The 144179-nt window shown below is 36.3% G+C and overlaps 1 protein-coding gene across 1 annotated transcript; it reads left to right on the top strand.

The window, feature by feature from the left end:
• Positions 1 to 59159: 59159 nt before the first annotated feature.
• Positions 59160 to 124124, top strand: LOC148840720 (neuromedin-K receptor-like). Its single transcript, XM_088913449.1, has 5 exons — positions 59160 to 59530; positions 74991 to 75176; positions 76387 to 76537; positions 118385 to 118581; positions 123812 to 124124. The coding sequence occupies exons 1-5, from the start codon at positions 59160 to 59162 to the stop codon at positions 124122 to 124124; spliced, it is 1218 nt and encodes a 405-aa protein (XP_088769575.1).
• Positions 124125 to 144179: the final 20055 nt, after the last annotated feature.

The raw sequence follows: 144179 nt of genomic DNA, 5'->3' as shown, positions 1-144179 counted from the left end.
TAAGATATTTTTATCTAAAATGAAAAGCCCAAGATAATTCTCTGAGCAACAAGATACTCACCCAACAGGCAGACTAAGCAGCATGATATAAAGTTTAAAGATTTTTTAAAAAGTTATTATCTAACAGAAAAAGACAAAGGTTGAACAAAGGTGTCTGGAGCATTAGTTTAGGGAAGGTGAAGAAAGATATATTTATAACAAGGATCTTACTTAGATGTGGTTGACAGAGCAACAGTTCTGTAAAAGTTGTCTGAGAGGCCAGTATAATATCACAATTAATCAAGGAGTTACAAAATGGTTTGGCAGAATCTGGCACCAATTCACAAGAGAGTATTGATGCCTTCATAAGGAAGATATCTGTGGATTTTGGCCAAGTTTCAAGCCTTTAATTAAAGACAAGCCTTATAAGTTTTGATGAGTCACATATCCAGATGGATTTTTTAAACCAAGAGTGAAAAGTCACATAGCGTAAAGAAGGATAGAGCTTTAATGAAAGGATATCTGTATATTCTTTAAATTATGTCGAGAACTCATTCGTGGAAAATGCTTGCATTAATTCTTCATGAACTAGAGTCCTTTTCATATTTTAGCGAAACTTTTTATTCCACAAAATCAATTGACATTAGGCCTCATACCAAGTTAAAATTCTTTGGAGGAATTGCAATTACTTTCTATAAGCAATAGATAGATTTTCACCTTTGATAGTACTGAAAAGAATGAAATCAAAGTAACATTCAGCCATGTTAATGTTTCCAACTAATTACACAAAGTGGTATTACAAAAAGATGTAGCTGTTGTGTAAAATTTTAATGACAAATCCCTAATGCTTTATAATAAATTTAAATAAATAAATAAATCATTTTAAATAAATGAGTCTGCAAGCAAGCCCAGCCTTGTCATAGGCGAACTATCTATGACTACCTAGGGTTCCGAGGCCAACAGGGGGCCTCCTCAACATGCAGCACCTTTTTTTTATCGCCACGTTCACATGTGAGTGAAAAATTCACTATACCCTTTCTTTCTGTTGCTGTTGTGGATTATCCTAATGAAAGCCCAATCAAAAACTAGATATGCAGACTACTGGAGGTGTTTTTGCTAGAAGTTAACATGTTTCCCACAATTGTATACATGCCACATGAGTTGCCTGGCTAAAAATCAGCGCTTCCAGGCCAAACAAAAACACGAAATCAAATATGCAGCAAAAAGAAAGACTGCTCAGCAATTACTGTATACTGTAAGTAATCAACATTAAAACATATTGTTTTCTTTACCTTACATCCTACATATAATTAAACGGGGGTTTTGTAAACCCAACCTGTTGCCCTTTGGGTTGCAGTCACTCCCAGGGAGTGAGTTTTTCAAAGCTCAAGTTGATTAAAACGTACCTGAGGTCAGCCATGGCACAAGACTGTGTCAGTGGACAGCCATCATGAGATTCAATCATGCAGACCATGCAGGGGGTTGACTACAAGCGTATGAAGATCAATGAATGATCTTGCCTCCCAAAATCTAGGCGAATTATTTTCTTGAACTTTTAAAAATAAAATATATTACTTATTGATCTCAGCCCCCTTTTGTATTTTGTACACTTTTTTTTCTTACTCAATTACATATTTATTTATATTATTCCTCTACAAAGGTTTTAATGCAGGAATTTGTAAGTTATAGTTTGCAATAATTATGAAGTTACATCAATTTTATCTTTATTGTTATTAATGTTCTTATTTATGACTTTCAATGTTAAATACATTTTATTGTTCAAATTGAATTCCTTACTATTATATAATGCTTTTCTGGACACTCCACTCAAAGCACTTTACAAGTAATGGGGACTCCCCTCCACCTGGATGATGTGACAGCAGTCACAGTGCACACAGTACCCTCACCTCACATCAGCTATCAGTGGGGAGGAGAACAGAGTTATGAAGCCATTTCATAAATGGGGCTTATTTGGAGACCATGTCTGGTAAAGGTCAATGGGGAATTTGGTCGAGACGCCAGTGTAACACCCCTATTCTTGTCAAGAAATGTCCTGGGATTTTTAATGACCACAGAAAGTCAGGACCTTGTTTTTATGGCTCCTTTTCACAATATAGTGTCCCCTTCACTATACGGGGGCATTAGGACCCACACAGACCACAGGGTGATCATCCCACTAATGGTCCCACTAACACCGCTTCCAGCTTAGTTTTTCCCAGAAGGTCTCCCATCCAGATACTGGTCAGGCTCACAGCTGCAGGTTCAGTGGGCTGTCAGTTGTGAGTTGCAGGGTGATATAACCGTTGGCTATTTTGCGCTTCTTTTCTTGTTTGTAACTTATTATGCTTTCTTCAAAGCTGGATAATGGTTTTTCATGAGTTGATAATAGTGAACACACAAATCGTGCTCTGGAATTGGAGTTTTCCATGATCTTGCCTAGGATCCCCAAAAAGCTAAGGCCAGCCCTGTCTACAAGTAACTGCCATGGTGATGCAGTGGTTAGCATGTCTGCCTTGGAGTGCGAGGGCACTGAGTCCAATTCTGGACTCAGGGTGCTATTTGCATATATTCTTCCTGTTTTTACTTGGTGTTTTGGTTTCCTTCCACAGTCCAGAAACAGTCAGGTGGGTTAATTGTCTTCTGGGAAATCGGCACCTGGTATGAGCAAATGGGTGTCTGTCTGTGTCTGCCTTGTGAAGGACTGGCATTCTGTCCAGGGTGTAGGGTGTCCAGGGTCCTGCCTTACACCTGTTGTTTGCCAGGATAGGCTCCAACTCCCCCGCAACCCTGAATTGGAATAAATGGTTAGAAAATGGATGCATAGAGTTTTCAAACATCTGCTGCTGCCTTCTATATAAACAAGGATTATTCTTAAGTTTGAAAACAAACACAAATACAACAATGAGTGTTCAGATTACACTAAGAGCTTGAAAGAACATAATTACTAAGTATAATAACATATAATCACCAAGTGGATATGGAAAAATTGTATTGAAATGCTTTAAAAAAAACATTTTAATGTTTTGCTCAGTCCTCACCAGTCTGCAGCCATGCACCTTCTTATCTTTGGATCTCTAATTACTTGCAGTAATTTACTCTGAGTAATAAATAATAGTAAAGCTAGTACTTAACTTAAAAAAATAATCTTAATAAAACAGAGTACTGTATATAGCCAGAATAGAAACCTAAATATTGGTATTTCCATTTCAATATCTGACTGGAGTTTGACCTGCTATAAAGTTTATTAATTGATATCGTTGCATATAATTTGCGTATTTTATAAGATATCCAATTATGAAGCCATGCTTGGTTGGTAGCTCATGATAGTGAAATAAGGCTAATGGAGTCATATCTCTAGGCAGTTAGTTACAGTAGTAATCAACAAGAATGTAGTAAACAGAAAATGGCTTGAGGAGGTCAGGGTTTATTAATTCCTCAGTTTTATATTTGGAGCACAATACAAATTTCCTTTTATGCAACTTCAATTTTAGATTGTTTTCTGCACATGCATTAAAATATCTGCATTTTCATGTTTACGCTTCTACAAACCAATTTAAGGTTAATAACTGTTTGTCTATTTTTTTTCCTTTTTTGAGAAAGATCAATACACATAATTTATTATGAGCAGAGACTTATATTTTATTTAATTCATTTGGTTGGTAGGCTTAGAAAATGCTGCTGTATTTTTCTTTGAGTGTTCAAGCTCAAAGCAAAAAAACCTTAAAAAAGCAGCCTTAAAATTCCAAAATGCAGTACAAGAAGGCAAATAAAAGCTTCAATCTTCAAATCTTCCTTTTGACTTCCTGTGTCCTGTGTTACACAAAGCCTGCACTAGACTTGATTAAATCTCCCAAGTAGATCTGAGTGTTCACAAATATATCAGAGACCTCAATCTCTTGCAGAACCACAATCAACCACAAATAAATTTACCAGAAAGGTAAGAACACAAAAGGCAAGTCAGTCAGCTTTTTCTGTTGCTAGAATGTAATATTCTCCACTAGCAGTTCTGATTGGACATATCTTATAGGCCTATCAGATTCAAGTGAATGTATACTGTATCTAAGGACTAATTTGTTTCCTACATGTACTGTAGATCCAGGAGAACAAATTTGTTACACATGAAAGTACTTTTTTTTTTAGAGAAGAGTACATAAAGATCCATATAATGATGTACAGAAGTCCTAGTGTCCTTGTTTGCTTGTCATCACACTTGTTTGCTGCATCAGAAACAGTAAATGTCTCTAGTACTACACTTGTGTAGTAAATTGCTACAGATCTGATTTGCTTTGTTTTTACACTTGTGCAGTAAATTGCTACGGATCTGATTGTTTTTCCTGACTAGCCATGTGAAAGGCAATAAGGAGAGGTTGGGTACCGTATGTATAGTACAGTATATAGTCCACTAATATGTGGACAAGACCAACATACTGTACTGTACTTGTCTCAGTCATAGGTTAGAGGACAGTAAAGCCATATGAAAGCATTGTGTAATTCCCACTGCATCCCACATTGCAGTACTGCCTAGGCTGACAGTCAATAAAGCATTGACAGCAAGTGGACATGAAATGAAGAGCTACCCATAATATGAAACAGTAATATACAGCTCAGTTATTTATTCAAATTCTAATGAAAACACGAGGTGACAAATGAAGGAATGGCCTATGTAATATGATAACTTTGGATTTAACTTGCCTGGCTAAGGGATGACAGCGCAGGTTGGAGGTCAGTGCTCACATTCCCCCTCACTTCGGAGGATGAGGCAGGGAGAAAATGCAACAAAGTTGAAATAAGGTGGAGGCTGGGGTGATAGAAAAGATGCAGCACCATCTACAAAGCCAAAGTGCAATATCAGAAGTTGACCTCCACCAGAACATCTGTTTAAAACAAGCTTGCAAGCCAGCATCTGTCCTCAGTGCTTGGTGTAAAGATTGCCTAGAAAAAGCACCCCTACACTACAACACAGACTGGAGTACAACTGTTAGGATATATACTGATGGGGGAAAAAAGAAACACAACATTTTCTGGAACAAGAATACTGTAGTTATAGCTTATGTACTTTCACAAAAAGATGTCAATTTGTTTTAAGCCCTTTGAACAGCAGTACAGCTTGTTCAGTGAGGAATTGCAACATGCCAATCACACGAAAGCTCGTTAGGTGCACTTTTACCCAATGAGGTCCAAGTGGAGCAATACCTGGTCAGGTCACCTTTAAAAAGGCTGTAATTCAAAACTTAAGTCATTGAAAGAAAAAGGCCACACTGCTGCTGAAACTACCGGCAGACACAATGCCCGCATCAGTGACAGGACAGTGAGGCTCCATGCCGCTGGCCTTAGAGCAAAGCGACCTGTTAGAGGCTCTCTGCTTACACCTCCTAGATGTCACACCTGACTGGCTTGGATCAGACAGAGGCTGTGATGGACTCGTCAGCAGTAGTATCAGGTCCCCTTCATAGATGAGTCACTCTTCAGCCTGTTCCACACAGACAGGAGGGCCAGAGTGTGGAGGAGGAGGTGTTGCGTTTCTTTTTTCCATCAGTGTATTTATAAATCCAAATCGTACTCATTTTACAGTAACTCATTTTGCTATTTTGACTGCAAAATCTAAATCTCTTTTTATTTAATCAAAATAGAGGCAGTTTCAACAAGAAAACTGATCTTTATTACTTGTTCTTTGAAATTAATTTAAAGAACCTATGCAATAATCCTACCTAAAACACATTCATAAGATTATAGAATCACCCATGCCGATACTGTACATGCAGCACTGCTGTTGTAAAGATTAAAATAATCTCAAAATAAGTGGTAAATAAATCACAGAACAAAATGAGACCAGTAATAGGCAGGTTTCAGAATTTTGATGAAAGGCTGGTTCTTGTTTGACAGGAATGGAATGACAAACAATGAGAGAGAAGGCAAGGTGTTATTTTTAATCACCGAGACATGATAATCTATTTGTGTGTTTTATTGGATTTGAGACTTGATTTTGTCTTTGCATTGTAGGAATTTATTGCTGGATTTACCAATTTATCACTGTTGGGCTTGTCAACCCCTGTTGGGGTTATCAAACTATCATTACCATTGTTAACATGCTGTATGATAAAACGGCTCGGATGCCCTTTTAAAACATTACTAGCTAAATTAGAAATGAGACATTCTAATTCTTATGCCCCGCTGATAAAGCATAAATATCAACGGTGCCAGTCCTTGAAGTGCATAGTTTAGGACCCTAAGCAGACAGTATAATCCGGAAGTAACTGGAAAAGGACGACAGGGAAAACACGATGAGGATCAGGATGGGATGATAGACAGGGGGGCGTGGCGCAGGCAAACAAGTCCAAACAGTCCACAAAAGGAAACTGGGTGCAGTCCAGGGTCTAGGTGCCAGGAGAACCATCTAAGACAGACAAAGTTAAAATTAAAAAGGATAAGGGAGTTAAAAACAGGATAATGACGCCAGGCGCTCCGAGCCCTGGACTGAGACGGTCAGGACGCTGGGGAATAAGACCAGCCCTCAGGCAATCCGCGAACCCGGGAAATAGGCAAACCTTGTGGTGTTCATATTTCAATGCTAAGCCAGGTATAGCAGGAGCACCAGGCTTAAATAATAACAGGCAAAACGGGGCAGGTGCGCATAATGAACTAAAATACTTGAACATGTACTGGTACAATGGAATTCTTACAGAAAGTCTCTCGATTGTTAAAACAAGCGCCAAAACACAAAGTTCAGACAGTGCATCAAGACAATATACAAACAAACAGTAGACAATGTACAAGTAAACAGTAAACAGTTTGAATGTAAAACAATGCAGACGTGTAAACAATGACTGGAGATGTGCAATAAATAAATAAAAAATCATAATGAGGTAGATGGTATGGGTGTGGTCCGAGGGGCATGGCTAAATGCGTTCGCCAATTGCACTGCTTGTGGATAGAGGCTATTGAGGAATCTGGTGGTGAGTGTCCGTATCTCTTGCCTGAGGGCAGTGGGGTGAAGAGCTCATGCCCAGGGTGGTGACTGTCCCCTGTGATGACCAGAATTCTACCATGGCAGCGGTCCTCATAGAGTTGTTCAATCTTGGTGAGACCACAGCCGATGATCATCTGGGCCATATTGACCATTCTCTGCAGTGCCTTTCTTTCTCGAGAAGAGGTGTTGCCATACCACACGGTGATCCAAAAGGGTCAGAGCGCCCTTAAGAGGAGGGATGATGACCGTGACAATAAATAAGCAAATTGTAATAATACTGTAGGGGTTTTGTCAGTTTATGCGATACTCTCAATTGGCACATTTCAGGAAATACCCCATAGCTATAGTGATTTGTAACGTGGCACGGATAGCAGCAAGGGGCAAAGTGTTGTTGATCTTGCAGGGCACACATGCAGATGTGACAAGATTTTTTTTCCAAGGATGAAAAGCCCAGCCTCAGGCACATCCCAAATGATAACACTTTACTGACAGGTCAGATCCCTGAGCTGTAAATGTGTGAAACTGATGAAGGAATTGCAAGCAACAATCTTGTCTTCTTAAAGTCTAGACAATCTGATTGTCTTCTTAAAGTCTAGAATATCGCCTGCCAAGCAAATGAATCAAAGGAGGAAATTAGGTAAGGACTAAATAAAGAACTACAGATAACAACCTGTTGACAGTACTTTATAAACAGGTTTTGTTAAAATTATTTTTATATTTAACTGCAAAGTTGATATCGACTTAAAAAATATCATTAAAGGTATATACATTTATTTTTAAATGTTATAATAAGTGTAACAGCACAAAAATAACCCACTACTGTATATTTATTTTCTAGCTTAATAATTTTACTAAACATCTCATCATAAAATGTGTCAACAGCGGTCCAAATACATATATTATTTGTTATATTATTATTGTATTATTGGAGCCTTCTTCAGGTGTGTTCAGGTTTGTCTTCACACACCTGAAGAAGGCTCCACAGCCAAAACAGTGTCTTTTCTTTACCTTTCAGCATGGTATAAACCTTTATCCGTTCCTTTGCAGCCTATGTACTGTATACTGATGCAGCTACCTACTTGAACTTCTGTTATTACTTGTTGATTGTAATGGCTATGTATGTTATAAGTAGTGTATACTGTATGTTACTGCATTGACTTTATTTTGTGCTGAGATTAGAGTTAAACGGACAGCTTTGTTACATCCTCTTAAGTTTTTTTCTTACTGGTATATGTATCACTATAATTTTAATTTTAGTCTTCCTCTTCCAATACATCATGCAGTCTTTTTTCCCCTTCTTGTCTCTGTTTGTTTGTTCTGTAAGGTCAACAACCCAATTAAAACAGGTTTGTATAGGGGATTCTGTGTTCACAAACATCTATTTACTGCAGTACATACAGTACACAACAATTGTCTAAACTTTATTAAATTCAGAGGGGTATAAGAAAATTTCTATCCAGCCTCCAAATTTTATTTAGTATTCCCCATCACTGTGGTCATTTTTACCCTGTGGATCTTACAGCTAATATAACTGAGGTGAAGAACCATTTTCTATACTGTAAATTCTCTAACTATGCCACTTTCTTTAGAAAATATGAAAGAGATACTGCAAGTGCCTTTCTCAAGACTACTTTTTCGAAACAATTATAGTATTGCTTATATAACACCATTATAAACTGACATTACAAGGCTGGTGATTCTTTTCTAATATTCAAGACAGCAGACAGAAGATGATGTACTGTAACAGTGTAGAGTGTTCAGGAGGCTGTAACAGAAGTGTACTTCACATTCTTGAAACTTAGTGCAGAATTCTCCCACAATAGGGGATTATGTGAGATAAAGCTGAGTCTCTGTATGTGAGAGAATTTTACCATCTGCCGCTATAGAGTGTAATATATGTAAAGGTAAATATTTAGAGAAAATACAATTTTCCTAATTTATAAAATATATAAATCATCTGTGTAATAAAATGCATATCTGAGCCATGGTAGACCATTGGGGTAGACTTTATTCTGGGTTCTGTGACATTAAATAGACAAGAGAGGCAGTAAATCCCCTTATGGAGGGAAGGCTGAACCTTTGCCTGGATTAACGCATTCAGCAATGCTGTTCCCCATTTATACCGCATGGTGGACTGGAGCAACTGGGGTAAAGAACACTTTTCAAGAGACACAAAGGCAATTTGAACATTTAACCCACCAGTTGACTTATTCACTGCTCCACATTATCCCCTTATCTATAATGGAAAAAAAAGTGTGATATCTATTAGGAAGCACCTCACAATAAGATTTTTTTATAATCATAGGAAATTCAATCCTTTTCCCTTTTTATCTCCCTCTTTCATTTAAAAGTCTGTGAAATGTTCTCAAATGATGAAACAGACACCACATTTTCTTTTAGATAAGCTTTATTAGTGATATTGTAGTTCAGTATTATCACAGATGTACAGATGCATCCCATGGCATACTGATGCATTCATTTGGATCAAGGGTTATTTCCACATCTATGCCTTGAACATCTGTATTTGATTTCACAATAAATCCATTTTTGTCTTTTTTTTTTGTTTTTCACCTAGTATGATTCAAATGAACTTTGGAAAGATAAATATGCATCTCCACCCTTACCAAATGCAATTAAGTGCTTTGCAGCTGAAAGGCTTAGTAGGCAGTTTCTGGGTCACTTCCACTCTGATTTGCATTGTCAGTAAGCAAGTACCAAAGCAAGGGTACTCTACTCAATCTACTTATAGCTCTTAGAATTGATATACTGTACTTGATCATAAGTCACAAACTATAAATCTTTTTAAGCTGATAACTGCAAAAAAGTTCATATTCATAAATCAGACAAAGAGGAAGCCATTTCTTCACAGTATGCTGTGCGCTTACATACAGTAAGCTTGCAAACATGTGGTGGCTCCTATATAGTGTATATTTTTTCTACACTTTATTTTTGTTAATGTATTAGAATTAACACAATACAGCAGCCCAACCTTTCCATTGATCTCTTTTATGATTCAAACTGTCTTACGGACAATTCGGACGTGCATTTTATCAGATTAATCTCCTTGCTCATCGTTTGTATTGTAATTGACTCAGCACGTACTACAGGTCCAGAAATGATCCATGTGCCTTCACAGATGGTGACAGCTTTTCTTTTGCAATAAGTGTCTGATTGCAAGAAGATGCCTTTATCTGACCCCTAAATGGCACTGAAACATCATGTATTGTAAAATGAAACTGAAGGAAAAATGTAGAATATCTTGTAATTCACACAATTTAATGATTTTCTCTTTGATTTTATTGTTTTCTGCTGTGTTAATGTTTAAGTGGTGAGAATTATTGGAACTCCCCTTAAATTACTTTAGCCTCCCTTCACAAACCAATCATGATAATAAGAAAATTCTGAAGGTTTAATGTAAACCACCTCTTTGCTCTAATTGTCTGAACAATTTGCTGCCTATTGAGAAATAAATAGGCAAAGGCTTAGAAGACAAAGATTTATTGAACAACACTAAAAACAGGAAAACAATAAACAAAACAATAATGCTTATGAAGTACTATATACAGTATACAGTACATAGGCTTGAGTCCCATAGCTTAAACAATACATACTGTATGACTTTTCACACACAATAATACACATTGACAGACCCCTATAGCCTCAGAAGTATCTATCCATCAATTTTAATGTTACACAGCTCCTTTAAATCCACAACGTTCTCCTGGCATTTTACTGTTTATACTGTATGTATAATTTGTTTAATTCAGATCTTATATAGAAAAGCAAGTCGAGACTGTTTTCAAAAACACAAATCCACCCACATATACTGTATACAAATCACAAATCCCACACTCTAAAGAGATGCTAAAAGGATATAAGGCTACACAAATGCATCCGACTTAACACAAATTACAAACGTTGCAAGGCAGCTTTAAAAAGGGAAATTAAAGGACGTTATCATAGGATGTCAAGTGGTGAAGAATCTGTTATCCTAGATCACTCTCTATTATATTTCACAGTTCACTTGTAGTTTTTTCTGCTCTATTCCTTTTTGCTCTCTATTATATTTCACAGTTCACTTGTAGTTTTTCTGCTCTATTCTTTTTTGCTTTTTTATGCTCTATTTCTGTGTTCTGCCTGTGATTTCTGTCTTTTCCACTACAAGGGCTGTGTATAAATTGTGTGTTGCTGTTCTTATTACACTGCAACATCAATAACATAAACAAAATGGAGTCCATTAGGTTCCCTCCAGTCATTTAGCCATTCATGAAACTTTAAGTATTTTTTTGTGTTTTTCCAGGAATTGAATTTTGCCAGAAGCACTGTTCTGTCCATCTGTCTTTAAGAATCAATTTGAAACCGCAAGAATAATAAAACATGAAAATTAGATTCCTAATAGTTGACAGGGCTGGAGTGTGTACAAGCAGTGGAATTGCTCATTTGTATGTGTACAAGACAGAATACATTAGTGTGTTTAGTCCACAGGTGCTGAAACTATTTAAACACTTTTGTTGTCATATAATCAGATTCGTGTCAAAGCCATCAGCAAAACCCCATTAAGTAGTTATCCTTATTTCTCAGCAAATTGTGGAGTACTTCCAAAGAGGAGCAGCTCTTTTTTTTTTGCTGCAACTATATAATTGACAGGAGGTTGCTTTTTTATGTATTTAACTTATAAAGAAAGCCCACAAAAATCAAAATCTAATGCTTAGAGGTAAAAGAGGCATAAGATCATGAGAACATGTAAACACTACACAAAAAATGCAATTGACTGATTATTTAGGAAAATCAAGCACTTTACTTGGAGGAACTTAAAAATTCTGTTCAGGCTCAAGGTACCATGACCCAGATTTTTTAGTGTAATGACCACAATTACATATATGTATGCGTGCACGTCCAAGTATAGTACAGTGTATATGCACAAGCTCGCAATACTTAAATTAACTTTTTTGAAAGGATCCATATGAACTTTAAAGGAGTTAACTAGATAATAGTTAATAGATAAATTATATTCCTGTAACATCTGAAATGCTAAACTGTTACAGGCCAGCAGGCCAACCGAGTATTTGGACCCTAAGCGGTGTCTTAGTTGTTGAAGACGAGTGGGTAAAAGGTATGAGGAGAAGTCTCTTATCCGAAAAGATGTTTCTTTAACTTTGTATGTATATTGTAGCAGCGAGACATATTATTATACTTAGAATTAAGTGTTATGAAATATTTATAATCTTTAATCTTCTAATATATCATTATAATATGATGATAATGATCTTTCTCTTGCCTTGACAAACCAGCTTGAGCCTTGTTGTAAAAGCAGAGGAATGCAGCTAAGTTCATATGATAAGGCTCATATGATAAAGGACATCTAAGACATCCATAGACCAGGACATCAGAAAGCTGTTTTCATCCTAAGACATCATAAGGACATATGGCAAAGCTCAGCTCCAAACAGTCTGTTATCTCTGCCTAAGACCACATGTTCACTATCGCCCAAAAGACCATCCACTAGTGACTGACCTGCAGGTTGGGTAACAGGATCATACCTCATAAAATCTTAAACAAGTCTGGGATGTCTTACTGTAAAAGCTACCACCCAAATAATTTTCTTTAGTCAACTCACCACTCTTCTCTTTGCAATTAACCTGGTCATGTGACTTAGGTGTCATGGCTTAAACTTTTCTTCAAGAAGCCAGACCATGAGAGTGAATCAGTAAAAAGCAGAATTCTGCCCAATATTCTTTCTGCAACAGGAGACATCTTGTTTGTGAACCTACTGACATTGTCTTCCAATCAACTAAATAAGTTGGACTCTTTTTGCTGACATCATGAATATCCAAGTACAGTACATTTAGTAAAAGCTATAGCCAGGACAATGTGAGTTCTCCCAACTTTCTCACTTGCGGCTAGACACAGGAAGATGAATCTGCATAGACTCTTTTAAAGCCTAAGATAGCATGGCATTAACTTCCTGACAGAGCTGTCCTCAGCAATGCTAGGCAAATCTCTTTCCTGTCTTTGCTCTGCACAACGACACTCCCAGCAGAGAGTAAGCAGCTGCCATTGTCAAACTACAGACTAACCCTGACAAACTATATCTTTCCATTGGGCAGATTAAACTCATCAAGAACATTTGGCCAACAGACTTAGAGTATGAAACTACTTTATTCTTATTATAATTCTCAAGAGTTTAACAATTATTCTAAACGTGTTTGATTGTTCAGTTCACAATAGCAAATGTATTTTTTAATTGTATCTAAGAATATGAATGTGATTTAACTATAGGAGATTGATAAAACCTATGAGGTGGACCATAACACATTTTATCTCTATTTTATTTTCTCTCTGTTGTTATCAACCCTGAACTTTGTAATCCTTGAGTGAGCGATCAACTTTGCAAATCACAGTGGATTGATTTACAAATATGTTCTGCTACTTTTTTGTTTTATTATGCATAGTGTATACACTGTATACAATATATATACATTCATGTTGTATCAGTAAATTGTATATTGTATATTTAGTCTGTGAGACTTTAAATTACTGTGTTTGACTGATCCCTAACAGTCATCAAAGAAGTCACGGAATTAATTGTTCTAATTTTTAATTGTTACAGTAAATTAAAACCTTCACATTACTACAATATGTTTCAATTTATACAAAAGTACACAAACCATTAATGACTTCAGACTTCAGATATGGGAGACGTACAGTAGGAAGCCTATTATCCACAAAGAGGGAGGGGAAATAAACTCTACAGTATATACTGTATCTCAATTACAATAATAAATCTAAATAATTAAAGGTGATTTTATGTTTTTATGTGGAAAATCAACAGATAAACATGGTTAGAAAACCTAGAAGAAACAAAAATATACAGATATACAGTACAGATCTAAGTATGATATTCTACAGGTTATGCAAAATCTTGAAATACAACTTACTGTACACGCTTACCCAGAAAAATGCATTCTTTACTAAAATACAAAACAAAATATTTTAAAATCATAGTTTCAAAACATTTTTACCAACGGCGGTGTTTGATACAAATCTATATACACTATATACTGTATTTTGCTTTAAAAACATATTAAAAGTGGCAGAAGTTGAAATTGTATGAATTGTTAGGGGTTATCATATAATGTTCTGGAAATTAATGACACGACACTACCCCATTGATGATTTTTACATTGTGTAACAAAGGGACTATTTCAAAAAAGATTATCGAGGTGCCATCAGGTTTGACATAAATTGTGAAGATCTGATATACTGAGGTATTGAATCGTCTGTGTTGTCACCCACACGGTTGCATTAACTGCTGGCACATCAAGTACAGGTACAGTACTTGCTTTTTTACTCAAAATGAGGAAAATCACACTTGTGTTTTTAACCTCTCAAAGAAAGTTTATACAGTTTTATATAAACTTAAAATTATACATTTTATGTTATGTAAATTATCATTTAAAATAAATTGTGTACATTATATGCAACCTCACAGAAAATGAGAATAAGCAAGTGGGGCCAGTTTGGTTTACCTTTGTGACTTGTAATGATAATGTCACAAGTTTGGGATCTAATTAAATTAAAACAAATAGCCCTTTTTGTACTAATTTAAATCCATGGCCTATTTATCATAAATATTATTTTGTACATTATACATTCTGTGTATAAACACATTAAACAAGATGTGGGTTGTCAGCAGTATTGGTTTGACAAGAAGTATACAACAAACTAAATTTATTTGGCTGCTGCCATCTTCGGTCTGTAATTTATATATTCACTTACAACTTTAATGTGGGGGTGCTTGCACACAATCATGACCTTTCTCACAAGAAATTAGTTTATATTAATGCTTGTGTTACTTTCGTGTGATTTTCCTCCCACAGAAGACTAGCTTTCAGTTATGTTTCATGCACTGCATAAATAAAAAGTGCTGATTTTGCCTTGATTGCCATCTCCTTGTGTTTGTTCCCCAAGATCCTTAAAGAGAATTGTTACCACATCACATTCCCAGTATATCTTACAAGGAATATCATCTAGAGTTGTGGTGTCTTTTGAGAGCAAACAATTAAAAAAAAAGATTTGCAATCAAATTAACAAATGTATTTTGTATTCTAGAGGTGAATACAAAGCAGTTGAAATTAACACACAAAACTAGAAGTACAGTAACTTCAAAGCACATTCCTAAAATATACTGTATTAGTTCAGGTGGGTAGCTGCGTCAGTATGTGTAGCCTGCAACGGAACAAGTAATAGGTTTATTCCATGCTGATAAGAGAAGAAAGAAAACACAACATTTTGGCTGTGGAGCCTTCTTCAGGAGTGAGAAAGACAGGGCAGGAAGCAAAGGTAAAGTAGCATAGGAGAACAAAAGCTGGGAGAGAGGAGGAGCAGGAGGCGGGGGCAGGGGACAGTCAACAGTCACCAATCAGGTGGTGTGAAGTCAGGATAGGTGAAGAGAGGTGTGAAATGAAACCTACAACGAATAGAGAGAATTTAAAAGAAAAGTAGTCTGTCGTTGAGAGAAGGGGGAAGGTGTGATTCTAGCTGCAGGATAATTTTGTTTCTGTAGTCTTTCTGATGTACAGTGTGAGTTAGGAAAACCATCTGATAGAACACAAATGGAGAGATCATCAATACAGTAAAATATAAAAAAATGTCCACAAGCTCAAATGGAGGTTTAACACACTTTGGTCTAAATATCTTCTGTTTTAAAGCAGCATTTCTATTGTGATTTTTTTCTGCAATTAAAGATGGTGTTTAGAAGATGTAGAGCAGAGAGTTGGTTTTTGGGCTGTGCTACTGTTCTGTTTTGGAATGCTGTAACCATTTGAGTATCTAAGGTACTGTTACAAACTTGTTTTAAATACTTAAATTAATGCTTTGTGATGTCTGTTTGACCTTAGCTTGAAACATTAAAATTCAGCTCAGTTTAGAGTCCTGGCTGTTGTTTACGTATTATACTATGTCCATCGAAATTATACATCCAATACCAACACCGTACAGATGCAATTCCATTGAATCTAAATAATTTATAATGATTGTAGTTAAAATATTCAAGTTAAACGGAAATACTACTTTCATGGAAATCCACCAGTAATTCCCTTTATTACCTGGCTCATTTTCATTTAACAGAATCCATATATTACAGGTTTATTTTAAAAATAAAAAAACAACAACTTTAAACTCAGTTTATTTCATATATATACAATCTTGAAGTTGCATTATTGAAAAGAGTATCTAGTCCTACATAAAGCTGGCTTAAAACGTGTTTTAAACACTTAAAATGCTTAAAATGTTATTTCAAGTTGATAAGCTTATGTTATTCCTTAAATATGAGAAAACAATTAGTTAGTGTTGCTGATTCACAGACTTAGAAGCCTAGGTTCAATTCCTGGGGTGATATCTATGCAGAGTTCCTCCCAGTCCAAACAAATTCAGTACTGGTAGGTTAATTGGTGTAGGGGAAAGTTGGCCCTGGTGTGTGTGTGTGAATCTGTGTGTGTCCTGCAATAGACTGGCAGCCTGTCCAGTGTGTATCCTGTCTTGCACCTTTTACTTGCCAGGATAGACGTGGCTCCCCTGCAATGCTGTAGTGGATAACGAGGTTAGAAAATAGATGAATGAGGAAGAAATGACCCCAGTAACAATTATGAACACATTTTCTGATGTATGTCCACTTAATTGCCTAAATGATTGGAAGAGTTAGTGCAGATCTTTCAATTTTCATTATTTTGCAGGTAATAAAAATAAAAAGTTATGTTACAAATAAGGGGGAAAATGTTTTGTATAATCTTTACTGCTCCAATTTTTCTTTTCACATATACAGTATGCCCATATTTCCCTAAAAATACAATTTGCTTTTGTTAGACGTCTCAGATTCAGCTGCTACAAGTTCGTTTTGAAAACAAATACAGTAGAAGTAATTTTAAACTTCCGCTTGCAATTTTTCCATAATTGATTTATTTGTATGATACAGTAGAGGTTTTAGGGTTGATGTCACCACTGTGATTTGATACGTGAATTGAAAGTTGGATGTTAGGACTTGAGAGAACTGAGTATTGACTTGGATTTAAAAAATGTGACTTGCATACAACTAAAAAAATATTTCTATGTTTTTTAGTAAAATTACAGAAGCCAAAAACATGAAAATATTTCCTGTAGAACGTTTTTGGCTTTTTCTCTCATGGAACAAATATTCATTTTCCATAAAACAACAGATAGCGCAACATGAAATTAGGCTTAATTTCCTTTTTTTAATCAGTCAGCATTTATAAATGTTTAGAATAGGAAACTGCATACGATTGTAAGCTAAAAAAGAGTAAGTAGTGGCTAATTTCATGGACATGGACACCTTGCATTCTTTTATATAACAGGTTTTATTACAAACGCACCTGGAAAACAGAGTAGTATTCAAGTACAGTATGTGAAGAGAATAATAGAATTCTAGCTAGAATAAAAACAAGACTTCAAACCACTGAGATCATTGACACTGATGCAGGCAGAGAACCTGACTTTTCTAACCTTTTATAAATTTTATTACAACGTACAGGTATTAAACAAAACCTCATGCCTGCATTAAATTATACAGGGTGAGAGTAACACTGAATCACAATGATCTCTCTCATAAACTCACATACCTGAAGGCAGATCCACAGCCAAAACAATATTCTTCTTTTGATGTTCGTAGCATTCCATTCATTCAATGCTGGAAAATAAAGTAACATTTATTTTAAGGTAATATTCTCTGCAAATCCAACTTTTCTGAGTGGGTACATTTAAACTGATATATATATCTCAGTTATCTGTATTTGTATGATACAAAAAATGTTGTGTAATACATCAAAATATTTTATGAGTTCATTCTCTAGACCTTTTGATAGTAAAAGTACTGCAGACCAAATGGTAATATACAGTTAATTGGATTCACATGTGTCAAATAGTACAATTCAGTTTGATTAGGCTTTGTTTTAGAATTGCCATATAAATAATATTAAATATATATACTGTATTATATATATTAAATATATATTGCTACAGATCTTACCCTTTTAGATGATTAATAGGATCATATACACCTATCAATATAAAATAAAATCTTTACTTACCAGGATCCACACAATAATTCATATAATTTGATGGGCTTCCAAAACTTTTCCCTTCAGAATGCATAATTTTGTAAAATTATTGAATCATAGTAAGACACATACAGTATTGCAATATGTGAATGGGGAAATGTTAATCAGTTCTGCTTAAAGACTTGCATTCCTTCGTACTGTAGGCATCAAATCAATCAGACAAGACTACACACAGATTTCCTGAGGTCACTCTGTGCTTCTTTCCACTTTGAAGGTGCAATTCTTTGACACTATTAGCTGCGTTATATTCCTGAAAAATGTGTCATGTGTAAAATCTGTACTAACTGACCAGAAGATCCAGATATCGTTTAATTTGGAAAGCTACACCTCGAGGTCTCCCATATTCAATAACAAGCCTAATGACTTTTCAATTTGTGTCTGGACAGCTTTTCTTTGGCAAAGATAATGTCAAAGAGAAACTGACCCAATTACCCCTTCAGAGCAGAGCTGCTGCATTAATGAAGTTGAGTGATTATAGAGAAACCCCAACATGTGTAACAAATGAAGATCCCTACACCTAGTCTTATACTGAGACAGACCAATGCTTTAGTTAGAACTGCTTATTAGCGATGTCTTATTTAGTGCCTGTGTGTTTTCAGGGGAAAGTTTTTGAAATGTTATGTCAAACAAGTCCCTTCTTACTTTCTCTTTTAACTTCCACAGCAATTACAGCAATATACTGTACTTCAAGGTAGTATTTTAATCAAAGCCACTACAGAAAACAAAGCTGAAGAATCTACTACTGCAGGCTGAGGAGGGGGCTGTCCTTTAGAGGCTTGAACTCTTTCGCTATTGAATAAAAATATTGAAAGAATTATCATTGTTCTTGCTAAAAGATAACCAGATTACTACACATACTGCAACACATCGAGGAAAGATAGATGTAAATTGTCCCATGGAAAAATTGGACAACATGATTTAACATTGGTGCCCTAGTGACCCACGGTGACCTTATGAATTTTTGCTGGTAATTTAAAAGTAATCAATACAACACATGGTCTTCTAGAGCTGTCAATCTCCAATGTCAGAAGTCTCAGTTGAGAGTAATTTCAAGAGTTATCTAATTGAACATGTGGGTCAGGAAATAACCAGGTCCAAATCTGCTCCTTTTTGCAAAATCACATGGACAAAAACTGAGAAAAATAACTTAAAATTATTTTGTGTTGTGCTACAGCAATGATGCCACATGTTTTATTCATTTGCATTGATTACACATGTCCAGGCATTATAAGACAACGTTTTCAGTGTGCTTCGTACATTTCTATATTTTAATAAAGTTATAACATGTTTAATGCCAACCCTCATTATTTGACTATGCTAACGTAAAGACATACTGTAAAATATACCTTACATGCCTGGTGAAGAACTGTTTCAGACCTCTTAGGATTTTTTTACATTATACACTTTTTAATCACCTATTCAAAATTGTTAATGCCCATGTTCATCATTCTCTAGAGTACATACATTATAAAGAAAAAGACAAATTTTGCTTGACTCATCATTATTGTGATTATGTTGTTGTTTAGGGGAGGCATAGTGGCACAGTGGTTAGCATTACCACTTCACAGCGCTGGAGCCTTGGGTTTAATTATGGATCTGGGTTGCTATCTGGAGTTTGTATGTTCTCCCAAAACATACTGGTATTTTATTTGTCTTATGGGAAAACTGACCCTGCTGTGAGTGTGTGTGTGTCTGTTTGCTCTGTAATGGAATGGTGTCCCATTCAGAGTGTTTGTTAGTTGCCCAGATAGGGTTGCAAGAAGTGGTTAGAAAATGGATGGATTTAGGAAGGTCAGATTATGCAAGGCTAAAGTGGAATTCATAAAGAGGGATTAATACACCTACTCTTACAAACAGTGCCACAGGATCATTTACAACCAAGAATTCACTACTTATATTAAATGCCTCATCTGAAAGATGACACCTTGTACAACACAGTCTTCTAAGATACAATACTGGAATATGAGCGATGCTGATTTAAAAAACATTCTGGTCCAGAGTTGAACCAACTGGTCAACAAACACCACTTGCAGCTGACACCTGGTTATCTTTAGTTACTGACCAGTCCTCCGTGACCCTGAATTGCAGTTAGATAATGGATGGATGAATGGATTGCTTTGTTAAAATACAGATTTTTTCCACATCATATATAACATGAGTAAAACAGAAAGCATTCTAAATCTAAATGTTTGAATAAATTAATTTATAATGGAGATTGTGACCTTAGAGTCATAAAAACTACACAGCAAATTAAAATGAGGAGTACAACAATTATCTTTTAAGTAAAGGGCTTTGAAAAAAAATATTTATTAAAAAAACTGTAGCTTTACAGGTAACTAACCTCTATCAGTTTTGAATATTTTAGGCCAAATGTGCTCTGCCTCAGTTTCCCCTAATGGAGATGCCAGTGAGTCAGTCTGTGAGCCCAACACAAAATGGTAGAACTGAGAGGAGACACAAACACAACAATGGGACTAATTGTGAATTCACAGCAACAACAGGTAATAGGAAATAATACATACAAAACCACTAAGACACAACACAACAGAGAATTAATAGATAACAGATAGCAGGTCCAGAATTGAACCCAGGACCCCCACACTGTGAGTTAGCAATGCTGTCCACTGCACCACCATGCTACCTACAACACCTACAGTACTCAAGTCCTGTAAACACATTAAACATGCTTAATTCAGATTGTAAACCAACAATATGAAAAGTATTATGCACCAAAGTAATATCATGTAAACTTTAAAGGAAGAAAAAACAGTCAAATGTCACTCAGAGTTTAATTATACTGTTATTGTTAGTTTATCATTTGTTTACATCTTTCCCCAAACACTTGTTTATTTTGATTGCATTTCTGGGTTTCCCAACACTATGCATATTCATTAGATTTTTCAGAAGCATGTGATTACCAATCAAAAGATTTATTTAGTGCTGGAGTTTGTTCATGTTTAATTCCTTAAGTGGATATGAGTTTGACATACTTTAGCTCCTACTGTTTGCTTTATGAAGTAATTTACAACACAGACTGCTTCTTTGAATATAGTTCTGAGAAAGGCCTCATTTGGTGTATTTAAAAAAAAAACAAAAACAAAACTCTACACTTTATAAAAAAAACTGTTTATCTTGTGATATTTATGGAATACAGTACTTAGCAAAAATATTAAACAGATCTGCAGTGATGCAGCTTCTGAAAGAAAAACTTGTTAAGATATATTCTTGAGTAAAAAATTGCTATCATAACCACTAGTCATAATAATCTAGTTTACAAGAAGTGCTCATGACATAGAAAAGCATTAATGGAATAACTCCTGAATGAAATCTTGGGTTGTTATTTGTATAATCACCATTTGGAGTGATCTGAAAATGTCCGCTTTTCCATTATTCAGTATAACTAAATTCAGAATATCATCCCAATTGTAAATTAGAGAAATACAACCAGAACATGACAGTAGGCTTCCATGTGCACATATCCACCCATTTCCTAAACGCTCTATCCAGTACAGGACTCCACTTTCATGATAATATGGATGCATAGCAGCCTGAGTGCACAGCACTGCATCAGGTCCTAGGATCTCAGCTGCCCACCTGTCCTTAGGGCTCATTGTGAATTGACACTATTTCAACAGAGCAATACACTCCCTTATGCTTCTCACTTTTCAATATTGTAGCACCCTCATGACGCAGTGATGGGGCACTAAGCAGACTAGCAGTGGGGCTGCTGATGTCAGCCCCAGGAGAGCATGCTGGGATAGGTGGGAATTTGTCTGGGATATTTGGAAAATATCAGGGACATTGTTAACTCCTGGAAGGGGCAAAGGACAGGGGATTAGGTGGTATGCGAATGTACGTGTGTAGTTGTCTCATGTTTCCCTGTCCAGGTCTGTGACCTCAGGCTCTCACCCTCACGGGACCCCCACCTTAACTTGGTGTTGTGGTGGCTTTCTTGTTACTGGCTGGTGAGTGTTGTCCTTTTAAGGATAGTGAAACTATGCCATTCCCATTGAATATTCGTGTGATCGTGTGTCATATGTGTGATCCCGCAGCCAGCAGAGGAATCCTACCCCCCTGAGCAAGGCCCTTAACCTCAACTGCTCCAGGGGCGCCGTATAAATGGCTGACCCTGTGCTCTGACCTCAAGCTTCTCTCTCCCCATCTGTGTGCCTGTGTGTCTCATGGAGAGCAAGCTGGGGTATGCGAAAAAGAAATTCCTAATGCAAGAAATTGTATATGGCTAATAAAGTGATCTTATCTTATCTATATCTCAGGTTCAGACACCAGTTACTAGGCAAATGCCATTCCAGTCTGTACAAGAAAAATGGAACAGAATCCCTCAAAGCCGCATCTGTAACATGGAGGAGATTGTGTTGCAGATGTTTGCTGGTTTTACTCCCAACGGTGGCCAAATACTACTATCCTGTAATGTTTATGAAGTTTCTTGCATCATATTTTTTCTGTAACATTTCTGTGATCCTATTACATACAGATTTTTATAGATTTTTTGTCATTCAAGTTATCAGAGCTTGTAGCAGTTATAAGTACTGTAATATGTTTCTTTTGATGCTCGTTATGGCTTTTATATAAATGTAAGCGATTGTGGTAAATATATGTTCAGTAAAGGGTTTGAATAAATATCAGTAAAATAATGTCTAGTGTGATACTGTAAGTATAGATCATGAATCTACTGCTAGACGAAAGCTTCTTAATCATCTCTGTTTACCCAGTTTTCTCCTGAAAATATCGATTATCTGAAGCCATCTCACAGAAAGTATTTTCTTGGTCATTACCTTTTAAATTCCAATCTAAATTTTCAATTGTACAACAGTGAACCAATCTTTCTGTTATGTCTGTCATATCTGTGTTCTCCCTGTGTTTGCGTGGTTTTCCTCCAGGTGTGCTGGTTTCTGAGAAAATCAGTCCTAGTGTGAGTGTGTGCATGTTTGTATGTGTGATATGGACTGGCGTTCTGTCTGGAGTGTACCCTGCCTTGCACCTGTTGTTTGTGGGGATAGGATTCAGTTCCTCTGTGACCCTGAATTTGTTGAAGTGCTAAGAAAATAGATGGATGTCGGTTCACAAAATTTCCTAAAATTCCAATACACAAAAAGTGCTACAGAAAACTTCCATTTTTTTCTCATAATTTTGTGGATATGCTGTAGTTATACAACAGGCTGGCAGGCAGGTGAGATAACAGATGGAACTGAAGGAGTGAAATCTGGTATATTAGGAGGAGGAATATCCACAAAACCCATTAACCAGAGAAGGTGCCAAAAGTTTTGAACCCAAGAAAAGCATAGCTCTGCCAAGAATTTAGGAAAAAGGGAGTTATGCCTGTGTCTGCTGCCTGGGATCAGCACAATAAGAAATTTGTAATATATCAGATAAAGTCTAGTGAGCTAGATAAAACAATATGGAGTCAGTCAGATATCAGTTATGCAAGTTTTACACCTTGTAGAGTTATGTTCATCTACAATATTCCTCGTTTCAACTGCACTTTGGATTTGTCAACATGTCCTTTACTTACATGGTGAAGAGATAAAGTAAATAACATCCTGTGTCATACATTAAATACATTTTTTCAGATGGGTTTTTACCTGTATCAGGATGTCTAAAATAATTACTGTACATCTCATAGTGCCATTACATTGAGCACACTCCCCAGATTCAAGTTACCATCTGGTGAGAGGGTCAAATGTGTTTGTGCAGATGAAGATATGCCTTAAGCAAATGATCTCTTAGCTTGTGTTCACATTTAAAAATGATCATTGGAAAGACCAAGAAAAGATGTTTATTTTCTCATTTTACATAATAGGGCAAATATTAAAAATATTTTTTAAAAATCAAAAATATTATTTAAAATAATATTTAATAATATATTACAATATTTATTTCTTCTGAGTTTTTATTGTATTCAGTAGATGATACTGGGGATTTTTTTTGTTAATTTCCAAGTTGCTTTCTAAGACCTCTACTTTTATTTTGAAATTATTTTGAACTGTTTTTTTTTTCTGCTATTTGAAAATGTTCACTAGTAAGGCCCTTGTCTTATCCCAGATTAGTGCTCTCCAGCAAATTCAAAGCGCTCAGTAATGTGGGATTAGGAGCGCAATCAATAATAGAACAGTGCAAACGGTATGTAATACAGCTTTGCGACATTTATTAATGTTTTTGAAACGGCACCATAGCACATTACTTTTCGCTGTTGAAAGCCTTCCATTGTGAGCACTGAAAAATGCTTGTCCTTTCTTAAGTATAACTGTTTTATGAAATAGTGTAGACTGACAGTTTTTTTTAGATAAAAGTCTAGTATAAAACATAAAGTCACAGCAGTTGTAGTTAACTTTTGCTTTTATGCATGGACAACTAGGACATCTGTTTATCTGCTTCATTTTTTCACTTCATTTGGATTTGAAAAAGGATAGGGTATTCTTTAACAATAGGGTATATTGCTTTTATGAACGGAACAACAGGCGTCTTAAATTAATCCACTAGAAATAAGGATGAAAAAGCATATGTGTACAATAAACTAAAAAAAAAAACATTCTAAAACCGTTGCAGTATAACAAGATTTCTTACACATCATAGATTGCTTAACAATATTGCTGAGGATGTAGAATGTCAGAGCAAATGTTATTGATTAAAGAGTGTGTCACCACCAGACAAAGTGCAGGAGTAATCTTTTTTTAATAGGTAGGTTTTGGAAAAAGCAACACACGGATGCCTTTGGATGATAAAACAGTGATTTTTATTTCTACAGAGTGGAAAAAAATAAAAACAAAACCTATTTCCTTTTAAGAATTCTAGTTAAACTTCTTCTGATGTCCCTTTTGATAAATACTTGGGCAACTAAGGTGCTTACTGGCTCTTAAATTCAAAATCTCAATTACTCACATAATACCTCATGCTCCTCAAATTCTGTGCTCATTCCTTTCCTTGCTTCTTTCCTCTCTGTTGCCTGTTGCTGCACATAACAGAGGCTCTGAAATTGTCTAGAAGACAACACATTAGAAACTAACACATGCAAAGCTACGCTTCCTGGTTGTTAGCTATCACCCAAGCAGTTGCCTTCTATCAATCGGTCAAGTTCCACAGGATGGCAGGTCAGTTCCCACAGACAAGAACCACCATTTTACAACAAGGTTAGATATGAATATACATAGATCCATTTTCTAACCACTTTATTCAATACAGGGTTGCAGGGGAGCCAGAGCCTATTCCGGCAAGCAGTGGGTACAAGGTACAATACACTACACCCTGGAGGGGACACCAGTTCATTTTAGGGCACACACAGAGAGAAACACACACCAGAGCCAATTTCCCAGAAGTTAATTAATCTATGTGTATGTGTTTAGACTGTGGGAGGAAACCAGCATACCCAAAGAAAACCTTTGTGGACACAGGGAGAAATTCAAACTCTATGCAGATGGCACCCCAGGAACTGAACCCAGGATGTGTCCTTGCAAAGCACTAATGCCTACCACTGTGCCACCATGCTGGCTGAGACATGAACAATGAGCCCTCAATTTAGTCAAGCCTTAGAAAGGAAAAATAATGCACTGTGGTATATTTAAGACATATGATGCTTATTTTCACAATGATTGCTGGTCCTGTTAGTGGGCTATTTATTTTTTTATATACAGTACAGTACGTTTTGTATTTTTATCTTCATATTAATTACAACTTAGAAGCTAATATACAGTATTGCATAAAATGTTTTCCACTGTAGTGATTAATTTTAATTATTGCAGAATATAATTGCCCAAACGTTCTTGTTTGTTTCTTTTTAGTCTTCCTCTTCCCCAAATGTTAAAAACCATCAAACGCGTTAAATACAAATGAACATACTGTGACACACTAGTCATTGTTTGGCTGTATCTTTTTAAAAGTCAAAGTCCTTTTGATTTCCTAATGAATTCTTAAATTGAGAGTGTTTTTTGAAACAGAACAGAACAAAACTAAAAAATGTAATGAGAAAAATTGTTAAAGAGTGTTAAAGGGGAAGGATCTCATTTAATTTTCACCTTGCAGATAAGCAGTGAATTGAGATGCTCGACGTGTATCTGGTAGTTTTGTACCTCTGAGCAGGAATAAAACATCTATAAAGCCGAGATGCAAATTGAGAGCCTAATAAGCAACTCATGCAAATGATAGGAGACATGATTGTATCCATGTAAAACAGAGTAATGAGATCTCATCTGAAAAGACCACAGTTCCTTCCAGAGGGCATGACTGGAATGGAAATGAACAATTTACCAAATTAACCACTTAAATTAGCACTTGTGAAAAGTTTGAAAAAGGAAATTAAACAGCAAAACTACTACTGTATTTCTCTAAGTAGAACTTCCAAGTAAGTCCCCGGCCTTTTACTTTATGTAGTGTAAGAACTCAATTTAAACTAAAGGAAACCTACAGTGATATTTACTAAGCTTTGAGTTCATTAACCAAATGGTTCTTAAATAAGAAGAGCATTTAGTCTCAGTTTCAGTTCAGTCAGTACTGTGATTCCCAAGACACACAGATTGAGCTTGTTTGCATAAAATGGCATCCATGTGACTATCTTGGTATATACAGAATGAAGCTGCATCACAGGTTAATAGTATGCTCTTTACAATGACATTGATCACTTTTAGAGTGTATTAGCCAAATAGTATTTGTACAAACAGGGGTTTGTTATAAACCTTATATTCACAATGAACAAAATATATTATGATCAGGTGGCCATTTGCACAGGATCCCTGTTTTCACATGTATTTTACAGAATTACACCTACAAGGTTTGGAGTTAACTAGCTGGACAGTTTATGAGCTGTAAAGGTTTTATGTTTCTTTCCAGGTGTTAATTTTTGTTTGCAACATTTCAGGTGCAAATGTGAACAAAATGCTAATAAAGTCTGGTAAATTGATTGGAGCAGTGATTCATACAATATGAAGAACATTTTGAAAGGGTTTTCGAATATGTGGATCACGGTCCCAATTTTAGTCCACAAATGTAATGGATTCTGTACTCCTATTCATACTTATTGTGCTCTTATTCTTAGAATAAAGTTCCTCTGTTGCCTGAACTTCAAACACAAGTGTTACTTGGAACGCAAATTACCTTGTAGAATGTAATGCATTTTCAAAGCTGCATCACCACACAGAACAAAAGTGTTTCAGCAAAATGTACCAGATTAAAAACTAAGGTACTGTAGCAATAAACAGACTGCCTTCCCATGAAAGCAAGAATGACATCTGAGAATACCCTTTACAAAATATTCCAATGACCTTTGAAAACTTCTGATCTTTTGTAGCCTCTTGAAGTAGAGTTTTCATGTCAGGAATGAGAACCATTCTGAAACCAATTATATCAATAGTTTTCCTCCTCAGTGAATATCACACAAGTTCATTATACTGCATCTCAGAACACTTTTTATGCCCTAAGGCATCCCTTTTACAGTACATGCACACCTGAAAAGTGTTTAAACTTAAATTGGGAGAGGTAATGTAAAAATTATGTTGTGCACTAATAAGGCCTCACATAAAATATTGTTCAGATTTCATTACCACTTTGCAAAAAGGATATTACTACCCATGAAAAAGTAGAGTTTGAAAGAATAGAAAACTGTTCTTGTAGGAACTGTCATACTGTACAGAAGAGAGGATAAAGGAACTCTCTCTTTTAAACAAAGGAGATTGTGAGGTGATTTAATTCAAGTATTCTGAATCTTCATACTGTAGATATTAACAAAGTCAACTAAAGAGACCATTTCAGTCTCAGCTATAAATTAAGAACTTAGAGTCATGAGAGCAAGTTAATAGCAGATACCCTTTGTCGCACAAAGAACCATTGGTGCCTGAGAGATACTACCTACTGTACCATGTTTTTGAAACCAATTGTCTGGGGGTTCTCAAGAAAACTCTGTAGGTCAGGGGGTTTCAAACAAGTTCTTGGAGGGCCTTCAGTCTTCTGTTTTTTATCTAGTCTGAGTAGTCAATTAAACAATTAACCTAATTATTTTGTAAGACATGTATAGGATTTGTCTTAAGGTCTTTTTCAATTGGTTACACAAGACATTCACTTCATTAAAAGGTACAATTACCTATAAATCATTTCAGAACCTTGTCAGAAGTATAACAATTATGCAAACTATTAATTAGACTGAGGATGTAACTGAGAAAATGGTTTGATCAAAAACAAGAAGACATTAGGCTCTCCAGGAATTGATTTTCAGACCCCTGTTGTATGGAATTTTGTGACTGATTAGTTCCTAGTACCTTAATGAGCAAGTCAGTCTGATTGACCTTTTCTAATTTGTAACAACACTGATGCTCTGATGTTCTTATCTGATTTAGAACAATCTACAACTCAATTTCTGTAATAAATCTAATTAAGTCAAAATGTTTAATGGTCTCTCCAGAATTTTGATGTTGGAGCTGATTCACAATAATATTCCAACAAGACTGTCTAGACATTTAAACACAACATTGTTTTTCTGACATTAAAAATATGCATCACAGACAAAGCAGTTTTTACCAATTATGTTATACAGTATGTAAAACAGCAATTACAGTATAACTGTATACACAGCATAGTGATACAGTACATATTGTATTATTTCACATGTTCAAGAACAAATTAAAATTTTATATGTAAATCACAATTAATAAACCTGTGAAAAAACACTGGGCATGTGAAACAAATGGCCAACTTACCAAAAACACAACCACTGTAAAGGATATACAGTATAAGAGTATTGATGTCACATCACAAGAAATAGCTTGGGTATGATATGCTCAAAAGCAACTAGGCATAATTTTAAAAGTGAAGCAAACCATCTGAGATTGTGAATAACAGGAGTAATGGAATAATAAATAGCAAAAGAGGAACCAATTTATCTTATTTTAGAGGGTTGTTACTGCATGACAGATATTGGAATTTTTTATTCCCATTCAGGCCAAAGAATGCTTGGATCTACTATACTGTACAGTACGTACTGTACGTAAAGTGGGATAGTACGTCTAGGTAATTTAGTTTAGCTACACCAAAATACTGAAATGATTGAATCTTGTACATTGATAGTGGCAACATTACCTACTGTACATCTTTTTTTAAATGATCATGGGTAAGACTTTTGTAAGCAAGATTACTGCAGTGGAATAGAGCTGTCACTTTTTAAAGCGATCTCTTAATCTAATTGGTTAAACAGATTTTAGCTTTTAACTGGAAAAGTGTCTAAATTCTACAACATGACTTAGTCTTATGGTGTTCTATGAATTGCAGCCAAAACAAACAAGGATCTCTTAAAATCAGTGTGTTCCCATTCTTCTCTTTATGCAGATTCTTCTCTTCTCAGCTTTCTCTTTCCCAGCACCATGTACAGTACGGTGCTACTGTATATGTAGCTCTCTTGAAAGCTGTGACTCTCACAGAGATTCAGCTCACAGCAGTAATGACTTGACAACTGAGGTTTTTGCTTCTTAGCCAGGAATGTGTTGACTGACATATTCCATCTCCATAGTGCCCGCATTTCAGCTCATCCTTATTTTTAGGCCAAAGTGTGTTTTTGTTGGTGGGTGGCAGAGATCCTGTTAATTTGTTTATAATCTATTTGTGGTTTGAAACTGTTTTGTTTTCCTCACATAAAAACATAATATGGATAACATTTTCTAACTATTTATAGAGTATTAATTCAGATAGGAAAGGTGTTTGAATGTTTCATGATGATCACGGCTTTTGAAACAGCTCATCTACCCATTTTCTGTGTCCAGTGTCTCATTTCCAATTTAACAATTGGTACACTAAGTTCATAAGTTAAAAATATAAAAGCATGTTCCCTACATAGATCATGTACTGTAAGTTCTTGTAACAGCCTCTTTTACGAATCTTTGAATAGCTACATTATACAGTATACTATATATACAGCAGGTTAAACAAAATTATGGAGATGCCTCCTTTTCCAGACTCTGTTGTAGTTCCCATCTGCCAAGACCCGAATCTGACACACTTGGTCCCTGTTTTGCATCACGAGTTCTAATTGTTTTGCGTTTAGCAAGGTGTCCAAAGCATCTTTTTCCAAGTTCCATTTTCTAAAAGGTACAAAAGGTTAAAATGCAACTGGGGTTGTTAGGGGGATTTCCATGACTTTGTGTCTTTAGATAAAAACCGCATAAAAAACGAGACATAAAAGCTCTCTTCACCCCCATTTCCTACAGCTAAAGACAAGTGCTTTGCCACATATTTACACATTAAAAAGACACATAAATCAGAAATCCCTTTGTCACCTTTCCCCAGCCTCTTTGACACCACCTCCCTCTCCCATTTAGACCCCCCAAAAAAGTAAAAAATAACTTAAAACCAGTAAAACCAACCTTGATTGCGGGAAAAAAACATATTCAGAAACAACAATAAGGGTAAAACGGTAGACTTAATCACCAGAATCATACCTCTCCATTGACAATTTTCTTGAGCTCCACTGGCTGCCTTTTCTTTGGACTTTCCCTACCAAACCTTCCCATTTCTTACTTCCCATTCCATTCTTGTTGAACTTTATTGCCAAAAACTTGCACCGTCCATATAAAGTACAGTTTTTACCTCCAAACCTCAACTTCCAGGGATACCGTTAATCCCGACATTCATTCAAGTTTGTGCCAGAGGTTCCAAGCAACAAACAAATAAGAGGGGGGATGACAGACATCCCTGACAGACCCAAAATTTCACCTTCATTGACTGATGTACACCCATTAACCATTATCCTACTTTCTATATAACTTCTACCTGTTCCTCATCTTCACTACTTTCACTTCCTCATCCTTCTCATTATACTCTCCATCTTCAATCTCTACTGTTCATTATTCTGTTCTATTTCTATTGTTCCAGTTCTGATAGCTTCCTCAAACCATTCTTGTCTCTGTAGAGGTCTCCCTATTTTCATTTTGTTTGCAAAAGAATCCAGGCAGTCTTTAAACAACTGATGTTCACTTCCACATAGATTACACTTTCTTACTTTTGTGCACTCAGTATATGTGTGACCAATTTCTCTACATCTACCACACACCACTTTCCTACACGCTTCTACAAAGTGACCTAGTTCACCACACTTTCTGCACAATTTGAGCTGTCCTTGGTAAAAGACTAAGCCTCTGTTCTCACTTAAAAAGTGGAATAGGTTTGAAGCCACCATACCCGTTCTTGTTCTCGTGTAGCAATACAGGAATTCTCCATGCACAAGTCCAGATCCCATCATCATCTAAAACTTTAATAGGTTCGCCCCTATGCAACTAGGGTGTTGTAGGATTTTTAATTTCAATTATTTTTCCTAATAATTATCTATTTGTTTTTCTCTTTAATTTTGTATTTTGCAAGGTCACATTAAAGATGGAAAAATGTCTGACATGATTTATCTTGATTTTCAGCTTTACATTACAAAAACCTGCAATTTCAATAAGGTTGTGTAGACTTTTTATATCCACTGTAGTAGGTGAGTGAATTAAATCATCATGACTGTTCTATCAGCCAGCAACAGGTATTAATGGCCACATTTGTAAGCCAATGACACAATTTTACCTTGATTGCTCAGATGGCATTGTTACGACCCCAAGTGTCTAGGGGTAAAGGGGTGTAACATTTAGGATAATTCTTTTGGAAGCAGGTGGGTTCTGGTGAGGGAAAGGTGTGATAACAAAGGTGGGTGCAAAAGTGATGATTTTAAGTTGAATAAATGACTGGTAAGACACGATAACACACAGGGTAAGGGAACTAGAGTGGTGCCAAAGAAAAAAAAATAAACAAAATTGAGCTGGCTAGGAGCTAATCTGACTACAAAAGAAAACTTGAAACACACGGTCTTCGGCGTCTTCAACACCCTAGCTAACCTCCACTGACTACCCAAAACCATATAAGACAAAATGGCACTCACCCGTATTAAACTAGTGTTACTAATACAAAATCAACTAAGTGCGTAGAATGTACCCAACAACCTAAACTAACCTTATACACAAAAGTTCACACAAAAACACACAAAAAAGTGAACTAGGAATACAAATAAGGGAAAATGAGAGTAATCAACAGGAACAGGGTACAAAAGAACACAAAGGTTGAACATATAACACGTTAGGGCAAGGTAATGGCAAAACAAGGATAAACACAAGCAAACAAAAGTTCAAAGAAATGAACAGAAACCAACAAAGCCGAAGCTATACAAAAATACACACACACACAAAGCAAAACAACAAACCAACAAAGCCAAAGCAAAAGCGAAATGAAGCGATAACCAAAGCGAAATGAAGCAAAGCAAAACCAAATAGGACCAAAGTCAAACGAAAGGCCTTTCCTTCAGAAAACCTCCATCTTATATAGTGAATAAGATGCACTCTGATTGGCTGAGAAGCTAATTGATCATGATGTCATATGGAACAGTGGTGTAATGGTGGGCCAATGGGGAAGTTAGAACAATCAAAGGTCAGCAGTGTGGAACATAACAAAAACACACAGACCACACACTGGGACATAACACCCCCACCCATAAAAACAAACATCTAATGTTTGGACAAAGAAGAAACAAAACCAATCAAACAATAGGCTATACTCTACCCCCAGCCAGGTCATTTCCTAGTATAAAGCTTATACCTTTCACAGGTAGTGAAGGTCGTACACCAACTTTAACAGTGAGGAAATAGCATGAAATGTTAATGTAACCTGTGTGCAAGTTATTATAATAAAAATGTTTAACAGATCTAAAGATTGTGACCACTTTTTCCTTATGTCTGAATGGATTTGTACAGTAATTTTGTTTGTACATTGAAAAGACTTTGTTTCATGAGAGAATGTTCAAATTATGTAAGTCTTTGTATTGCAAGACTCAGAAATTAACACATCTTCAATAGTCCCAGGAAACTAGAGGCAGCCAGTGTTAGAACTTTTGTTCATCTCTGTTTCATGTAAAATCTTCTAACACTTAAATCTAATTTTTCTTTTACAAAATGAATAATATTCCCTTTTACATGCATATGCAGCCCAACCACATAGTCTCTTAAAACCCTTTGCCACTAGAGTCTTCCAGTTCCAGATTTAATTGCCTCCGGCACTGGTATAACATATTATCCAATACTCTCATAATTTCTGGATGTACTTAGCAGCTTTTTCATTTGCAGTCAGAGGAAGCACTTGCCAGATCAACCATCACCATTATTTATTGACCACTGTGATATAATTTATGTATAGTGCCTATAGAAAATCTACAACCCCTTAGACTTTTTCACATTTTATTGTTACAGCATGGAACCATGATGTATTTAACGGAGAATGTTTGCCACTCATCAACACAAAGTATTCTATAATGTCAAAGTGAAAAAAAAAAATCAGACATTTTGTGAAATTAAAAATAAAAACCAGAAAATAATTGAATCCATAAGTATTCACCTCCTTGCTTTGACACACCTAAATTATCTCTGAAGTAACCAACTCTCTTCTCCAAGTCACATAATTACTTGACTGGAGTCCACCTCCATTGTGCTCTTGAGGTGTTTCACACAATTTCAGAATAAATACACCTGTGTCTGGGACCTTCCCCACTTAGTTAGTGCATTTCCAGGGAAACACTGCACCATGAAGACCAAGGAACATTCCAAGTAGATCTGGGATGAGGTTCTTGAAAAATACTAGGCAGGGCAAGGATATAAGAACATTTTCAAGGCATTGAATATACTGTACCTCAAAGCACAGTGAAGTCCATTAAAAAAGTGAGAAAATATGGAACAACTGAGAATCTGCCCAGAATTGGCCACCCTCCAAAACTGAGTGTCCAGGCAAGATGAGCTGTAGTAAAAGAGTCCACCAAGAGGCCTATGGCAACTCTATAGGAATTATAGATTTCCATGACAGAAATGGGAGAAATTGTACATGAGACAACCATAGCATGCACACTTCATAAATCTGGCTTGTATAGAAGTGTGGCAAGAAGAAAGCTTTTGTTAAAAAAAAAACCTCATATCACATCTCGGTTGGTGTTTGCCCAAAGGCATGTAAGAGAATCAACTTCGAGGAAGATTCTATGGTCTGATGAGACCAAAGGTGAACTTTGTTTGGTGCAAACCTAACATGGCACATCACACTGAGAACACCGTCCCTACTGTGAAGCATGGTGGTGGCAGCATCACGCTTTTGGATGTTTCTCTGTGGTAGGGACTGGAAAACTGGAAAAAGGAAAAATGGATGGAGCTAAGTACAGAAAAAATCTGGAGGAAAATGTGCTGCAAACTGCAAGAGCACTGGGACTTGGAAGATGATTCATCTTCCAACAGGACAATGACCCAAAACATACAGCAAAGGCCACACTGTAGTGGCTTAAAACCAAAAAGGTAAATGTCCTGGAGTGGCCCAGTCAAAGCCCAGACCTCAATCCATCTGAGTATCTGTGGAATCACTTAACAATTGCTGTTCACAAACGGTCCCCATCCAATTTGCTGGAGCTTGAGCAATTTTGCTAAGAAGAATGGGCAAAAATTCCAGTGTTGATGTGCAACGCTGATAGAGACTTACCCAAAGAGATTCACAGCTGTAATTGCTACCAAAGGTGGTCTGACCAAGTATTAACTCTGGGGGGATGAGTACTTATGCATTCAATTATTTTCTGTTTTTTTGAGTAATTGAGTAAAATGTCTGATTTTTTTTTACTTTGACATCATAGAGTACTTTGTGTTAATGAGTGGCAAAAGTTCTCCATTAAATACATCGTGGTACCATATGAAAAACTCCAAGGGGGTGTAGACTTTCTATAGGCACTGTAATATGGAATTACACCATAATAATTATACCATTACCTTGTCTAGTTACGAAGTGCTGATACTGTATGTCTGTAGAAAAGACCTATTGCAAAACATTAAAACCTAAACCTTTCAGGCCCTATATTTATACAGTATATAAAAAAGATAATTCCTTTGCTAGGAATATTAATCAAACCTTAGTTTCAGAAATAAATCTTAAGATAGTGGTTATTACCTGTGGTCCTAAAGAACATTAATCCTCAATGGTTCATAGGTTTTCCAAATTGGTAACTTATCTTCCTATAAATTTGGAATACACTATTTATCCCATTCAGTCATGTAATAGCTTATCTGAAATGCAAGCGAGACTTTGTAATTTTCTAGGACCAGATTAAGAAACTCCCTGGATAAGACAATGACAAAATATTTTGAGGCTTGTTTTAAAATAGAACTGTTCACAAAGCCTGTTTAGAATAATAATGCCTCTCATACATGGTATATACTGTATGTGCACACAAAGTAGTCTCACTAATGTAGCTATACTACAATCCAGGGTAGTGATGGATCATTAACCTTAGACATCAACACTCATTGAGAAGATACTATTGAAAGAGTTAAGTGGCAAAACTGGGAACAAAATTATAGGAGATCCATAAGAAAAATAGCTTGTTTTTCATAATAGTTTTGAACAAGGTTTTATAAGATGAGCATCATAAAATCAATAATCAATAAAATCAAGTTTTGAGTCTGCAAATGGTCTTTTGACACTCAAAAATGTCAGCAAGAAAATATCATTGAAATTCATTCAGGAATATTCAGGCTATTTACTATATTCTTAATCTTACATCTTTGAAAGCATTAATGATTTCTGGTCTTAGCATAAAAAAGCTGAATACAAGGGAACAGTAAGATTTCAGATACACAGTATACTCGTGATGCTGCATTTTGTAACCCTAATCTGCTAAAGTCCTTTATTATAAATTTGCTTCCAAAAATATATGATTGTTTTTTAGATTTCGACTCACTTCGTACACTTTTACCTTTTGATTGGTGTTTGTGCCACAGTGATATTAACCAATGTTCTATATATGACTGTAAATTGAAAACAAAATTAAAATCAAGTGTTTTCAAATCACGATGGTATTTTTCAATTACCAGCGAATTAACGTGCAAGAAAAAAATAAGTGATTTGACAGCGAAATTAGTTTAACTCAGATCAAATGTCGAATAAAACAAGCTGGCCCTCAGAGACTAACGTTGCCCATCTCTGTCCTTTACAATGTAGAATTCCTGGACACTGGCTTTCTGCATTTCCGATTGCTACACTAAGGTCCTTTTGTCCAAGGAACCACCCAGTTCTAGAACTGAACATCTGAGCCCTAGCAAATGAAACTCTTGAATTCTAATCATGCCTATTTTACTTGGCATTGCTCCATACTCTCTTATACTCCGAATGCCAAAGTCAAATTAAATTCCTAGGATGCAGTAATTCTTTACATTACTTCTTTTCTGAATTTCAATAGGCAACATTATTTTTCTGAGGTGGAGGCAGATTTCGTATCACTTGTTTCAGTGATTTGTCAGAAGGGATAGGTTGCACATGTACTTGACACCAGTCACCCCAAACCATTCCCCATTTGCATACAGGGTTGAAAAAATGGCTTGGTGGTCAGTGTTGCTCTTAGGCTCAGGGTTTGATTTGGTCTGACCCCTTCCTCATGTATCAACTAGTATTTATTTTTAACCAGATCCTACAGTTTCATCCCGGATTCCAAAGGGAAGCAGTACAAGTTAATTGGCACTAGCTCACTGCAACTGACATACTGGATTAAGCGGTATTTGAAAAAAAAAGCATGGATTATAACTGATGTTAAAATAAACAATTAAATAAAATGACATGACATTATAGGACCATTTGCCTTTGAGTTGTCCTTAGAAGAAAAGACAAAGACCTTTGGATAATTTTGGTTTATTTGTAATTTCAACTACATTTCAATTAAATCATTAAGCATTGTGAGTTTGAAAACAGTAAATTCTATGGTTTACTAGTCTGTGCTCAATTTCAATGTATCACACATTTGCTGTCTTTGCCCTAATGGCACACACATAAGTTAACATAATATTTGTACTAACATGCACACTATAATGAAAGTGGATGCTCTATTAGATATGGGGCAGTGAAATTTGAAAAAAAATAACTATGCTGCTGCCTTAGCTATTGATAACCAATAAAATTAAACTACTGTGGCAATGTACTGTTTTTTTGTGGGGGAAAGAATCCTGCAAAGCTCAACAATCCTGCCCATCATATTGATGCCTGAGTGTTTTTAAAAGCACCAAGATGCTTGATAATGTGTTACTTTAAAATGATATTGAATATTCCAAATCAAATGGTATTGTTTCTTCATGATGTAAATATGGATTGGAGTAACCCCATTTGGATGTTTCATTAAGATCATATTTTTTTTCTAAAATGCATGAATATATTATTGAGATGTGTGCAGGAACATAGAGAGATTATATCAAGTGAACACTTATATTCAACTTTGGGAGCTAGGCTATTCCAACTGCTGTGAAAATATTTTTAGGAAAAGGGGCATGAATCTACCATAGAAAACAAATATGTAAAATCAAACCTCAGAGTGAGGTATGCATTAATGGAAAATCCAAATTTAATAAATATATATATTTAGAATATTGGCTAAGTAGGATTTTGAAAATATTTTCAAAATAAAATTTGAGAACAAAGTTTGTAGCAAGAGACAGTTATTTATTTGCCTCATCTGGACTGCTAGGATGACAGAAATCTATAGGTTACTGTATATGACACAGTTTCAGCACCTTGGACAGCAGGCATACACTAGAGATAGAATGTACGGGTATGTCAATTTCTTATGTCCAAATTGCCCCACGTGCATTTCAGACAGACATAAAACTCCCTAAGACAACATAGTAGACATTAGGTCAATCATATTGCATATATCGTATTACAGTTTGCTTGATTATGATATGCAAATGTTAAACATGTAAGACATTTACTAAATGAGATGACATCCTTTAGCTCATCTTGATCTTTTCATTTCTGGCAGCCCATGCTTATTTGTGCATAGATATGTCTCCTATTTTGAGTCTCAAATCTATCTCCTCTTGTTTTCTGCTTTTAACCAATGTCTTCATCTGTTGAGTGTGTCTGGAGCTCTCTCACTTAAGGGGAGGACAAATAACAATGTTAAATATTTATAAATGGTAGAAGGGAACGTATCTTTGTAAACAATAAAGATCTAGAGCTATTTGCAAGAGCATTGGTCATGAAAATAAAAGCAAACAAAAGTGAGTTTGCAAATTCACTGCTGAGCTTTGTGTATGTTAGATGTTGTTTAAAGAAAACTCGTACAGGATGGAGCCTCGTTTGTCTTGTTGGTCAGTTTGTCATTGTTACAGAGAGTGTTCACTGGGATTATTATTGCAACATTTTTTCCCATAATCCCCACTTTGAAACCCTAAACCTATCCCTTCTACTCCAATACCACCTCAATAAGACTCAAGTTACACATCCAATGTAACAGTGACAGAAACAAGTCTTGTGATGTGAAATGTTAAGCTAATTAATGTCCATTCCCCTAATTCATAGTGAATGCATGTTATTAAAACACACCATAACCAAAGTAGTCCTTTTTGTCTCATTAAAAATATCTTTCATAAAATGCTTCTAAAAGCAGAAAGAGATGTTCTTGTACACTGTGGATAGATCATTGTGAGTGGTAAGTTATTTCTGATGTGTAAGACATTAAATATGAAATATTTATAATTATTGTGTAATGTGAAGGTTTCATATTGTTTATTATCTTTTGGTATTCTCAGATGATATGTATAAACCACTGTAGCAGCTAAATATTTTCTTATTCTGTCCTTGCATTATCTTTCATAAAACCTGTGTAGTGGTTTGACATCAGAACTTATTTTGTGAAAAAAGCAAAGCCATACATACAGTACAGTAATGAATCAGGAGGGCTGTCATGGACTGCCACAGAGCTTTTATACCGAAACCATACAGTATATACTATAAACAGAGACTGCTATTTGTAAGTCTTTTGGAAGATATCCATGATGGATTTCAACGGAACTGGATCATCTGGAATGTATTCGTCACTAGAGCACGAAAATGAAATATAACCTCTGTCTTAGCAACAGAATAATAATAATAAGCAACAGGGACTTGGCATCAATGCACGCTTCATTTTCACAAAAAAGGTATAATTTAGAAAGATATTGCATATATACTCATGACAATAAAGTAAAATTGACTTGACTATTGGTTTGGCTGCTCCTTTAAAGTGCCATCACTTTGTTGTATCTGTATTAATTTCAGAACCTCCTCAATTTTGAGAAAATAAAATGTAACTTTCTGCTTTGGACATTACTGTTAGGCTGATCACAACTCAGAAGGCAAGGGAAGGACGCTATGCGGGTTACAAGGTCGCAAAAATCAAGGTCAAGAGAGGCCAAAATTCAGAAAATAAGCAAGAAGTCCAGGGTGAGTATAGCAGAAGATGAGGAGGAGTGCTCAAGGTGTTGAAAACAATACTGAGCAAAGTTTGGACCAAGAACAGGTTTTAAGTAGGCTTGGGGAGGGTAGGCGTAGTGATGTAAAGACACTAGGCAAACAGGGATTGGCTAATGCCATCTGCTAATGCCAAATGGATGAAGTAGGCACCAGAGTTTGATGTGCCCTCTGGTGGCGGGATGCTGGGACTGTAACAATTACCTTCTATTAGTAACATAATTATTGCAAATACTATATGAAACCCTTTCTATGTGGAATGAATTACTTCAAAAGAATAACCAGGAGAGATATCTTGTACTGAGTTTTGTTACCATGTTCTCTTCTGTGATGATTGTTCTTCAGCAATACATGCATGTGGTAGTTCTATTAAAGATCCCCAGGCTTCATGACTTCAGCTCATCATCAAAGAAGAGATATGGAACGGGCCATGATTTGGGATGACAGAAAGGCCAATTACAGTACATTGTTTAAAACATATACTGTAAAATGATTCAGGTGTTTACAAAAATCTATGAAAGGGGACACAAAGAGCATAGAATCTACTGTATTCTCTTACAAATCCAAATGCTTACAAAAAGGTTTGTGAGTTCAGGTGAGCTGAAGTTCTGCAAAATCAAAATGACAGAGGGATTTATATACTGTGTATATTTATTTCTGTACTAAGTTTCAAGGGAGCCGTGGTAGCTCAAACAGCAAGGGGCGTCTAGTTCCTCATTGGAAGGTCCTGGGTTCAATCCCAGGTAGGGGCAAGTGATGTAGCTTGCACTAATTCGTTCCAGATGGCTCCCAGGTCCTCTTAACCTGCTTTCCAAATGAGTACCGGGAGTTAATCCTTCAGAGGGTAATAGGCCAGCATGATGCTGATCAGATCTCCTGTACTGTACAGTATGTCAGAGTGAAAGGAGTCCAATTCCAGACATGTTCCAGATAATATCAGAACATTGATGACACTGTCTTATGACTTTGTTGTCTGTAGTGAACAAAAGAATAAAAAGGTACTGCCAATAATAACTCTATATGTAGGATAACTGTTCATAAACAATTGCTTTGTTCAAAGCACAACTGCTTTGTGGGTGAACAACCCACTCATGAGCAGGTATTATGCCAAGGTTAAAGAGAATGGGCTAAATTGATTATACATCTTAAGCTACAGTACATCAGGGCAAAACATTGGAGCCTGTTTTTGCTAAAGCTGTGGAAGCGTTCTTGACCTAGAACTAAGTAAAAGGCATTTGCTGTGCTTGTTTTGTTGTTTTATTTCTATCACTATGTTAGGTTCTATGATATTATATGAATTGTCAAGGAGGATTTCTGTATTGACATAGGCAGTGCAGGGCTGCAGACAATCAAAAGGTGCCTTTCAGCAATTCTACAAGATGAATGTCCCACATGTGTTGATACTGGAGTTCAAAAAGATAGATGAATAGATATTGCTATTGTACTGTATGTGCATTGTCTTGCTGTTATAGTATTCTTTTAGAAAAATAATGTTGATGAATATAACATTGAAAAAGAGCAGGATCCCTTCTACAATATGTGTGTTAAAAAATAAAACACATATACTGTAGATTTCTTAGTTTATGGGATTCTAAAGGTTCAGATCTGGACTGTATTAAATTAAACCTGTGGCTAGGATTCCATAAGATTTCATAATGCACACAACTACCCAGAACTAGTTATCCAGAACTTTAAGGTGGGTTTCAGGTCTTTAGATTCCCAGGCTTGTGGATTTCTGGCTCGTGAGCTTGACATGTTACTGGGCAGAGCTATGCCAGCCCTCCATTTGCTGCTTAACTCTGCAGTTTGGAATGCAGTCTTGTAGAAATAAAAATGCCATCACAGCACATCTGAGACTGTGGATACTGTACAAGGCTATATCTCTCCCATCCAGGCAAAAAGATTTCAACAGTAGACTGAGATGACTGAGTGGGCCATTCCAAAACTGATGATTTAAATGATTCTTAGGGAAAGAAATCACAAGTCATTGGTTAAGTTGTTCAATATGTCAATGTAAGAAAACACTGAATATAAATTGTGTTGATATACTGAATATTGTAGTATATTCTGTGGCAATGAGAGCCATCAACCAAAATGGTGAAGAATACCAAGCACTTTAGGGTCATTGCATCTGATATTCTAGTGCACACATGAAGAGAGTACACTCTAAATTCTGTAGTTCATACTGTAATTATCATAGGACCCTTCCCATTACTACATTTTATGAGTATTCATTTTTCCTGATTAAGGAGCAACCTTTAATTTTTTGTGTTCTTTAGTGATTTCTTAAAATTAAACCAAACAAGACCTTCTAATGATATGATATGCATTTACATTGCCAATGATGAACTCTAGAATCTCTGAGGAGAAATAGTCTAAATTAAAAGGGTAAAGCAGAGCATTGGCTAAGCCAGCCCAGTTAGAGTTAAAGTAACTGTAGCTGATTGATCTCTGAACTGATAACAAGATTCACATATGGCTCTGAAACTGAAGTCGTGCTGTAATAATGGGTCTTAAATTAAACAGCCATTGTTGATCCTAACATCTGAGCCAGCTTCTGCATTACCTGAAACATTAAGGATTCTTCAAATGATTTTAAAAAATCATTTAGGAAATACATCTAGTTTAGATGTGAAAAATCATTCACATTATAGCCTTGTACTGACCTCATTTAAAAACACCATTCCATTTTTGTCCCATGGGCAAACATTGACTATTTTGTCAAACTAATTAAGGGTTACTGAGGCTAACAAAGCTGAACTGCATATGTGTAGCAGTTGCTGTTGCTCATAAGGATCAGCACTAGCTGATGGTGTTAGTGCACAGTCTCTTCTACCATTTCAGGAAATAAGTTTCATAATTTCTCCTGATTTTATCGGCAAGTTAAATTTCTGAATAAAGTTTAAGTCAAGCAATTGTTTAAATGCACCATTTTCTTTGTTTTTTTTGCTAACTTCTTGTTCCAAAGGCATAAAAAGCATGTTAAAACCCATATTAAATACAAAATTAAAGGAAGAATGAAAATAGGTCACATCAAATTAACTGTTCTAATGAACCATGCCCTCAGTTCAAACTAGCAAAAAACACTGAAAACAAATTTAGTATTTTTAATTTACTGTTACTAAAACAACATAATTCCAAAGAAGGTAGAAAACAGAAACACATGGGTAAAGCATGCATCCTTTTACTTAATCTTATTAATTAATCCAAAGTATTATAAGACTTTAAAATTATTATCATATTGTAGAGTTTGTTTAGATTTAATTCCTTTATTTATAGACTGTCTTCTGTACCTTTGGGTCCTTATTTAGACTGCCCAAGCCCCATCAGGAATGTATTTTCTATCTGCTTTGCTTTTATAATACCCTTATTTCAGGTCTACACTGAATTGAACTGTAATGTCTTGCATCCCTGCAATATGCATTATGTTAGTTGTGTTCAAAACTAAAATTACCACTGTTGCTAAACTGAACAAGAGCAAGTGAAAATTGACCAACACAGCATAATATGCACACAAGTAAGTGAGCATTCCATGAGTACTTTGAAATGCACATGAACAATAACATGTAGAACAAGGGGTCCTGTGTTTTAAAAATATTATAGGGGTATTAAAATCTTAATTGTACTCCAATATGAAGTTTCTATGTTGTATCAATCTAGAAAAAAGGACATTTGATTAATCTGTGTAGAAGATAGCCTCTGCTACACAGCAGGAGAAAAGCAGTAAATACATAAAATCTAAATCTAGAATGATTATCTGTACCTTTTGTGAAACAGTAATGGTGAACAATCACGTGTTTGAAGACGTATACAGTAAATACACTTTTTTTTAATCAAAATTTGAAATTCATCCCTACCTCTAGGCTGTTCTAGTATAGGATCCTCATTTAAATGTAAGGTGAGTTCCCAGGGGTGACTCTGTGTCTTGGTGACTAGTCCTACTGTGTCCTCTTTGGTCTCGAGTTTAATTCTAAACACAGGTGCCTACTGCATGTCCTCACTGGATTTGTGTGTATCTGCTCGTGGTTCTCCAGTTTTCTCACAACTTCCAGTGTCACGCTAGCTAGGGTAATTGTTATCTCTAAATTGTCCCTGTGTACATGAACATATTTACCTATCATCCTTCCATCCGTCTATTTTCTAACCACTTCTTCCAATTCAGTGTCAGAAGGAATCTGGAGCCTATGCCAGAAAGCAAAAGGCACGAAGCAGAATACACTCTGGACAGGACAGCAGTCCATCACAGGACAGACAGACAGACACACCACAGTCAATTTTCATAGAAGGCAATTGACCTACCAGCATGTCTTTGGACTGAGGGAGGAAACCAGAGCACCCAGTGTAGACTCCCAAATACACAGTGATAACATGTATATCTATGCAGATTGGACTCTTGGTACAGGAATCGAACCCAGGGCCCAGGTGCTGCAAGTCAGCAATGCTAACCACTGCACCATTTTGCCACCCATAGTCACCTATCATTGTGGGGGAAAAAGCTCCTGACAGACAATGAAATGACATGCTGTACCCTAATGTAAATTATGATTTTACAGTTTAGAATATTACTGTACAATTTTTAATCTATTTTCCACTCATATTGAGTTTCATTTTAACCGAGCAGTAAATAGTTCTAAAAAATAAAATGGAAGTCAATGGGGAAAACCCCACAAAGAGACAAAAACAGATGTGACTTGAGTTATGCTCATTCAATGTGTAACCTCAGCTTGTCCTCTATGCTTCAGGGATCCATGGCAGCTGAGACACATTCCAGGAACAAACAGTTATCCGATAGTTATGTTGAAATTACTTCAGATGACTTCAAATCAAATTCTGTTCATATTTATAGTATGCTGTTGTTCACACTATACTCCCACAGAACTTTAGTTAAAGATGTTCTTAGTATTAAATGCACTTCTGCATGGTTCCCACTTGTGTCTCTGGTTCATGTCTTGCTGTTCATTCTTAAGCGGTTGGCTGGAATGAGCTCAATTTGTGAAGGCGCTTGAAGATTTTGAGTACTTGTATCCTTGTGGCCTCGTCATCTTCTCTAGACTGATTTAAGAGCAGCTATGTCTTAACTGTACCATGGAGACCTTACGTGTGCATTATATAATTTTAACATAACATCAAAAGTTTTAATTTCTACACTTTTAACTATGTATCCTAATGTTTTTTTCTTTTTTAATTGCTTCCATGCATTGTCAAAAAGATGTACTGTAAGTGACATGCCAACATAAAAAGCTTAAAATAGACCTTTTATGTCTTTTTCATAAGCAGTCTCTTTTTTTCTCTTTTATACAGTACTTTGCTTTTGCTACCTGTATGCAAAATTTCGCACTTGTCTATATTAAACGTTTGCCAAGCATTTACTCACTCTTTCATTTTATCTATATCTTTTTTTAATTTCATTTTATGGGAAGAAAGAAGAGAAGGCCCTGAGCTCATCTTATTTTTCTGTTATTCACCTATTGAATCAAGTATCCCATGAAGATATTTGAAGGATCTCTGTGAATAATGTTAAGCCACCTTTTTAAAACACAGCTTTTTATGTTGAGAAATGCCTGATCATTTGTGACCTAAAAATACAGCAATTTAACTTCAATTTGTTCCCTCTGGGTTATTTCTCTTGTTGAGCTTTAAGTAGTGTGATTGATTTTTTTTTTACCATCAGTCTCACTGGTGCTTTGAATATTTTAATAAAAGAGCTTTCTCAGTTTCTTTTAGCCCCTACGTGTACATGTGCCTCACCTTTGAGTTTAGACATTAGTCTCATTCTTTGTAATCATTTCAGTATAGCTGTGTTCCTAAAGGTAAAGTGGTTTAAAAAAAGCATAATACATTGTTAGTAAAAATTCAATAAATATACAGTAGTAAACTAGGTAATTTTGTACATATTAGAAAGAATAACAGATGTATTCAGCCAGTACTTTGCCAGTTTTATTGACCTGTAATTCATTGTCCCTTATCAGCATACTGGATTATTTCACCTTAAGAAATAGAATGATACTTCTACAAGGTGAATTATTAAAAGCTTTCTGTTATTCTTTTAAAATGCTCAACATTTTAGAGAACTAATTTAATTCATTAGAAAGGTTGCAAACAAGAAGAGACCATTTGCCATATTGTAGAACAAGGAAGATATTTTTAAATCCCTTCAATATTTTTCCTCTCGTGATATTATGGATAATTGTAGTTCAAAGTAATAATTCCTTATGTTTCTACAGTATGTATTATAGGAAGTGACAATGGGTGTTTTATTATAGATAGATAAGACTTTATTGATCCCGAAGGGAAATTGATAGTCTTTCTGGTCTTTCTTTTTTTAAGGAATGACATTTAATAACTTAACGCGAGTTTAGAACTGCATTCTTAACTTACCAGAACATTGCACACTTAATCAGAAAACTTAAACAACAACAGTCTACACTTTTTTTTACTAATTTTAATCATATCCTTTGGCATTTGTTTGCTTTATCTCATTCTTGAGCTCAGTTTTTAATGATTGATAAAAATAAAAATCAAGGCTTAATATAAACTTGTAGTAGCTTTAATCATCTTCCAGGAAACCATTAAGGAATATGCAAGTTAAATTAATCTTGAATAGCTCTTAATATTCATATATAGAGTGAGGCCCAAAATCAAGATGTTATTCTGTAGCCAATTCTGGTTATTTTATGGATGTTGTATTTTGATCTAGTCCATTTAATATACATTTCTTTTTTCTCCCAGTATAGAATCTTTAGTAACAAGGTACTTGTCCTGAAATTTAACAACAACAATGTCATTCATTAACTACAATGGGTGATTATGAATAGCCAAGTGCGCATTATTTTTGTGTGATTCAGAGTGCGATGCTGGTCTAATATGAAAGCTATACTAAGTTGACTCTTTTTGATTGCAAATAAACTGCTATTTATTCTCGAGGACAACATATTAAGCCATCTATAACAAAAGGTTTGATCTATAACAAAAGGTTTACACAGAACATTTGGTGTTGTATGAATTTAACTAATAGTCCGGCTGCAATAATAAACAAACTTAAGGATATAGCTTAGTAATTAACAGTATATGCCAGTATATGAAGACATGCAATAAGACACCACATTATTGATTCTATGATATCATACAGCTATAAAAACTAGTTTTGTGACACTTCAAAGCAGGATGCCTGTAGTCTGCCTCCGTAGCAAAGAAGTCATTATTTAAAGTGACTGGGACTATGAACACAAACTAAGTTTAATGATTGCATACAGTAAGTATTCAGCCCCTGTGACAGTAGCTGGTGGAAGCACCTTCAGCAGCAGTTATTGCTGGCAGCAAAACTGCTGATAAAAGTTTTGTTGTGAAATGTTGCTTGACTGCAATTGACAAATCTTGCCATTAATTTATTATGTTTCCTATAGGATTAAATGCATGGATTTGGATGGGCCACACAAGGACATTCATTCTCTTCTTTTTGCAGCACTTCAGTGTGGCTTCAGCTTTGAGCTTGAGGTCATTGTCCTCCTGAACTGTGAATTTGCAACCCAGTTTTAAATTCTTGGATGATTTGGCTCTCCCCTGGGCTTTGCAACATGCATTGTTCCCTCAGTTCTGAATACATTCCAAGTTCCTGCTGATGAGAAACATTCCCATAACATACTGTTATCACCATCAAGCTTCTATCCACATTTTTTGTAAGTTTTGTTTGGAATACGTGATGCACATTTAAACTAAGAGCCCTCTTCATAAGCGTCCAGATTTCAAATTCTTTGCTCAGGGGTTGAATAGTTTTGCACAGTACTTTACAGAATGTTATTTTAAGGCTTATAAAAAGTGACTCCCATGAAAGATGAGGACATTTGGGCAGAAGCAGTACAACCTTTAGCTTATTCTTATCAGATCGTAGAAGCCAAATGAGGCTTGACCTGGTCACTACAGGAATTGGGAAATCCAGGGTACTACTGGAGTGGCATGGTACAGTAGGTGTGTCCTTCTACCCTCTGGACCAGAAATTTCAATCCACTGTCCCTGTTTGCCCCATGTCCCTCTCCAATGGCAGAGTGTTTAGAATTGCTGTGTGGAGTTTGAATGTTCTCCCTGTGTTTGAGTGGGTTTCCTCGAAGTTCTCCAGTTTCCTTCTACAGTCCAGAAACTCACTGGTCACTAGTTAAAATGAACTCTTGCCTCTCTATCATTGGAACCTGGAGCAGAGGGCATTTAGCCTAAAACATTCAAAACTGATAGAGATGAGTTACCCGCAAAGCTACGGTTGTGGACTTCTTTCTGTTTTTGTTTTTTTAATTAATCTTTTTTTCTAGAGGTTAAATAGCGTATGTGAAAACTGTCTCGTTGCTTGTTACTGGCTCTAGCTCCACCACAACCCTGTATTGTATAAGGTGGTTAGAAAATGGGTGGATGGATAAGGGAGGAGGACAATTGGAAATGGTTAGCAGGTCCTAGCTGGTCAGAAAGGACTGCAGCCTTGAAGGCAGACATGGTTATATTTGTTTACAACAGTAGGTATGTTTTTGATTTTTAAAAGTATTTTTGGAGATCTTGAAAACATTATCTGTATTATTGCTTTGTAATTCATATGTTACTGAGTCAGAAAGTCACAGTTTAGCAGTCAGTAAAGTCAGTCACTTCATTTGTAGTAGCTTAAATTTCTGCTTTGAAATGGAGCTGGATTTAAAGCAAGACTTTATTCAATAAACCAAAGGAAAAATGCTATTTATTTACTATCCAAGATACTGTTTTAAAAGTAATTTCATCCAAACACTCATTGGCTCTTTTTTGGTTCATCTTTTTTTTAATTCTTGATATTTTGAAGGGTTTTATGGAATAACAGAATGGGATCAGTCTAAGAACGAGATAGAAACAATCAAAAGTAGTTTGTGATGGTTTGAGAATGCTCTTGGAATAAATACCTGCACCACAGGTATAACTGTGAATTATTTCTAATTGTATTTTTATTGTAAGTGACAATTTTCTTCCTGCACACTTAAGAGAGAAAATTATATCAAAGTAACAAAACACAAAGTAAAATAAAGATAAAAGAAGATAAATCACAGCAGAACCCAGAACCTGTTGTGATTTAATAAAACTGTAAGAAATTACAGAGGAAAACTGTACTTTTAAGTAGTATAATAAATTTAAAGTGCAGGTAAAAGGAAACATTAGACTAAGACAGAAAAAATATAGCAGTGGAGGCTTAAAATTATTTTTTTCAGTACTACAAGAACAAAAGAACATTAAAGGATGAAGTAAAATGTTTCCAAGTGAAATGAAAGGGAAATTGCTGATGTATTAAATGATTATTTCATTTCCGCATAATGCCTCAGGTGGCGGAAAGACAAAGCTCTGTATTAAATAATATTAAAGGGCAGCAGGATTATAGGTACTAGAAGAAATTAAGTTAAGAAGACTTAAGGACCTGATGGTATTCTTCCACTTGCATTCAGAGAAATTAGATAATATTCATAAAATCAAACAAGTCCATCAGTCACTTAGGACAGGGTTGTTACTCACTGAGTTGAAAACTGTGAATTTGTTGCCCATCCATAAAAAGGTGAGAAAACTAAACCAAAGTAATTACCGACCATTTTTCTTTTTTGTGTTACTTGTACGATTATAAGAATTTAAATAGAGTATAATCTGTATGCTAATATGGTTCTAGGGGATCATTAACATGGATTTAGAAACGCAAGGTCTTGTTTAACTTGTTAAGAGTTCTTTGAACAAGCACTATCATAAATGAATACAAACAGAACAGATTATATAAAATGTATGCATTTTCAGATGGCTTTTGGAAAAGTTAATCAAAAAAGATTTATTCTAAAATTGTAGAAATTAGAACTTGGTAATAGATAGAAAATAGAATACAGCCAAGGTGTGGATGCTCAAATTGGGACGATGTGATTATGATTATCACTGTGATCTCTATGCTACTAATCTTCTTAAACTATAGCAATGTTTGAGATTCTGGTACAGTTAGTAAACTAGACAAGTTAACAAATTATATCAAAATTGGAGGATTAGAAATCAATATAAAACCTGCAAATGAAGAAAAAAAATCTTTTATCTATCATTTATTTCAGGGCAAAACCTGCTATAGGAAATGACGCTGTTTCAGGCAGGCAGCAAAATACCTGTAGAAACTATATACAGTGTAGTCTGGAATACTTAGTTTAAAGAAGGTGTTTATGAAAAATTATTTATGCTGGCATAAGAAGCACAGAAAAAGGAAAACAGAAAGTTAAGATTTATAGTTAAACGTTTAGCATGTAAATCAATGTTATGTTATAATTTTGCACTACACAAGTAAGACCTTGTTTAGAATATAGTGTTCAATTTTTGACACCCAAAGAAGGCTCCACTGCCAAAACGTTGTGTTTATTTTCTTCTCTTTTCAGTATGGAATAAACCGTTACTTGTTCCGGTGTTACATTTTGCTCACTAAGATACAAAAATGATATTGGCACTAGGAATCTGTTCACAGAAGAGCAACCAGATATATTCCTGTGATTAAGGGAGTGACATAATATACTGTATATTAATAGGCTAAAATAACCATTTTAGTCTGAGACAGAGAAGACCATGTGGTACAGTATGTATTAAACTGGAGGATTTAAAATGCTTAATGGCACTGACAAAAGGCAATGGATTTAGTCTGAAAAAGTCCATGGATTTCTTCAGAATACACAATGAAACAGGAACCAGAAGACATGATTGGAAACTATGTGAATGTTAAAATATGAATAGAAGGTACTTTCTTACACAGAAGGTTGTGGGGGTTTGGACCAAGCTACTCAGCCATGTTGTGGAAGTCAGTACTTTGACTTCTTTCAAGTGAAAAATTGATGGTATGTGATTAATCAGGTCCTAAAACCTAACAAGCTTGATTGGACAAAACTGTAAACAGTTTGGCTTTTATAAGGTTTACAAAAATCCATATTACAGACTGATTCTAGAATAGCTGTCAATAGTTAAACTTTAATTATTTTATTTTTTGTAAAAAAATTGTATTGTGTGTTTTGTAAAATGGCAAAAACATAATTAAAACAACAGAATTGAAAAACTCTTACATTACATGCTTACATTTCAAATGCTTCCTATAGTGATATAAATGTGTCAGTGTTTGGATTATAGGGCTGTGACTAAACAAGTACTTGTAAGATCCTCACCTTGTAATTTTGAGTTAATAGTCATGTCACAGGTGACTGTAAGATGACACTTTTCTGACTAGTTAAAGCTCAGGGCTGACAGCAGCAATGGTGCAGCTTTGATGTTACTTGAAATTGGCATATCTACATTACAGATGTCACAGTATGCTCCACTGCAGATTGAACATTGTAAGCTGATGACCATAATTTCCAGTGGAGCATTAATACATTTGAACAGATTGGATGTTATGTCCACCTGCTCACATATGATCAAAACTGCAATGAATCCATTCATTAATGCAAGGACAGACTGGAGGCATGAGCATCAAAGAGAAGAGGAGCACGATACAATTATTATTCATAGATCATTGGCCGAATCATACTTTTTGAGGGCTCATAACGCAGATATTAACAGTTTACTGTGTTGTAATCACATATCTGCCCACTGAGAGCAGGTGTGAAGTGGTGTGAAGAGATGGCAAGTGCTGGAGTACAGTAGGTGACAGACAATGTGAAAGTGATTGTCAAACATGGACTTAGTTACATGATAAAACAAATTGGAGGCTGCAAACATTGTAACAGACATTTCTTTTTGGAATTTGTTCTGTTGCATAGCAAGTACAGTATTTGTTTACCACAGCATGTAAACAACTGCACTGAGCAAAGCAAAATGTTACATGATTAAGGAGGGCCATGGACAGGGGATCACTGGTGACCTTGCTTTACCACATGATAACCAAAAAGACAGAAAATCGCAGGTGAAGGAAGAGAGGAGTGGATATTTTCCATTCAATTACATACAACCCAGACCACACCCTCAAAAGACAAGTGCCCTGTTATCATCAAATACTGTATGTTACAGATCACATTGACAACAAAAGTATTTGCAGTGACAGATTGCAATTCCTCATCTGATGAATACTTTCTTCTGCTACTAAAGCAGGTCTTTACATCCATATGAAATCAACGTAATGAAAAGGACTGGCAGTCCACGTTTTTGTGAGGCAAATACGCAAGGAGTTTTCCACACTGCTTGCAACAGAATCTTTGCAGCCCAAATCTTTTGCAACTTTTGCTATGTACACTTATTCTCTCTAAAGATGTATCTGAATACATCTGTATACACAGAAAGAATGAGTTAAGACCTTCAGTGACTATCCACAGCTAGTGAAGTACACTGGTGGTTAAAGGTTGTAGAGTTGAGAAACAGTAAGTGTTTTTGTTATTTTCAAAATACTATGGTTTGGTTTGTTTGGAATCTGAACTCAATTATGGAGTATATTGAGGTTGGCATTTATATTAGCCTGTGCAAAAGATATAGAAATGCACCTGTCCTGCAGAAAAAACAATGAAAATAGTGCATAAGGAAATGAGTAGCAGACTGTATACTGTGTTTCGCTTACAACAAACAAAAAATAGATTTGCATCCTTAAAGTCTCTGCATAATGAGTCAACACATATATTTCAGTGTCTCATAGAGCACAACTAACAGTACTAATAACAGGCCTATTGTTGTTGTGATGTTGAAAAAGAGCTCGGGACACAAATGCAAACACCTATGTTAGTGCCCCACAGCCTACAGGTTCAGTATATGGGCTTTTAATGTCAAGGATGGTTTTTAACCCTGATCAATAACTAAAACTGCATTCACTAAATTGATTTTCTTCTGGTATGTCTCACTTATGAACCTACAACAATCAACAATAACCTATGGTTGTATTCTGGAAACGAATGCCTTCTTGTACATTGTTCTCCTCGGAAGAAAAGCATACCTCAAAATGCAAACTAGACAGGCCAGGAGAATGTGAACAAAAACGATGTGGAGGTACTGCTGTAGTCCAATGAAAAGGGCTCTCGCTAATGACAAACGTGAGGCAACTGAATGGCTCCAAACATCAATGGAGAAGAAAGATGAAAAAACTGATAAATAATTTCCGCAAAGGAATTGATGATGCAACAGCACCATTGTCTACTAATACCTGTGTGCCTGGCCTTCCTCTAAACATGGGGTTGTGAAGCCTGAGCACATTTAAAACTGCAATGGCTGACAAAAAGGTTGTGAAACAGAGACTTTATTAAGCCAAGTCTTGTGTTCTAAACAAAAAAAAAGGCTCATCCCAGCACCACTTACCACAGCGAGGCTCTTCGTAACTGTATATCACACTAGCCTAAATTAACCTCTTGTGAAAATGTGGCTCTTAGCCCTTTACCAATTCACTAATTTAACAATCAAGGCACCATAAGTGAGTTTGTATACAGAAATTAGAGAGTTTAACAGCCTCTTGTGGCAGGTCAGCAGAAACTGCTATCCTCACTGCAGCTGGTCTGCCACAGGCACCGAGATAACACAGGCACCGGACATCTTTGTTTAGATCAACCATGGTTTTGAATGCAGCAGTGCAGATCAGTGCACATCATTTGTTGCCGGCAGGTGGCTCAGGAGAATTGAAGGTGCTCAAAACAGTCTAACATGGATACCTTCATCAAAAAGAAGTCTCAAGATCCGCTGGATGAGCCGCAGCCTGGCCCATCCTGGCAGGTCCTGCCAGCTGCGGAGGAGTGAAGCCAGACTGTGGTTAATACCTCATTGATGTGTAGCCAAATTTATAGTGTTTCCTCTCTAACTATAATTTTACTATGCTTTATTAATTAACTATAATTTAATTTCAAAATATAGGTTTTAAATTATGTTATACAGTGGCTGTATACAAAAACGTACAGCTACAGGGGTGACTTGTCAGGATCCAAACGCAAGAAACTGGGGAGTTCTGGAGAAGCCCAAAGAGACCCGACTGTATGGAGAATCGAGCACTCCGGAATGACAGAGGAAAAGGGAAAAGGGAAAAGGTGATGATTAAATAATTAAACAGGCAGATGGAGCCTGAATAGCCCTGGCCAGTCCGCAAGAAAAGACAAAAAGACTTAGGTGTCACAGTCCAGGGAAAGGTCGGCTCACTGCACCTCAGGAGTCAGAGAGCTTGGGCCACCGGGGTGACGCTCTCTGTGCTTCTGAGCAGGCTCCCAGGGAAGTGAGGCCACATGGACCTGGCAGACACTAGAATAGCCCAGGCAGACAGGCAGACTGACAGACTGATGCTCAAGAAATAAATATGAAGGGAAAAACAGGTTTAGGACAGGGATGAGTCACCAAAGTCCACATCTGTGCTTCATCTAGTAGCTTTCACTGCACAGAGGCATTCAACCTCCCCGGCCAGGCAGAACATTCCGAGGGCTCTGGGAGCCCATCGATTCAAGGTGCACGCCCTCAGGGGGGGGTCCCTTAATGTACAAGGCCAGGCATGCACTGTCCTATGAGGGCAATTCTCTGAGGAAGCACCTGGATTCAGACAGCCTGGAGTGACACTCATGCTGGGGCATTTCAAAAGAGGCATGCCAAATCCCATTCATAACAGAATCCATGCTCTTACAGGGAGCCTCCTCCCAAGACCAGGCCTGCATGGGCGTAGAGGTTCCTCTGGCCTAAGACCACTGAGACAGGGTTCGAGCTGTCTCCCAATCTCCACCCCTCTCGCAGTGGCCTGAAAGTGCCCTGGACACAGTCATGGACAGAGCCCCCAGACAGATCCCAGGGAACAGAATCCCAGAAATAAGGAAGGCTCTGATGGGACCCTGGAAAGCAAAAGAGAAGGTAAGTGGTGCATTGGACATAAGTTACTGTAGGAGTGAGGCCAAGGCAGCTCGAGATAAGACCTTAATATCTAATATCAGATGGAGAAGAGAAAGCAATCCACTGTGAGTGCAGGATAGGACAGTAACGGCTACTCCAGGAACAGGGTAGAGACAGTCTGAGATGAGCTCAGGAAGACCAGGTGATTAAAGCAGCTCGGGAAAGGAGTGGAGAATGAAGCAGCTGGAAAGAAATCGGAGGTTCCATGCGAGAATGAACTGCAGAGTTAAAGCTGTGGAGTTAGGGCAGTCTGCAAAGAGCTCTGCAAACCTAGACAAATGCTCAGAGATGATTTCAGGTTAACGACGAGAGTGAGACAGACAGGGAGGGATAGACTGCTGAAACAGTGAAAGCATCTTCAGGAAGAGAAGAGTCAGCCCAAGAGGAACAGCCAGACAGAGGGATGGAAGGTGTGTTGGTAAATTGAAGTAAATAGGGGTGAAGAAACGCCACATCAGAGGTGCTTCAGGAATTTAAATGGGAAGAAGGAATGATGGAATAATTAGAGTCCTGATTGTTATTGGAATTAGCAGGACTGGCCAAAAGTAAGTCCGGCCACAGTCGCAAGGTTTTCCAAAAAATCTGAGCATTCATGAGAATGCTCTGGTTTGCCAGTACAACCACAGGCCGAGAGATGTCACAGGATGGTGAAAATAGCTACAATATGTTAAAATATCAGAAATGCCATTACTGGTACTCACATGAAGCCTTCACACCATTCATAAAAAAACAGCACTCATGGTATGAATCCCTATTGAACCAGTGCTATAGTGGCCTCTGTTGGTGCTGATATTTTCTCTGAAATACATCCTCGGCGCTAAGCAAGGCTTTGCTGAATAGATTTGTGGAGAGCATTTTGGTAAAACAAGAACTTGACATAAATCTCAGGCATCTCTCTGCAAATCTATTAAATTAAGACAGGTTATACAGTATAAAAGACTGAATGCCATGTTTTCCAATCTATTTATTAACGATTCATGCATTCCATAAAATTGGAACTGTACTGTATATTAAAGTAAGGTAAGCAATTTTTTGTTAGCTAAGTGTGAAATTTCTCCCAATATGAAGGCTTTTATTGAATTAATCAATAGTAAAAAGAGCACTAAACTATTAGTTATTTGCACTTCAACAAGAATGTTATTTTATTAATCCACTCACTCATTCATTCATTGTTTTGTGGCAGAGCAGGAGAAAAGGGAGAGGGACGATTTACCATCAGAGTCCAGAATTCCTGGATCTGGTCTAAAGCTTTTAACAAGCCACAGGTGTGAGTTTTCTGTAAGGAATGTGTTGTAAGGAGACAGCAGAGAAAATAAGCTGTAGAGTCAAAAGAGTTCTGGTGCTGTGAGAAGAAACAGAGACATTGAAGTTCAAGCTTTCTTGTTTTTGTAATCAGAAGGGCTAGTCTGGAACAATGAGTAAGAGCAGGAGTTGAAAATGAAAATAGAAATGATGAAATTGCCTCTGCTGGACTATAGTCCCCTCCTGCCACAAAGGCACAAATTTCTTTTCAGCAGCCATATCAACCTGCAACGCATAACTGACAACCCACTGCAGCTCAGCAGGTTTGAATCTGGTCAGTACCTGGATGGGAGACCTCATGTGAAAAACTAAGGTTACTGCTGGAAGTGGTGTTAGTGGACCAGTAGGGGGCGCTCACCCTGTGGTCTGTGTGGGTTCAAATGCCCCAGTATAGTGACAGGGACACTATACTGTAAAAAGGCGATGTCCTTTGGATGAGACGTAAAACTGAGGTCCTGACTCTCTGTGGTCATTAAAAATCAAGGGCATTTCTTGAAAACAGTAGGGGTGTTTGTCCTGGCCAAATTTCTCAGTGGCTTTGATTATTATGCTCTCCTCCTCACTGATAGCTGATGTGTGGTAAGTGTGCTGGTGCACTAGCACTGCTGTCACATTATCCAGGTGGGGCTTCACATTGGTGGCAGTAGAGGAGAGTATTTGTTTTCTGTAAAGCATTTTCAGTAGAGTGTCCAGAAAAGTGCTATATCAGTGTAAGCTATTATTATTATTATTAGTAGTAGTAGTAGTAGTAGTAGTAGTAGTACCGCAGAACTGTAATGAACACTGCTGTATACAGTATGTCTGGTAAATGAGGATGATAAGGATTAAGACATGGTTATGAAGGGAGACTGACAAATAGCAGTAAATTGAGTAATACTAGCAGAAGCTTTCACTTGATTTACTTTGCACTAGATACTCAAGTGTTACAAGCTATATACAAGATATACAAGCATAACATTTCACAGATAAAAAATCGGAATTAAACTCTGACTTGTTGATTCTGATCGCAATCAATATGTTATACTAAGCCCACAGGGGAATTCACATCATGTACTTATTTAAAATAAATCAAGATTTTAATTAAAGCTTTTTTCAGATTGATGACAGTAATTTAGGGCCGCAGATGAAATGTGTAATTAATAATGTTCCAATATATTTTAAAGATCTCCTGGGGAGTACAGAAAGATTCTCACTAATGGGGGTTGTCAGTTCCATGTAAAATGCTCATTCCTAGGCCAAATAATTCTTCAGCCCTACTCTACAGTATGTCATGAATCTCCCACTCTTAAACTTTCAAGAGTGACTCCTCATTACATACTTTAAGCAAAGCGTGTTAGACTACTGTACCATACCTCCATTTAAGAAGTAGGAAAGACTATCTGAGTGTGACCATAATCACTCTGGCATCCATTGAAAAAAAAAGATAAGCAAAAATCACTATCACTAAATTACTTTTTGGTCCCAGGTTTTGGGCTCCTAGCTGTGCACTCTCTATTTTATCATTTAGTAAATACAAAGGTGAAAGGTGAGAATTAACACACTGGGTTACAGGTACTGTAGTCTGCATACAAATCCACATTTTAGAAGTACAGTAAATATATTAAATAAGTGCTTATTATTAATAATATTGTAAAAAATACTTCAAAACTAGCACATACAGTACATTATGGGAGCAATCAGGTAAGGTGGCACAGACCGATATTTACAGTAACTTAAGCATCTACTGTACAATTTACCTGAATTCCGGAAAAAACGTGCCTTAAGTGGAACAGTATTTGACAACTGGTACTTAAAAATGTGTCCTCACTATTACCACCAATACTAATCCTGCATGAAAGTTTTAGGCATGCAGTAAACACAGAACTGATGGCTAAAGGCAAGCGGATTGTAATGGAAATATTCATTTTTCTTTGAGTGAGGGGTCCTGGATTTTTATTATAACTATCACTTTTCCTTAGTGGGTATAAGCAGCAGCAGGACTTGCATATAGACACATTTGGAATCAGAATTTTGTGTTTGGCAAAAATGAAAACCCAAATGTATCTTCTCCCATTCGGTTGAAACCAAGTTAGGTTATTATTATTTCTGTCTTGGTGTGCATACGTAATTTCACAAGTTCAATATGAAAGACATTAGTACTGCAGGAAAAAAACCAACTAATTTCTATATACTGTATATCTATAAGTGACAATCTCTTTTTGTGTACTGTACTGTATCTCCACAAAAGTAAATTGTTTCTGTAACGCAAAGGTTTTTGGCAGCTTTGTGTACAGCTCTAGTGTTACCTACAGAGTTTTCCAATTCAGTTAGTAAATCAATGTGTATGGTAAGAAAAGTATAATATTTAGAAAATAAGCAGCCTCTGCCCATCATCTCGTCATTGGGTTCATTACAATGTTTTAAAAATACAAAAAAAAACCTGTGCCTGGCACCACTGATGTGCAACATGTTTATGATATGTACAAATGTATGATATAAGAAAGTTTATTGTTTAAGTAAAGTGCACTGGTTGAAGCCTTAGGCGAGTTTTTACATTTTTCTATTTATTTTACAATTTTTCTCACAATAGTTGCTTAATAGTGAGCATTGTAATAAGTGAATGGAACGACTTTAAAAGCAAACTTTGAGGGGGGATTTTCTCCACAGTCAATAAATGCAATATTTCTAACGTCCACCAGTAAGTGGATTAATTATGTCGAAGATCACAAATGCGATTCTATCTGAAATGCGAACGCAAATTTAGCTGTTATACTGTAGTTAGCATAGCATTTGGTATGGTCTAGCAACCACTAGAAAAAACAAAGACGCCACCTTTTATAGTTCTACGATGTAGTGAAATTACATGACTAAAATCATTAACAGGTTAAGAGTAAATTCTAGGTCTGTAATGCATTTGGGGAAGTATGCACGCAGGACTGATCATTTGTTTAATTCGTGAGGTCATGACAATACAGCGTATGTTTGCAGATAACTAGATGTTTCTTTTTTCCAATGTTACACGTGCAGTACTTCGATTAGGGTTAAATAGATTTATACAGCTGCCTCTATGGAGTGCTTTGCCCTAGGCACCTTTTTATCCCAGCTTTAAATAGGGGTTGTGCTTTCATTATTCGAAAGTTGGCTTAAGCATATTCATGCATTTGAAACATTTTGACGGCGATTTAGCATCAAAGGGATTGTTACTCTTGATAAAAATACTATTGAGAAAAGCTCGTTTTGAAGTGCGCTATTCGAACTTGAATTACCGTTTGGCTTCATTTAAATGGAGGGTGATATTGCAGGCAAACAGCGTCTGCTATTTGCATTTAGTGACGTTTTCTGAAGGGATGAGTCTAACTCAGCCTTTAGAAAATGCTGTTCAGAAGTCTGTTCTGTCACAATGCTGCACCTTATTGGGATTCATCCCAAAGACTGCCTACCGGAGCCTGCCGATTCTTCATAGTTCAGTTACTTAGAGATACAGTAAGATACTGTAGCTCAGCACCTACAGTACTGTAACAGCGGTATAAATCTGTTTGGTTACTGTGCTAGCTGCTTAGTAACTGTTCTCTCTAGCATCACATTATTATTATTATTATTATTATTATTATTATTATTATTATTATTATTACAACAAAGTGCATTCAGAAACAATCTTTAAAATGTCATCGTCAATAAACGGATCCTTTAACATAACGGGAAACATGTCGAATCAATTTATTCAACCGTCTTGGCAAATAGGTCTGTGGTCTATTGCCTACGGGTCAGTTGTAGCAGTCTCAGTTTTTGGTAACCTGATTGTTATTTGGATAATTCTGGCTCATAAGAGAATGAGAACCGTCACCAACTACTTTTTAGTGAACCTGGCTTTTTCCGATGTTTCAATGGCCGCATTCAACACCCTCATTAACTTTATTTATGCTATTCATAACGAGTGGTACTTTGGACAGCATTACTGCAAGTTTCACAACTTTTTCCCCATCACCTCTGTCTTTGCCAGCATCTATTCCATGACTGCCATTGCTGTTGACAGGTAAGAACTCTTTTAAATACTGTTTAATACTAATAGCGTTGCTTCGAAAAAAAGACCGTAGTGTACCAGTGAACGCTTAGCAGACCGTTTCATTTCTTGTGACAAAAATATGAAGGCAACAACAACAACATTATTATTATTGTTATTATTATTTTTTTTATTAATAATAATAACTTAGATTAAATCAGCTAGCTACAGGTCGTCGCAGTTTAACTGAAAAGCTGTTATAAGATAAAAGCTACTTCATTTGCCAAATATATGTTGTTTAAGTATGTTTATGTATTTCATATGTTCAGATATATTTAAAATTAAATGATTTGATCAATTAATTCTGTATACTGTACAATATGTCAGTGCATCATCTGTTTTAAGGGTTGATTATTATAGTTAATCTAAAATAATGGCAAAATGTATTTTTGGTACTTTTTATTCCTTTTTTATAGTTTTAAGTTCATTGTAAAAAGTAGTTGCCTTATTTGACATGCCGTTGGCAAACTGAAACAACTGAATTGAAACAGATCTCTGAAATGTTTCTTAACTTTCGCTAACGGTTAATTTCCAGGACATCTATTTCTCTGAAAATAAATGTGGAGGAGAAATAATAAGCAAATGTAATCTACAGTAAGGTGTCGTATAAAAAATAAATGTTATGTTCTTGTAACAAAAGCCCTACTACATTGTAAGTCAGAGTGTTTGTTATAATACAACCTTTTGACCACAAATGACCAATTCTGGTCCCTAAATGCCATCTAAAATTCTTGAATTCTAGGTTAAAATGGGAAATGATTAGAAAATGCAAATTACCAGTTAAAGAATGTTATTCAAAAGACACTAGGACACTAAAAACCAAAACTATGAAGCTACAGCTCTGAGTCCTGCTTTCGGGAAGTCAGTTTTATTCTCAGAATACTAAGAATGTTAAAATACAGTATTTCATATGCTGTATACTGTATATAAAATACATCATGCTTTCTTAACAATAAACATTCAAACATAAAATATAATTTTTTACTTAAGAACGTGTGACTGACAACCCCGGTATACTATGTTACAAAAGCTGTTTTTTGGTCTCTTCTGTAAACACTACAATATTCAAGTGAACACAATAATTGCTCACGTGCTACTTTTCCTCCAGTACAAAATGTCTACAATGTATATACAGAAAGTAACTGGTTTCAATTACTGTACATGAAGACAACACTTAAAATGCAACGCTGAAAAACACAAGTACAATGAGAATAATAGGAAATTTAAAAAGTACAAAAGAAAACAAGAAATGGCCTTTTATGATACACATATACTACCTACAGTAAACAAATAAATGAGTTGGCCTTTCGGTATGATGCCCGATACAGCATGCAAGATCAATGGTACTAAACAAAAGATAAAAAAAAACAAATGGGCTGTTGTCAGCCAAAGGGAAGCATGGTCACAGCTTTCTCAGTGCTTTTTAATGAACTCTTTCCCTGTATATCTAAAAAATAATTTAATCTGACATAGTAATGCAGCTCTTTATTCCTCAATTTCTACACAATGTTGTCTATACCAGTTAGTTCACTAAGTGCTTTCTATCCAAGATTTTCAGTTTTGTATTTAAGTGTGTTTGAAGCTTTCTTTTAGAACAAATCAAAACAAGCTCATAAAGATTCACAAATCATAGCGTATGGTGGGAAACCCAGAATGAATTCCAGCCCTTTAAAAAAATTATGGCCTATCATTTCATCGGTTTTGATCAGTGTCATTGGTATTGATTACAATAGTAGAATATTTAAAGTCTATTGTACTGAGCCATTTGCAACAGTATGTTTATCAACTATGTACTTTACAGTTCACCTGCCGAACGTCACATAGTGCTGAAAATGCATGAGCAATATTAGTTCCTATAAACAAATATATTAAAAGATCCTATACAGTGTATGTATTTTATTTATTTGCCTTTCACTTTTAATGCTATGCAACCTTATTTACTGATTCAAATAATATTGGAGAGAATGATAGTGTTTTTGATTTCTATCCATTATTTTGTCTACAATATCCATTATCACAAAGCTGCTCATTCGCAATATTCCACAATCTTGGAAGCATAGGACACAAGAGAGGACCACATACTGGATAGGACACCAGTCCACATATACAGTAACAGGGACAGCTGAGAGTCACCAGATAACTTAGCCAGCATGCCCTTGGATGGTGGGAGGAACCTGACAAATTCCCATGCAGATTTCAGGAAACATTAAGACTCCACACAAAATGTATGCCAGTTCAGAATCAAACCTTGAATCCAATAGCTGTGAGGCAGCAACGCTAAATACCATGCCACCAAATATAACAATAATTAAAAGTCAACGTAACTTATGACTTAAGACATCAGTACAGGAGTGCCTTGGGGTTTTATGATAAGGGAGCTATCAGGTCAGCTTTCAAATTGCTTTGTCATAATGTTTGCAAATGCTGCAGCATCAGATTCTGTAGGCAGAGACAGATGAGTAATACAGAATGGAGATGGTGCTCAGACGTTTGATGCTAATTACTGTACCTGAAAAAGGAATTGATATTTGGTTTTGAATTTTTATGGAAATAGCATTATACAGTACAAATGTTTTGTAATTCTTACTGGTAATAATTAAATTGAAAACCAAACCATAGAGCACTTCATGGTAAAGTTCAATAAAAACTTACTTTATTAATAATGTGTGGTAATTTAATGTAAATAAAACCCTTTTATCATTTTATCAAAACTGTTTTGCTATTTGTTATCTGGTGCTGATACAATATGGTGCTACTTTTGTTCAAAACAATAAGAAACTATTCCTTTTTCTTAAAAAGTCTTTGATAATATTACAGTATGTTTAGGAATTAAATTTACCGTTTGGGATTGTAATTGAAACTTTCAAAGTCTAAGGGAATACATGTTTGACAGTATAATTACCGTGATTGAGAAATTAGGAGAGCACTAAAATCTTTTATCTAGATAAACATTTAAACACTAAACCCATTGTAAATCAAGAATACATTCAGAGTAATATATTTGGTCTTGTATAATACAGTAATTTAAATTTTCAAGTATTGTGTGATTGTATGACTTCATTAAGTAATTATGTTTTCAAGCACTGTATTATGATTTGGAATTGGGGTGTTATATGGTCCTTCTTATGCTTTATTGTTCTGACTGACCGTTTTTTTCAGAGGATCTTTAAGGCAAAGCAATTTTTTTGAAGCAACAGAGTATTCTACAGGGTCATTCTTTAAAGTTACATATAAAATTACTTTACTGATTGGCTTTAGTATTAAAATTCTCTATATTGGGGTGAGATTTTGCAAGAAAAGGTCTGAATTCATACTGTACTATTTAGGCTGTTACACTATTGATACATTGAGCACTGTTTATGCCCATTTGCAAATAACTCAGATATAACACTCCATATAACACAAATGAACCAGATTTAAAAGGTGTGTTTATCAGCATCACTCTCAGAAATCTCAAGGAAGCTGCAGTTGGCACATTGCTCTTGCACTGAAAAACTCCTTGTGTTCTGAGGTAATGTGTCAGGATAAACAAAGCTTAAGGTTCAGGACGTGTTCCATAATTAATTAATCAAACCTGGCATGATCACAGAGGTGCTTTTTATTAGTCAGTGCTGGTCTGGCACACTTCCAGCACAGTTGTAACAAATGGAAACATGATTATATCTTAACTATGCACAGACATTGAGCACAAACAGTCAAAGAATGTCTTACCATCTTGTAGCCTGATCTTATCAGGTCTCAGAAGCTATGTATGGTTAGGCCTGAGTGGTACTGGGTGAGAAAATCAGGTGGCTGCTGACAGGGGTATTGGTGGATCAGTAGGTGGCAACAGCATGAATAAGTGCACTGCCAAAGTCAAGATATTTAAACACTTGCTGTATATAAAAAGAGTTGCCCAAATAAAATATATACACTAAATACAGTAAGTGAATTTAGGCAGCAGTGTTACTACCTTATAACCGTATCTTATCGCATAGCAGAAGTTAAACAAGGCAGTGTTGGACCAGTACAGGGATGGGAGACCTCCACAGCAAGCTAGGGTGCTCCTGCAAGTGGTATCGTTGATCCAGTAGGTGGCACTCTTCCTTCTGGAGCAAAATTTCCAGTTCTATTCAGTTCTTCTACTAATGAAGAGTAAATTATCAAAAGTAGATCTACTGTACCAGGTTACCAGAGGAAAAAATGTGTTGGCACCACAAGCACAGCAGTCTGCAGCATGTTAACATGTGGAGATAAAGGGAGATGGGGGGGCTTGTTGTACTGCCTAGTGTTTGCACGTTATACATGTTTTCTGTACTCTAAATACCCATGCTGAGTGCTTTTAAACATTTTTGCTTTTGTTCTAACAGCAGGTCCTTAGTCTGTATATAGACAAGTGTATTGACAATGATATTGTAATGGTCCACTTGTTCTGCATTGGTGGTATAGGGAATGACAGGCTGGAGATGACTTTCCAGGCTGCTCACTGACAGTCTTATTGCCCTTTTTAAAACAGTGGGGTGTGGTAGTCATGGAGCAGGTAAAATAGCTGGGAAGACAGAGAGAACGAGAGCAGGAGTCTACTTGATGCAGAGGAGGAAAGAGGAAAGAACAGGGAATCTGTAGGGGAAAATGAGAAAAGGAGTGAACAGGGATAAAAGGGAAGAGGTCATGGGTACAGGGGGTTGTGGGTCACTACAATATTTATACACAAAATTGTCATTTACCGATTATCATGTAAATCCTAAAAAAACGTAGTGTTACACTAGTGAGCTCCTGGAAATCCAGTCCAATTACACTAACATTCTACTTGTAACTACTTCTTAGCACTTGTTAAAACCATAAAACCAAGGCCCTTTTCAAATAAACTAAACAAGAGAAAAAAACTGCATAGTTACGATTAACAAAGGTGATTGATTTACGATTTTATGCCCTTTATACAATCGGTCTGAGAGGACCATAGCTATTTTTGCTGAAGCATTCTGGATATTTTATGACGTCCCGAAACTGAACCCTACTATTTACAAAAGTATATGAAAATTCTGTCCGATGAAACTCAAAACTAGCAAGCAGGTTTTGTTTTTGCCAATGATCATGATGTATTACAGTCCCTTTTTCCTTCCTACTCTTCTCGTAAACAGTCTCATTCTTGGAAGTTAGTGGTATGCATGCTCGCATTACCAGGAACGCAAACTGAATACTAGCAGACAAGTCAGTCCCAGAGACGTCAGCACTATTTTTCAACTTTGGTGTATTTAACAATTGATGTCTCTCTCTTTGTGGATAATCAAGCAGGAGGATGCTTTGACAAACGTAAATTCTACAGTGATTTGTCCCTGCTTAACATAGGTTTGTACGATTTACTTTTTATACTGTACAGTATGCACAGTATAGTATGCTTAGCAGCAAATCAAATATAAAGTTGAGTAGTTAATATTAACTAAAGTTAAAGTTTAATAAGCATTGAAAACTCCAATGGGAATTCAATACAAAATGATATGTTTACAAGAGGTATTTGAAAAGCATCCAGAAAGTTTGTTTATCCACCAAATATGCTTCACAAGGGGAAAAGACTATTGTGGGTTTGAACTTAGTCCTCTTGTACATACAGTATGTATACACTTTTCCTCCCACTTTAAGAAGACAGTGGAAGTATTCCTAATAAAATTATGATTGTTGTTGTTAAAATTATGATTCCAGCCCTGAAGTCCTGACCTCACATGTCTTTCATTGTATCAGACAGTTGAAATTATAACAGTGTAAGATCTGAGACGGCTGTTGCAGTGGTCAGCACTACTGCTTCGCAGTCATATTATAGAATGACTATTTCTATAATATTTTATAAATTTCGTTTTTGTAATCTCTCAGTTTAAGAATGATCTCTACCCAGCTGCAGTTTTGGGTCTTGAGGTGAGAATCAGACCCTGGATGTACTGTACAGCCACATTTCAAAATCAAAGCAGCCTTCTATACAGTTAAGATTGTGATGCCATTGAGGACAATTGATGGCTTGTGATGTGATTTCCACAGCCATTTTGTGTTACACTTTCATTTCTGCATTTCTTTCATCTACCAGTGGATCACCAGTAAGCAACTGGTTTGAGAATCCACATGTAATGTCCAGTCTAGTAGAACTGTTGACATGCCTCAGCGAGAATAACAGCACTAGTTCATAAGTCTTCCTTCTTAATGCAGAATATCTTTCAGTAGGATTATTAGTGGTGTTTCTTTAGACTGACTGCATGGTACACCTGGGTCTGTATGTGGTTCCATACTGTAGGTCATTGTCAGAGAGCACCAAGTCTGAACACCCCAGCTTTAATTCTGTATTTAATGTCAGTTCCATTCTGGGAAGCTGTCTTTAATGAGGTTTTAACTATAAATGGTTTGTATCTTTAAATTGGCAGTTCTGAGGATGTTGTGAAAGGTTATTTGTCAGTTCTCAGTTGTGTCAGTTTTTAATTTCTTTTGTCCACTTCTAGGCAAGTGGTGATATACTGTACCCACTTCCCATGAGCACATGAAAACGTACAGCATCTTTCTTATAACTGTTTTAAGATAAATTGATTTTTTTTAGTTCCTAAAACACAATCAGAACATTTTCATTAAACATTGGTATTCTTAGATTAAGATTTTGTTCAGGCTTATGTCAAACATTATTAGAACTATTTATGCAGTGAGAAATGTCACAAAAAGAAATTCTATCCTGAAGGTGTGAAGGAACATTTTGGAGTATGGATTGTGAGGTATAATGTCTAAAGATTTTATATTTTGTTGGAAACTTTTGTGTTTCGTTTAAAAGTGACTTGAGGTGCGCTATATCCGCAGAAAAGCCACTCGGCCTGTCATCTACAGTTTATGCAAATCCAAAAAAGAGGGAGAAGCTCAGACTGTCTGGCTGAGAACATATTGTGATATTGTAGATAGTTTCATACATTTTGTATAATTCCCATTAAAACATACAGTCTATTGAGCTCTATGGCTCTATGTCACAAGCTTTGACAAATTACTGACAATGTGAAGATGTTCATTGAATATACTGCTTTTTTAGAAACAGTAATGTAATGAATGACCAGTACAGTATGCTAACATTCTTATTCCTTTATGCAATGATAGCAATTAATGTTAACTGCCAGTGTCCTGGATTCATTTTATATCTGTAGTGTACTGCTATAATCTAATGAACTAAACCTTATATTATTCAGTATTTCAGATTTGTTTTATGAAAAAAAGAAATGTTTTGACAGTGGTAGAGTGATTGAGGCCTTAAGTGGGTTAACGGGGCAGAAAAACAGTTACGGGAGCAAGGCGTTACTGTTTCTTATTGATCAAACAAAATCTTAAATGAAAGTACATGAACATGAATCCAACCAGACTTTTACATTTCTTTCTTCATGAGCACTGACTCAGTACAGAATAGCTAAACTGTTTCCCTGTTGACACAAAAAATAGTCCAGCACATAGCCCTTCTTAACACTTCCTCCTTCACTCTCTTTCTTAAGGGGCTTCATCTATTAATATTTCAAGACCTTGATCACCCCATTTCCCCCTTGAGTGTGGTATTACAATTTTAAATCTCTCAGGTCTCCCATTGCAGAAGATATTGGAAGAGCAACTGATCAGGATCAAGGCTGCTAACACTTTCAAACAAACATACTGTACATATTGTTTACTCTCACTTGTCTACACATCCTGTGGATCTTACCTCAGGAAAAATATACTAGCAATGCATTTTAAAGACTAATGGCTCCTTTTCAGCATTTCTAATCATTAATCATTAATGTGATCATTTTTTTCTGGTATTCTTATGTTAACCCCAAACATTAGATTGTGGTTATTGAGGGATAGTGTGGCGATACACGTTGATTAAAGACTGTGCAACTGTCTTTATGGCAAAGTTGAATTTGTTGAATTTATTGCTCATTAAAAGGAAATCAATAAGTATTCAATAAATCACTCAAAAGGAAAATAAAAGTAGACCGGAAAGCAAAGTAAAAGTAGTAAAGTTAAAAGGAAAAATAAAGTCTGGCTTGATTTGCCATCTCAGAGAGATGCATAATACATGGAGAATGTGTTGTGAATTATAGTGATAATTCTTGTAAGCAGAAGGAAATGAAAATGCAAAGATCTGACACACCATTCATTTCGTGGTGACAATTACGTTATAGGACGTGGAACACTGTGTCTTCTAACGTGAACCAATTTAACACCAACCCATACCTACAGTATATTGTACTTTGTGTTCCTTCAAAATGACCAAAGCAGAAAATCCCATTTGTTTTCAATCTGTATGAATATGTAGAGTTTTTACTATTTTTTCTGTGCATTATTTATTCTGAACTATCTTAAAATTTTTGGTTACCAAGTGTGTAGTGAAACATAAGAATTAAATGTTCATAACAATATCAGTGAGACTTCATTAGTCTCTAATACATCCCAAGAGTAGGCACATTGATAAAAGGTAGCAGCTGAATAATGTATATACATACTGAATGTAGAATTACACACTTACATAGGGACTTTGTATCACCTCAGCTGACTTAATTCACCCCAATTTCTGAATATTTAGCTATAAAGCAGTGGGGATGAATCAAATGATCAGTGTTGAGAGTCCAAATCAGATAAAATAGTTAATTGAGAGATTCCATTGGGTACTTGCTGTAGTAAATATTTAATTCTCGGTTATATATTCAGAACTTTAATATATTTATGTGTCTTGAATAAAAATACCTACCTGTAAACAGATCTATTAAATTTTTTTAAAAAATCATTCCTTCTTAGAGAAATACTGTATACTGCCTAAAAAAAGGAAACTTCTAAACCTTACTTTCTAATATTTACATTGAATTATTTTGCTTAGTTCTCTAGCTCAATAATTTTTCTAATGATACCCTACATGCGCCGTCAGGTCTGAAACGTCTTTTGGAAATGTCCAGTTGGTGTGTTCTTGAAAACATCTCAATAGAACCTTAACAGGGGAGAAACATTTCTGTTACGACCTTCGTCTGTGGTAAAAAGTTTGTTCTTGTCAGTCTGCAAAGATATTCTTTTTCAAGAATATCAGTAAATATAAAAATGGTACAAGTAAAACTGAAACTGACAGTGGCCGGTCTTATAGAGCTCAATTTGCATAGTTGAGAATTTAGTTTTAATGGAAACTTATACAGTGCGTGCTAAATAACGAAGGCGTAGTATATAACACTGCTGAAGGACACCATCTTAACATTAGACCTCGACCCTACCTTCCAACCATCCATCCATTTTCTTACTGCTTCTTCCAATAGTTGGAGCCTATCCTGGCAAGCAAGGGATGCGGGATGCCAGTCAACCGCAGGGCACTCACAGACACTAAATTCATATTGCCAGAATATATGCCAGTATATTCTTGGTCTTACCAAACTTGAGGACATGGGGGAAAATCACAAAAATGCAGGAAGACATTACAAACTTCTCAGAGACAGCACCCTTAGGTCTAGAATAAACCAGGAACCCCAGCACTGCGATGTGGCAATGATAACCACTTTGCCACCATGCCATCCCTGGACCAATGATTGTTGTTATTGTTTTCTTGCAGAGAAATAAGAGCTGAAATCAACTGAGGACAAAGCCAGAAATACCAAACAAACTAGAGTGTTATCGATTATGGTGTCAAGAGCAGCGGCGTTAATCCAAAATAATTTAAGTCAGTTGACTGATACAAAATAGAAAATAGATTATAAACAGAAAATGGATTAAAACTGCTTGAGTCAGCAGTTATCACATTGTTACAAGTACTCTCAAGAGTAGTTTCAGTGTGATGTACCAGTCTGCAACTAGGCTGAAATGGACTTACAGGTTATTTACACTATGATGATTACTTGCTGTGCTGTGAGACACTCTCAAGATTTTTCTAAAAGAAAAGCAAATTTAGTAATGGCCGATAGTAACAATCTCAAGCTAAATTAGATTTGTTTTCGCCACTGAGGTAACAGCAGTAATATTTTATGCTGAGAGCACAGTATTAGAGCTCAGAGATTTATTAATATTATTAAACACCAAAGGGCAAGAGGCTGAGAAATAGAAACAAAATATAAAAGTAGGAATGGAATGTGAAAAGCAAAAAGAGGGTTTCATTTTAAGAACACAAATCTTTAGAGGCAAATTCGAACACTGGGGAATCACAGTAGATATTAAAACCACCAGAAAATGTACAGTAGGCCTGTTCAATTTGAAACATAACCATAATAATTCAGCAAATTCTGTTAGAAAAACATCATTTCGCTTTGGAGATCGATTAAACAGCCAGCAGGGGTCGACCATTGCAAATACTCACTGAAAAATCTGAAAATACTGCTGTGCCTTTAGTGGTTTTGAATTGGTTGCTTAAAAGAAAAGACATCATTGAATGTTTTAATTTCCATCAGGAATAGATCACCACTGTCTTCCGATCCATAATTTTTGAAGTGATATTGAATTCGATTTGTTCTGTGATCACAGCTTTTAACTGATGGCAGTGATTGTTCCTCTGAAATTAAATTTGTGTTTTAACCGTGGCCACAGCATGAAAACCTGCAGAATTATGTTTTTGACGTGGTGGCCCAACTTTCCATTTAAAATCAATGCCATAACTCTACTATAGCTGGAGTCTTTTAATTTTTATTCTTAACTCGTGACATCTTAACCGATGTGAAGCTAGGATTCTTAACCAGAATGTAGGATACACTTATGGTAACTGTTTTTACTCCATACCATATCCACAAATACATTTTTTAGTGCTGATTTTTTAAAAAGGGCAGTACTGTAAGTTGGTGCAATGATTAGCATTGGTTCCTTGCAGCACCGGGGCACTGGGTTCAATTCCTGGGGTACTATCTGTGTGGAGTTTGAATATTCTCCCCTTGTTTATTTGGCATTCCTTCCACAATCCAAAAATGGAGTTTATAACATAGGGATGACAACAGCCAAGTTCAATAGGATTCAGCTGTCTGTAGTTTGCTATCAGTCCTGATGTCATTTCCTCACCTAAAACATTATGAATACTGTATATTATCCCTATCTTCCATCTCCCACACATACAGTACATCTCCACCCCATCACTGCAGCTGCCCCTTGGTCACCCCTCACTCTGCACGAGGGTCCTAGCCACCTCGTCCTCTGTCCGGGAGGTTAGCCCTCAGCCAAGTAGGTTAAGACAGATTTTGACTAAAACACTCCTTAATCCTTTCAGTATACTTAATTCAGTCTACTTAATTAAAAGCAGTTAGAAAATGGAAGGATCAGTGGTTCATTAAAAATAAATCCATTTAAGATAACCATCAGTTACCATGAATTAAAAAGGTAATCATGTTTATTGTAAACAGACATATATAATGAAATTATACAATGCAGATGGTATAATGCCAATTGATTGCTTCTTTCAAGGGGAAAATGGTGTGAAATAAAACAAATTAAAATCAGTAAATGGGCTAAAGTAAATAGACTGCTACAGGATATCATAATGCCACAGAGTATGGTTATTTCTCCTTATGACATTTGGACATACTGTAAATTCTTCCAGGAAATGGGCAAGAAAAATACAATTTACGAGAAGGATTTGTTTTTCCTAGGAGACAAGTATTGCAAGTATCATTGGTAAATTGGTACCTACAGTATTTGCAAAGACAGTACACTTTCATCTGAAAGTGCACATGAAGTCAGATTATGCATTGCATGGCCCCAAGACCAAATACATTTTGTATGTTTTCTTAAGACTGAAGAAAATTATCTGTAATACAGATCAATTGATAAACCCTGCAAGTGAACTAGAGCTGCCTATGATTTACTTAATGTAGAAAATGGAACCTTGAAATAAATGACTGTGGAATTGTACTGTAGTTGTAAAAGTATATGTAATCATAACTACAGTATCTCAGACCGCCCTCCCCTGAAAGTCTTCTGCGTCCAAGACTAAAATGGTGCAGTTTCTTTCCCTTTGAGAGTAGGACATTCTTTTGAGCCTGGTGATGTAGCTGTCTGTTCTTTTCTGGATTGATTCTGGAATGGCACTATCTGTTTTGTAATGTGATGGGAAAATATGCACAATATTCTAAATACAATATTACTAGTGCATAGAACATAGAATATCCTTGATATAACATGTGCACATTTAAGTTAATATCTTAACTTGTTTTGCCAATCACATTGCTTAGCCATCTTGTTTAGAAGATGAATACTTGTATGATGTGTCAGCATAAACACCAAAGCCTCCATCCGTCTTTTTTCTATTATTTCTATCCATTAACCAATCCTCATGCATTATACTGCGTCCCCACTGCCTGCAATTTAAGAATGAATCTTTCATGAGGAATTTACCAAAAGCTTTCTTACAATCTAAATATACCATCCCATATGCTATGTTACTGCTGTTACTTGTTCAAAGAACTTTAACATGCAAGTCCTACAGTACCTTTTCTACATTCCCTAGTTTAGTAATTACTGTGTCCATACTCTTATACTGTATGTGAGAAAAACATATAATTATTTGATTCAGTTCTGTCACCCATTTTTTAGATGAGTGCTACATTAGCAATTTTCCAGTCAGTGGGTATTAACTTCTATTCTGGTATTCTGGTCATTGGAAGAGTTTTGTTAACTGTTGTAGAATAGGCCCTGGGAAACTTACTTTTTCTAAGTTCTGCAATACTTCTGCCTCTTCTGTGTTAATTCTTTCTCTTTGCTCGGTAGAAGGCATATTGTTGATTTTTTCCTTGGTAAGCACAATGATATGGAATTAAACCTACGCACATTGAATTTAATGTACTTTGCATTATTTTTACTACAATGCTCTTTACCTATTCTTGCATTTTGCAGTGCTCAGTTTCTTTAACTGCAAGTTGTTCTATTTTAATCATGTTAAAATGCATTTTATTTCTCTTTAATATCTTTAGCCTGGAATTATAACAGGACCCATGGTATTTGGTTAGCTAAAAGTAAAACACAAACAAAGTGTAATTTATGGTCCCTAATTTATGGTCTGAATCTATTCCTTTAATTCTTATGGGAACAGCTTCCCAGATTAAGTTTATATTGTTCTTATATGTTCTTATTCCCCTTTACTTGCAACACTCTAGTTCCTAACCCCAACATATATCGGGGTACTCTTGGATTACTTGGATCTATTTTGTGCTTCCGGCATAAAGCCTCTCTGATCGATTGCCATCTACTTTCTGATGATTTCACAACTGTCTTTTCCCATTCCAGTTAATAATGTCTTTCATTGCTTAATATTATAAATCATGATTATTGGACTAACTGTATACTGAATATACTATATTAAGATCATTAGTAATTCTCTCACTTCTGTTTTCCTCACTGTTTGAAAGGGTAAGCACAGGTGTTCTGACCTGTGCTGACAATAGCAAGAAAGCAATTGTTAGCTTTGTCTCATATTTCAGTTTCAGATCTTTCAGAACCATGTTAGGTTTTTCCTAAGGACTAACTCACTAGGGAAATTTTAAGTATCCCACAACATCCCCCTGGTGCTTACATCTCGGTAAATAAAAGAAATTCATTGATGCTATAGAAAAAAATGATAAATTTCGAATTAAGCATAAAATAAGGAAGAATTTAAAAGTACTGTAAGTACTCATGTTGTTGCAAACCCCTGGTCCCGCCACGGGCGAGAGTGAGAGTTTACGTGAATCGCAACGTGAAGCGGCCCTTCCAGCTCACTAGTCACTGTAATAACTAATGTAATGTGATGTACTAGTGAGTTAAGCACAGGTTGTGCAGCAGATATTTCAGCACAGAAAGCTTCAACATGATCTGCATGCAGACTTAACAAGTAAGTTCCTTTTATCACCAAAACCACCTTGAAAAATAGACGTATTCACAAGCCTGCTTGTTTACAATGTAATAGCGCTGCATCACATCACTGGATGTTTTGTTGCCTCATTCTGAATCACAGAACATTGTGCACATACCTGGAAATTTATTCTATTTTGTGTTGTAAATTGGAATTGGAGGTTTTACAAGTTACTGTGCGCATTTTATTTTCATTGTGGTTATAACAGCACTCATCAATGCTGATTCTTTCTAACCCTGAAATACAAAATTAGTCTTGCATTTCCCCTTTAAATGCTTTGTATCCACTAATGGTGCGTTGCCTCCATCGCTCTCTTGTCACCCATGATTTAGTAATTTGGCAGTTACAACTTTTTGCATATCAGTCAGTGCAGTATGTTTATTTAGTGACCTGTTCTTTGATGTTTTTTTTCCTTGCATCTCTTTTTGACTCCATTCATTGTGTGCCTTCCTTGCTTTTTAATTTCTGTGTTTTGGAATTTCTCTGTAGATCTATATCCCACACCAGCTGCTGGCTGTGTCATTCAAATGATCCACCATATAGCTGTAGGCAGGCTTTACTGTAGAGCAGATGCTCTTTGGCATCGAGTATAAATTGTGTTCAATGTCACAGTTGTGGAAATAAAAAGGAATTGAATTAGTTAATTTCAGAATTTTCCCAAACAAAAGGCTACATTGTATCTGCAATGCAATCTAAGCTACAAAGATGCTACTGAGATGTTGGGATTAAAAAGTTTTATCCAACCTAAAGTTACATGTAAATAAAAACAAAATATTTAATCCTCTGCTTTTAACTTTTGTGAGTTAAGGGATTTTTTGTGATTGCTTGGTGTTTCGAAATCTAGGACAAAGCATAGCACTTTGACAGGTAGAAAGCAAAGACACTGTACTGTACATTTTCAGAACCACAGTCAGCACAGTGGTCACAGAACGTCTCCAGACTATTCCACATTGCTAGAACTGAACTTGATTACCTTGGTCTTGGTCACGCCTTTAGAATTTCTAAAATTACAGCAGCTAATGTTAAGAACATACTGTAAAAGTATAACATTATAAAATGATAGAAAGCCACCTGACTCAACGTGATTATACTATATGGTAATTTAGTAAATCTTAAGTGCAGTTTAAACATAATCTAAGATTTCATCTACAAGTTTCTTTAAGATGTTTGGACCTCAACCGCATGGCTGGAAATCATGACCTTCACATCAATCATTCACATTATTAAAATACTTGGTTGTGAGTGGTCCCTTTTCAATTTCTGTACTGAAAAAGTGTTATTCTATTTCTTCGTTTTTTTTAACGCCAGGACAGGAGGAGTGCTTGTAAAATACAGTTTTAGATGGCATGTTATGCATTTAGAGTAAATCTATCCTTCTATACTCTAGTGAAAATAAAGTAGATTCCAAATGTTTGACCATCTTGTGATCTACATGAATCATGTGAGTTTAAATGGTCTTCCCTGGCAAAACCAAATATTTTAGATATAAAATATTTATAGTTAGTCAGAGTATGAGTCTCTTGCTTTGACTAAGAAAAGTGACTTGCCTTAAATATTCCTTGAAACCATAATGAGACTATTGGGACATGACTGCCATGGCTACTAATTGTCATCTATTTGTCTTTTACTTAGATACATGGCCATCATCCATCCTCTGAAGCCAAGACTGTCAGCAACCGCAACTAAGGTGGTTATAGTGAGCATCTGGATATTAGCATTTGTGTTGGCCTTTCCAGTCTGCTTTTACTCCAAAACCAGGCTCTTCCCAGGAAGAACTCTATGCTACATTCACTGGCCAAGAAACAAGGATTCCTCCATGTAAGCCTCTTATTCTTTCCCTAAGTTTAAAACTGCTTTTCTTTGCAAAAGTGTTTGTTGCATTCAGAATTCAGATTTATATTAATTTATTGAGTCAAATTTCTCTTTTAAAGGAAACATTTTCTAAAAGCATAATGTGCCCATATTAGGAAGCTAGAAAGATGCAGCCTTTCTCCTTGTTTTGTTATTACATCAGGAATCATAAATGTACAGAGATGCCTGGAAATTAGTCATATTCCATATATCATCATTACCATCATAATTTTCATCCAATGTCAATTCAGTCTCATATGAAGACTTCCCCACATTTTCTTCACAAATGTATTTTTAGTAGCTGCTTGATCTGGCAAATTACAGATTTAATCTTTCCATCTTACAGGGGTCTTTATTTTAATCAGTTTTGTTTGTCTCTTGGGATCCTACTTCAAATTTCCTTTGTCCAGTGATGTTCAGTTGTTCTTGTTATCTGTCTGGCCCATTGTAGTCCCTTCATCCTCAAAGAAAAGTGTCATATTCACTGGGTTGTGCTTTAATCCTCTTCTGTCTCAAGCACATATTTCTTCATGCTTCTTCTCATCATTTCATGCTTGCAACAAGTAAACAAAGGTTTAAGAATTTTGTTTACAAGCTTGTAGGAATGGCACATGATGAAATATACAAACATTTATTAATTTAGCCTTTATAATCTGGGCTAGCACTAATATGTTTTTTTACGCTTCAGACTTTTTTGTATGTCTTAATAGAAAGTGTATACCAAGCAGAATGAAGCAATCATGAACTTAAGAATCAAAATGCTAATAAGAAAATGGATGGGGTCATCTTATTATCTACAGTTTTGTAATATAATTCTCTGTACCCCTTCAAACAAAAGGAACATACAAAATAAGTTCTAAACTTTCTAATAAATAGCTAAAAAAATCTAAATTAACTCTGTAAAACGTATTGTTAACTGAAAAATGGCAATAGTAGACCTGTATATGTTTTTACAATATTCAGTAGTTATAAATTCAGTAAGACTACAGCTGCACTAGGACCGTGTGGAGGAATGAACAGTGTCAGTACTGCAGGTGACACCCTGATACAGTATCTTTCACATCAGGAGTAGGCAAGAGAAGTGAGAAACAATTTGGAGAGGAGAGATATATTCATTGTCTGAAAATGTGTATCAGCAATGATATAAAGCTAGCTGTTTTTTTTTGTTGTTGCATAGGTATCATATCATTCTGACTGTGCTGGTCTATCTCCTGCCCCTGGGTGTAATGGGAATTACCTACACCATAGTAGGCATTACCCTGTGGGGAGGGGAGATCCCAGGAGACACCTCTGACAATTACCATGAACAACTCAGAGCCAAGAGAAAGGTAAGGAGTGAATATTATACAGTATCTTCTACCATCACAGTAGGGATTGGAACATACGGTAAGCATTTCTTTCTACTAAAGGAATAAAGAATGAAAACATGGGAATTCATGCATGAGGATAAAACCTTGCACATACATAGGACACAAAAGGCAAACAACCCCTGCTTTTGGCTAATAAATCTCAGTGTAAGACATGCCAGCAGCCATATCACCCTGCAACTCACAGCTGACAACCCACTGAAGCTAATCAGGTGTGAGCATGGCCAGTACCTGGGTGGGAGACCTCCTGGGAAAAACTAAGGTTGTTAGTCAGAAGGGAGCGCTTACCCTGCAGTCTGTGTGGGTCCTAATGCCCCAGTATGGAGACACTATACTGTAAAAAGTTGCTGTCCTTCGGATGAGACTGAAAACAGAGGTCCTGACTTTCTGTGGTTATTACAAATCCCAGGAAGTTTCTAAAAAAAATATGGGTGTTACCCCGGCGTCCTGGTCAAATTTCCCATTGGCCTTTACCAATCATGGCCTCTTAATAATCCTCATCCAAGAATTGGCTTCATTGCTCTGTTCTCCTCCCCACTGATGTGTGGTGAGCAGACCGGCACACTAGTGGATGCTGCACATTGGTGGTGGTGGAATGGAGTCCCCATTACCTGTATAGCCCTGTAAGAGTAGTGTCCAGAAAAAGCGCCATATAAGTGTAAGGAATTATTATTATTTCCTACTTGAACTTGGATTATAAATGTCTGGTGCTTCTGAATAACTATTTATACACAGTAAAAACTCACTTGAGTAGAAGAAAATGTCTAATAAGAACTTTTTGAAGTTCACCATGTGTAAGCATGGCCAGATTTCCATTAAAACAGCACTAAAGTGTGGACCTCATTACAGAAGCATCATGCCCTGCAAAAATTATTAACAGGAATCTTTGTCTGTGGTTATTAACCTCTTTTGAAAAACTCCATTTTATCTTATAGTTATACAGTATTACTGTATAAATAATAATATACTGTAGCTAAAAACTACTAAGAGAACCATACTGATAAATACTGGATAACAATAACATAACATTTTAAAAATAAATGTATTTAAATTTATATTCAAACTATAGCCACATTTCTCAAATACTGTATGTCACTTTACAGAAATGAGTTTATGGTATAGAATTAAATTATACAGAATATTTGGGATGCAAATACAAATACAGTATGCACAGAAGTGACAGTAGGCTTTTTCATCTTTTAGTAAATGCATGTATTGATTTTATGTGTTCCCAGTTGTATTCCCAGAAAACAACCTTTTTCGCTTTGTCTGTTTTTGACTTATTTGATGTAATATTTTTTCAATTTAATATTTTCCGCACAAATTAGCTGCAGAACGGAAATTCATTGAAAACACTATTAAGTGGCCCTATGATATAACTGGAAATCAGGAAATAATGTACCGTATCAGGAAATTATTAAAACAATCTAGTCTCCATGAAGTTCAAGTAGGTAGCTGCGTCAGTATGTGAAGCTGCAAAGGAACAAGGTCCTTTCCATACTGAAAGCCTTCTTCAGATGCCCTTCTACACCTTATGTGTTTTTTCTTTTCGACATGGAATAGATTTTTACCTGTTCTTTTCTAGTCTCCACTTGTGTCAGTCTTATTGCACACTGATACTAGTAATAAAGTTACTGGAACTCTGTTAGCATATTACTTCTTTGGGAGTATTTGGGCCATGTGTATAAAATAATATTTTTCATTTTACATTGATGACTTGAATGATAATTGTTTTTCGTTCTGTGCTCTGCATGTTAAGACATACAGTATATACACAGTAAAACGACATACGTGTACCACATGCAAAATAAAAAATGTCTTTCAGTGAATGAGGCTCAAATAGTCATTCTATTCTGTTTTGTTAACGAGTGCATACTATGTTTTGTCTTCTACTACTACTACTACTACTAATAATAATACCTATAGCGTATACAATAAAAAAATATGTACTTAATTGTCCCATACAAATAATCATTATCTGATCGTTATCTGCACTATCAGTGTCTCTACTACCAGCACTATACTGTATATGCTGTATAGTAATAACTTTCTGTCAATTGAAAAACATTTCATCCAGAAATATAATAACTATTTTCCTACTAGTACAAGCAATAACGGAATTATACTTTTACGATTATTGTAAAGGTGCCCATTTTGAATGAGTGCACATGTCTGCAGAGGTACTGTATGTTATCAGTTGCGACAAAAACTCTTGGGAACCCAGACTTTTGACAGAGCTACTGCCTACTTAAGAATTGCTCTTGCAGCTCATGGATTAGAGAGAAATGTGTTTCCCTGCATGTTTCACAGATGCTTCAATATGAACTGCATTATAACTAAAATCGACTGTGGCAGCAATACCCCCCTGGAAAGAACCAGGGGAAAATAGATAAAGGTAAATTCAATTTTAGTGCAACACTCAGTACCTACATCTCCTTCAGTACCTGTCTATAGTAGCCCATGGCAGATATTGTTCACAGGTAGCATATATACAGTAGTACATTCACTGCAAAGGAACAAGAAATAGGTTTATTTAATGCTTCTTCGTGTGTGTGACAGCTCCACAACTCTTCGGCTCCACAGGCGAAACGTTGTGTTTTCTTTCTTCTCTTTTCAGCATGGAACAAAACTATTACTTGTTCTTTTGCAGCCTACGCATGCTGACACAGCTACAGTACCCACCTGAACATACTGTATACTGTACATTCACAGTTTGTAGTACTTTAATAAAAGAGACTCTTGTTAAGTACAGTACATGCACATTTTCTAGTAAACAAATGAATCACAGGACAATTACATATTTTGTTTATAATAAATATATATATGTTGACTATTAACATATTTGTATATTAATAGAAATTTGCGTACACACTCTCAATCCACTCAACATGTCACACATACTTTCCTTATGTTACGTGTATGCTTAACATGTATGTGAAGTTTTCTATTAAAATTATTTGTCACAAAATCAGACAAAACCATCAAAGTACAGTACAGTTCAGTTGATAGCTTTTTAATAAAATGGATATTTCAATCTTACCATAACAAGCATGTAAACCGTAAAATTAATCTTAATTTTAATCCATACCGTAACAAGCATGTGGCACGTGGATAACCCCATAGAAAGAGTCCAGTCACTCAGGATTTTTAAGTTCAGTATTAAAGTTAGTACACAATTGGAAATTGATTTGAGTCATTAAGGTTTCAAGTAATGTAAAAAATTATGCGTTTTAACTACAGTGCTGGATATACTGAAAATTTAGGTACAGTTTTAACTTGGATGCTGAAGTACTGGTTCTTTGATCTGAATGAGTTAACATTTTTGTAAAAATGTTTAAGGATCTGTGTTCCTCATTAAATTTCTCGGCAAGCATGGGATCAGAAGAAGGTCATTCTTTCCAGTTGCTCCCTATAGTGTTCTGTACTTTGGCCAGTGGTCACAAGATGCATGAAAACCCCTAAATCTTGCTGCATGACTGCGAACAGGGATCAGTGTCAGCAGGGTTCAAGACTGCACGCTCTGCTGTTCAAACTTTGTTTTTCTTCCTCTTCTCACCGCCCTCTTGTCAGCATTGGAATATTTTTCTGCAGGCAGATATCAGCATGAGATATTTGACAGTTGTCCGACATTAACAGGTGGCAGTTGAATTCAAGCTGAATTTCAGCGTTTTGTACCAGGCTGTTCAAGAGATAAATTTCAAACCACTTTAGTTTTTTTTTTTATTGTGCTCAGAGCTTACCACCTTCTAAAATGTGGCTGTAAGCCCTTAAATGTCCTTGGCACAATAAACAATGTCAATGTGCAAGTAATTCTGCATATAATTATCACCCAGACGTACAGAGGATTGAAGGAAGAGAGGACTTCATATCAGAAATATTAACAACCTGCAGGGATCAGAAGGTTGTTAGACTGGTAACAGTAACTGTTCAGTAACTGGAATCTCCCACAGAGACTTCATTTGAATTTTGAATTTGAATTTTTTAATCATCTGAAACCAAGCTCCCAGTTGTCATATTACAGTCATATCATATTACACAAGTATATATTTATATAAAGACTGTGGTACTGTAAATGTTTGTATTAGACTTTTTAAACACAGAACAAAAGAAAAGAATAAGAGAAAGAATAAACAATTGATAAAAACCTTATAACAACTTTAGGATAGCTGTCCAATGGCTTCTGCTAATGCCTGTAACCATTTTGTGATGGTCTGTGATGTTAATGTTGGACACAATGATCATGATGGTCAATCTATTACATGACCAAAACCATGCCTGTATACTGTAGTACTGGAAGTGTGGGGGCAGCCATTGCACTAGAAAGTGGACTGTTCATGAGATATTATCAACATAGTTTTGGATAATAAGACTGTTAAGATGTTATCGGAGTATAACATTAATTGCACCCAACCACATCACTCCTTAAAATTAAACCTTGATTCATCAGAGAAACTGCCATCTTCCCATTTTCCAGGATACCAGGATAAGGATGACAGTGTCGCATGTGTTGAGAATGACCAGATATCCCAAAACAGACATTGAAATTACCTTCAGAAAACTTGCAACTGCAATATTCCTGCCTTAACTACCTCAAGTGCCTCCTCGCTGCCCAAAATTATCAGTCATGGTATCTTGGAGATGAAAAGTAGAATTGAAAAATATGGTGTTTATTATGGGATTGAGGGGCACACAATGCATTGCATTATCTCAGGGAAGGGCATTCCACAAAATTCATACATTGTTGCACAGTTGTCTCCAGCTCCAAAACAAGTTCACAAAGGCTTTTTCTACACATCAGAGTTGTGCTTAAATATGTTTTTTATTTAGATTAGCTACAGAAGTGGACTAAGGATTATTATGTGATGGCCAATATGATGTCATTGTGCTTTAAAAACTCTAAATCGGTCACCTTTTCTGGAACCTCTTTTAGATTTTGTGAAATTTGATCATTTTTTATCGAATTTTATTTCAGATGTTTTCCAACTTCGGTCAGATTTTCTCTTTTCTAAAAAATGACAGGGTATAATCATTATAATGTCACTTACTGTAACTATCTAATCAAGTGTGAGTTATTTTTTGCTGGACTCCAAATCAAATTTTCATTTCAGAAACAGTTTTCTCTATGAAAATACAGCACAGGAAACTCTGTCAAATATGTATAAAACTTTATACAAATTATCTTACATTTATATACACATCTTTTTTCTGTTTGAATCTTGAATACTTACAGTAAGTACGATGACTCCTTTTGAGTGTGTTTGTTCACACACTGGCTTTATAATTTGTATATTTGTGCAGACTATTATTAGCTATTATTATTATTATTGTGAAAACTATTATTATAGTTTTCCCATGAAATATGAAAATGTATATATTTGTCTAGTTGTCATTTCAAGTTAAATTACACTAACATCATGCTGCACTTCTTAAATTGTGTTTTACATGTGGTGACAATTTTTGAATCTACATTAGTTCTGTAGATGGACCAGTTTCAGAGACTGTTTGGTTAATTGATTGAAAGCATATTTATTATCCTTCCAGTGAACATACCATTACCATCTGACATGGTGTCGTTCCTGATATTAATATGTCCAAGTGGCTTCTGTTCAGTTTTCACGTTCCAAACTTTCTCTGTCTTGTCAACTGCTAGACTGATTGAATCAACACTTGGCAGGTTTCATGGATGACCAAAGCTGTTTCTGATTGTTGTGATACTATTTCTGGGCTGCTGCAGGTCATCTACTGCATAATAAAATAGTATCTTAGTGCTCCTTTCTAAGGATTGTTACTGTAGGCCAGTTACAGTAATTCCAAGTTTGGTTGGCATCATTCTAGTAACAACTTGATATGTTGTTTCCTGTGTTAATTACAGTACATTATTTTCTTCTATTTTAAAGTTCTCTGATCTTACATGGATACTTTCTTAAGCTTACTGTAAGACACCTTCATTAGCAAATTATAAATTATGTTAATGATGTGTTAGTCTTTTTCAAACACAACAAATTCCATGCTCTCAGCCTTCTGTTTAGCCATTTTCCTAACCACACATTAGCAGGTAACCTGACTCAAAAATACTTTTGTGCCATTCAGAATGTGTTTTGTAGGTTCTGTCTTGCAGAGCTTATTTTATTCAGAGCAGATTGCATGTCTGATATGGTCTTTTATGTGTTTATGGTGTTGGAGTTATCATTCTTTTGCATCTGATCCAAATATTTTGTTTTGTGTTTTACATCATACATTCTTTATAGATTTATTTATACTGTACTGTGGAGACTTCAAAAGTTCTGGAATGTATTTTTTCTGCATGCTAAACATATTTCCTTTAAATATAGCCAAATTGCTTACCGCTGTACTGAAGGCCCTGTCTCATCAGATTAAATTTGCTTTCCTGATATTAAATACCGTGTGCAGGATAATGGTGGTTCAGATTGCCAAAATACCTTCAATTTGACCATGTTATAATCCCTTGATCTCAGTGGTTTAACAACCTGATTACAGAGAATACTATCCTGATTGTTAGCAAGAAGTAGGTTAAGATGCCTTTTCTCTGTGTTTTGTACTAATCAACTAAAAGCATACATTTCTTACATTAAGCACCCTTCAAAATATGACCCGTGTACAGTATGTGAATTGTAAGAAATTCGATGTTAATAAGTTTCACATTTTTAATTGACTGTATTACCATTCTCTGTGTGGAAACTACCAAGCTAAAAGATTTTTATGTGTTTTTTATTTACTGTATTCTATTGATTTATTTCACAAAAGGAAAACTACCTTAACTTCTTCTTCTTCTTCTTCTTCTTCTTTATTTTATTATACTGTAAAGGTTGAATTCAAATCAAATGTTTAGAAATAAGGGAAAGATGACTATGAAGGAATGAGATCTTAGGAAACAGATATGAGATATATTGGGTGGAAACAATTGAGAGATATTGTGCTTAAAGCACAAAACATGATTAATGAAAATAAGCTTAATGAAATTAAGCTCTTTACAAAATAATTAAAAAAGAATAGGATCTGTTTCAAGTGCTGAAATGAAAATTCCTGAACTCAGGTCCTGGTTTAAATGAGACCAGTGAGCTTTATTATGTATGCATACAGGAACAGCACCACCAGTGCAAAAGGGCAGTGCAGTTCAGAGTTACAGTGGTACGTTTGCCAATTTATATACAATGATCAAAACAGGTTACTGAGCTGATTACATCCTTTGTTACTACGCAGAGCTTTAGGCAGAACTTTAGGAAACAGGTTAGAACAGAACATTCTCTGAAATTCTAATTATTAAGTTAAATATGGAATTAGAACAAACGGTTTACAGCTCCGGATACTCCTGCAACAGGGAGTTCAAGAAACTTGAGGAAGTTGACGGTTATTCGCTTATTCATAGCACTGCAGCAGCCTCACTAGGAAAGTGTGGTTAAACTGTACTGAGCTTGACCTATGGCACATATGACAGAAAACAGCCTCTTTCAGGCGATGCCTTTGTAACAGAATTCTATTAACCTTTCACAAGAAAAAGAATATATTGAATAGCAAACATTGTAGGTAAAATTAGGCCTAAAAAGGCCCAACAAGGGATTGAAAGGAATATTACAAAGGAGGCTAAAACCGTTTTTTTCCAGTATTGCAATAACTGTAACAGGTCAAGTAGAATGTTCTTTTGATAATAATGGGAATCTCCTAGTCAATGCAAGAGAGATTGCTGATGTATTAAATATTTCACTCTGGAATTGACACTATGAATTAGGCAGATAACAAACTATCTATTAAAGGATATTAACACAGATGAGGGAGAAATACTAGAGGCCTTTAAGATCAGTAATGTACTGTAAATGATAATTAGAACTACACTAGAAGCATCGTGTACAGTCGATTTGCAACTTACTGTACATGCTCTCAACTTACACAGTCACAGCTTTATGGGGTAAAATAGACATTATTTTTCAAAAGCTTCATTCTCTGAAAAACTTGACAAGGACAGCTACAAGAGCTAGTTAGTGAGCTTAGAAGTCTATGAACAACAAACAACAGTAATGGACACACAAATCTGATTTTTTTTTACTTGGCTTGATTACTTTCTCATACAAACTGACTGATGAAAGTTAAAGTTTTTTATCTATCTTAAAAGATGGAGATGACCGCTTCACAGGGGTCATCAGATTTTGGATTTCATTACTTCTCCCATTCTGCAATTCTTGTCTTTACAGCATTGATTACATTGCAGTATATTATTCATCATTTAAGTAAATTCACCAGGTACCTTTGGTATTTTGTAGTAAGATTGAAATTCTTTGAATGCTGAAACTACAGGATGGATAAGCAGATTGACTTACACTATAAAAACCAACATGTTGTCATGTAAAAAAGATCCACTTTCCAGCCGCGGACCAGAATGCATCATTCATACATTCATTTTCAACAGCATCATGCAGCTCAGCATTATTTTAAACAAACAGTGAGGTCAGACTGTTATGCAATTTCCACTTCATAAATGTAATTTCAAAACTGGGAAATGATACTATATAGTATATGTAATTTATTACTTGGCACAGACTTAAAAGTACTGCATACTGTATACTACAGTGTTCCTCTTTGGAGCCTTGATATGCATTAATTTCTTTAACCCTAATGCAAAAAATAAAGTAAACCATTTGTGCAGATGGAAATAACTTGAAGCTCTTGGAATGTGTGAAATGATAACTGAAATCTGGAAAAAGAACACTGTGGAGTGAGAGGATTTCTTCAGCATGTTAATTCAATTGTATACAGTAGATTCTTTATGTCCTTTCCTTAATTCAGATGTTACCTACAATGAGAACTTGAGAACTACAATTCTTGAGAATTGAGAACTACAATGTAATGGCTTTATAGCCATCATCAGGATAGCCATGGATGTAGCCAGTTTCAACAAGTTATGTGTTTTATTGACACGTTTGTTGACTTATTGATAAACTTCTTACGTGTATTTAAACAAAAGCTAAATCTAAGTTTTCACTGACAAATTCAACACAAACATTGCTACAACTCTAATTTTTAATAGTATGATAGTTATAGAATGTTTTACTTTCAAGGAGAAATACCTGTTTTATTAATGCAATTCCATCCATCCATTTTCTAAAAGCATCGTCCTATTCATGGTTTCAAGGGAACCAGTAAGCCAGGCTAGGATATACGCTGGATGGGACACCAGTCCATTGCCATGCACAAACAGACACAAACACACACACCAAGGCCAATTTTTCCCATAGCCGATTAACCTACTAGTATATTTTTGGAATGTGGAAAGCAGAGATGTTGAAGAAGCCCCACACAAACACAGGGAGAACATACAGTACAAACTCCACACAAATCGCACCCAGGACTGGAATTGAACCTAGAACCCCAGTACTGCTAAGCAGCAATGTTAACCACTGCACCACTGTACTGTCCCTGAGCATGAACTGCTACATTCATATGTAAATGCAGTGCAACTGTAAAATTCTTTGTTCATCTTTATTTCATTGTTGCTCTGCTTGTAAAGTCAAGTCATTTTAAACTTACAGTATTTATGCTTATTAAAAGTATTAAAATGTGAGTACAGTATGTCTCAGGAGCATAGCAAAATAGCTTGTATTAAAAGCTACCTTTCACCAATAAAAAGCCCTCTGTGTCCTGCGAACATAGCATCAAGCCTTTTGTGTTCTGTTAGCAATTAGTATTTCAATCATTGACTGGAGTCAGTGACAAATTAAGTTTCTTACTGCAAGCCACTATTCAGTAATTCTGGTAGACATATATCTTGTATTAAAAATCATCCATTCAAGCTTTAGAAATTTAAACAAGATCTCTGTATTGGCAATTGATATGGTTGCCACTGTATGTTATATTACTGTATGTACAGTATCTTGATTATTTTTTACATTAAAAATTATGCTGTTATTTTTTGCAGCCTACCCTACAGTAAATGTAATAAAATAGGTATTTGGTGCAGGAAAAATGTTCAGAAAGCACTGCAATGTTATATGATCTTGTAAGATGAATATATTTTGAAATACACCTGAAATACACCTAATGTATTTATTACTCATGTGTAGTAATAAATACATACCTTTGTCTGAAACAACAGGAACTCTGAAGCAGACAGTTTTATTAATTGTATGGGTTTTGGCCACAATGTTAGCATAACACTGTCATTCTTCTCTGATCATGGAAATTCTCTACTTGGCTCTAGAAATTCATATTAGCTTGGTGAATTTTCAATCAGTCAATAAATCTCCACATTACTATAGGTACATTCATGATGCATTACCTCAGAATATCTGTAATCCAAATACACTAATTGTAAACATAACTGGAACAATTAAACAATTCAAATACAATACAACAAGTGAAATGAAAAAAAAATATATAAATAAAAACATTAATAGATTCAAATATAAGTATGGTGATATTAAGCTTTTGAAAAAATCTCAAAACACCATAAAAGATCCCTCATATGGAGTGAGAAGGAGCCTAAGCTATCAGACAAGACTGCAAGGCAGTGAGGTTGTCGCCTATGTTGTATGCAAAATGTGTAAATATATATCCATCCATCCATTATGTAACCCTTTTATCTAATAAAGGTTGCCAGTGGAGCCTGAGCGTGTCCTGACAAGTAAACACACAGTCACACCAGAAGCTATTTAACCTACTAGTTTGTCATTTTAATGTGAGAGAATGTCCATGCAAACTCGGGGAAAACATACATACCTGTACTCCACACAGATAGCACCCCAGGAATTGAACCCAGGACTTCAACAATGCTAACCACTGTGCCACTGTCCTGCCCCAAGAAATATTTATATACTTTTCAAAGTATGTGTGGGGCCAAGAGCAGCAGTCGTAAAGACTTAAGAGGATGAATTCTTTATTAAAAATAAGTCAATGTTCAGTCCATTCTGAACAGTAGAAAGAAAGTACAGTACAGTACTTGCACCTTTGCAGCTGATGCACACTAATGCAGCTCCCCACTTGAAATTCAGAGCCATTTAGCTCTTCATCCAGTCACAATGTTGCAGGAGACTGAACTGGTAACTGCATGTGTAAAAAGGTGAATACACATACACGGTCAGTTATCGGTTCTGTGCTTTGTGATTGGATGAGTGATGTGTGATGGACACAGCATTGGTATGACAGGAGGGCAACTATTACTAGTGCCTCATAGCTCTTGGATTCCAGATTTGATTTAAGACTAGGGTGCCTTCAATGTGAAGTTTGCATGTACTCCCTTCACTCACATGTGTTTTCACCATGTGTTTTGGTTTCTTCCCTTCCAGGGGAGTATTCACAATGTTAATGGGTGTCTCTAAATTGTAAGTTCATGTGGGTGCAGGCTCTGCAGTGGACTGGCATCCCACCAAGGGTGTGCCTGAAATAAACGTTGAGTTGCCATGACCCTTTCTCACAATGGGCAGATGTTCCTCCTACACAAACATGACCTACTCATTCTATGAGCTGCTCATAACCTGCGTAACCTGCTTATTCCACAGCTTATAAACCCTCAGAATGATGCAGAATTACTTCCTGCACTTTTTTGGAAAGTCCTTGGAATAGCTTGAAAATGTAAGTTGCATTTTTTGAGTAGTGCAGTTAAATATTATTTCATTGAGAATGAAAAAAAGAATGTGTAACTGCCATGAATATATTGGTCATGTCAGTTTTCTGAATGCTAACCTTTTTTCCACATAGCGCAGAACCTCTCATGTCATCCGAAAATGCCATTTGCAAAGCTGACCGTTAGGATGCAGAATTTTAATGACCTTAGGTAAGATCTTGTTTATGCACAGATACAAAATTCCAGCCTGCAGCAGTTTTCTAGGTTAAAAATCCCTTGCTTTGTGACAGACTGCAACAAATAAACAATCAAGCAGATTTCAAGGTCTCTTCAGGTCTTTTTTACCTTAAGACACAACTGTCTTGCAACAGACTGTTTCTCAAACTGAGGTGGTTGGTGTACAGATTACAAATTAGAGGAGTGAAAATGGTGATACAGTGACAACTATCATTATCATTATTATTATTATTAATATTATTAATATAATAATATTATTGACTCAACAAAGGCATAACAGTGTGGCCTTCCTCTTGTTTTTCCATGGTACTACGATGTACCAAAAAGTGGTATTTTTCATATTGTTGTATTGCAGTGATGTGGTTTGTTGTGACTGACTTTAACTAATTATCAGTTAAGGAGAAAGAAAAGCAAAAGTTAGATTTTACAATAAAATATAGTATCATAAACACATATTCCATACTATTAAGATTATATATATATAATATATAACATATGTGTAATTAATATATTCTCCAAAACATCTCTATAAAAGCACACTACTAATCCAGAACAAATGCAACCTCATTAGACAGTAATAATGCATTTCACTAGTTATTTCTTTTTATTGTACTGTTGGAAGGAACAAAAAAGCATACACCAAAGAAACAGTATATTTAGACAAACAAATGTATTAACAAAAGTTTTATTTAATAGGCATTGCAGTTTGTACAGTATGAGAGGCTTAAATTAGTCATAAGAATTATGGGAATGAATATAATTTTACCTCTTGCCATTTTGCATCACGGAGATGCAGAACTATCTAAACTGACTTCTAATTCTGTGTTTTTGCACATGTAAAGTCAATCTTCCCATTGAAATAGTAAGATAAAATCAAATAATTTTATAGTGCTGTAATTTATGAATCCACAGTACATTTTTACAGTGTAGAACATAACAATCTCTTCTTGTATTTAAAGGCAAAAAAGGTTGCAGCTTGCCAAAATGTCTTGGACTACACACTAGTCCTAGAAAAGGAGCAGACCTGTTTCATTTGATCTGGCACAGAACAAGCAATTAAGATTAACAATATGATTGGATTTTCTCAATTTGCTCTTTACAGGATAATACATAGAACTTCAGATGTTTCATTAACTTGAATTAAAATTACTGTTGGTACTGTACATGTTATCCAGCTTGTTCTCTCCATCAGGCCATCGTAGTATCTCAGTTTATTTGTGTTTCAAAGTGTAGCATAAGTTCAAATGAAAAGACATACCTGTACCTGATTATGATTATACAGAATGTTTTAGATGGTTATTTTTCAGTGTTTTCTTTACATACACCTCAGTTTCTTATAAATGATAATATGTTTTCAGTTTCACTCATGCCATTTCTGTTCAGAACATCCTTTAAAGGTATCGAAGGATGTGTCCAATATATGTTTAATGGAATTTAAGAGGCTTCATAAAATATTGTGGCCGGCATAGTGGCACATTGGTTAGCATTGCTGCCTGGTAGGGATGGGGCCCTGGGTCATTCATGACCTGGGGTGCTGTCTCCGTGGAGTTTATACTGTATGATCTCACAGTGTTCAAGTGGGTTTCCTTTGGGTGTTCTGGTTTCCTCCTACCTTCCAAAGGCATACTGGTAGGTTAACTGGCTTCTGGGAAAACTGGTCATGAGTGGGTGTGTGGGCCCAGCGATGGACTGGCATCTGGTCTAGGATATACCCTGCCTTACATCTGTTGCTTACCAGGATTTTGACACTTTGAAAGAAGCTGGCGACACAATCTACAGTATTTTGTTGCTGTATTGTTTTATTTGTTTTTGTTTTGTATTGTATGTATTGTTTTTTTATAACAGGTATAACAGTTTTATAACAGGTATTTTAAAGTAGATATCCATTTCTGAACTGTTTGTTGAGAATGTATCGCAAACTAATTATCCTTAAGGATAATAAATCTCCCTTAGGAACTTAACCTAGGAATAAGGTGGCACAGTGGACGTGGAATCTGAAATCGTAGTCGAAGGGAAGCGCAGATCAGGAAGCCAAAGGTTTGAGAGAGAGAGAGAGAACTAGCGAGTCGATACAAGGACGTGAACGAGGATCTCTACTGGTATACCCAATAATGAGCACTGTGGTAGTGGTGAAGAGCCCTTAAGTAGTCTGGATAGTTAATTCTGATTCTGGCGTCTTCTGGAATTGGAAGGGGCTTGTTTCGGATTATGGGGAACCATGACACATTGCTGCCTCACAATGCTGGGGTCCTGGGTTTCTGAACCTGAGGTTACAAATAAATAGATGGAAATGAAGACAGCTAGTGTGAATATTGCCAACAGGAAATGGATACATGATATATTGAACCCATTCAATGAAAAAATGGACCCCATTTAACCACTTTAATTTAAAAGTAGTTTTGAGCATTGACATGTCATTAAGTGCTCCAGCATTATGTACAGTTCATCTGTGCTTAAATCATAAATCACTGTTTTATTCTTGATTATGTGACACTAAACTAATTTGTTATGCTTTTAATGTGTATCTGTATCTACTAATTATGATTACTAAATAGATGTCATCTACAACCCCTTGTTTATAGTTTTATCACCACATTTGCTAGCTCTGAAACAAAAATATTTGGGAAACAAGTGCAAATGATTGTAAAATGTGATCTGGGTTCATTTGAGAGAAAGATGCAGTACACATGAAAGACATGGCTTAGTCCTAATCAACTGATTATTACTATATACTGTATACAGCTGGAGATGTACAGTAATATTACAACTACAAAACACTTAATGGCTTTTCCTTAAAGAAAAGTACATCCAAAAAGATGGGGTAAAATAATTGCAGAGGTGAAAAACATACTATAAAAACTCAATAGTGTTGTGCCTGACATGTCTGGTGCTTCCAGCAGCTCCAATCTTACTGGTGTATCAAGGTCACCATCTGTTTTCTTCAAAACCTGTAATCCTTCCTCTGGTAGGTCAGTGTCACAGAATTATGTGCAGCTGCATTGTGAATATATTAAAGCAAACAAAATCGCTAACTTTCTGGAGAATATACTGAAGTACAGTACATTGAGCTTCCACCAGCCTTTCCATTGAGAAGTGATGAACACCTTGCCAATAATAATGAGCAACTTGCTGTACTTAAGTTTAGAGAACAAAACTACTGTTTTTTTTTTGTTTTGTGAGCTTTTCACAAAATGATTCTCGTACTACAACTACTTATATTTTTGTGACTCCATGGCTTTTTTGTTTTGGCTTTTGAAGCTAATCTTGCAATGTAAAGTTCTGCCTTATGAGATTGGGTATTATTAAAATACAGTATGTACAGTATCTACACAGTATGGCAATATACTGTAGCTTAAACAAGAGATTCCAAATCTAATGTTACTCTGTGGAGTGCATTACTGTTGATTTCTAAATATTCTATGAAAAGGAAAAGGATGTTTAAAGTGTTAATAAAGTTAAATTATTAAAATTAGTGTCTTGACATTGGCAAAGTTCTTTATGTCAACAACCACATGTTGTTGACATAATTCTGGACCGCATGTGTTTTTCGCTAAGGAATTTATTCTTCCCTTCCACTTTTTTCCTTTAATCCTACATTTTCTGTAATTGGCTGAAGGGTAAGATTAAATATGCATTTATATGTTCTTTCTAGAATTTATAATAACATAATTTAAACTACTACTGTATCTTTTGTGATAAAGTACCATGCCAACTTTTGTTCTGTTCAGCCCTATTAAGTATTATGTAATTGCATAATGGGCTTGGAGTGGCTTTTGTGAGGAAGGTGTTAATTATTCAGCATGAGAACTTGGGGAATGTGTGTTCCTAGTGGACAATGAGCCAATCCCTTCCCATAAAAAGAACTCTAAAGGGACTGTGGCAGTTTTACTTGTTGAAAGAAATATTGGAAGCAAAGGTGGTTGCAAAAAGGAAAATAAAGTTTTAGAGTTCCTTCTTCAAAAGAAATCACTGAGCTCTGCTGATATGCAGTACTGTATATAAGCCTGTATACTGTACCATTATTTAGAGCATAAGTACTGTACGTTTGCAATTGAAAGGAGGCCATTTGGGCCATCTATCTAATATAAAAATGGTTTATTTTTTATGCTTTACTAAGACAGCTTATTTTACTAACAGGTTCTGGTCCTGTGCTTGTTTAATATAAACATGGCCACCCATCCATAAATTACACAATGTTTTTATTTGACTGTTATACAACAGGGGAAGGTCTGTTCCATCACCTTGTTATATAAAGACAATTGCATTCTCATACACTTGTCTGAGATGAAAAATAAACAAAATACTTGCTGAGTTGGGTTACAGTCTAGTGAAAAGTTTTTGAAATAATGTGAAATGAAGTGGATGAGTGAAGAGTGAATTTAAATATGATAAAAACTGGTTGCACTACGAGCATGTTAATTAATTTGTGACCAATCCAGGAGACTACATTTTGTTAACTTTGTATTACAAGTTGTTATTAGAAAACAGACATTTATTTTAAATCTTCTGTGGTATTTAACATGCAACAAGTAGTAGCTTTAAGCAATAAAAGGGTTGTGTCAAACTTAATAAAGGGAAATGTCTCCTTGTTTTCTTGAAGGCTGACATTTTCAATTCTTGCTTTCTAGTTATTGATGAGAAACTTTAATGTTTCTTTACATAACCTAATCATTTCTCACCCTTTTCAAGGACCAAATGTGCAGGGAAAACAGTAGTGCAACGATGTTACTTTTTGTCAAAACAATCACCTTGAAAGTTAGGGTACCACATCTATTAATTGGGCAATTAATGATAATAAATAAAGACAAAAATCTGGTTTGTCTATCTGACATGAATCAAAATGATTCTATGCTGATTCATTCTGCCATGGATGCCTTATGAAGGGAAAATGCCACTTTGAACAATAATACTAATAATAATCCCTTAGACTCATATACTGTAGTGCTTTTCTGGACTCACTCCACTCAAAGCACTTTACAGGTAATGGGGAGTCTCCTCCACCACCACCAATGTGCAGCCCCACCTGGAGGATGTGACGGCAGCCATAGTGCGCCAGAACGCTCACCACACATCAGTTATCAGTGGGGAGGAGAACAGAGTAATGAAGCCAATTCATAGATGAGGATTATTAGGAGGCCATGATTGGTAAGGGCCAATGGGAAATTTGGCTAGGACACTGGGGTAACACCCCTACTCTTTTCAAGAGACACCCTGGTATTTTTATTGACCACATAGAGTCAGGACCTCAGTTTTACATCTCATCAGAAGGGCGGCACCTTACACCCTATCACTATACTGGGGCATTAGGACCCACACAGACTGCAGGGTGAGTGCCACCTGCTAGCCCCACTAACATCTCTTCCAGCAGCAAACTTAGTTTTTCCCAGGAGGTCTCCCATCCAGGTACGGGCCAGGCTCACATCTGCTGAGCTTCAGTGGGTTGCCAATTATGAGTTGCAGGGTTATATGGCTGCTCTAATGAATGAATTGTTTGACAATTAAAACCTCTAAATGTTTCATACACATGTTATTACAATCTATAACGAGAACATTATCAATATCACCCTGCTTTAGAGCTTTAGTACAGTACATATACTTACATACATAGTAAGTATGTGTTTCTTTATTTTGTTTTTAACCCCCATTTGGAATATCCATCTTCAAACAAATGAAAGTCTATGACCATCCAGTCACAGGGAATCAGATAAAGTTAATTGCACTAGCATTTTATCACATTCAAGTTTTTCAGTTTTCAGTTGTAATTGGACAGTTGAATTGTGCTGGATAAATATGTTGAATCAATTTATAGTAGTTACAAGTGGAATTAAATTTAAGAAAACCTATTAAAATCTAAAGTACTGTACGACAGCTCAAATAATGAGAGAAAAATAAAATCACAGCAAACCGACTAGGTAAAAAGTTATTTATATAATATTTTAATGCTACAGAGCGTTCCCCAGGCAGGTGCTACACAACAGAAGGTTCTATCTCCTATTGTATGGAGATTAGTCTTCTTCAAAGTAAGAAGGCCCAGATAAACAAATCTCCACTTAAGGGTTGGAATATATCCATGTAATAAATCCATAAAATAGCCTTGAGCTTGACCACTCAGTTCCATTTATTTAACTAACCTTTTAGTTGGCTCACAAGTCACAGGTGTCTGGAGACAATAAAGACTATTTAATATCTTAGACAGCAGCCTGGTAGTAAGGAGTTGCAATAGTCTAATTTTTGTTTTCAATGAAGGCACGTATCAATAAGTATCAGATAGGTAGAACAAGGTTCTTAAGTGAGCATTAGCAGTGTAGCATCCTCTCATGAGACACCAGTAAATGTAGGGGTTTGTGCTTAACTGGGACAATTATTAATTGTGGCAGTAAGTCACAAAATGATTATTTTGATGGTATTAGAATCCAACCTTGCGGGATAACAAACAACGCTCACACACCGGTACTAATACACGAGAATACATTTATTAATACATAAAATGTGCATATAAACATAACAGATCTTATCGTGAGGGTTAGCAGAATACAACAGGCATATTCATTCAGTCATGAAGAGTTACAAAAACCAAGAGGGACATACCTGTACGCTCAGTATATCATTCATTTAGACCATTTCATAAATGAACTTGGTTACAACTTCTACACTAGATACTCAAAACAAGTACATCACTCATAGGAATTAAATTGATGTCAACTGGTTGAGATAACAATTGAATTCTTGAGCGGTAATTCAGAAAGTTGAATACTCATCCAATCTGTGGAGTCAGATCTCCTGTAGGCACAAAGAAGCAGTGGCAGGCTTGTTGCTGTCCAATCGGCGCTCTCTGGCTCGGTGCTAAGCAGTGCTCGGTGCGGCTTGCGACGTGCTCACTGAAGACTGGCTAGTTAGTGCTGGCTGAAACTAGCAGAGTTTGTGCACAGGAGAAAATTCAGCTGATTCAGCTGTCCACAGTTCCGACCTGTTCACGAGGCTTGCTGCTGATGCTAACCTCGGGTGGATCCTTTGGTTACGCGATGGCAACCTCCGCTCTCGGCTCTTAGAACAAAGGAAAGTTCTGGCACTCGGACACACTGGCCGTTACGTGGTGGTCCGGGCTGAGTCTGAGGATGTTTAGGAGGAGCCCTGAGGCTGAATGTCCTGCGCTTGGGAACTGTGTTCCCTTGGGAACTGTTCTGCCCTTGGGAACTGTTCTGCGCTTCGGAACTGTTCTGCCCTTCGGAACTGTCCTACAGGCGCTCTGTGTTGCCTGTTTTACCTGGAGGAAATGCAGGTCGTTCATTGGTTAAAAGTTTCATGGGCATCAGAGACCCACATGGGGTTAATCTGCTCTACCAGTTCCTGATTTGCTGATGATGAGTAACCATGCCCTCTGACCTTAGAGTTGTAAACCAACTTTGAATAACACTTTCCCTTGGAATCTCAGACTTTTAGGTGCCAGAAATGATATTTGTTAAGGTGGTTGATGTGTACCAGCTTTTGGGAGCTGCTCCTTATCAGGACACTCTATCAGCTAGAAAAACACCTTAATTGTGAACCAAATGGAATGGCCTCTCTGTATCAAGCACCACTGAGATGAAGGAGAGAGGAACTGGCAAGGGAGCAGGAAACTTAATTCCTGTCCTTTAATAAGCCTTTCCGCTACAGCGGCCAGAAAAGTCAAATTGTATGATCTTATATATGATATGATTTCGTCGTTCATATGAATTTTTTTTTTTTGACACAGGTACAGTATGATTGATGTGGACTTAGTAACAGAGTGCTACAGAAAGAAGACCAAATTTCAGTAGCTCATTAATTTTCTTAGTAGTATACAAGAAACAGAGAAGCTAAATTTGCATATGGGCATAGGAATAGGATTGTATTGTAGGTATTCCTGCATCAGCAGCAACAAAGCTAGAGAAACACAAACCTATGAAAGTAAGAGAGAAAAGCAGAAAGTAGGTCAGTATTTATTAACATTGCTGTGAAAAAAAGTGCATGAATGTGTTGTATTGTTAAATAGAGGGAGAAAATGTAGACTAAATAGCACGTTTGAACATTTTCTTTTGATGGAAAAAAATGACTATAGAATTACTGTGACCCCCTTCAATAAGACTGTAACAGAAGGAGGATCACGTTGCCTTGAGGACATCCCAACAGGCCTGCTGATGTTGTTCATAAGCACATAAATGAATAATCAGCTACATCTACTGTACCTTCAGAAATGATCATAATGTCATATGGTGGTCTTAAAGGAGCACATAGTGCTCTTTGAAAATATCGGAACAGTATAGGATATGAATGCAAAATATAATATAAGGTATCATTGTGACAAACAGGGGTTACGAAAATAGATAATTACAGAACATAGAGTGGGATAATCAACAAGAAAAATAATTAATCACAACCCATAAACTGTAAAGATTATGCCAGGAATATAACCGAGTGGTTGGTACAATTAGAAGCACCTTAGCTTTTTTTGTTCACACAGCTTTGGTGAAGAGATTAATAAGTTAGGCACATTATTAATAAACATATTTAAACATATTTATTAATAATTATGATGACACACTAAACACACCTAACACATAACATAAACATACAACATGCAAGCTAGTCTATTTACAAACAAGGTGTCTCTGAGGCCTAAGTCCTGACCTACCAAAAAAAAAACAAACAAGATAGAGATCAATCTCTCTTCTACACCAAACAGGCTACAACGTAGAGTTACAGTAAATGTCTCTTTAGATAAACCCAGATGCTACAAAAATTAATGTGAACCCATCTCCCTATTCTAAAAATTAATTCACTAACTTGGAGAGACAGTTTTTAACCTAGGGATTCTCTATACAGGAAATAAGTTTCCTAAAAACAACAGAATGGCAAGCTCTCTTAACAAAGTTCGAATAATTATTTGAATTTGGCCTTAGGCTGAGCGGAACAAGGAGCACCAACCTGGCACTGTCTTTTCTCCTCTCTCACTGTGTCTTGCTGCCTATCCTCTCTCTTTTTTTCTCTTTTCTCTACCTGCCTCATTTCCTCAACTATTCTCTCATCCTAGCGTTAATCCCGCATCAGCAGGGTCCGCTTGTCGGCACGCCCGTCTCCATTTGGTGATTTGAACCAAATCTTTGAGCAGACGTTGCCATTAAATGTTACTGAGAATACTCCAACCGGCGCTTCGCTCCGCCTGGCATCGGAGGGGGGGGGTGGAGGAGAACAAAGTAATGTAGCCAATTCATAGAGGGGGATTATTAGGAGGCATGGGAAATTTGGCTGAAATAATGGAAAGTTATACCCCTACTCTTTTCAAGGTGTTTATCTTTTCGAGAAACAACCTGGGATTTTTAATGACCACAGCGAGTCAGGACCTCGGTTTTACATCTCATCTGAAAGACGGCACTTGTTTACAGTATAGTGTCCCTGTCACTATACTGGGGCATTAGGACCCACATGGACTGCCGGGTGAGCGCCCCCTGCTGGCCTCACTAACACCTCTTCCAGCAGCAACCTTAGTTTTTCCCAGGAGGTCTCCCACCCAGGTACTGACCAGGCTCACACCTGCTTAGCTTCAGTGGGTTGCTAATTGTAAGTTGCAGGGTGACATGGCTGCTGGCCTCATTTCCTCAACTATTGAAGACCCTTAATCATTTACCTAGAATTAAATTAACCAAAGTATATCAGCCAATTCCTTTGCTCAATGTGTCTCAGACCCCCTTCCACTCAGCAAACACCTTAATTCCTTCTGTTGCTTTAAAGCCCCCAAGAACTATAAATGTTGACTAGCCAGGTGTTAATATATTGTCTTTAGATTCTTGAGACACCTCAATAACCGTATATATATATTTATTCACTTGCAATAACCATAACAATATATATTATATACAGTAATTCTATGCATACATTTCATCATATTACAATATACAGTAACAATAACATATTTTGTCTTCAATCCAGTGATTTCAAGTGGCCATAAGTACTACAGTAGGATACATTCAATTTAAGTAAATTTCAGAGTGTAACATTTAATAATTTACTGCATATCCATTTGAATCAAAAACTACATGAAGTCTGCGACCCACTGAGATCACCAAAGCCTTTGTATAATAATTTCAGATTAATCATTAAGCCTTTCCTTCAGCCACTTTGAGTTCTTGCATTTTCTTAGGGGTTCCAACAGTTTTTTCTTCAATGTGTTAAACACATGTTCAGTTGGAAGATGTTCAGTTAAATCTGAAGATTGAGTTAGTCAAAGATTTTCCACTTTGTTTTCTCCTGATGCATTTTGGTACATTAGTAACATGTGTCATTGTCATTGTCATGCTGCATGGTGAAGCGTAATCTAATAAGTATGAGAGCTTTTTCTTCTATGTAAGTAAACAGAATGTTTATGTGAACATCAGAATTCATTTTTGCTGCTGACATCCTTAAGTGTATTATCAAGAAAGACAAGTGAACCACTTTCAGACGTGGCTGTGTATGCGCAAACCATGAAGTTACCTCCACCACACATTAGAATTTGCTCTACATTTTTATGAAAAGATGAGGCCCAGATAAATCTGTACCAAAGTGGTAGAAAGTTTATTGTGGAGAATGAAAGGAGATGAAGATGCTCCAAAGAACATCACTTTATCTGTAAAGCATAGCTAGGCTTAGAAGATCATAGTCTGTTAATTATCAATCAGTAGCTGAATTCCTATGTCCAGTAAGAGAGCACAAATGCCCAGTTCAAATATTTATAGTCTCGAAATATCCACAAGTGATCATATCTGGGTATAGCCATGCTTAAGTGTATAAAACATTATTAAATATACTACTTTTCTGTTCTTTTGATCCTTCCTACCTCTTGTTTGAAAAAAATAATTTCCCGGAAATACTTAAAAATTTGCAGTACATTATATCCAAAGCACAGACTGAAAATATGATTAAATATTTGTTTTAAGCTTTTTCTTCCACATGGTGTACATTGGCAGGCAATGAAAGCTGTTACGATTGCTTTGAGATAAAGCTGAAGGTAAATGGTTTAAACAGTGTGAAATGAAAAATGCTTTGTTTCTCACTTATTTTTGAATAATTAAAGAGGGCAGGTTAGTTAAATATAAATAAATATCACAGAACAGATCTTTTATGGATTTTTGGTAAAAATAAAATAGATACATTGATTTAAAAGCATTGTGAGAGGCCCTTTCTGAGATGTTATGCTTCAACTTTGTTTAGACTAAAAGGAAACATTATCTGTCAACTGTAACTTTGGGAACACAAAAGATAATACAACGATAAGGCTTCACACACTGAAGCTAGTCTCAATGATACAGCTAAAGAAAAAAATAAAATTGGAGAAAAGCACCAGGGACAATGAAACCACAATCTTCAATAAATGGTTACAGCAAATCTGACACGTTTGGATGAGCATGCTTTGACTTGATATTTCATTATCAGTTTCACCTCCGAAGAGATAGGTAATGGACTGCTGAGCATGTTTAACAACGTTAACACATCCAAAACCTATACACACTCAATCTATAATAAATACCCTTTCACAAAGTTAAGTACTGGATCTTAACTTGGCTGATGATATTGACAGGAAGTTTGAACTATTCTCCTAATCATTATTCTCATTCTGTTAACCGCTCTGGTTATAGGTTTACATTTAACCCATGACCACATAGAGTAAAATGCATCTTCCTCTTCATAGTGTCATCCAAGTGAACAAACCATAAATGGGTGTTATTGTTGCCATTACAGTACATAGCTGGCTGATTCAGTGACAGCTAAGCATCAATACAAGCAGCTATCTAAGGGCTTGTTTTCCAAAATAAAGTACATGGAAAGGTGAAGACAAATAACCTTGCCAGACTTGCCAGAGCTTTGAAGAAAGACACAACACAAAGAAGAAAATGACTTGCAAAAAAAGACTAAAGCTTTTGTTTTTGTTATGAAGATGTAAGGCATCATCTTTCTTTATATTGACACAAATATTCTTATTGGCTCATTTACATAGTTTTGCCATTTTATGTTCTCGGTCACTAATGTGTCGGTTTTGTTCCACAAGAGAGGGCAATAAAATGTAATTAGAAACTTATTTGTTATTGTAAATAACATGATACTGTGTTCATGTGATCCAGGATGATGTGATCTGGTAGACTGGACTAGCTGGGATCAACCATGAAAAGTATTTTAGCTGTACATCTCAATATTGTGTGTGGCAGGATGACACAGTGGCTTGCATTGCTGGTTCACATTGCAGGGGCCCTAGGTTTAATTTTGGGCCTGGGGTGCTACAGTATTTGTGTGGAGTTTGTATGTTCTCCCTGTGTTCACGTGGGTTTACTCCGGGTGCTCCTGTTTCCCCCCCACTTCCAGAAACGTACTGGTACAGTAGATTAAATGGCTTCTGGTGTGAACCCTGGTGTGAGTGAGTGTGTGTATTTGTGTGTCCTCTGTATACAGTACAGTACTAGCATCCTGTCCAAAGTTGTATCATGCCGTTCTTCCATTGCTTGCTGGGATAGGCTCAGGGTCCTCCGCAATCCTGAATTGGGTAAATCGGTTAGAAGATCGATTGATCTCAATATTGTAAGAAATGGATGGAAATATATATATATTTTTTTAAAACATCAATAAGTCTTCTAGTTTATTCTTGTTTATTGTCTCTGGCTGCAGAGGGCGTTCCTTCTCTGTCCTGTCTCTTGTTTCCTGTGCTTTGCTGTCCTTCCGGTGTTTCTCTCTCTCTGGGGCTATATATTTCCGGGTCTTTCAGTCTGCCTTCGCTTAGCATTAACGTTCGGATGTCCTGAAACCTGCCTAGCACCAGGTCGCCCCACGTCCGCTACCTGAGGGCATAGGTTTCTATACGGCATTCCCTGAACAGCTGAGCCTGGGCTAACCCTCGTCTCGCCGCTACGCATAGGGTCTTTTCGCTCTCCTGCCATTCCACGGTTCGTTCCTTCCGACATCCGTGACATTTATTTTTGAATGCTACAAGTCAGAAAGGGGACTATACATTATACCATAGTATCCCAGTAGGTATACAGGATGCATACAAAAAGCAGTCTGGTGATTGACTATTTTATATGACCTATCAGGGTCAGGGACCCTTTTTAACTCTGACTTGATTTTCGTCTTTGCACTTTGCCATATATTCTGTAACAGAATAGCAACTCTATTACTGTATTTGTTCTGAATTTGAGTACTATTTAACTACCATCCAATTGCCATCAGTTGTGCTGAAATGTTTCAGAAATGCTACTTTTATATATTTTTCACAGCCATTAGACCTACATATAAGTAGAATGTTGACAGAATATTTGTCTGTAGTAAGTACTTTTGATTTAAAAGAAAAGTGAAGCAAAAAGTAGAATTATACACATTTAGTCTAGTAATTACAACCTATATAAAATATTTGTATGCTGAGCATCAAAAAACATATCACTTATAACTGCATCAAATTTTATAAACACTGTATTTGTACAAACTGTACTTCTGAGAAGGATGTTTTGCACAAGATTGCATAGATGATATCTATGATATGGGATTAGGTTACATTTTCCTTGCAAAGCCGAGACGACAACATGCCTCTTTATGGTCTCTGAACCATAGATGCCACACATTATGTTACCATTAATCACTACAAATGAAGTTCCATAGCAGCTGAACGATCGAGCCCATTCCTTCCCACTTAAACCTTGTCACTGAATGTTCTGTTATACAGTACACTACAATTAGTGTGTTTTTCTGCACATCTGTGTCACCACACTGGCGTAAATCAAGGTGTTCTACACAAAACCTTGAGCCATTGTTCTCGAGGAAGTTTTTCCAATGTTTACAAGTTCACATAATGTGCAGCTCAGACACCCTCATTCTCTTACATCAGTGAACATTGGTGAGTATTTGGTACCTGTATGTTCATAAGACTGTTTGGCCACCTCCTAACTGTGGAATTCTTTCCCAATCACATCCATTTAGATATCAAAAGTACTTAGTAAATACAATATTTCTGCCTACATTCTATCTATATTGTCCTTAATTGTGAAAATGGTATAATTGTATTATAATATTGTTTGAAACCGACCTCTGGAAAGAGATTTTTAAGAGAAACAGCTTTGTTTTTCCTGTTTAATAGTAAACCTTAATGATGAGGTTAAAGTTGCTACTATCTTAAAATGTGGTAGTGACAGGAATGGGATGTGTTTTAAAAAAATCAAAATGGTAGCCATCAGCTGAATGAGTACATAGTTTTTGCAAGAGGTAAAGCAATGTTAAAATAAATTAAATGAAATGGCATCAAATCTCCTATGATCTGCATTGATTTAACATTTTGTTTTTGGCTAAATACTGCATGTATTGTACTGTATATCTGTAGCCTACAGTACATTAAATTTAAATGTAATTATATTGAATAATAACATGTTCACTGCAAAATACCTCTCATTCTTTAAACCCACCTGCTGTATATTCAGTATATAAAATATATTTATATGATTTATATCATTAAAGTATAATTATTTAGCAGACCCTTTTCTGTTAAAACAGCTGCCTTTTACTGAGCTTTACTGTATGCTAGAGCTCCACTTTTGTGTTCTTTAGCATATAACAACAACAATGGTGTGCAACGACATATGAGAATACCTTAACCTTAACCGTAACAGCTTTAGCTTTATTCAAAAATTACCTTTTATTATGCTGCTAAGACAAGTATTTACATTACGTCCCTCTGTCCCTCTGAAGCCAGCATAGTCTTCATACTTTTGTATGCTTATAGTATGTACCATGGAGCCTGGTTGATTCTTGGAACCAACATTACAATTAAGCCATCCACACTTTTTTCCATCTACACATAAAAAAAAATATAAAAAGCCTATACCACAATCACTGTTGCTGATAAATAGTGTGCAGGACCAGGGACTATAGATAGGGATAAATTACTTTGTGAATTATTTAGTTTAGTCACAGAAAGATTTCATTTTCTTTATGAATATTCATATTGCTCTGGTCTTTCTTAAATATTCTTAAATGACACAAAATGATAATCTGTTAAAACAGTGGAATCTTTGAAGTGAACAGCCTAGAGCTCTGAAATTGTTTTTTACAATGTCAGTAGCAAACAGTATGTACTGTGCTGTGGTTGAGTGGTCCTGTGATAAGTTGAACCGAATGTACTGTACAGTAGTTAGATGTCACTGGTTAACTTGATCTTTAAAGAAGTAGCTCTAAAATGTTGGAAAGCTCTGACTTTATTTATTGAGCTTATGAAGATTTGTTTCTGGGCACAAATAGTGCTTAATATTTTAGTAAATAAAGAACAGTAATTTAAAAACTGTTCACCCAGTTCAAAGCGTCAGTAAAACTGAAAAGAGTAAGCAGACCCAGAATCAAATCTCTTTTTTTCTCAAACTTCAAACAGAATTCCTTGACCTATTAAGCTTTTGTATTTTAAGATATTATTAAAATGCCTTACATAAAGGTCTGCACTCTCGGTTTGTGTTAAAAAACTAATATGGGAGCAATTATCACAATTTCAGTTTTTAAAGAACAGGTGCTTCCAAATTGCGTTGTACTCAGACTAAGGGACACTCGTGAGGCTTTTAAAATGGCTGAAAAATAATTAGACTTTTAGTCTCTGCGGGTTTTGCCATACACCTGTGGTTTCCACTGACTTAATCATATAATGCATGGCCTTACTGCATATCACTGATGAACTGAGATGTTAATTACTATGATGACGGTATAGTTTTATAATATGGGAGAAATCGTGTCTTGTGAGCTTTCAGGGACAATTGTCAGAAACTGGGAGAGAACAGTGAATAGGGAAGATTTGGCTGGTATCCAAATGCAATAGAGTTAGACATTACAGGAATTAATGTACGTAACTTCCTCATTTAGTTAAAACACCAATAGATGTTTGTTCACAGAAATCTCTATCCTGGTTTTTATAAATGTTTTAGAAAAAATTTTCATGTTGTAAATAATTGAAGTATTTAATTATCAAGCACTTCAATTACTTAGCTGTCAGGTGGTATTACAACTCGTGAACTGAGATTTCAGAGAGCCTGTTAGAAGGACTAAAAAAATACTGCTCTGAAATCATAAACTCCACATTTTTCTTTCATTGGGATTCCTTCTCAGATTTTCACTTTCTGCCGTCTTCTGCCTAGCAAAAGGTAGGTGAAGTATAGTCAATACTTGTCAGTATTATAAACACCATCTCAACTACTGTAGCACTGTGCCATTGTGTTTTTAGAATCGGGAATACAAAGCACTTTTTTGAAATTATACACACATCTATATCTTAGAAGCTTAGAATTGTCCAATCTCAAGGGAGGACTGAATAGTTAAACCTGTCTTTAGGTGAGAACAATGTTAACCTTGTCCACGCCTTTTCTCTTTCTTAGTGTCTCTGTCTCTCTGTATGTGACAGTGTTAACTAGCTTGTAGCCCCTCTTGCTCTCCCAGAAGACCTTGTTTGAACATTGCATAGTCCCCTTCAGGATACGCAATGCAATCTGCCCAAACTACTGTACAGTCAGCTCTTATGCTTTGAGAGCTGACATGTGGCTCTCTCTGTTTCTCCCTCTCAATACAAGTACTGTACCTCTTTTTCCCTTTTCTCTGCCACTGTCTTTCTCATTTCTCCATTAGACTCTCTTTCCACCTCTGCATAGATAAAGGACAAACAATGGAATGATTCTGTTTTTGTTGATTTCCATTAGTGATTCATATAAAATGTAGGATATGTCTAAGGGACACTGCAGACTCTTTTAATGAATCAAGTAATGAAAAGGTGTTTTTTTATTTATCTTATGTAAATGCTACAGGCTTCTTCAATATTCAGAATAACAGAAGCAACTAAACAGATTTTTTTTTCTGAGAAAAGGCCGATACAACATTAATATGTTGTAACAGAAAGAATAAGGTTCTGGATCCCGAGATGAAGTTAAACAGATGAGTTTATTGCAAGGAACAATAAAGCTGAAGTCTTGTTTCCCGCAAGAAACAACAAAACCGAAGTATTGTTCAAAGTGCCGGTACAAACTTTAGGCTTATATAGTCCTTCCTTGGTGCTCTGATTTGTCATTCGTTATTATGGTAGAGGGGGGAGGTCACGTGTTTGACCAGTTTACAGCTTTTTGGCCAAATGGTCAGGGATTAGTCTCCAGGGGTTCCCTAGCTCTCCTAGCTCGCATCTGAAATCCTTATCAGTTAACCCCGTTCCTGCCATAAACTCCAGCCTTAGTAGTCTAATCTTCATGCAGAAAGGACTTAAAATTAACCCCATCTTCACATCTTACTTCATTCCCCCCTTTTAAAATATGGCATACGTCAGTACTGTCTATTTTTTACACATACTGTACAATGTCAGGGCAGATTTTTCCTTTCTAGGTGAACAGGCATGCAGTGCCATGACATTGTGCGTTCCACGGTTATAACAAGATGTGATTGATGTTTTGGTACAAGTGATAGTTAAATTTATACACATAAAACAATCCTAATCCTACAAATAAATAAAGTCCTACCCCAGGACCCAAACGCAGACCTCAGCCATGTGGAGATCTATCGTCAGGATCTTGGAATAGCAATATTGACCCAACTCTGATTATCATTTTTTTGGCTGATAGATATGCCAACACCCAGAATGTATTGATACCATATCCCCAGTAATGCTCCTCAGGCCTAACAAGCACACTGTTGGTCTACCTTAGGAAGCATCAGACACAGAAACAGTAACAACATCCTTCTTTCTGTTCACTCAGTCTCTGGTGCAGTAGCTCGGTGAAAATGCGATGCGTAGGTCCAGCGATCTCATCCTGTCACTCAGATGGCACAGTCAGTAGTTAGTGGCACTTGATGTTCCCTCCCAGCAGGATTGCAACATCTGGCAGGGCATCTCTTCTTCACCTACACCCACTTGCCAGGTATCCGGTCGTGTCTCCCCTCTACTGGAGGTCCCCAAGCGTCCAGCACCTGTTCACGAGCCCTGTGCACCGCTTCAGTTAACAAACCTACAATACTATAACAGAGAGTTTAGTAAATTCAACAGTCCATTAGCCAAACTTGGCCTCCAGGGAGTTTCTTTGGCTGCCCGTGATGACCTCAAATGGGCTCAGTCTCACAGTTCCGTTTGCTCCAGCCCGCAAACTGCACAGGACCGCAGGTAGAGCATCTACCCACGGTGTTCCTTCGGTTGATATTTCCTTTGTTGGTCTTTTAGACTGTGGGTGATGGGGGCAATGTAACTTCCACCTCACCCCAATGAGACAATTACAACCTGGCACACCTTCCCAGTGTAGTATGCCCCTAGATCAGTATCCAAGGGGCAGGGCAGTCCGCACCACGGGATCATCTTTGTCATACACCTGGGTATCCGCCAGCCCGCACCCCATCATCATACAACCCCACATTCTTTACACATTTTCTAACCACTATTAAACATCTATTAAAGGCCTCAACCTGAAATCTCCCTTTTCCCCAATAGAGGTTTCACAGGAGTCTCAGACTCCTGCTCTCCCAGTGCCGCTCGCCTGGCATCTGCATCTGCATGGTTGTTACCTTGAGTAATAGGTTTATTCCATGCTGAAAAAAAGAAGAAAGAGAACACAACGTTTCGGCCGTGGAGCCTTCTTCAGGTGTGAGAGAGACAGGGCAGTAGGCAAAGGTAAAGTAGCGGGAGAACAAAGGTTGGGAGGGAGGAGGAGTGAGAGGCGGGAGCAGGGGACAGAAAGAGAGGCCAATCAAGAGGTGTGAAGTCAGAATGGGTGCAGAGAGGTGTGAAATGAAACTTCCAATGAATGGAGAAAATTTAAAAGAACAGTAGTCTGTCGTTAAGGGAAGGGAGAAGGTGTGATCCTAGCTGCAGAATAATTTTAGTTTCGGTGGTCTTTCTGATGTATGAGTTTGGAAAACCGTCTTTGAGAACACAGACGGAGAGATTAGAGTGGTCGTGGCCGTCAGAGGTGAAATGAGAAACAATGGGCTTGGAGAGATCTTTAATCTTTACAGCCCTGACGTGTTCTCTGAAACGGTCTCCGAGTCTCCTTCCTGTTTCTCCAATGTAGATGGCTGGGCATTTACTGCAAGAGATACAGTAAACAAGGTTGCTGGAGGTACAAGATGCTGTCTGGGTGATCCGGAATTGTCCTGAGGGGCCTTGAATGAGTGTGGTGGTGGCTGTGTATTTGCAGGTGATACAGCGAGCTCTGTTGCTCGCTGCAACCTTGTTTACTGTATCTCTTGCAGTAAATGCCCAGCCATCTACATTGGAGAAACAGGAAGGAGACTCGGAGACCGTTTCAGAGAACACGTCAGGGCTGTAAAGATTAAAGATCTCTCCAAGCCCATTGTTTCTCATTTCACCTCTCAGGGCCACGACCACTCTAATCTCTCCGTCTGTGTTCTCAAAGACAGTTTTCCAAACTCATACATCAGAAAGACCACCGAAACTAAAATTATTCTGCAGCTAGGATCACACCTTCTCCCTTCCCTTAACGACAGACTACTGTTCTTTTAAATTTTCTCCATTCATTGGAAGTTTCATTTCACACCTCTCTGCACCCATTCTGACTTCACACCTCTTGATTGGCCTCTCTTTCTGTCCCCTGCTCCCGCCTCTCACTCCTCCTCCCTCCCAACCTTTGTTCTCCCGCTACTTTACCTTTGCCTACTGCCCTGTCTCTCTCACACCTGAAGAAGGCTCCACGGCCGAAACGTTGTGTTCTCTTTCTTCTTTTTTTCAGCATGGAATAAACCTATTACTTGTTCCTTTGCAGCCTACGCATGCTGACGCAGCTACCCACCTGAACTGTTACCTTGAGTTACTGGAATTCTTTATTGTGTTATTTACACCTTACTTCAGCTGCTTCAGTCGGCAGCTGTAAAACTACAAATCAATTCAGAGACAAATCCAGTATTCTTCACTGGAGTCCCTGCCGTTGTGAGAGAATCCTATTTCTCCATAGCCATCCAGAATTGTGGCCTACATGCAACAAATACATACATTATATACATATACAGTAACCCTTTAACATCTTTCTTTTTATAATTTTCCATCAGTGCTCTAAACTGGCTTGCTGCGCTGAGGCAGTGGAGGGGCATTTTTCCGATCGTTAGCACCTCGAATTCTGTTGTAACAGCTCAGCCTGTTCTCTGTTCTCCCTCATGCATCAGAAAGGACCCATCAGTAAACAGTATTACATTTTCTTAAAATTTTCACAGTCCCCCACCTTTTGGCTACAGTATCTAATGGTATAATAGTGCCTACCTCCATGCTCCTGCGTCAGCACAGCTGCCCAGAACCCATTTTTCACACTTACAGTACATACAAAGGAAAGGTTGATCCATCTGAGGAAACCCCAGTCTCAGCACCTGTAAGAGAGCTTATTTCAAATTATTACAGGCGGCTTTTGCTGCTGGAACCAAGGCAATCTTGTCCTTGTACTGCACTCCCCCCTTAAGCAGATCTGTCAAAAGTTGTGCTCACCCCGTAAAAACATTGCACCCAGGCCCTGTTAAAATTACACAATGCTAGACACAAAAGGGCCTTATCATAACTGCTTAATATTAGACAGTCTAAACCTGAAGCAACTCAGACTTGTGGGATTCCTCGTCAGGGGAAGCACTCTGAATACCATCAACATACTGAGTGATCACAGTCAGTTGAAGCCACGTGATACCCTGTTCTGGGTAGTCATTCCTTGTAGTGCTGCATAACATCTCAATCCAATAGATCTGGGATAAAACCACCCACATCCGCGTGATAAGTGCACATGAATGTTAAAATCTGGTACTCAGCAAGTAAAACTTGCTGCCCCAATACTCCTGTGGCCTCCTGCCGTTTCCCCATATACTGTACATTACTCTATAGCACACTGTGAAGTGAGACAAGCATGACAGTAGTGCTCCAGTATCCCCTAACAGAGAAACCAACACCCCATTAACAGTACATTTTAGGTTTAACTCCTTTTTATGCACTGGACTGGGACAGACTTAGGGAGGCTACAAGCGATTTACAGGATCTAATCGTTAGGTAAACAGATCTTCTCACAAGACTGTTTATTCTCCCCAGTCTCGATTCTAAACCTACAGCGTTTCAGCATGTCTGGTTTCGAGACATTCGAATAAATCCAACTTGTTTCCACTATTACAACTAATTGTATATACATACAAAAACTGTTTATCTAACTCCTTTTACGTCCACCTGTACTGTACTTATACGTTTCAGACGCTCTTATATTTTCCAATCTCCTTAAGTTGATTTTTGTCAAGTCTCTTTAGTTACGTCTCTAGCCAGTCCCGCTGGCTAAACACACTCGCACCGTCATTTAGTATACCAAAACTCACAATTACACACATACATGCCGGCACACAAATTCATAAAACACACATACACATTGAGAATATATTTTTCTCTTCGTACTACAATGTGCTGTATTCTTGTTTCACTTCTACATGAATCCTTTTAATTCCTGAAGTGCACTCCAGGTTCGCTGCATTCCTAATTTCGGATGCGGTACTTTAGCTCACTGGTCAATATCTTCCGGTTTTGGATTTGATCGTATGGGGGAATCAGGGAAGGTAGGTGCGATTGCGGACCCCCTCGACGGGGTGTGAGACAGTTAGAGTGACGCTGTCATCAACAGCGCCAGCCCCCGCTACATCAAGTACTTTCTCACTTTGAGTGAGAGTACAGATCTGTGGGCGCCCTCCCTTTAAGAGGGGAGTCCCTGTTCCGTCTCTATCACACTCGTACCAGGTGTCATCCCACTCAGACCCCCCGTCTCTATATGGTCACTGTGGGAATTGATCCCAATTATTTTCATTTCCTGCCTGTCTGTTCCCCTATGGGAAAGCAGGATATAATTTAGTTGACGGCTGTAACACATTAACTAGTGCAGTGTGACCAGGAACTAATTCTTCCTTTAGTTTCTGATTCTCCTGCACTGCCTCTTTTCGCTTTTGTTCATACTCTTTCGTTTCAAGTAAAGTATCTTTTCTTTCGGGTTTCTTTTCTCCCGTAAACACACTTTTTAGTAATCACATTCCAATTTCTTTCTTTTTTTTCTCTCATGTAGCTGCCATCCTGGTGCATGCTTGTGCTTTTGCCAATTCTTTACAGGCGTCTTCGTCCCAAACTCCCTCTGACAAACTCAGCTTTTCCCATATTTTTTCTCCTTCTTTTCCGTCAACTTACACTTTTTCGATATATAAACGGACCCTTCCACCACTTTCTCAAACCATCAGTTAGCACACATGTTCGGTCTCTTTAAGAGTTACGTTGTCGTGTGTGAGGTACTGTAACAGCTCATACAGTAGGGGGATGCTTTCACTTTGGAAATCCTGTGCATTCCTGCACTCATTCAGCTAAGGCGTCTGTTACCTCCAGATCTAAATGCCTCTCAGAGTCTTTAGAGAGGACTTACACAGCACTGTTCACAGGTAAGGAACGAGACCTCGAAAACCCCCTTTCCTTGATCAGTAATTCACCACCCCCAGAATGCCAGCATTGCTGCTTTTGCCCCAGGGTGGATTTACACACTGAGCTCAATCAGGGCGATTCTCGGGTCTCAACGTCCTTTAAATCCTGCTACTTAGTGCTTTGCTCTTTTATTATGAGGTGTGTTTATGTTAGTGTCGTGTGTGTGTATATGTATTCACAAACAAGGAAAACACCAAAAACATATATATATCATCTACTTGTCTCCTGTTCCCTTTAAAACAAAAAACCACGCCACGCCAATCTGTGCACGATCAAGGCATAGCTAATCTCAGGACCCTGGGCGCAATTAAGGCTCACAACAATCCTGGATTATACATGCATTTAATGCACCACTCAGCTTCAGAACCCCGGGCGCAATAGAGGCCCACACCGATCCTGAGCCTCAGAACTCCGGGCGCAATTAAGGCCCACACCAGTCCTGAATTACGTGCATTTAATGCACCACTCGGCTTCAGAACCCCGGGCGCAATTAAGCCCCACACCGATCCTGAGCCTCAGAACTCCGGGCGCAATTAAGGCCCACACCAGTCCTGAACTTCAGAACTCCAGGCGCAATTAAGGCCCACACCAGTTCTGAACTTCGCGGTAAAGGTCCAAAACCCATTCAAAAACTCCACACGCAATTAAGGCATACACCAGTTTCGAACGCCTGTACTTCTGGGCTTACAGCAAACCACCCATTACATACACCGGTGTCTTCCCCAGGTCAGAGGAATTCAGGAACTCACGTTTACTCCGTCATCTTGGGCGATTCTCGCAGGGAGTAGAGACTTCCCAATCGGTCAGAGAGAGTCAGGACTTTTTTTAAAAAAGAGGAGTCCTTACCTCTTAGTAATGTGAGCGCTGACCGTCTCTCCTGCCGATGGGAAGTTCTGCGCCTTCTGGAGCATCCGCCGACTACGCCGACTAAATTGTTGTAACAGAAAGAATAAGGTTCTGGATCCCGAGATGAAGTTAAACAGATGAGTTTATTGCATGCAAGGAACAATAAAGCCGAAGTCTTGTTTCCCGCAAGAAACAACAAAACCGAAGTATTGTTCAAAGTGCCGGTACAAACTTTAGGCTTATATAGTCCTTCCTTGGTGCTCTGATTCGTCATTCGTTATTATGGTAGAGGGGGGAGGTCACGTGTTTGACTAGTTTACAGCTTTTTGGCCAAATGGTCAGGGATTAGTCTCCAGGGGTTCCCTAGCTCTCCTAGCTCGCATCTGGAATCCTTATCAGTTAACCCCCTTCCTGCCATAAACTCCAGCCTTAGAAGTCTAATCTTCATGCAGAAAGGACTTAAAATTAACCCCGTCTTCACATCTTACTTCAAATATGAGCATTAATTGCTTACACTTTGAATGACCTTCAACTATAAATGAAAACGAACTGTACTGTACAGTCTACTGCTAATATCAGTGTCTTTCATTTCTGCTGTGTTGAAGACATATTTTTATACTCTGAATGGCTAAGATAAATGTATTATTCTTTTCTCATGGTTATCTTTATCATTTTCTACAACTTAGTAAGGGAATTTATTAGACAGTGCCAGGGATTATGATATCCCATTAATTTGTTTGAGATTCCACTAAAGCATTAAACAAGACTTTCTAAGACTTGAAATTAGTTTTTTCATGTATATTCACAAAGCCTAAAAATATAACTATCGGTTTATTTCATTTACAGAAAATAACAGTAAGGGTTACCGACAAAATTTCTGAAGGCAAACATAAGAAGAAATATAACAGAAGTAGAGATGTTATATTAAAATTGCAGCCTCAGTTTTCTCAAGCATTTCAACCAGCTGTACTGAGATCTATGGCCCAGATGTCATGAGACTGAGCCTTGGTCATGTTACTAGCCAACTATGACAGGTACCCCAGCAGTGGGTGAAAAACTGCATGAGAACTGCCAGAGGTGGATTATGAATACTTGGCCAAGGCTTTCTCAGCTTTTTGGCTGAGAGCCACCCCTGAAACTCTTTTGGTGCCTGAAAGCTTGCAGTGACATCAGGGAGAGACATCAGTGAGCAACTCCTTCAACTGGAGTGCTGTGAAGCATTGCATTATGTCAAAAGACAAATGGATTTGCAGGAGGGTGCATGTCTTAAAATCTCTAATTTTCTCCCAGAGAGCAGAGTCTTAAAATAATTGGTGATTCCAAATTAGGTGGGTAAACAAACAAAAAAAAATACTTGGTGATTACTGATTCAGTTATTTTTTTTAATGAATAGGCTCTACAATGAGAATTGTTTGTTATTCAGCACCCAATGCTCAAAGAAACCAAAGTTCTCATAGTAATTAGGAAAAATGTCCACACAAACAAATTGAAATTCATTATAGAAATGTACTATATATTTTTATCTTTGTGATGTTTATATTTCCATTCAATCATGTTTCAGGTGGCATTAAGATTTTGAAATGTATTAGGTCTATTATCAATGAATATGAGAATAAAAAATCAGACAAGACTATTTGGGACATTATTCCCATTTAATTGACGACAGCCCCTTGATTCTAAAATCTAATTTAACCATATCTTGAATGATCTCTGAAAATTACCATTAACTGTACAACTACAAATTGCTACAAATTACAGAAACTGCAAACTACTGACACCTCAACCCAACCTGTCCAGCACATAGAGGATGAGGATTCAGTACATCTCAATAACTTAAGACTGAATCTCACAAGAGCCTGAACAAATTGTTTCAAACAAAAATAGCTGTGTAAATGCAGAGAGAGGCTCTGAAAACTAGCAGACAGGCATCATAATGAATTCAAAGAGCTTTTGCCCATTTAAGATACTATATAGCAACCAGATTTCTCACCTGTTTCTAAATTGTGTGAATGCATTCTGTGAGTACTCAGACATCTTGACACCAGCAACATCAGCATTTGACACCAGTGGACTTTCATATTGATTTCAAACCAGTTGCAACAGCATACAAAAGTCGGATTTGTGTCTTCTTTCAAGAGTGACTTATTTCGCATTATTCACAAGAATTACACAATAACAAAAAACAAAAACAGATTTTGTTTTTTTTCCAAATATAATTAGAACCATACAAGAATTGATACTAAATTTCTGTTATTCCCATTTTAGGATTTCCATTATTCTAGTTAATTCTAGTCTAATATTGGGAAAAGTAGAAATTTCAGATTCTGGAAGTCTGAATTGTATTACATTTTTTTCTGGGTTCATCTTAAAAATGTATACCTTACTTTTTCTCATACTCTTGAGCTTTGTGCTGTTTTCCAATTTGCTTTTTCTTGGACAAGCATTTGGTCAGTGGCAGCTCAATTACAATCTCATCTTGTATCTAATGAGCTGTTTAAACCTTTTCAGTCCTGAAACAGCCTCAGTTAATGATTTTATCATGGCTTCTGACACTGAGTCAATTAATACTATTCTTCTTCTGGACTAAAGTGTGGCTTTTGTTAGTGTCAGTCCTACTGGATCACATAGAAACCTATGTGGACATCACTTGTGCTTTCTTTCATTGGGTTGCCTTCTGTTTGGAGAGCAAATCTGTAAATCTGTAAATTGTAGATGTGTACAATCTGTTCCTTTCCTACTAATACATAATAAGTCAAGGTAGTTAATAGAATTCTGTATGCAAGAACAGTACCCATGATTAAACTGTATGTACATGTTGCCACTTGGACAGATTTTCACTTATATGCTGATTATCAGTTTCCTGATATTGAGTTATTTATATTTATGTTAGCTAGGGTGTGTGAGTTGAAAGTCTGCAATTGAATAAATTAGGTTGAATTATAAAACAGGATATTATGTCCTGACACCAGATTGCCATGCAGACTATTCTTTGATTATTAAAATTTAACAATTACTCACCCACTTATTGTCAGTGAACATAGAATAGCAATACTTATACAGTAGTTGCAGTGCAATTTTATTTTTCTCTTCAGCACAGTGTGGTAACAAAGTAATTAACCAGTCTTAAAAAGACAAATATTTATTTGAGAAAGACACAAACATTTATTGTCCTATCTTCTACAGAAAAATAGAATTCACCATCAGGCACAAGTACTGTATAGAAAAAGAGGGAACCTGTTTCCTGTCAAAGAAATGACCCTACACAGGACTGTATTAATAAATGAATTAATAAATCCTAAATGAATGGGAACCTTTTCCTTATCCCAAATACTGCATCACTAAACAAGTGAAAGATTTATTTTAGCCAGGTAGATATCACAATTATGAAATAAATATGTCCACAATTATAAGGCATCAGTCCCTTACCTAAACCCAGGATTTGAACAGTTTAGTGCTCAAATTTTCTGGATGTGGTCTGTCTGCTCTGCCAAAACAGGAGCTTATAGTTCAGATTCTCCTCAATGCATACTGCAGATCTATTCATGCTGCCTTGAGGTCCAGTTTCCCTTTGTATTTTCTCCAGGAAGGGATGGAAATTGATTTGCCATCTGCATTTTTTACCATGATACCAATGCAAAAGTAACAAGATTAGACTGGAATAGTTGAGCAAAGAATGTCCATTTTCTTAAGGAACGGGCTAATGTGAGAAGTGAAACCAAACATGTTTATACAATACCTCCTAAAACATAACAATAGGAATTCAATCAAACGTTTTTATGCACGTTAGAAATATTTGACCTTGTGTTGTCATTTGAAGTTCATGTTAGGACTCTCGCATTGTCAAAAAAACGCATAACATTATACGCATAATATTAATAGTTATCATGCAAGTTATCTCAAGGATGGAGGCAAGAGTAGCCCAAATGTGAGATCTTGTGACTCAAGTCATTCTTACTCTGCCAAAGACCAGGCTCCACATAATTCTCATTACAATCTTTGAAATTGTCAAAATTTTTAAAATTTGAATCAAATCTTAATGTGATTTAGTTTTCTTCTGTTATACAGAGATTTGACATTTTGAAAAAAAAAACATAAATAAAAGGGTTTATATACTGTATGTTTTCAGTTTTTCATGGCACTCAAGTTCTTTTGACATTAATTTACGCTTGTATTACATACTATTTGTACAGTAGGAAATGGATTTAAAACTGAATTCTTACTTTTTTAAAATTACCATAGTCCTGTTGTAATCAATTCTATTGAAACTGATTAATATTTTAAGCAATAATTGCACGCTACTGTACATTAAAGTCCATCAGCTTACAACAGAAGGAAAACAAACTCCTGGTAAAGAAAATACACCTTCTAACCTTCTTGTTCTCAGTAGGTGGAAAAAATAAGACAAAGTGTTTTGAAGTACATGTCTTTTGTATCCTCCTAAAAATTCTCCTAAAAACACTTCTGATAAGCCTGAAGTTTCTACTTTTTCTAGATACACACAGAAAAAAGCAAAATACCTGAAAGAGTTCTTTCATGATTTATAAGCTGCCAGATGCAGCAGTGATAACATAACAGACTCTCTGAGAGGTGACAAAAGGAGTGAAGTGTAATTTATTTTGTCTTGAAAAACTGCTGTATCTAAATGAACAAAAGGCAATAAAGGTTAATTCAATTCAGAGGAGTGGTACCGCTGAACTTCAGTTCTACTGTAGCTTAAAATCTTAATTGCATCGATTGTCATGGTGTGAAATGCTACTGTATATGGAATGGTGTTTCAGGGCAATAAACAGGTAAAATAATATATTTTATAAAAAATGATTATGAAATAATTAAATATTACATTATAACAGATCCTTCTTTATCTCCCTAGTTTGGATACTTTTTCTAACTCTGTTTAGGGTTAGAGTGCTGATTGGCAGATACACTTTGGCCAAAAGTTGGGAATAATAAAATGTTTTCTCTGACAATCAGACATGGTAACCATCGACAGCTTATAACAGTCTTGAAAACTATCATGTGCTCTAATTCTTCTCTAGTCCTTTTCATACAACTTCTACTTTGTTTACACCTGCAATGTTACTGCTCTACAACCTAATGCTGCAGTCGATCTTTGTCTGGTCTCACTCGGTTACCTAGTCAGAGAAATCAGCAGGTGTCGTTGATTTCCCTAATTTTCCCATGTGGAATGCTCAGGCTCACCCAGCCATTCACTGGAGTGATGATGCACCTACTGTACAGTATTTCAGTGCTCTGCTCTGAGGTAATCACTCCAGCCTCTTTTGCTTCATCACAACATTAACAAATGTAATATTAAAGCAACCGGGTCTTTCTGAAGCAGAAGGTCACTGTTTTTGTTTTGAGTTTTCTAGGCACATCTGCAGAGAAGGATGTCTCATTAATAATGTAATTATAACTATGCATAAACTAAGGCATTTTAATATTAAATGCACATAAACAGTACTGTTTATTCAGATCTTTGAAAGGTAAGATGCCAAAGATTTGCAAGGCATACACAATATTCTTGCATACACTTTCTAGACAGCACAGAAACTCTCAATCTCCAGTCTATAATTTTAGTAGAACCAAATAAAGGAAGAGTTTATTCTTTTTTTATGAAGAACAAATTTCAGTTCATATTAGCTGTTCTTTTGAGGTTATCCAAAAAAAGCTCGCTGTGCAGTAGAGAACTGACATAGACGTCTATAGCCATTGACAGTGATCTTCTGGGATCCTCGGTTTAAATTGAATATGACTGTGCAGCATGAGGGCTAAGGAGATAGGAAGGAAGATGCAAAGAGAGTACAGTGCATACCTTTTAAATTAATAATAAGATGGGCTGGGGAAAATCCCATGAATAAAAAATGCAGCTTCTTCTTCTTAGGAAAAAGGAGATTTTGGTGGGGGTAAGGAAATAAATCAGTGACAAATAAATTGCAGTCCAGCTACAGGATGTCACAGGGAAATTTTGACACACAGTTATAGCCACAGGATGTCTTTCTGTTGACACTACAGCCAAAAGACGTGTAAGGATTGTTGAAAATACATAAAGAAGAAGACAACTAAGAAAAGAATAGGTTATATTCCACTATCTTGGTGGCCACCATAGTACCCTATTGCAATTTGTAATATTTTATGCAGTAATATAAACAATTTACAATATGTACAGTAAAATGTCTCTCTAGAGAGACTGAAAATGTTATTTTACTGCATGTTTAATACTGTAAGTACCTAAACCACGTTTATAAACGAGACACCAAGCATTTTAAAGCATATAATTCATGTTGAAAGTTCAAGTGATCAAACAGAGTACCTCTACGTCTGTTGCAGGACATTTGAATAGTGAATCTGGAAAAGAGAGGGGTAACTGCAGGGTGTATCTGGTTACACAATTCTGTTTTTATGTCACACAGTACTGTCAGAATAACAGCATACAGTAGCTGTCTTATAACAAATGTTTTGTGTTCTAGTCTCATATCAATATCCAGCTTTACTCTTCAGTCTTTATTTCACTGCAATAAAGTAATGGCCCACCATCCTAAATCCTAAATCTTCTGTGAAGATTTGAAATGAATGGGGAAATAGCATACATTGTGTCTTTGCTTTGAGATTGTCATAGATAATGAGCTTTTGCTTAACAGACAAACTTGTTTATTTTCTCTGACTCAACAGATAATAGCATTTCTTTCTCCCACCTCAGGTTGTTAAAATGATGATCATTGTGGTAGCCACTTTTGCCATTTGTTGGCTTCCCTATCACATTTATTTCATCATGACTGGGATATACCGGGACCTGAATCGGTGGAAATACATTCAGCAAGTTTATCTTGCTATTCTTTGGTTGGCTATGAGTTCCACGATGTACAACCCCATCATCTACTGCTGCCTTAACAGCAGGTAAGTAGACAGCATGTCTCAAAGTGAGTAATCAGAGCATCAAAGTGACAAGTAATTCTTGGTTTCCAAATATGCATGTTCTAAGCTAACAAAAGCTATTTTCAGTATGTGATCACTGGAAAAACAACATTCCAAGTTAAATGGAATAAAGCTGCTAATGATTCCTCAAAAAATAAAATACATTGTAACCAAAGACAGCTCGTTATGGGTTTTTGCACAAAAGGATGTGAACTAGACTGCTCTTTCTACTAAATCAACAGATAATTGACAGAGTTCTAAAAAAATCAGTAAATGCAATGCATCCTGTTGACTGTAAGATGCACATTATATGACTATAGCGCCACGTTTTGCAACCTGACATTTCAGTTATTCTCACACCTGAAGAAGGCTCCACGGCCAAAATGTTGTGTTTTCTTTCTTCTCTTTTCAGCATGGAATAAACCTATTACTTGTTCCATTTCAATTATTAAATGTATTCCAGGTATCTTTTGTTTGTAACTAGAGCCAGATCAGATAAACTGAAACAATGAAGCTGTGAATAATTAGAAAAATAACTAATTACAGTATGGTCAGTAGAAAATCTTAGAGAAATCGAAACAGAAAATACTGAGTATATAACTGAGCCTTTGGATGTCATACTTGTGACTCTGTATAATTAAAATGCCCATGTATGCTATTTCAAAAAGATCTCTGTTAGAATTCTTTATGCTACTGTTTTCCTGAATTATAACAAAATTATGTCATGCATTTATGTGACTTATAATGGAATATATTATGTTACTGTTTGCCATAAAGATTTTCTTTTTGCTTAAAGTATAGAAGAAATTAATGGATTTAGTTCAGGTCCTTATCTATAGAAAGCAATTGAGCATCACTTAAATGATACCATATATTTAACACTTAAGCTGACTCGCTAGACATATTTTTAAAAGCTTCCGAATGGAAAAGGTTGAACAATCCAGAGATCAATTTCACATTGCTCATTGTAAACTAAGAATACCAATTACTGATGTCTTGAGAAAGACCATCAGACATTTCTAGTGTTTTGGCAGTATGGTTAAGTAGTGCTGTTATTTCAGACTTGGTCCCCAGCCCAGACTGCATTCTCTAGTGCTACAAATTGTAAAAGATGACTCCAAGACAAAAATGTCCACTGTATAGGTACAGGCAGAGTGGGAGTTTCACACATACATATATAGTACAATAATCTAATAAACAAGTTCCATTTTTTCAAAGGAATTAAACAGAAATATACAGTACTGTGTCACGTTAGAAAATATGTAATGAAGCAAATGAATCATAAAATATTTATAAAAATACATCAAACTCTTTTCCAATGTTTAAGAGCTTAAAGTAATACAGTAGATGGGAAACATTTAAATTACACACTGACATAGAAATTATGACGAACCTGTAATTGAGTGGGATTGAAGTAGTTAAGGTGGGTAGCTGCGTCAGCATGCGTAGGCTGCAAAGAAACAAGTAATAGGTTCATTCCATGCTGAAAAGAGAAGAAAGAAAACACAACGTTGTGTCATGTTGTTTTCTTTCTTCTCTTTTCAGCATGGAATAAACCTACTTGTTCCATTAAGTGGGATTACCATTTAAAGTAGCTGCAAAGTAGTCCAGTCTTTCTTAGAAGTTATATATTCTTTATGTGCCTAATTGTTCCCTAAGATCACAAGATGCAGATTTGTTTTTATTAGTTCAAGGCACAGACTTTAGTCAGCTGAAGCTGGAGCTCTGATTCTCAGTGAACCCCTTATTAGTCAACATTAGGTATACAGAAAGTCTGCATTCCTAAACTCTAATCTGTAAAGCCGTCTTTCTGAGTGTGCTAAAAATGTGGAGTATGTTTTACTGACAAGCCTTTCTCTGTAATTTTATAAAGCACTCTGGCATGCATTAATGTGTAGCAGTTTGCATCACAGTAGTATATTCTTGCATAGGAGTGTAATTCTTGGAGTCATCATTCAAAATTCAGTTTGTGATAAAAAAAAACTGTTTTTTTTCCTTTTTGGCTAATAATTGCATCTAAATATTACAAAATGCTCACAAAACCCCCCCTCAAAAATATCCAACCATATTTATTATATCCTGGGGATTTCTGTATCAGTTATATTTTAATTTTTTTTCAAGAAGTTCAGCACTAAAGTATTGATATGCACTTGGATATAATTCATGATAATATTGGTTGGACAATAAAAGTATAAATCCTGTCAAGAATGAAATCTTCATGTGCTCTGAACTTGCAGTGATTTTGTGCTGGCAGCCAGAAATATACTATGGAGTAGCCTTGAATCATGGTTGCCACTGATTTCTTTGCAGCAATGACTTTTCTATCTCATTCAGTTAATCAAACATCTTGTCAGGCATCCTAGATTTATTTTTTTTAATCCTAGAATTTAGAGTTTGGCGGTTGTATTTTTTAATTTCATCATGTTTTGTAATGTTTCTTTAGAAGATCTGGTAACATGAACTTTAAACGTGAGAAACATCTGGAAAAATGCAATAGAAATACAACCCACCATCCCCAAAATGAAACAGGGTACAAAATATAACCTGAAATGTTATCTTGAAAATAAGATGTAGGAGAGATTTTTCTTTTTGTTTCTTAAACTTCCTATTTCTGTTTCAATACCAAAAAGTTAGTCCTTGTTTCCCTGCATTCATTTTTTTGAGGCCTTTCCCATCCCTATTATTGCCCTTGTAGCAGCCTCTTGATTCATGTCACAGGATGAGCTCTCACCACTTTGTCTTTATGGTCAGATTACCATTACATCCCAGCTTTGATGTTGTCTGTTTCTACTGAATTGTACTGTAAATGTAATTTGTATTTTAAAAAATGTTCACAGAAATAAGAAATATGAAGATGTTTCACTGAATATAAAAAAAATCTTTCCTCTGGTTCTTTTTCAAGTTTTCCTAGTATCATCAGCAAATTAATCAATATTCAGTTAACTATTGCGAGATGTCCTAAATTCTTGGATGCTTTAGTAAAAACGTAAAGTATTATTTTTAGATAATATGTGCCTGATTGGTGTTTTACCTTACCTAAACAGAAGCAGATTCGGTGTGTTTAGGTATAGTATGTATTTTTTTAAATGATACACAGAAAGGCTGTAAAGGAAGATTATCTGATAGTGTGCTCAGATACTGCAAGGTCCTAACAGCTTTTGATTGAGTTATTTTCATTTCTTTACCATTCTTTAAAAAAAATAGAAAAGTCTGAGCATAGTAAGAGCATTCCATTTACAAAAATGTCATCTATAGAAGCAGTCTACAGCGGGTACTTTCATGAGTCATTTAAATAAGCAGGTTCTTCTTGTGGTGTATGCATTACCTGTCAATGTGTAAAAGAGAATCCTGCTGAGCTACAGCATGGCTCTTGTCACAATCAAGTATTAGAGGAAGATACATCAAAGCAGTCAAAACCACAGGTGGTAAAACTTTTGAGACTACTAACACTTCTTTTCTTATTTCACATTACTGTATGTAGAGTTACATTTTTCATGCAAGTCTAGAATTATCATTAAGTTTAATGATGCTTTTGCAGGCAACTGGGGCAAAAACCTTGTTTTTTTATCACAATCTGATATTGTAGGACCTCCTGGGACTGTGGTTTCTTAAGAAGCTACAGTATATTGCTCCAAGGGTTGAATGAATTTTGTTTTATGTTGAACATACTGTAGCTTCCTTGGGTTGTCCTAAGCAACAGCAACCCCTGTGAAACACCTGCGACAAGATTATTGGACCCTCTGGGTTTTGTTTTTTTTAAAGACAATTAAGCCAAATAAAAGCTGCAATGAAATTCTGCTTACTTAAATACACCTCAGTCCTAAGGAATGTTTTTTGGACTTAAAAAGGGTAACACACATGAGGAAACCTTTTGTCAACCATCACCACGGGGAATGCAAAGACCTGAGAAATCAAAAGAGACCAATGGTTGTTGATCTTCTCAAATCAGGTAATAGATACAAAATATACCTAAAAGTTAAATATACCACTTAGCATTATTAGGGCAATAAGTTCAATACCACTAAAACAGTGGGAAACTTACCAGAAAAGGACACAAGTGCATCATATCCTCACACACAAAGAGGATCATGGTGAGGAAGGCAAAAAAAGAATCCAAGGTCACATTTGGAGAACTGCAGTGTCTGGTTGCATCTTGGTGTTACCAAGTTACCAAATCAACAGTTAGATGGTACATGCATGCCAATGGGCTATTTGGAAGAGTTGCCAGAAGGAAGCCAAATTGAAGTGGTTGGAATTTGCCAGAAGCTATTGGGACTTTGATTAGAACTGAGTTCTATGGTCAGATGAGATCAAAATTGAACTCTTTGACCATTCATGCCATCAGTACATTTGGCGTCACCAGAGGGACGCAAAGAAAACAACCTCATACCCACCATGAAATATGGCAGTGGATCGATGATGTTGTGGGGCTGTTTTGTTGCCACTGGCCTTGGGGCCCTAGTTAAGATCAATGACATCATGAACTCTACTAAGTATCAGTATATTCTGGCCAAAAAGCTTGTTGCATTTGCCAGAAAGCTGTGAATTGGTCGCAGATGGACCTTCCAGCATGACAATGACACTAAACACCTCAAAATCAACAATGAAATGCTTGACTAAAAACAAAATCAACATATTGCAATCTCAGTCTCTGGACTTAAACCTGATTGAAAACCCGTGGTCTAAATGAAAAAGGCCACTCCATAAGGACATCAAGGAAAATTTCTGCAGAGAGGAATGGTCTAAGATCCCTCCCAATCCCAATCTACAACCTTATTAAACATTATAGGAAAAGGCTTTGTGCTGTTATCTGTGCCAGAGAAGGTTGCACCAAGTAATACAAACATGAGATCCGATTCATTTTGACACCTACTGTACGTATGTATTTGAGAAAAAATGTATTACTCAAAACTTTAAAAATTATATTGTATTTATTTGAAAAGAAATTGTAATGAATGCTTTGAAAATGTTTTTATATACTTGAACTCAAATACAAGCCCATAGTTGTTTTCATTTTGGGGACATAAAATATATCTTTTTATTTGTGCTGTTTATTTTTGTGCATCTTTATCAAAGGTGCTCATAATTCTTGAGCCCACTGTAAATCATGTGTTTTTTTGTGATTTGATCCCCAATCATGGTTGAAAATCTGTTAACAGAGAAAGTAGTCCATTGCTCTGTGTATTACAATATCTATCTTTTTTCCATTTAGGTTCAGGGCAGGGTTCAAGCGAGCATTCCGATGGTGCCCATTCATTGAATTCTCTAGCTACGATGAGCTGGAGTTGAGAACCACACGATTTAACCCAGCCCGCCAGAGCAGCATGTACACAGTCTCCAGGATTGAATCCAGTACGACTGTTGTCTTCGAACCCAATGAGGGAGACAATCCCGACTGTGCAAGGAAGAAAAGTGTCACTTCACGATATACCAGCATCAATGGCTGTTCTGGCAATAGTACTAAAACATCCCGGAGTTCAAGTTTTTACAGCACCACAAACACCTCGGTAGAGGACTATTCCTGAAGCCTTCAGATAGAAACACTGCAGTGTGGACAAAATAATCTCAATGTATAGATCACCCTGTAATTTGCTATATAAACTTCAGTGTACAGTATTGTTCAAAACATTGGGTTATCAACTTATGACTATCCTATATTCTTTCTACAACATTTAGTACTTAAATAATTACTGTAGGTTTGCAGTATATTTGGATTCACTGTCATTTTGAAAACTACAATTAGGTGAGTTGCATGGTGCAATAGTATCTGTTCAGAAATATTCTTGGTTAGTATTCTATTTATACACATTTACTAGCCCCAAAAACTAAGACATCCAATATAATCTTAGATCTATTTACACATTTCACGTATTGACATTATACCATATAATTTCTTCTGCAAATAAACTGACATCACCTAGAATTTATACTTTATAGACCATACTGCTTGACGTAATGGCTTAATATCTCAAATACACTGTACATGTACTTATTAGTGTTTTACCTACTTTGAGGTCAAAACCAGCTTTGGTTTCCAAACAGACATCCTTAATTTCAGACCTGTGACAACCTTTCATCTTTTAAGTATGAGATGAGACATTCACACTGTGGAAGTCATTTCAGCTGACAGCTGCTTGCTTGACTTGAGTCCTGCAAGCTCTGTAAATGTTGGTCATGCCTTGTTGGTCATTTGATTTTGAACAGTCCTGTTTTTTAACCATTGTGTTGCACATCCCTATTTTCAACAATTCATGGGTTTCTTTGTTGTTTCCACCATAAAGTTGCCCCCTTTAATAAGTTTGCCAATATTTACATGTTGTTCGTGTGATGTTTCTTTCTTCAAATCTGGAAGACGATTCAACTTCCATTTTAAATTTATTTTCAGTTTGATTTCGGCATCAGCAGTGGTTTTTGATTTGGTATGATTTTATTAAAGTGTTGCAAATGCAAGCATATTTCATATATTTAATAAACTGCTTTAAATTGTCTTATTGTATTATATTGTTTTGAACATACTGTAATATGATCTAAAATGATTAAGCTACAAAGAATAACTTTATTATGGGAAACTTAAATATTTCTAACAATCAAAATAACCCAGTTTTGCATAATACTGTACTTAAACACACATACAAATGTACACACACAGAACAGCAAGTGGAGTTTATGAATTTCTTTATAATATTATTTCTAGTAATATGTAGCATAAATATTGCCATCTTCTAGATGTTAGCTAGAGGAAAACTTTGCTATTTGATTGCTTTTAATTCTATTTCTGAAACATCAAGAAATTTAAAATTATACAATACTGATGAGGCACATATCCTTCACGTTATTTAAAAACTGAAAAGTTGAAAAACTGAAAAACCTGTCATTACTTATCACTATTTTTCAGGGAGAAGGAAAGTTTAAATGAACAAAACTTGTTCAAATGTTTAATTAGCTTTGATGGTATGTACATACAGAACCCTATCAAGTCTAAAACTGGTCAAAATGTGCTTCATTTAATGATGTTTTGTGCATGTAATTTACCTAAACAGTGTTTGTTCTATAGTCTTCTGCTTATGCTGATCCTGCTGCTACAACCTAATCCCTTTCATCTGAGCCTTAGTTGTGTTCCAGCTATCTTAAGAATATTTTAAAATTCTATAATTTTGACAGAGTTGCATCAATAATAAATATAAGGTTGCATTTAAATACAAATATAAAACTTAAAATCAAAGATTTTTTAATAGTTGCCTCTTACAGTAAAACATGCCTTTCATATAAATAAATTGTTAAAAAAGCCATCAAAATCCAATGTCATTCATCTCCAGGTTATGTTGTATCCCTTGTTAAGTTTTTTAAACAAAAGTCTAAAGACTTATCTTGACCTTTTCTAATGTAACCACACTCTGTCTATAATGTATTGACGAGATAAACAGTACAGAATGAATGTCTTTTAATGTATTCACATGAAAATATCAGCTTAGATTGTCTTACAGTAGGAATAGAGATGTATATCAAACAGTTTTTTAAGTATTACTGCTATAATGTTTGAACCATCTTTTTATATTATGTGTATGCGTAAATGTACTCTGTATTATGCCTAAACAATTGATATTCTGAAATAGCCTTGTTGTTTTGTAAATAGTACATTTCAAATGCTTTTTGACACTTCTGAAAATTGTGTGAAACTCTGATTCTGTACAAGTGCCATGATTGTAGTTTTTGTTTGTCTTGTGCTATGGGGTCATATAACTCTTATCTCTAGACAATATACTACTTCCCCTTTTCCTCCCCTCACTGTTTCTGATTACACCTATATTGTGTATGCTGATACACAATCATAATTTCAGTCTGTCTTGAACATTGCTGAGAAGTTTAATTCTTTCCAACACAGGTACACAATTTGTTGTTTCATTCCAAAGAAAACAAAACATTCAACATCATTTAGATTTGTCACATGTGGTATTGATGTTTATACTTGTCCATTATTAATAGGCTGCTAGGACTTTTGTATGACGAGTTCTATGAACAAAATGCTTTGTCAGGCTGCATATTATTTTTTGCATTGCCAAACTGAGATACACCTTTTCTTATAACTGCTATCGCTGAGTTACTCTGCACTCTTCCCAGGGATGGAATACTACTTTGTGTCACAGCTCTCTCCAAGCTGCAGGGAGAGGGCTGTTCTGTCAGAATGAGCTATTCAAAAGGGTGAATGCACTGGAAACTGTCTGCCTCCTGCAGTGACATTTAAAAGCCAAAGTGTCCTAGTTATAAGAAACATGCTTCAGTTTGTTTAACTTTGTTTTAGCTCCTGGAGAAAAGCTCTGAAGTCGCTTATAACTGTGGAATATTCTGAGTGTGTGTATGTGGATGTGTGATCAGACTTTGGAGGTCTAATACCAGCTGCTGGTGAGGAGCCTTACAAATTATGAAGCAGACTTGTACCTCATGGCTGAGATGGCCACTGCTGGAAGCCATCCCAAGATCAGAGGTCAAACCTTAAGGAGCACAACAAATGAAACCTCTGACCCTTTCCCTGAGTCGGGGTCTTCCTGCAAGGTGCTGTTAAGGCACAACAGCAGTGAACTGAAAAGAAAACAAGAATGTGGCTCCAAGAGTTCTGTTTAATTAGCTGATATTCAGAAGGCTTCAGTGTCCTGTATTTCATATTTAGTATATTTATGAGTACTTACAAATTTAGCTTGTTTTCTGCAGTGAACTGATGAACAGGTAGAAGTCACTACTAGTCAAATGCATGGTATTTACTTTGAAGTACTGAGTTGGAAAATTTGTGTAAACAGCTGTCAAACTCATTCCATCTTATTGTCATACTGTATGTGTACAATAAGGTGACATGCAGCCCCCAAACTGGGCATTTCAAGGGGAATTCGTAGGATTAAAGTTGCTGTGAAAATTTGTGTTTCCATAAATTCTGACTTTATGAAATCAGATCTGGTTAATTTAAATAACACAGATACTGTATACTGTAATAAATGTATCCAGAAATGCTTAAATACTGGCTTGGCTTCTTCAGAGCTGTTTTGCTGCTTATTTTGCAGCTGCTCTGCAAGTTTATAAACTGGTCTTGTTATTTAACCTTAAAAGACCTCATTCTGGTAAAGTACTGTATGTCAGCATTACATGAAATGGAATGTATTTTAACACGTAGTGAAGTGAATGATAGCTTATTTTTTTGTACATGAAAGTGTAATACACAATGGAAATGACTTTTGAATGTACTCGCTCATTTTCTGGGGTTTATATGATAATTTGTGAGAATGACCAGAACAATGCACTCAACGTTTAAAGTTTGATTGTTTCATTTAAGACCACCAATGTCACTTATTTACATTATTTGTCTGGCCAGGTGTGAGGATTTCTGTATTTACCTGGCATTAAATGGTTTTAGCTATGATAGATACAGTATGTAGCCTTGCATCACTTTATTTAGTTAAACCAGAGGGAAATGCTTTTTTATATGCATTTTCTGAACACATTTAATCTGTAGAAATCTCAGTTCTAAGCCCTACATTATTAACAGCTGAAAAGCAAATTGTAAACTGTGAAACACTGAAAAGTGTTGCATGGTTAATAAGTTTAAGTAAATAATGTAGGAGAAACATTATAGATTTAAGAACTGGTGCTTTATCATATTAACTCTTACAGATATAAAATAAAATCACAACGAAATAACACATGAAATGGACAATATAAAGATAGATTTACATGTATTTATTGGAGACATTAACAGTAGGCCTATACATACAGTACCTTTAGATTTTTTTAAACTTCTACCAAATGTATTATTTGTTTAAATGTGAATTATTGTTAATTATATTACAATGACAGATACTGTAATACTTAGAAACAAACTTGTCAGTGATGATTTCTGCAAATAAGATTCAACACATTTTCCTTCATTTCAGTGCACATTTTGATTGCTGTAACATGCTAATCACTGATATTGTGAAATGCATTTTCTGCCGTTATGAAATACAAACATTCCCTGTGAACGTTAAGTATGTTAAATGGTAAGAAAAGCAATGCACTATATGTGAAGTGATATGAATTTAGCTAATTTCTTACAATAAAGGGGGTGTAAATCCAGTTTTCCAACCTCAGGAAACGTAGCCACCTGTTTCCTTTGGTAGCATTTTTTGATTGATACTCTTGATTAACTCATCTGTTGACTGTTCACAAAATGTTAGCACATACAATTTGATAGACATGCAGGCCATAATCACATCATTTAATAACAATGGGATTATTCAGTAGGAAAAAGAGCAGTGCTGAACACAACACATACAATAGACTGAAAATGAAGCAACAGTAAATGTATTTCATTTTGTAAATACTGTAGCATGTTGTTGTGAAGTATCGCCAGTCTTAAATAATTAAGAATTATTTCAGATTAAGAAAATGTACAGATATTGCATTATGGAACAAGTAATAGGTTTATTCCATGCTGAAAAAAGAAGAAAAACGCAACGTTTCGGCCGTGGGGCCTTCTTCAGGTGTGCATTATGGCAATATCCTGAGTGCAGGCCTTGTCAAAGATCATTGCTCACCACTGTCTAAGCCTTCAGAAGGACTGTTGGATTTTTTAGACATTTGTCTGAAAGATGCATTAATATGGTCAGTGTACAAGTTGTTTAAATCACCTACATTTAGGCTACTAAATTGCTACTTCTTTAAATTGTATTTTTATTAATAATAAGAGGTATTAAATGCCAGACCATTATGGATGTATCAAAAACTGAAGAAAATGGTCTTTTGTAGTACTGGATTTCTGGTTTAGATACTAAATATTGTACAGTAGTGCTTTTGTCACTCTGGCTTGTTACAATTCTGTTCACTGTTGTTTCATACCAATGTTTGTCTTTTCCATTGCTTGAGGGTCACATACTGTAATTATTTTAAGCAACTGCAGCCACAGTAGAAAAATTTGCTTAACAAACACCCTAATTCATGGCAACGTATTGTAACAATTTTTTATTCCAATTCAGATATTAATAATAATTTAATTTTATTTAACTAAGTGGATAAATTAAACCCGTAGCATTAGTACACAGCACTTACTGATTTAAGATACTTATAAATCATGCTGGTGTGTGACCCTCAAGGACTGAGACTTGTGGAATACTGTTTTTAGAGTCATTAAAAAATTAGCAAATTGATCGCACTTGCATATAAAAGCCCAGATAGCTTGTCATTTTTCTGTGCATTATTGAAATTAGTCTTTGTCTTAAAAGCTGTTTTTGAAATTATAAATGAGTGGATATTTTTGTTATACTTTTGTTAATGGTGATGTGTCATAACAAATGATTATTTTATATTAGTAAAATGCAGAAAATGGAAAATAAGACGTATACAGTAGCATAGCAAATTTATTTTTGTAAAAAACATATTTAAAAAGCCACTATAGACGTATCGGCGCAGTTACGCATTGATCTGTTTGGTTATTTTAAGCATAGTGCAAATGTTATTTTGTCTGCTTGTTTAAGTATTTTCAGTAACCATTTTGAAATAAAGCTGTATTTATTCTTTATTGGATGATTCTGTATTCATTTTTATCATACCTCCTTAGTTTCAACACCACAATATTTAAAATCTGTAATAATACATGTTTTAGTTGGTTTTGTTGGATACTGTACAATTAATTATGATGAGTTAAACTACTATACTGTATGTACAGTATTGACTAAAGATTAAAATGCTTTTTCCAATTGTAAACACCTATCTAAAAACATCTAAACCTACAGCATGATTATTTGTTTGGCTGTTCATTCTTCATATCTGTAATATTTACTAATTAACTAAAATACACCACATTGGTACTGTATGTACTGTACATTAAACTTTCACCAGGACACTGTAATGCTGTATGTCGCTACTGAAGGTAGTATGATCAGTGTCAGGTTTTCATTAAATAAACCCAAGAGCAGGCAAACAGCTGTGTGATCCAGCAGTGCACTGTTCACAGCAAGCAACAGATGAACACCATCCAGGACTTATTCCAAAAATGGGCAAAGTCCAACCCAGGTAAATACAGAAGCACAGCACAAGTGGAAATTCAAACTCAGAGCTGAGGGAAATTAGCAGAGTCTGGAAACAAAGACACAGTACAAAGCAACTACTGTAGGTGAATTAGATGAATCAATTCAGGGAGAACCTAGAGTTCAGAAAACAGGAAACAAACAAAGCAAGAACTCAGTACAAAGTTAGGAATGTGGCAATCTCTATGAGAAGAGTTCCTGAGTATTGACAAATCACAGCTTATGTAGTCTTGAACCACATGCAGGTGGTCATGGTAGATAAATACCTCCAGGTGGTACAAGACTTCCATTGAATTAATTACCATGGTAACCGGAGCTGAATGACAGGAGAAGTAAGGTGTGGCCGGCTTCTTTGTAGATACTTGCTCAGCCTGCAGCTCATCCACTGCAATCACCATACCCCACTTCATATACTCTCTAGTGTTGAGAGAAAATGTAGCAACCAATTCAGGGCTCTGATTGTCTCTATCCAATGTTGTTTCAGTGTGTCATTTACAGCATATTGTCTACTGTGCCAAAGAAACAATATTTTGTTGATGCAGTCCTACAGTATATGTTCCCACCAGACTACACCAGAGAAACCATTAATCAGCCTGGAGGTGAGGTTCCAGGATGTGGGAAAATCCAGGTGAGTACTCCTTGAAATGGAATTGTTGTGAAGCCTGAGGCTGTTTTAGTTTTGATACAGTAGGTTCAAGAGATTTTGACCAGGTTGACAGGAGATTAATCAGGCCTGGTTTTAGCTAGAGTGGACTTAAGAAAAAAGAAATTGTGAGTCAAGGTCACTGTCACACTATAGGTTGGAAGAAAGAGCATGGCTGTAAGACAGCAGGCCTGTGATTTTCACTCTCTGTGGAACTGTGAGTCTTTAAGAGGTATTTTGTATTGGAGAGTTCTACTTAAGACCATAAGCAGCTTAACAGAAGTATTGTCAGGAGCTCAAAGATAAGCAGCTAGGTTTTTGTTTGATTTGCTTTGTTTTCCTACACACCCTCCCCCTCCCTGTGTGTCACAATATGTTTATCTAAGGCTATTGATCTGTGAATTATTCAATCCTTCTGAAAACATTTTATAATATTGGTATTGATATGAACTAATTCAAAACAATATACAGTCTATAAAATCTGGGAGATTTGTTTCCTCGTCCTTTCCAATCACTAAGGGAGAGCCACAGGTTTCTAATCTGGGCCCTAATGTTTTCTCCATTACAGCAACAATACTGCTCAGCCATTAGGCCACTTTCATATCCAGCTATATATCACCAGCATCATCTTATACTGTATCTCAGACAGACTTATTTAATCAAATCAGATTATTCTAAAATAAACTATTAAATAAACATATGCAATATAACACATTACTTATTAAATAAACATATTATATTGTCCTTACCATTCATTTTAGCCTTATAATTACAAATACAAATTTCTTGACTATGATGGAAAAAAAATGTTTAGACTTTTTTATCCCAGTACTTGTGAAATACTTTGTATCTTTTCCATGGTTTCAAGTCATTTCTTTTTTCGGTAGCACCTGTGTTGTTAGCAGTTGCAGTCTTTAAGTACTGTATGTCAGGTAGGATTTGCATTAAAGTATCATGAATCACAGCAGATAAAATATGTTGTGTTTATTTTATTCTGCTCAGAGAGGTTGTAATAACTCATCCACAAACACAAATGGACATATTTTCAGTCTCAGCCTTGTTAATATTTTAAGAATTAGAAATGGCTTGTATAAACAGTGCTGAGACACTTACAATCACTTGCAGAGTTGTTTATTTTATAGTCTAAAGAACAGTGGACTATTCATTGGACTATTTTCTTAATCTGAGTTAAAGCAGAGTTTAATTTTCACTGTAATAAATGCTCAGCAAGTTTGCTCCAAAATGTGAATGTACAGTATCACTTAACTAGTGATTTTCAGGATTTTCAGGAGATAATAATCTAAACTTTCTAAGGTATATTGTGGTGCAAAACAAAAATAATACATATCCAAAAATAATGTCAAAGCTGACAAATGTTGATAGTGCTTGATACAGTACGTACATTTGTGATTTTTACCTTCCTGGTTTGTATCTTCATTGTCAGAGGTGCATGATTGTATTATAGGAAATGATTTAGCATTTTACAACATTTTAAAAATAAATAATTACCTTGTACAGAGTATAGTTACCTATAGATGGTTGAAAAGACATGGAAGGATATACAGTAGACCAATGGTTCAGAATTTAATAAAAAGTAAACATGGCAATGCAAGAATTTAGATTAAACATTTTATTTATTACTAGGAGCATTTCAACCATGTCAGGGAACAATTCTGTTTGCACATGTTTCAAACTGTCATGTACACTGTTTTGAGCTGGTGCTCAAAAAGATATCACTGACAATGCGAAGCTGAGTGCTTTATTTTGTTCCATAAATATTAATGCCTTGCAGTGGTTTTGACATATACTTAAAGCAAGGGCATGTTCAAAGATTGGAGCAAGGAAGAATGTTTTAGTTTTGAAATGTGACCCAATGTGACCTCTTCCAGTGATAACATAGTCTTTTCTTCCCTGTCCTTTCGTAGGAATCAATACAGTATATGACATAACAATCCCCCTTGAATCCATGCAGATTTTCCATACTCGGTATCAGTGATCAGCCGTGTCTGATCATTTGGTCCTGAGTGACACTCACACCAATTGGCTCTAAGATGTAAGCTTGTTAGGTGTCTTGTAATGTTTAATTTATTAGGATTGTGCATCTCATGTGCATACTGTATCATGAGTACTGTAATTTAAAAACATAAAAAATAAATAGCACAGCTGATATAATAATACTGGCTTCTTCACCAGTTTTAATGATCTCAATTTTTTATTCCTTTGCACATTATCTAGAGATTTGTCATTAACTAGGCCTGTTTCACCCAAGGCCATACATCAGTCACACAGGTATCAGTTCTTATTGCCAGAATTCTCTATCATGAAAGGACTTTAATTTACCAACATCCCTGGCTTTCTGTTTTTTCACAAGCTCACATTTCTCTGTTTCACTATGAGGACCAAATCAGAACACCATGATTTCACCACAATACGAACACATAAAGATCGAACTGCCAGAGTATTTAATCTTACAATCTAGACAAATGTATCACCTTGATTAAGTATCATATTTCAAATGAAGAGGCAAATAACACTATACTGCACATAAATCAGTCAGCAAGATACAAACAGCAAACAGTAGCAGCAAAGAAAATTCAAAATTGTCAGTTGTCGGGACTGGCAAGACACATGGCAAATAATACAGAACTCTTAGTGGCCTCCATTTTAGCTCTAAAGCCTTGTGTTTGTGGCCAATAAAACTTACCATCTGTTTCATCCTCAGCTCCATGTTTGGTTCATGATTCTTATAGAATTGTGTACATACTATTTGGGCACACTCTTCACAGTTATCATAAGGTGTTCTTAAGTGATAATTAGTTTTATCCTTATCTAAGAGCACCTGGGAAACTTGCAACGTCTGTACTATGGATGGGCTACTCACTGATGGGTGTTTACATGCATGGAAAGCAAAGCAAAAGAAACTAAACACCTTTTTTGCACTATTAAATCAATTCAGTTGATTTGAGTTCAACAAGTGCTAACTGTACTGCTATCTTTAAGATGCCATGATAGCAATAATAATGACAAAAATGATAACTTGTATTCACCCAGACAACGTGCAGTCACATTGCCTTCCAATCCCTCATGTGCCTTGATTCCAGCATCTGAACACATTGTTCCTCAAAGCACCATGCTTTAAGATTGAAACTTATGAATCACAAATGCAGTTGGTACCTGTTTGCTATTTACTTTAAACTATTTCAGGTACATGCTCAGAGTATTCGCAGTGATTTTGTGTTATTGGAATATTAACAGAAATGATTGCATTTGAACATCCTGGCTTCTGTAAAACTACAAAGGTGATGTGTTCTACTTTCAAACTGCACTCAAACAGGACAGAACTTTGTGTAAATAGTACAACATCAAATTCAAGACATCCACTTAATAATGTTTAGATTTTGCTACCTGCATATCCAGTGCACCAACAACATGCACTTTCCTTCATTAAATGGCATTCGCCCAGTCCTGGAAATTGTCTTTTTGGATTTCTTAAGCTGCTGCTTGCTGTCGATCCCAGTAATAATGTTACTAACTGATATCAGCAAAATCATTGATTTCCATAAATTAGGAAGAGCAGTAGTCCTAATATAAATCCAGATTATTGTGATTCAAAGGCAAATAATATGGTTCACATGTTTAGAATAGACAGTGCTCTGTAAGACCTAAAGGCATATTTCCCTCTAGGCCCAAGCATTGAAAACTCATTTTCAAAGACCTAAACCAATCCAGGTGGTAATGGCAGAATTCCTTACCTTGAAAAAAAAGAGATTTTTAATATTTTTAACATTCCCCAATTTAATTTTGTTCATATGAAAATTTATGAAAGCACTCTGCCCCCATAAGCAAGCTTAGTGTCAACTTCTGTGAAATTGAGCAAAACCCAAGAATTGCATTATCTTGCACAATAAATGGGGTAAAGTCAAATTATCAAGAGTATTATTAAACATTTATGCAGATATAAAAGCCCCAAAGCATGCAGTGAACCAATCAATTCTTAGTGTGAGCTCAATGAAAAAGAAATGGTACATTTTTTATACTTTTAAAATCATGTTCACAAACCTCTCATGTTTGAATATTGTTATTGATGTATCTAATAACTGTGCAGGAATGGCCCTGACAGTCTGTAGGCAACTTTACATTTAAGTCCATGCAATATTGATGGTGTAAAACTACATCTGTTTTCTAAAATTCACAACTGCTAATGTTGAATTTTGTCTACTTATACTGTACACAGTTTATATTAAAAAAAAACCTGGCTCACAAAACGATAAATAAATAACCTCCATCCAAGTGCCAGGTAGACATTACAAAGGATTCATTATTCTAGCATAATTTTAGAAATAGATAACATACTTCCTAACCCATCATATCTTTGGCAGAGCATTCTTTTGGGATTAGCTACTGCATAGCTTCCTGTACTAGAAATACTAAAGAGAGATTACACAGACCTTACACCATAAAGCAGGCATTTCACTTTTAGGTTCTAATGTAAGCCAAAACCCATTCCACTCAGATTTTTTCACAATTTAAAATGCTTCCATTGTCTGACAGACTTTTTTTATATCGTGTGCATACAGTACATTGACAGGGGCTCAAATGTAATTTTTCCTTGAATCTGTAGGGTCACATTACAAAATATTTTTAGACTAGAATCATTCCTTATTACAGCCATAACCTTTTCACATTACATACAGTATGTGAAACAGGTAAAGCTCAACTAGCCATTGACTGGACAAGACTAACATTGAAGTCGCATTCTGAATATACAGTTTATTTTTTAACAGTACAGTGCCTTTCCTTCTTTAATTTTATTCAGCTATTGAAGAGAATATAAGTGGCAATTCAAATTAAAGAATTAAATATTTAATTTTATTCCCAATCTACAGTATATATAATCAATATAATTGCTTAAACTCAGCTTTGGAATAGTCATAAAGTTACAGAAACATGGTTGCACATTACTTTGAACTCTAATAGATCTAAATGTACTGTATACCAATCATGCAGTCATTTCAGTAATGAGGTATTTAATGGAAAATATTTAACATTTAATAAATATTTAATTGAAAAACAGCCTGTAAGAACTATATTTTCTTTTACTTTGCATTCTGACCTGTTCTAACGTAGAACCATGTAATGGATATAGATCAGTCTTGGGGTTGCCAAGGAAACACACATTGGCTTCTTTCTGGGAAGAGTGAGTAATATTACTAATATTCAGTGGGTATTATGATTTACGTCACCTAAACCTTTGGTTAGACACTTCTACTTTAGGTTTGTTTGTTGTGTTGAAAAATTAAAGGTTTTTAAATCAATAGAACAAGATTTTTGCCAACATATCTACTGTATGTTGTTGACAGCATTTTCTTCTTTGTCTGAGTTAGCTTTGTAATAATAAGGATTGTTACATTTGTTTTTGTGTTTGCATTGATGATAATTTACTTATTATTTGCACATGTGAGTGCAGAAACCTTTTTGCTTTGATTTTTTTTTTCTTTTCTAAGAAGTATCTCTTAGATTTAGAAGTATAAGATTTGAACATTTAACGGTGTTAACATCAATTAATTAAAGTATAAACATAAAATAACAAATCAAATTCTTCACCACTAAATGTATAATCCTAACTGGAATAGAAATTTTGAGCTGCACCAAAACATTTTGGCAGCAATACTCATTATTGTTCGTTTTGAAATCCTTTTTTTTATCTCAAACAAGCAATAACCTAAGGAATAGTGTTGTATAACACATTTAATTTACCTGTCTGAAAACATGAAGATTTAGGGAAGACATACAGTAGTAGTTTTTATTTTTTAATGTATTTTTATTATATACCTGTACAATGCCTAAAGAGCATATGTTTAACAACCCAACTTAGAGATAAGCAGTACAGCGGATACTATAGGTTCGTCAATGTTCTAAAATGAACAGAGGCCCTGTAATTCAAAACATTTAAATCCCCATAGAGGAAATCGATGCTACAGTATGTCCACCTAAAAGCCCATTACATGAGAACAGAAAGTCCAGAAGAACTGTCATTTGATAAAGAAAACAAATGGACTGTAGAGAGATATATCTGCAAGAAAAAAAAAACATTGGATAAATTTAGCTTCAGCAGTGACTGGAAATGAATATCACGTTTTCAGCTCCCCACAACCACAGACCTCTACCTCCGCCAAATTTTGTAGGCAGCGACCTCGGAATTAATATTGTGACTGGACAAATTTTGGCAAGTGCCACTGGCTGAGCTTTACTTGGCTAGACATCTCTCAGGTCTGGCAAGGCGCTATGGGAGTATGAGGTGACTGACAACTGGAAATCTCCAAATATTTATTTTATTCTCGCCCAATCTGAGAAAAGTTTGCTTTAAAAGAAAACAGACAAGACTTGAAAAGATGTGTGATAATATGACTCGGTGAAGTTTGGGATCATGTCAACTCTTTTTAAGTCCATAAATCCAATTTGCCAGCTCGCAGGCTTCCTGAATAGAAAAAAAACTCAAGCTGTCTTTACTAACTCTTGTTATATTATATTGTACCTTCAAAGTGCAGGGGGAGAAACAAAATTGTTATCCCACCACCAACTGCCAAATAAAGAGTCAAGCAATGGCTGACCCTGTGCTCTGACACCAAAACTTCTCTCCCTATCTGTGTGTCTCATAGAGAACAAATTGGGGTATGTGAAAAGACAAATTCCTAATGCAAGAAATTGTATGTGGCTAATAAAGTGATGTGATGTTATGTTATGCAAAGCAGTTTAAAGCCAAATCTGTATTGCATTGCACCAACAGCCTACAGTTTCCAAGTGCTGCTTATTTCTTTGACAATCTTTGTACTTGGTAACTATCACACTAGAAACATTGATGCACCTACAATGCTGCAGATGTACCACAATTTACTTACATGATTATAAATTCCACCATTCAAGTCATAAATGACATCTAATATGTATTAAAATGTATTTTGCGCCACATTAAACAGCTTTCCCTAATCTATTAAATAATTCAGCTGAAGAATTAATCAATTAGACAGTTATTTCAAGACATCATTACTCTGTGTGAAATGAGTCTAGGAAAATGTTAAATCCAAAAAGGCCAATATCCTCTTGAAAAGTCAGATTATGTTTTTTTTTTTTTTAGTTTTACTTTAAACTGCCTGACATAAAACAGGATTCATCATATGCAGCTGAACAACTAAAAAAGCATTTCACAAGCACAAGCACATTGCAGGCAGACAGGAGGATGGAGTTATAAATTCTAGTTACATAGAAAAAGCCATAAAGAATGTGGAAAAACAGATCATCTGAATATTCCTAATTCATAAGAAACCTTTTCTGACTTCAGTAACATCAATGTGAGTGATAGCAGCTTGTGTCAAAGTTCTTCAGGGAAAGGCCATCAATTTTTGGGACTGAGCAAGGAGTGTGCTAGGGTTTGAAAATCAGCATCCTACACCCCAGAAAAGGAACTGAAGGAGCTAGTGTTTATTAACAAGGAGAAGCACTAAGCTGCAGAGTCATGAGTCACAAGCACATCTAATCAGAGACTGAACCCAGATATCATTTATCACCACGCTACATTTGTTCCTGTTTATTTTCCTAATAAAAAACAAATGAAACAAAGTTTCACATAAATCTTTTAGGATGCTAATTGAATGAACTAGGCTGTGGAAATATTCCCTTGTTTATGTTTGTTGTATTAGGTGTTCGATCTTCAAAATAAAAAATTGGTAGGCACAGCAAAAGATATGTACTATATCCCCCCCCCCCCCCACAACATTTTCAAAATTACACAGATATTGTATTATTATTACTGTAGATGTAGTAGTGGTAGTACAGTAGTCCTAACAAAAGGAGTTAGGCTAATTGTCACAGGCATGTGTAAGAACCAGACATTGTACCACAACTGAACCTCAGACCTATTCAGCCCTCTACAGTACTTCATTCAAGGGTAGATCAGTTCCCATCCCTTTCAATCCTTTTTTTTTGGCTCTTCTTGAGTCTTCCATCTACACTGAAACTGAGTTGTGGGTTCATGGAGTGAATGGAGCTAGTCGTCTGATTTTATTTTAGGAATCAGCAGTCATGGGCTTTCAAAAGCAGTACAGATCACCACCTTTCTTAGATTTAAATGCATTTCCCTATGAAGGACTGTAACACCACATTTTATACAATATACTGTAGTGAGCACAGGTGAAGGCTTGCATGCAGCTTTGACATTAGTATTTAAATTTACTTCATCAAGTAACGATTTGACCTTTAATGAATTTTGTTGATTTTATTAATTCAAATACTTAGAGGGGAAGAATACAGTAGATAAGGACAAAATATCTGGTCAAATTTCCTAAGTTCCAAACATTCTGAGAATTATTTGATTGCATTCTTTTTTATTGTTAACAGTTTATTACCAATACCTTGAAGGCATAATTAGATGGAGAATTTGTAAATTTGGTGGAGGAAAAATCATTACTAGTACTTGGTTGTAACATTTCCTTTTATTCTTAAAATGGAGTGAAATTAATTATTAACATTTTCTTGGGTCTGCTGTAAAATAAAATATTGATCTACTCTTTGAAGATATATATATATATTAGATATTTTTTTCTATTACTTTTTAAATTGTTATTAGCTGGCCTGCAGGCTGCAAGATGTGAAAGACAGACCCAGCTGCTGAGGAGATTGCCTTACATCAATCACTACTGTAGTTTTCTGATGGGCACACTAAATAATTAATCATTCAAACGAGCATGTGAATGCATCTAAAAAAACATGTCGTTTTAGGCAACATTAATAAGAAATATAAAACACTCAAAATCTTTAATTTCCTCCAAATCAGCAGGATGTTTGATGACTGATTGACAGATTGCCTCTTATAAATGGGTATAATGTAAATTTTACAGCTACTGTACATTTGGTAAATGTGTACAGTTTTTGGTTAACATCAGCAACTTTTTTTTCTCCTTTTTAAAAAGACAAGATACAGTTGTCAGGATCAGCACTCCCTCCTCCGCCTCCCTCTGAAACAGACTAATACTGAAGGTGTTATAGACCCAAGAGTGAGCGTAGGTGTGACAGACCCTGGAGAATGGCTGGCTCACTGCACCTCTGGTGCTGATGTTTCTGGTGCTGATTAAGTCCGCCGACCAGAAACTTGGAGCAGGGGCCACCGGTGTATACCTGTGTTCTGCCCGTGAGCGGATTCCTGTGGCCGCATGGTGGGAGTGTAGGCAGGTGGACTGGAGAATTGTAGTGCTGGAAGGGTAGTGCAGGGATGTTTGGTGAGGAAAGGGATGAGCCACCAGGGTCCCAAACTGTGCTTATCCAGGGGGCTTCACAGAGCGGAGGGGTCTGACCTTCTAGGCCCAAGAGGAAACTCCAGACCAGAAAGGTCCTTCTGAAGGGCACCAGGAGATGGCCATTAACGGGGGCCAAAGACCAGGCCTGTCGGTGCGGCCTCCTGGCAAGTAGTCCTCTGGGGAAGTGCATGGAGGAGGACAGAACCTATTTCCCAGGTGCCATTGGGACCAGGTCAATGGAGGCATCTTCTCAGGTTGGGTCCCCACTTCAGACTCAACCTCTGGTCCCCTATGGTTTAAATTCCCCTCAGGGCACCTGCTACAGTTAAAGCTCTTACTAAAGCCAGGTGCTCTGTGTCGCTGTCTCCATGGCAATCAAGGCAGAGCGAAGGTGCGGCTGTCAGCCACTTAAACTGTGGGACACACCCCACTGGAGAACAGTGAGAGCAGGCATAACCACGCTGGCCGTGGAGCGGTGGGGCAGGTATAACAACAGTGAGAAAGCAGACATAAATAAAAAATCTTTTAAAAATATGTAAATTACCATGTTTTTGTTAATTTGTATATATTTAACAATCAATTACACTCTGTTTTCATGATCTGTTTAATGAAATGCGTTGATAAATATTTTTGCAATCTTTCTTAAAGTGCCACTCAACTCACTTCTGTTTCTTTGACCATGGGATCAGAATCATCAGTGTAGCAATGTGTGGCTGGCAAGAGTGACACCTGTAACACTGTATGAGACAACACAGCACTTCAGATATCATTAAGGCAGCACAATGTATCCTCCCTGTAGTCCACATCTTGTCCCACCCAATTCCCCCATTTTTTGCCAAAGAAGTTTATAGAGTGTGCTGGTAATCACAAGATGATATGCAATTGTGTTTGATTCAGCAGATGAAGAACTACCAGGACAGTGTCAAGAATGTTGTGAGCTGTTTCCATGCATTTTAAAACGGGGACAATGAGGAAAAATGATGGTTGTATAGCAGAACGTGTGGGTACATTAATACAATACTAGAAACACTTGCTTATTAATTCAGATTAAATTGTTAGAAAACATTAGAGTTGTATTTGTACAGTATGTACTATAGATATTTAAACATGATTTCTGAAGAAATAAGCAGCAGGTACAATATGACCTAACAGAGGGAATTCAAGTTTCACAAACATAGTAGTGATTCAAAATGATTTGGCTGGTTTTCTTCCATCATTATGGTGTGAGGAATATGAATCTGTGGTTCTTCAACGATAATAATACCATAATGGGAGAAGAGAGACAGTAAGTGCTACAGCAAGAACAAGAATTCAAATGTATACAAAACACTAAAGAAGGACCCAGAGAGAGACTAAATCTGGCAAAGTAGATTGCTTGTGTTGTTTACTGATTTGGAGTTCCCTACTAATGGACTTTAATAATAAAAGACTCAGATGAGAAGTTTAAGATGACTTCTCAGATTATTAATAATAGGTTGGCACAGTGGTTAGATGCTATGCTGTTGCCACACAGCACCAGGTGCAGCCTGAGTTTGGCTCTGTCTGTGTGGAGTTTTCATTTTCTCTCAGTTTTTGGTTGGGTTTCCTCCAGGTTCTCTGGTTTCCTCCCACAGTCCAAAGACTTGTTGTGTGGGTCAGTTGGTAGTGTGAATATGTGCCCTGCAGTGAAGTGGTATTCCATCCCGTGTGTAGTACTGACTTGTGCCCTGTGCCGGCCAGAATAAATATCATCTCACCACCACCCTTTCAGTCACTGCTTAAAATGGATAAAAATAATAAAAATCTTCCACATAAAATGTCCCCGGAAGAAGAAAAAAAAACTATTTCAATTAACACATTGCAATCAACCTGGTAAGTATGGAAAAAGAGTGGAAATAATTATGTATTTTTATCTCAAGTTGACGTAATTGAAGCTGCCTTATAAACAGTAGCAAGAACTTCTGTAAACATAATGAGATGAGCTGCACGTAGTTTTCTTCTAATTAGTCAGTTATTTTAAAATGTTTTTTAATTGAATTTAATGCTTTAATTAGTTTATTTGTTAATGTCTTCCTCTTTGTCTTTACGGTTGGTTTAAAATAATTAAATCGATGTACAGTATGTTTGCTAGCAAATATGCCCCATCTTTATAAAAAGGAGGCACGGCTCCTGTGTTTGAAATGGAGCACAGTAAAGTAAAGGACTAAACATAAGACTTTTCATTGTATTTAGAATATGTGTGCAATATTGCTGGCCTTCAAGTAGACAGAGATAGGAATAGGATTCTTATTTAGTAGGTGATTGTACTCCTTTCTCCCATTCTGCATCTTTGTGTGCCTCTTGTCATTGACATTAAATGTATTGCAGAGGCACCACAGCTTGGTCCTTTATTATACAAGACTTTACCCAAGGTTTTACATAACAATTCAGTAAACTGTACTGTAGCACTTGACACTCATTCTGTCATTACAGACATTCTGAAATGTTTTTTCAGCTTTTAAAACTGAAATTGATACACAGTTGTATGCACAGGGTTGTTCCACTCTGTGTTTCTGTTCTTTATTTATTTCTACTTTATATTGTGGAATTAACCTGTTTGAGTTCCTTGGCATTCCCCAATCAAACTTTTTTTTGTTTTGTTTGGGAAACTAATGACAGGGATGCTCCACTTACTATATCTCTAAAGATTCTGAAAGAAAGAACTTACATTTTTGTTTAAGTTTTCACACTTGAATTTTTTTAGTGTATAAATCAATATGACTACGTTATATACAGTGTTTAAAAAATGAGGATCTGACGAATGAAGATTTGTAGGCTTTGAGGCAGAGATATTGATAGAGGTATTGGCAAATATTGACTTGCCCACAGTTTGAACATGACTAATGTTTTTCTTAATATTTAGTTTTCATTTGAAAAACAATTCAGTAGGAGGAGACTTTTTTTAAGTCGAATGAAGTCTCAAAAAACCTATTTATTTAACCAATTTTATTTCAAGGTAGTTTGAAAGATGTAAATTCAGCTTATTATTTCTTCCACTTTAAACCGAAATTCTTCTGTGGCAGGTCAGTATCAGAAAGATACTGTCATGGCCCGCAGTAATCAGAACAATGCCGGCATCTGATTAACACAGCTGCCGGTAATCGGAAACAAGCACCTTCCAATCCTCCCAAACGCCAGCACCTGACCTAATCAACCTATCACACTCCTCGGTCACCACCACACCTCCCGGTTCCCAGTATACATAAGGACTCCTTACCATGATCGTGGTGCTTATTATTGGGCATTTCAGTGGAGCTTCTACCTGTGTTTCACTTGCTACCAGACTACTGTTAAGTTTTCTGATCTCCTGGCTATGTGACCTGGGCTTTGCAACAATGTTTTCGGATCAGATTTATTGGCTAAGTACACCCGGCTTTCTCTTTTACACAACAACTCCGTGTTTATCTGTTTGGCTACCTCATAGGGTCCAACTTTAATCTTGGCTCTGTGCCATTACAAACAACTCTGAGAATCTTTAAAATGTATCAATGACTTTAAAGACAAATGTACTGATGGTTTCTGCAGAAGTGGGCTCTGATCTTGCTTTCATGGATTTCCACATGAGAGTTCAACAAAGGAATT

This window comes from Atractosteus spatula, chromosome 1 (genome assembly GCF_055471065.1).
Source record: "Atractosteus spatula isolate fAtrSpa1 chromosome 1, fAtrSpa1.hap1, whole genome shotgun sequence".
Classification (NCBI taxonomy): domain Eukaryota; kingdom Metazoa; phylum Chordata; class Actinopteri; order Semionotiformes; family Lepisosteidae; genus Atractosteus; species Atractosteus spatula.
This window is presented reverse-complemented; position numbering and strand designations above follow the sequence as displayed.

Excerpts from the sequence above, each read along its gene's own strand:
- LOC148840720 (XM_088913449.1), top strand. The coding sequence starts at position 59,160 with ATGTCATCGTCAATAAACGGATCCTTTAACATAACGGGAAACATGTCG. Across the intron at positions 59,531-74,990 it reads ACTGCCATTGCTGTTGACAG|ATACATGGCCATCATCCATC; the intron begins GTAAGAACTCTT and ends TCTTTTACTTAG. Across the intron at positions 76,538-118,384 it reads AACTCAGAGCCAAGAGAAAG|GTTGTTAAAATGATGATCAT; the intron begins GTAAGGAGTGAA and ends CTCCCACCTCAG.